This window comes from Herpailurus yagouaroundi, unplaced genomic scaffold (genome assembly GCF_014898765.1).
Source record: "Herpailurus yagouaroundi ecotype Mexico unplaced genomic scaffold, PumYag 28, whole genome shotgun sequence".
In the NCBI taxonomy this organism is placed as follows: Eukaryota; Metazoa; Chordata; class Mammalia; order Carnivora; family Felidae; genus Herpailurus; species Herpailurus yagouaroundi.
The window spans coordinates 91,771,687-91,897,848 of NW_024412376.1; the positions used below are offsets into that span (position 1 = coordinate 91,771,687).

Consider the following 126,162-nt stretch of genomic DNA (forward strand, 5'->3'; position numbering starts at 1 on the left):
TATAGTAGGTGTATGAGTGTGTGATTTCCTAATCATGGTGGATTTCGATTTTGGTAGTTCCTGGTTGCGACAGTGTAAATGTGGTTCTGGGTTTATAAGTTTATGATCTTAAAAGAAATTTCCTTGGCATTGTGTTTCCTGGAGTGATTTGAATAGTTGTTCTTGAAATTCAACCTGCATTTCCTTCTTCAGCCCTCACACCGATTTCCTAAGCCTTTTAGTATGTTATAATAATATCTAATTAATATTTAATATCCTTCAATAAATTCCCTCTTTCCTAAACTACCTAGATTAGAATTTTGTTTCACTTAATCCTGAAAAATACCAAAACTATAATTAATTTATCATTATTACGTACATTTATGCATTAATTATATGTTTTATTGCAACAATCTTTTTTTCTCTAGTATCTAACAAAGTGCTAGCCATATGGCAATTCATAGTTTTGTATAGATATATAAATAAAGATAAAATTGCATATAATCTAGTATCATATTTGTGTCAATAATTTTATTTCAAAATATTCCCTTCTGTTAGAGTATAAAAGTAGCGACAAAGAAGTATGTTAAATATTCATTGTGAAAGTTTTATCAGGAAATATGAAAGGTGAATTCCTGGCATTTAAAGTGCCAAATGTATTCAGACACTCCTTTGAAGAAGGTAAGTGCTACACAGGATATACATTGTTTAATGACAGGTTTACATGATGTCACAATACCCTTCTGGCGGTGACTAAATTGATGAATACAGGCATAAGTGCCTGAGCTGATCTCACTCTGTTTATCTACTGTTTCCAAATAAATTTTCTTATAAGCTTGCAAAGAATTTCTAGCCCTAAGCTTTTTTATTGACCATTTCTGGTTTAGTTTGAAAGGTATTCTTCAACTTAATGTGGACAATTGTTGGAAGGAAAAGAAGAACCCATAAAGACAAATTTGAAATGTTATCCACAGATAGTCATTATTAAACTTCTGCTTAACATCTATCAGTCCATTAGCCGTCAGGAAGCAGGACTGTCCTTATACTTAAGCAGAGTAAGTAACATTCATCCTAATTTTATTTGAGGAATTATGCATGGTGTTTAAGCCCTTTATCTTTGTGTTCTGACTACATTGGTTCAAATCCTAAATCTATTACTTACTAGCCAAATGACCCTGAGTAACTTAAGTAACTTCTTGGAGGCTGAATTTCTGTACCTATTAATTACCTATCCATTATTCTTCATCTATTTATATTTTTAAAATAGTTTTAGGATGATATGCCCCATAGGAGTTAAACAAAGATTAATTTTTGTTTCTCCTAAAGCACGTGGTTTAGTGCTTATCACAAATTAAAGGCCAGCTTTTAAAATTACTGAGGCATCTCTTATTTCAAAAATATTCCCATAGTCTTGTTAGTTGTTCTAATCAACAATTTTAACATTCATCTATAAAGGTTATCTCAAGGAGATGTGCACTTAAATTTCATTTAGGCATTAAGTTATAACAAATGCATCCATTAAACTTCTATAAGTGTCAAAGGATGTGATATCCACTTTATAGAAAGCTACAACCATGCAGGCATGTATATTTTGAATGGAACAAAAAAGAGTGAGAACATATAATGAGAGAGAGGATTACAGAAAAGGCAGAAATGTTAGGTCACTGTAAAAGAATTCCACTTAATTCAAACTTTCTAACAACAACAGTGATATTAACAGAATTTTTGAGTGCCTAAACAAAGTTAACTGAGAAATATATCAAGGAATATGATTTCAAGTACTCAGAAAACTAGATTAGGCATAACAACTAGCAGTGATGTCTTATTTGATATTTCAAATATAAACGTTAGGAATCATTGATCTGATAATTAATCAAATTTACAAGATGTTCTTCTTATCCAATAATATATATATTTACATAAAAAGGTTACAGTGATTTCTTTTAGTCCTCTGGTTGACTTTTTTTGTGTTACTTTGGCAAGACTTAATTAGTTTTCAATGAACTTCCCAGGAGCACTTGTTAAAGTATTATAGGTATTACAGAGGCACTGAATATATTAATTTCTTATGACTTGAGCTGTTATTATACTGTTCTAGCAAGGTTTTTAGACAGTTAATTAAAAATGCTTAACAAGGCAACATAGTGCAAAATACTTAAGGTAATCACTAAAGTAAGACACATTAACAAAAAACACAAAAGAAGAAAGAAAACATACCTTGATCATGGCAACAAAACAAATACCTTTGTTACGCCAAATAAATGTTCAGTAAAAAATCATTTCTGTTTCTAATATTGTTGGGCACTATCAGTCACACTTTCATCATAAACAGTGCAATGGTATTGCTGTAAATGTGTTATGTTCTGATAATACAGTTGGTAACTAATGTTGCCCCATGAACGGAATGTGTTAGAGATATGACTTAATTGCTTTGCGCCTCTATTTACACTTTCACAATATGTTTAATCATAATTTTCAAATATCAGTCTCAATATCATATTAATTTATTTCTTGAAACAAAATATTTGTAATCTTTCTGTCTTCTGAGAGTCCATATCATTAATATACTTGAAAGCTGGGACTATGTTCTGAAGAGAGAAATTGCTATAAATAAATGCTTACAGAAATTTATATTATTTTAGGTTGATTTAGAGCATATTTATTATGGCTAATATCAAAGAGTGTGATTTAGTTCTTTATAGAAAGTTATAATTTAGAGTTAGAAAACATCTTGAAAATTTGTGCTTATAAATATTTATTGTGTGGGCAAAAAGGCTTTCATTTTTACAGAGGGAATATACAGTAGCTTTTCGGTTTCTTGTGAGTGTGTGTGTGTGTGTGTGTGTGTGTGTGTGTGTGTGTGTGTGTGTGTGTTTCGAGTTTTTTGGTATACCAATTTACCCCAATAAAGATTAAAATAAATTTTGTTTCATGTTTATTTACTTTTGAGAGAGAGGGCAGGGGAGAGAGAGAGACAGAGACAGAGAGACAGAGAGAAGGAGAGAGAGAGAGAGAGTGAGCAAGAGAGAGTATGCCAGAGAATCTCAATCAGGCTGCAGGTTCTGTGCTGTCAGCACAGAGCCCAACCCAGGGCTTGAATCCACGAACTGTGAGAACATGACCTGAGCCAAAGTCAGATGCTTAACTGATTGAGCCATCCAAGCACCCCAAGATTTTTTTTAAAGAGTTAGTCCAAGGTAAAAGAAAAAAAAACCAGACTAATTTAGGGACATGGTAACATTAATACAAAGGTCTTCTCATTCATTCCACATATCTTTTTAGTAAAATTTGTAATGTTTTTAAATTTTTTTAAAGTTTTTATTTAAATTCTGGTGAGTTACATACAATGGAATATTAGTTTCAGGTGTACAATATAGTGATTCAACACTTCCATACAGTACCCAGTGCTCTTCACAAGTGCACTCCTTAATCCTATCACCTGTTTAACCCATCCCCACATCCATTTCCCCTCTGGTATCCATGAGTTCATTCTCTATAGTTAAGAGTCTCTTTCTTGGTTTGTCTCTCTCTCTTTTTTAGCCCCCTTTGCTTGATTGTTTTGTTTCTTAAACTCCACATATGAGTTAAATCATATGTATTTGTCTTGCTCTGACTTATTTCACTTAGCATAATACTCTCTAGCTCCATCCATGTAGTTGCAAATGACAATATTTCATTCTTTTCTATGGCTGAGTAACAGTCCATAGTTTGTATATGTATACATGTGTGTGTATGTGTGTGTGTGTGTGTGTGTGTGTGTGTGTGTGTGTGTGTTTGTGGTGTGTAGGACATCTTCCTTATCCGCTCACCAATCAATGGACACACTTGGGCTATTTCGACAATTTGGCTATTATAGATACTGCTGCTATAAACATTGGAGTGCATGTAACCCTTCAAATTAGTATTTTTTTATTCTTTGGGTAAATACCCAGTAGTTCAATTGCTGGATCATAGAGTAATTCTATTTTTAAAAAATTTTTAAATATGTTTTATTTTTGAGGGAGAGTGAGAGAGAAAGCACTGAGCAGGGAAGGGGCAGAGGAGTTCTGAAGCGGGCTCTGTGCTGACAGCAGAGAGCCCAAAGTAGGGCTCAAACTCATGCAAACCGTGAAATCATGACCTGGGCTGAAGCTGGAGGCTTAACCCACTGAACCACCCAGGCTCCCTGAGTAGTTCTGTTTTTAACTTTTTGAGGAATGTCAATACTGTTTTCCAAAGTAGCTGCACCAGCAACAGTGCAAGAGGGTTTCTCTTTCTCCACATCCCCACCAACACGTGTTATTTCTTGTGTTGTTAATTTAAGCCATTCTGACAGGTGTGAAGTGATATCTCATTGTGGTTTTGATTTGCATTTCCCTGATGAGTGATGTTGAGCATCTTTTCATGTGTTTGTTTGCCATCTGTATGTCTTCTTTGGAAAAATGCCTGTTCATGTCTTTTGCCCATGTTTTAATTGGATTATTCATTTTTTGGATGTAGTTTTATAAGCTATTTATGTATTTTGGATACTAACACTTTATCAGATATGTCATTTTCAAATATCTTTTCATATTCTGTAGGTTGCCTTTTAGTATTGTGTTTCCTTGCCTGTGCAGATTTTATTTTGATGAAGCCTCAACAGTTTATATTTGCCTAGTGTCCCTTGCCTCAGAAGACATATCTATAAAGAAGATGCTATGACCATTGTCAAAGAGGTTACAGCCCGTGTTCTCCTCTAGGATTTTTATACTTTCAGGTTTCACATTTAGATGTTTAATCCATTTGAATTTATTTTTTATGAAACATCAGGAAGAAAAATTAAGGAATTGATCCCATTTACAATTGCACCAAAAACGATAAGATACTTAGGAATAAACTTAACCAAAGAGGTAAAAGACCTGTACTCTGAAAACTATAAAACACTGATAAAAGAAATTGAAGTTGACACAAAGAATGGAAAGACAAACCATGCTCATGGATTGGAAGAACTAATATTATAAAATGTCTATACTACCCAAAGCAATCTACACATTTAATGCAACCCCTATCAAAATACCAATGGCATTTTTCACAGAACTAGAACAAGTAATCCTAAAATTTGTATGGAACCACAAAAGACCCTGAATGGCCAAAGCAACCTTGAAAAAGAAAAGCAAAGCTGGAGGTATCACAATTCTAGACTTCAAGTTATATTACAAAGCTGTAATGGTCAAAATAGTATGGTATTGGCACAAAAATAGACATATAGATCAATGGAACAGAATAGAAAACCCAGAAATGTATGTATGGGGTCAATTAATCTTTCACAAATCACAGTAAAATATCCAATGGGGGAAAAGACAGTCTTTTCAACAAATAGTGTCTGGAAAACTGGACAGCACCATGCAAGAAATAAAACTGGACCACTTTCTTACATCACACACACAAATTAAAAATGGATTAATTATAGTTTTAAATTAGATAGTTCACATTATTAGTAAGAGAAGATGATAAAGCTTATATATGTTCAAAATACAAGTTTGAATTCCTTTATAAGAGAAATTAAGGAGATCATAATACTATCTGTCCATTAAAAATAATTTGATAAGCTTCTAGATTCCTGGAATTATTCAATGATTCAAGGAGCAATTACAAAGATGTTTGTAGAAGCAAATTGGATTCTATCAAAAATTGCACTAATAATGGTATTCTCTCTACATATAGATATGTAGAATAACGTATGTGCAAAAATAATTAATTTGATCATTGTAATAGAAAAATTCATGTTGTATAAAAACTAAAAGCCTTTGATAAAGGAGATTTAAGTGAGTCATGGAGCATTGATACTATGAAAAGCTGTAATCCTCAAAACTAAATGAGGCAGTTCTATTTGCATTAATAGGAACTAATTTACCAGATATGTAAATAAGTGTGATGCAGAAAAATGTGTAATACAGAATAGAAAATAAATATGTATTTATTTTTTTATTTGAGTTTAGTTGACACACAATGTTACACTGATTTCAGATGTACCATATAGTGATTCAGCAAGTTTATACATTATGCAGTGCTCACCACAGGTGGAGCTGCCATCTGTCACCACCCAACCCTATTGCAAGGTGATTGACTAAATTCCCTAGGCTGTGTATTTTATTCTCATGACTTATTCATTCCACAACTGTAAGCCTGTATCACCCACTCCCCTTCAACTATTTTCCCCATCCCCCTTTCCCCTCCTCTCTGACTACCATCAGTTTGGTCTTTGTACTTATAGATCTGATTCTGCTTTTGTTTGTTTACTCATTTGTTTTTTTCCACATGTAAGTGAAATCATATTGTGTTTTTCTTTCTCTGTCTGATTTAGGTCACTTAGTATAATTCCCTGTAGGTCCATCCATGCTGTCACAAATGGCATGATTTCATCCTTTTTCATGGCTGCATATTATTCTAGGTGTGTGTGTGTGTGTGTGTGTGTGTGTGTGTGTGTGTGTGTGTGTACCCCATTTTCCTTATCCATTTATCTATGGATGGACACTTGGGTTGCTTCCATATCTTGACTACTTATTATTACAAATGTTGCAATAAACATAGGATTGCATATATATTTTTGAATTAGTATTTTCATTTTCTTGGATCTAAAATATGGTCATTTAAATGTAGTTTTAAAATAGAGGTAATTATTTTTAAAAATGCCTATACACACAAAACCTATTCCAACTTAGAATATTTCTAGAAACATGTATAAGAAACCGGTTGCAGTGGCTGTAGGAGGGCAGGGGGTAGAGCTGTAAGCAAGGCACAGGGGATATTTGTAGATCCATGGCCTGTCCTCAAGTTCCTGTAACCCTTTATTGGAGTATGACTATTATGGGCCAATGACCTGATTATTTTGTACTGGTGTCCACTTATCTACAAGTTATTTTAGAATAATAGTTACACCTGATACTGGTATTCATAGGCCCTGATTAGCCTCTAGCATCTTTAGCCTCCATTTTCTTTTCCCAAGCCTCTTCCATACCTATTCTTTCTATTGGGGAAGCATCTCCCCCTCCCCACCAGACATTGCTAATATATTTCCCAACATCATATTAGACAGAGCACCATGCATACAGTTTCTTCTCCTATGACCTAGAAAGCAGATTTCCCCAAATACAATAGGATAATTCTACAACTCTTATTTTCTGGAGTTTGAATCAGCTGTGGGGGAATACATGCTATCAGGATCTCATCTTTTTGGAAGACTGAAAAGCAGGTGATTCCTGTTAGAAATTGAAACTTGGATATGGCAGAGACATTTATTTTGTGATCCTTATAAGCAGAACTGTCTAGGAACTGATAGCCCAGAGCCAAGCTTCAGTCTTCTCTGAAAAGTAAACAATGAATCTTTTTGAAGCATTTTGACAGGAAAACAATTGGTTCCAGCTGAAAGGACGTAAGTATAAGATGTGTACATTATAGTGTACATGTCAAAATTCAGAAACTATAGAGGCTTTCTCTCTAACCTAGGTGGTCCTGCAGTGATAGTCGAGGGCATTTTAACTGACATTGACATCAGAGTACACTGTCTCCTTTACTTTTGAGGGAAGACTTGTTGCCATTACAAGTCTTTTGGCTCAGCCTCTTCTGAAGGAAGAAGCACTCTGAAAGATTTATTGAGATACAACTCATTATGTAATATTTAGACTTTCAACTTCACATTTCCCAGTAAATGTAAATTATTTTTCCAATAAGCAGTTGACTTTCAAAAACATCATAGAATGTTTGTATAATCAGAACCTGATGTAGTGCTTTACCCACAGTAGGTCCTTTATAAATGCTCACTGAACTGAACTGATTTACCTGTTTTATTAACAGTAAATTAGATTATCCTGATTATAAATTTCAAAAGGGATATTAAATTTATGTGATCAAATATAAGCTAGGAACAAAGATTAGAGATGTGATATTTTGCGTGGTCTTTATTCATGCTAGTATGTAAAACTGGGAAAGGAAATGTAAAGAGGTTCTAAATGTTTTTCCTAGGACAGGAATAAATCACAAAGTAAAGGGAAGCACTATTGTATAGATTTGGGGAAGTAATTACCAATTAAGGGTCATCACCAACTACATAAATAAGAACAAATAGTAAACAACAAAAAAACCTGGGTCACAAAATTTTCTTGGCCCAACTATGTCTCTTTTGTTTTTTATTTTTTAGCATTGAAGATGTCCTTTCCATTAATAGTACCTTAAATCTTTTGGCTTAGTGCATATAAACTGAGTAATTCTATAGACAGCCATTGACCATTTTTTTTTCATTAAATTGCATATTACTTGGCACAAATAAAGCGTCATCCAAATTATTCACAAAGATTCAGGAACGTAGCATAACAAGAATGTGTTTATTTTGGATGGCTAAGGCATTAATTTTCATAAAAAATAACTTACCAATAAGGTACATGAACTCACGTGTACCTGAAATGTGGCCTTATATGTTTTCAGATTTGATAGCTTGTCCATAAGCACACATCTGTGAATTTTAATTAATGCTTATAAACTCAGGTCAATGACTATTTCATGAAAATTCACTAATGATTTATGAGAATTTCACTTGGGTTAGTATCAACTTTTGAGAACTTTATGTTGGAAATATTTTAGAATCAATGTAGTGATATTACAGTTATTTAGATGAAGTCTCCATTCTAATTGCATTCTATTAGCCTGTCTAAAATATTGTTTTCTTTCATCAACTGTTTTTATAATTTTAGTTAACAGAGTCAAACACTACGAAGCCTGCTTATCTTACTGTATGGACCATGCAGTTGATAGATTCATAAAATCCAAAACTTTAGATTTTCTCCCCCTACATATTATATGGTGATATCCTGGTGCTATTACATAATTCTGTCTTTGGATTGTCTTTCTATTTCTTTTATTGTCATCTACTTCTTTGTTTTTTAATCTCTTTCTGGTCTTTCTTATTAGATTCCTACTTTCCTCCTTAAACAGAGTAGTTTAAATGGAGACTCTCAGATAGAGATGGGAAATGTGTTATGGAATTAAGATGGAAATATAGTGGAATATTTCTTTAAAAAATGCGAACGTTGACAAGGGGATGTTAGTTCACTGAGCAGTCATTTTTAAAGCATCAACTGATTATGAGTTCTTGGGCCAGATACTAGGGATAAGAAGATAAACCAGAAACAAGTATGATCTTCAAAAGGTCACAGTCAGAGAAAAGGTAAATATTAAATTATTGCATTATTATGCCAAAGTATATAATAGATATAATTACCAGACACTGTGAGAGTTTAAAAGGAGGAATTAATCACAAGAAATTTTAAGACAAGTAATAGAATATTGGATTACATGGATTATGACATTTCTAAATATTAATTTTCCATACACATTATATACTTTGCTCATATATATTTGTATCTGTACCATCAGTGACAAATGTTAGATCTATTTCATTTCTTATCTCAACACTTTTGTAAACGATACGCATTTCTGACTTTAAGTGAGATATTCTAACAATTTAAAACTAGTCTTAAGTTTATTATAAATTATTGGATGATTGATTATTACATGAATTTGTTGAAAAATATTTGCCTTCCAAAGGCTCACATAATTGTCTTGTAGGCATATGTACATGATATAAAAAGACTTGGTTTCTAAATTCATTATTTTTCCCCTAGAACCACTTTCCAAGTCGTCACAGTGGGGTAATTGGGAAAATTTTCAGTTAGCAATAATCATGCTTCAGATAAACCTCATTGTCTATGATACTGCCATTGCATAAAGCTAGAGCCACTTTCAGACCGTATAGAGTGATTGTGTTAAGAACAGAATCTCGGGGTGCCTGGGTGGCTCAGTCAGTTAAGCACCCAACTTTGGCTCAGGTCACGATCTCATGGATGGTGGGTTTGAGTCCGGCATTGGGCTCTGTGCTGACAATGCGGAGCCTGGAGCCTGCTTTGGATTCTGTGTCTCCCCCTCTCTCTCTGCCCCTACCCTACTCACACTCTGTCTCTCTCTCTCTCTCTCAAAAATGAATAAATTTAAAAAATTTTTTAAAAAGAACATAATCTCAAAAATATATGAAAGAAGAGTTGGGAAAATGTGCACGTTTGTCTATAGAGTTTTTTCTTTAAAAAAAGTAAACAGCTTTGTTGAGATAGACTTGATTCACAAAAACTGCACATATTTAATGTACAGATTTTGATGAGTTTGGACTTATATAAACAGGATTTCTCCTTGAAATCCTCCTGATTTCAATTATTTGGACATTTATCCAGAGGTGGTATTCATTTGTGGGTCATATGGTAGCTGTATTTTTAATTTTTTGAGAAACCTCCATTCTGTTTTCCATAGTGGCTGTACCATTTTACCTTCCCACCTGTTCCAATTTCTCCATATCCTTGGAAGGAACAGTATAGACCTGTTCCAATTTCTCCATATCCTTGGCAACACTTTTTTTTTTCTTTTCTTTTCTTTTCTTTTCTTTTCTTTTCTTTTCTTTTCTTTTCTTGTCTTTTTTTTGTATCAAACTGTAGGATTTTCTTATATATTTTGGATATTAACCCCTTATCAAATATATAATTTGCAAATACTTTCCTTCCAAGAGTTGTCTTTTTAAAATATATGGAAAGTGGAGAAAAATGGAGATGGCAATTTGATGGTGGTCAAAATACCCTGATTATAGTTTCAACTTTAATATAATTCACAGATTAAAATTGTTTTAGCCAAGTCAGTTTATCACTTTTTTTTGGTCTTCTGGCATAAGTTCCTATGTTTATTGCCTACTTGGCTACAAAGTGAACGACAAGTTGAAGTTTACATGAACACATCATAATAATTATATAAAAAACTTTACCCTTGTGAGGTCTTACAACGAGGGCTTAATAACTTTATGTGTATATTTGATACATGTTCTTAGGATGTATGCTTGGCCGAAAAGCCTATTTACATTACAACTTTCATCCCTTCCATTAGCGTATTTGACTTCTTAAATCTTCCAATAGACTTTTTATTTTTTAAATTCGGGAAATTTCCTATTAATATATAATAACATTGTTTGTGTTTACCAGTAGTGTTTTATATTTATAAACTATCTTATATCATCACATAATACCTATACTTGTCATAAAATATCATTGAAATCTACAAATGTTCAGTAAAATCTTCAAATGTAATTATGTACTCATCATTAAGTATAGCTTGGTCTTTTTCTTGCTATTAGAAAATAAACTGATAAATATATCACAAAAAGTAAATAAAACTATAAAGCAAATTCCAAACAATACACCACATGGAACTTTTCCGGTGAATATCTTTCCCCTCTCCCCTCAGACCCAGGGAAATTTGTAATGGAAAACTGTAATGGAAAATTTACTAATAGCTACCTATGATCCACCTAATAAAGGAAAATATGCTGTTTCTTTTTTTACCTCATGTAACTTTTAGTAGCATTGTATATTAAATGAAATGGTCAGATGTAGAAGTGGAAGAAAGATTTTAAATCGCTGAAAAATTTCAGCAAAACTAAAAATTACTTAATATCTAAAGAAATACAAAAATGCATCTAAACAAACACATATGATGTGAATATAAGCATCATTAGTGTATTGCAAGTATTTAACGATACTGGACATTGATATCCATTAAAAGCAAGATTTCAGAATGATCTCCTGGCTACCATAATTCTGAGCAAAAGACTCTACATAGAGTTCCAATGTATTTCCTTGTAAAAAGAAAAAAAAAAGCCTGGATGTCACTATTTAAAACATTTTTTAATGAATATTTGCTTTGGAACTTTGGAAACAGGCCCAATGAGTGAAACTTTTTCATGACTGACCATACAAACTATATTGTAACAATTAACTTTAGCTGCAAAATCAATCACTCCAAAATCTAGTTTCTTAAACAACCATCATTATATTATTTCCTATGAATTTCTGTGTTGATTGGACAGCCTTCTGCCTCAACATTCATGTCAGCTGGCAGATCATCTAGAACTGGTTGATCTAGGATAGCCTCAAACTTATCCATTAGCCAAAGTAATTTGCATGGCAATGCTCAGAATCATGATGAGAGGCAACTATCTGAGGGCAGAGATATTGGGACACCTGAATAAATGTAACAATCTATGAGAAATTTTACACCTTTCAGTAGTTTTGATTTTTCCCACAAAGATACATTACGTGAAAGTTTATTTTGCCAAAGACTGGGCTGGGATGGAAAGGGAGTCCTTATGAGGATTTGGCTTCAACAACGGAGAGAGTGAAACTAATAATAAAAAATGAAGCCAACGTTACTGGGTATTGTCCATGGCTGGTATACAAACTGATGTTTTCCTTCAAAAATTGTTTGCTTCTCTATTTTGGTCCCAGTCTAAACATTTATAAGCTATTAAGTGCCTGAGTGGTTTGAAATATAAACTGATCCAAATTATCAGTGCCAACAGGCTAGAAAATAATAGCCAGCTGACCAAATAGGGTATGCAGATAGAAATAAATTATGATTTCTGAAACTCCTGCAAACTTTCTGGAAATTAATTTCAGAATGAAATGCATCTGTCCAGATGGCATTTAGACAATTAATAATGTCATAAATCATTACCCTTTTTTTTTCTGTGAGGAAAGTTTTAGTCTACTCCACCATCATTACCCAGGAAACAGTGAAACTTTAGAAGGGTAAACCATCCACCACACACTACAGTCATTCATTTTTGTTTTATTATTCATACTTTTTTCCATTTATTTATATGATTTAATTTACATGATTCAATGCATCATTTGCATAATGGAAATATTAATGCTGACTTAATGGGATAATTGCAGGAACTACTTAATGAATAATTTTGACATTTTAAAACTGAAAAACACTATATACCTTCTGTTCCATTGCAATCAGGTGCATTCTTAAGAAACCATCCGTTATCAAATCAATATTACAAAATAAATTGTTTTAGTAGAAAAAAGGTATTTAAGCATTATAGAATTTTTAACCCATTCCTTTGTTAAAGAATATGGCAAGCCACTCCAAGTTAGTATGTTTATGTTTATGTGCACAGCGTTTTCTCCAAAATAGAGCAGGATATCCAAAAGATTCTAGCCTCAAATTGAATAACAATGGTGTTTAGTATGATCAAGTCATATCCCATAATTAATTGATGACTTTATAGTTAAATTTGCATTATAAAAACTGTATATTCAAATATACAAATTAATAAGCAACCACTTGAAAAATTTTTTTAATGATGTGCCACTAAGTAAAATTTCTGAAATACTACTTTAGAGAATATACTGTTTCCGTACATATAGCAGAGAACATTATGAGAGTATCTTCATCTTGTACTTTCAGCCAAGAATGGATATTGATAAAGTTTTGTGGGTTAACCTCAAATGTCACTTGACAGAAACACTTTTTGAATATAATCTGTTTAAATAAACTAGTGTCTTCTGGAAAACGTGTGTGTCTGTGTAAATTGTACTTCTTACTTCAGATCTATAACAAAATCTTAGTGTTTAATGTGTATTGGACAGTCTTTCAAGAGCACAGTAAATGTTAATATAGCCTCACAATACACTTAAAAGGTAGTGCAGTAAAACCTAGGTTTGTGAACATAATTTGTTCCGGAAACATGCTTGTAATCCAAAGCACTTGTATGTCAAAGCGAATTTCCCGGTAAGAAATAATGGAAGCTCAGATGATTTGTTCCACAACCCAAAAATATTCATATAAAAATGATTATAATACTGTAATATAATACAAAATAATCAAACAATATAATATATATATATATATATATATATATATAAAATATAAAGAAAAATAAATTAACCTGCACTTACCTTTGAAAACCTTTGTGGCTGGTGTGAGGGAGATAAGAGAGAGGAGGGTTGTTGTGTAGAATGCCTTTTACTATGACTAATGAAATTACTGCTATCTATTGGCTCAATGGAATTTTTTTCTGCTTGGGGGCCACTGTATATTCTCACATAGATGCTGACTACAGTATAGTATTAATAAACTCTTTGTCATATACTGTATTTAATGTAACTGGCAATAAGGCAGCAGAGGAAAGGGTCTATATCTGCAGGTAGCCTGGCCTAGAAGCAATCAAAGCACTCCTAAGCTTACTCTTTTATGGAAAAGCAAAGGTGTTCATAGGTGCTTTGAAGTGACAAAATATACACTAGTGCCAGTTTAGGATACTTTCAATGTTCTGAAAAATTACTGACTGCTGCCAAACACCACGGTCTGAGACCGAGCATCTGCACGTGGGAGAAAATCACCCACAATCCCACAGTGAGAGAGAAGAACCATTGGCTCAGTTGTGATCATGTGGTGTTCTGGGTCACGTACTACTCATATTGCAAGACACTGCTTGCTTATCAAATTAAAATTTATTAGAAATGTGGAACACTTCCAGAACAAAGTTACTTGCAATCCAAGGTTTTACTGTGTTACAACTATTTTAAAGTGAGGAAAATGTGACAGGTTAAGTAGCTTGCCCAAATTCACACAAAATTGTTACACATTGAAATACAAAATCTCATTTTTGCTCTCTTGATAATAAGCAGTATTTATCTAGAAATTGAATAGCTTTTTTGTGGGATTATATCCCCACCTTTGGTCCATTTTTTCCTTTCTCAAATGCTTCTATTGTAAAATTACTCAGCATGTTGGGTTTATCTCATTTTTCATTTCTTTCTAGATCTGGTCTTAAAGTTGTTGATATTTTGCTAGTTTTCTGATTTCTTCAAATATTTTTTCTTTAAATTTTGTCTAATTTTTCTAGATGTTCCCTGTACTTTGGTTAGCCTGCAAAATGTTTCTTTACCATTCCTAGAAGCAGAAATCCTTATCAAGAACTCTAATCACATAACAAGAAAAGCATTGAATATTTCAGCCAATTTCTCAATTACCACAGGTCCTACCAATGTTAGCTTATATCTACTATCCATGAAGATTTAGCCATTGTATCATCTGAGATTCTCCATGTAGCAGACATCAGCACAGGATTGGATTTGCAAAGGAATTACTTGGGGCAATTCCTGTGTAGGATGGAGTGGAGGAAGAGCAGGGAGTAGGGAGTGGGCAGGAAGAGCCTGAAGACTACAATGCAAGTTTGACAGCTGTTAAAGAAGAAAATAAAGGAACATTGAGTGGAAAGAGCCTCAGACAGCGGTGCAGTTCTGAGAAAGTCTCAGCCAGGCCAACGGGGAGTCCCAGGACAAAGATTACCTTGAGAATAGTCCCATATTGGGCAGGGGTGGCTTAGCTCTAGGAATCCTACTGCGCTCGGTCACTGGCTGGGAACATTCAGGGAGAGAATGGCTTTGGCCTAGCCAAGAAGATAGAGTGAATCCAGAAGGTAGAGCAGGCGGAGGCTATGAGCTCACTTATGCTTCTTGCAGGAGGTCTCTCCTGAAATGAAATCTGAGCAGTGCACTTTTGTGGCTGCCATGATTGAAATGTTACCAATGTTCTTCTGTTTTACTTTGCCTTTCTATTATGTCAGTTTTCTTCTCTAAATAATGAGATAACTTAAGTCCAGATTTTTAAGGTTAATGAAAATATCAAGTGAGAAAATATAAATGTAACTGTTCTGAAACAGAGGTGCTAAACAAATTTAATTATTATGTCACTCTTCAGAGATAGTTCCTTACAACAAATATTTCTTTCATAAGCTTAACAAACTTTAAAAAAGTAGATAATAAATATGAGTTTTAGAAATCTAATCATCTTGATGCATTAGTGACATATACTTTAAGACATTTCTAATAGGAAAAAAAAAAAGATATTTCTAACAGAAGTAGACTACTAAAAGGCATATTGTACCTGAGTCTATGTTTAGAATTTAGCATGGATTTCTATATGATTGGTTCTTTTTTTTTAATTATTTTTATTTTTATTATTTAAAAAAATTTTTATTTTTAATTTTTATTTTTTAATGTTTATTTATTTTTGAGACAGAAAGAGACAGAGCATGAACGGGGGAGGGTCAGAGAGAGGGAGACACAGAATCTGAAGCAGGCTCCAGGCTCTGAGCTGTCAGCACAGAGCCCCACGCGGGGCTGAAACTCACGGATCGTGAGATCATGACCTGAGCCAAAGTCAGACGCTTAACCGACTGAGCCACCCAGGCGCCCCCCAAAATGTTCATTTTTGAGAGAGAGAGAGATAGCATGAGCAGGGTAGAAGAGGGAGACACAGAATCTGAAGAAGGGCTCCAGGCTCTGAGATGTCGGCACGGAGCCTGACAGGGGCTCGCACTCACCAATGGTGAGATTATGACTTGAAATGAAATCGGAGGCTCAACCTAATGAGCCACCCAGGCACCCCACCTATGTGATTGGTTCTAAATAACATGTGATTTTTTGGGGGCGCCTGGGTGGCGCAGTCGGTTAAGCGTCCGACTTCAGCCAGGTCACGATCTCGCGGTCCGTGAGTTCGAGCCCCGCGTCAGGCTCTGGGCTGATGGCTCAGAGCCTGGAGCCTGTTTCTGATTCTGTGTCTCCCTCTCTCTCTGCCCCTCCCCCGTTCACGCTCTGTCTCTCTCTGTCCCAAAAATAAATAAAGGTTGAAAAAAAATTAAAAAAAAAAAATAACATGTGATTCTTGATGTCCTGCACTTAATATAGCAACTTTAAAGGATTTTAAAATGGTAATTAGCTTTGGATTTCCAAGAGGAAATTCACATAAATTCAACATAAATTCAAATTCATATAAAAAGCATATAAAAAGTTACTAATACCAATAATATTTCCTGTGAAAGTAAACATGATCATCAACAGAATGTGTAAAATACCAAATTTCATGAGATAAATTATTTACAATAAAAACAGACAAAATATGTAGGCAAAAGCTCTTCTTTTCAAAGTCATATGTAATTTTTGTGGCTGGCTAAAAGTGTTTAATTTTGAAGTCACTTAGGTTTTAAGAAACTTAAGAAATGATCTATACTATTTATAAATGATAGAAATAATCTGCAGTTTTTCCATTATTATAAATGTATATCCCAGTAAAAAACTAATATCACAATTAATTTCTCCCTGCCTCAGTGGTTCGTGACACCATATTCTTTATTAATACATGTGTATAAGTATCTGAAATGTTAAGATAGACTTATATGCAGTTGGACAAAAATTACTTCTTTATTAAAATAATTTTAAAGTTTATTTGTTGAGAAATAGAGAAAGAGTGAGAGAGTGAGAGAGAGAGAGAGAGAATGAGTGGGAAGGGGCAGAGAGAAAGGGGGACAGACGATCCCAACTGGGCTCTGTGCTGACATCAGAGAGCCCGTTGTGGGGCTTGAACTCACAAATCATGAGATAATGACCTGAGCTGAAGTTGGACACTTAACCAACTGAGCCACCCAAGCTCCCCTTTATTAAAATCACCTTAATTGTAACTGCCAGGGGGTGAATTTGGGGAATAGGTTAGAAGAATGAAAATTACAAAAGTATGACTAATCTGTAAAATAATGTAAAGGTACATTGTTTCAAAGTATTGATTGCTTTTCTTAATTTTTAAAAAGTTTATTGTGAGGGAGAAAGAGAAAGAGAGAGGGATAGGAGTAGAGAGAGAGGACAGAGTGAATCCCAAGCAGGCTCCACACTGTCATTGTGGAGCATGATGTGGGGCTTGACCCCATGAACCACAAGATCGTAACCTGAGCTGAAATAAAGAGCCGGACACTTAACTGACTGAGCCATCCCAGTGCCCCAAAGTAGTGATTTTTATTAAAAATTCAAATAACAAGAACAAACCTGGTACATGTATTTGAAATATTTTTTCTGATTTTATAGCATAGGAATAAGCAAGTAAAATTAACAACTCCAAAACTGTTTTTTTTTTTTTAGATTTTTTTTAAAATTAATTTTGAGAGATAGAGACAGTGTGAGCAGGGGATGGGAAAAGAGAGAAGGAGAGAGAATCCCAAGCAGGCTCTGTGCTGTCAGCAAAGAGCCCGATGCAGGGCTAGAACTATGAGATCATGACCTGAGCCGAAACAAAGAGTTGGAAGCTGAACCGATCGAGCCACCCCAGTGCCCTTCCAATCCCACTTTTTAGTGTTCTTACACTAAATTATTACTATCACACAACCTTCAAATTACACTTAGGGATATACATTTATTATTATTTCTAAAGCTTTATAGAAGTCAATAAATACATGTGAAATATCCTCACTTGTAGCTTTAGGATAACAGTTTTCAACCTTTTGTATGTTTCTGCTACACTTCTGATTACCAAAATTTTGATAATATACTTGACAAATATTTTAAACCCACTAAATGAAAGAAGAACAATGAAAATCTAACAATAATACAATGATCTAATGTTGTGCATTACTTATAAAAGCCATTGTATTAATTGCCTTCTTCTTTTTGTCTACCTAAGCATTCCCTTACCATTTGAATAGAACTCTTGCCCTGGATGCTTATGTGTGCCGGCAATCACAAGATCATTTTTTGAGTGCCAACTTGATACTGAACCAATTTTCTCACTGTGAGCCACAAGTAGTATACTACCTACCTTATGTTCTAGTGGATAGATATCATTATAACTATGCATATTCACTGTAGAAAAAAATTTGTTTTTAATTTAACTAGATGTCATACTGATTGAGAACTAATGTCTAGATATGGACTCTCAGCTGTGCTTTTCTCATTTTCAATATTGTATCTGGCATCATGGAGTCTTTATAGAAAGAGTTGAGTAAAATGCCCAAAATTATACAATAAAAGAGTCTCCATTTATTCATTATCCTTCTTTTAAGGGGTGGTCCTATGGGTTCATTTACAAATAGATGAAAGCTTTCAAGAAATGAAGAATAAATTTAGAATTTTAGATGCTATTGTACTCTTGATAGATTATTTTCAGAAAATTGGCCAACCACAAAACCCCAGGTAGCCTTATTAGCAAATTGATTAGCAAGAAAAGTGTACTTCTTTTGAATGTTTTCTACAGGATGAAATATTTTGTAAGTAAGCTAGAATACAGATATTCTGTTTCTACAACTTAGTGATATGTGGGGAAGTATAAAATTTATGTTAAATGAATAACCTGTTAGTAATTTATGAACTAAGTTATCAATCTACATTAATGAAATAAATGTAAATCTTTTAAGTATATATGTATAAAAATGATGTGCCTTTTTTTTTTCCATTTTGCAAGAGCTGTTACTAACAGTGATGAAAAAGAAATGATGCAGACTACACACATGGAGACATGCCAATGAAGGAATGGGCATGTCCAGTGTTAAGAAACAGAGGCTTTTGCATAACAATGACATCAGAACAAGAGTAGATTAAAAGTACTAGAGAGGACGAAATTGAATTTGCTATATGTTACCTGGTAACTGTCTTTAGAATTTGTAACATAAAATCTATTTAAAACTCTCAAATACTTGCTTATAATGAGCTACAAACCTGTAAAATGGTTTCTCCTACTGGTAAAATAACCTAGCGAGGCTCCTAGTCTCTGCAGTGAGTTTAACAGTAGGAAAGAAGTCTTCCAAATTTTCAGCACTTTGAATAGCAGATGCTGTGTGTGTAACCATGTGACCCCAGACAATGTTGAAGTTGGTGTTAGAACTGGGAACATACAGGGTTCCTGTTCAAGATGATGAGCTAACCTCCTTCTATAGACATAAAAAATCGAAAGCTGTATGTAGAACAATTTCCTCTGACAAAATGTGGAAATTGGTGAACGAACCGTTTCATATACTACAAATGAGAGGGAAATGGTCTGAAAGTGGGTAGGAAAGGCTAAGACACAGTCCTGTCATAAATCCTACCCCCAGCACAGGAACCCACATTCTGAAGGGAGCTCAAAACCTGGAGCTTCTGCCTGAGGAGTAAAAGGTCCATAACTTACATTAGGCACCCAACTTTTTTTTTTTTTTTAACGTTTATTTATTTTTTCGGACAGAGAGAGACAGAGCATGAACAGGGGAGGGTCAGAGAGAGAGGGAGACACAGAATCCAAAACAGGCTCCAGGCTCTGAGCTGTCAGCACAGAGCCTGACGCGGGGCTTGAACCCAGGAACCGCAAGATCATGACCTGAGCCGAAGTCGGACACTCAACTGACTGAGCCACCCAGGCACCCCTAGGCACCTGACTTTTAAGACTGGCACTTGAGAGAACTAGGAACAAATATAATACCAAACTAGTCAAAATAAAATAATAAAAAAAAGAAATCCTACCATTAGTTCCAAGAAAATGTGTTAAAATTTCACAGCACTGAAGTATAGTCAGTCTGAATTGCTTTATTCCCAAATATAATTTGTCTAAAGCTTTATGGTCTTGTTTGATCTAAGCAAAATAATTTTATAACCTACTATTGATAGTGCTTTCCTTTATCTAGATTTTATAAAGCCGAAGCTATAAATGTTCTTAAGAGTTTGAGTAGGTTAAACCAAAAAAAAAAAAAAAAATTGACATTGAACTACATATTTTTTTTGGGTGTACAACTCAGTTTATTCACAGTTAAAAATATAAGTGATGACAATAGCCTTTCAGAGTAATAGGAATTAAGCTTTTATCACCATAGCTTTTAGTACTTGACCCAGAACCTTGAAGAGAGTGTTACAACTGACACAGAAAAGTGTTATTTAGGTGCTTACACCAAAGATATATATTGCTGAGGAACAATTTTTGAGTGAGAAGTTTATATAGTATCCCTTTATAACCCATACTAAAATTCATGATTGTGGCTGTCATACTTCTGGGGAGCTAAAATATTGTGGCCTAGAATCTAATCAATAGTATGCTTCAGGTAGAATAAAGTGTGGTATATCAATATTTTCGCAACCATTATTTCCTCAGAACACATTACCTAGTATGTGTGGTAGTCATTGAATAAAAATATAACAATATAGAGATTGCAAAATGGTATATAAATGTCTATAAAATGTAATATAATGATGCTAAGGTTTTTTTTTTTTTTATAATTTTTTTTTTCAACGTTTATTTATTTTCTTTGGGACAGAGAGAGACAGAGCATGAACGGGGGAGGGGCAGAGAGAGAGGGAGACACAGAATCGGAAACAGGCTCCAGGCTCTGAGCCATCAGCCCAGAGCCTGACGCGGGGCTCGAACTCACGGACCGCGAGATCGTGACCTGGCTGAAGTCGGACGCTTAACCGACTGCACCACCCAGGCGCCCCGATGCTAAGGTTTTTCAAATCAAGTTTTTGCTCTTCTCTAGATTTTGTTCTTATGATATTAACCACAAAATTACAAACTAGAAGTAAAGCACACAACATAAATAATCCAAGTGATCTCTCATTTTCTTCAGATACCTTCTTTCAATCTGATTTCCACCTGCCTAAAGTGAAAATAAAGAGAGCAATTATAGGGGGGTCTGCCTGGGTGGCTCAGTCAGTTAAGCATCTGAAATTTAGGCTCAAGTCATCATCTCACAGCTGGTGAGCTCGCTTGCTCTCTCTCTCTCTCTCTCTCTCTCTCTCTCTCTCTTTCTTCCCCTCCCCTGCTTGCATTCACACTGTCTCTCAAAATAAATAAATAAGCTTAAAAAAAGTGCAATTATAAGGAATGGGAGATTCACTTAGAATTACTTTTAATGTGTAAACATCTAGGAGGTTTTTATTTACTATGAGGATCCCTTACTAGCAGGGGCAGAAGTACAAATTTCAGAAAGGACTTGTCCCCTTTGTGTTAGTTATAAGTAGTTTCTGTTAGAAGGAGTTTCTTTTTGTGGATTACTGCTGAATAGGAGAAACACTTTGTAACTTTGTCATGTAACTTATGTAACTTTTCTTAGAAAGTTACTGGGAAAGATCAGGTTAGCTCACAAGGGATTAGTCAAAAGTCAAAGATCTAAGTATATGATTTCTGCATTATAAAAAGACTAACATGAATAATGATGATGAGGTTGAAAATAACATTTTACATTAGATGTTACATATATCTATATATAACTCATATATGATGTATTATAAGCATATTATATAATTAACATGGTTTAATGCATCCGATGTGGCAGGATCTATACAAATAATTAATAAGCATTTTCATTTACAATCTCAAAAACTCTTTATGAGTTTTTTTATTGAGACCTCAATTTTAAAATAGAGATGATAAAACTTAGAAGCATTAAATAATGTAGCCAAAGTTACATAAAATGGCAGAATCAAGATTTCTTCTATATAATCAGATTTAGAAGCAGCTGTATATCTATGTAGCTACACCATCAAAAAAATATGTTCTTTTGGGAAGGAAAATGTGTGGTGTTAAAAGTGCTATAATAATGAATGATATCATAAAGCCATTGTCAACAATGGACAGGAAATAGCAGCAGAAGCTACAGCAACAGTTACATTTTCAGGATAGCAGTCAACACTTGAACAAAATAATCACAACGAAAGTTTCCCTTAATAACCACAAAACAGGGATTTCCCCAAATGTGCTCCAGGACAAACTGATTTGGTGACTAAAGTTTTAGAGGAAGTACTTATTCTTTGCTATCACGTTGTAGTTTGTAGTCTTTCAAGTGGATTGAGAATGATTGAAAATACTGCTGCAAAGAATAATATAAATAATAAAACTATTGTGGTCCACTGCTTTTTTTCTCCTTTCCCACAATCTCAAAGTTTTTCTTTGGAATATAGTAGAAATGTATTCAGCTAAAAACAAGAAGAAACAAAGTGTCCAGGACATAAAGTAGTAGAGGTTTGAAATATGGAGATATATTACTTTCCATATTAATAAGATTATATATTTATGCATTTATGTGAAGTGTAGAAAGTAGTAGAAATAATAACAAGGATTCCTACAAAGTCTCAAAACTGGAACAATTAACAAAAAACTCAATATACCTATTGGTGAAGTTAAAAGAGCTAAGTCTTTTGAAATTATAAACACCAAAAATCATTAGGGATTTTCTTTTTTAAGGCATATAATTGTACTCACCCATTAAATACAATGTAATGAACTTTAATTTCCTGTGTTTATATAAATTTCAGTATAAAATTAGCACAAAATGTTAATTTAAGAGAGTTTTAAAATTTGTGGAAAAATATGTTCCAAGTCAAATTAAACTCACTAAAACGTCCCTTACATTTCAATTTTTCTTCAAGCTATTATTTTTTTTTTCATTTTCAGAAATTACTTTCAGCTAATTCCTTAGTCCTTTTGGGTCTCAAATTATTCAAAGATCACACAAGATTTTAAACACAATTAAGCAGACATTAAATAAAATATTTAATAACTATAATTCTCAACTATTATTACTGATATTGACCATTTCCTCAGGAAGTACCACTTTCCACAATAAGTGTTACATCTTTTATACTAGTTCAAATACTTTATTTGTAAAGCAGCAACTACAGTAGGATTAGAAATAATGGTCAAGATATAAAAAGTTAATATAATGTTTGTAGAACAATCTCTTTGTGAATCCTGCATGTTCATACATAATATGTAGTGTTTAATACAAAAAGCAACAGCTGCTATTGAAGAATTTCTTTCTCAGAAGACATTGATTATGAAAAAAGGAAGCACCACCACAAAGTGCTCTTTTAGTTATTGGAAAATAATACAATTAGTTATATAGAGTTAGTAAAACTTTCAATATGATACTGAATTAAAATATAATCTTACTAAAAAATTGAAATGACAGGAAACATTATTTCTATATCTATCTATTTTCTATCTATCTATCTATCTATCTATCTATCTATCTATCTATCTATCTTATATTGTTCAGAAACTTTGAGGCTGGAGAAATCTTCCATAGACTTTTGTAGCCAATCAATGAAACACACACCCCCCACCCCCCCACACACACATTAGTGTGGGTTATGAATACATAAGGATATAAATAGTGTTGAGATATATGAAATCATCTATAAATAAAACAATGTTAGATGTAAAGAATATAATATTAGAGATAAGAGGAGGAAAAGAAACAATATTGAGACATACTTTGTTTCATATTTTCAGATAATCATTTTAGATTTATAATCCCAATCTTCATAACTAGTCAATGAGTTTGACATTAGATTATATTTTATAGAAAAGCAATGTGAGTATGATTTATAAGATGACAGATAAGTAACATTATTTGGTCCCATATTTCTCTGCCATCACTACCAACATTTTTATTTTACAATGTTGTTTCTTTCCATGTTCCAGAAGAAGAAGCTAACAGCAGACACTTAGGAGATATTGTTTATATAGAAGATAATATATCTTAGTGTATATTATATATATAATAGATTTATATATAAAAATATATAATATATATAAAATATAACATATATATAATATATTTCAGACTATAATATAATATAATATATATCCATAAGCATGTATAGGTATATGACACATTTACGTGCACATAGATTTCTATACTGGCAGTAAATATAAATTAACAAATATATATTGAACTTATGGAAAAGAGTAACACTAATAGAACTTTCAACAACTAACATTTATGTATCAGGAAGTCATCTAATTGCTTTCATATTGGTTACTTAATCCTAAAGGGAACTTTATTCCTTTAGGGAATACTATTAGTATTAGTATCTATTAGTACATAGTATCTACTATGTACTATTAGTACATAGTACATTAGATACTATGTACTATTAGTACATAGTATCTACTAGTACATAGTATTAGTATCTATTAGTATCTATTAGTACAACTATTAGTATCCCTGTTATAAAGATTATAATATTAAGGTTAGGCATGCGTGACCACATAGCTAGAAAATAAAGAACTTAGTTGTAGAACAAATCATTCTTATTCTAGACCCTGGACCTAGCTATTCTCTTGTGTTGCCTGTTCCCTGCCTTCAGTTGCTGGTGTCAGAGTGGTCATTAACAGAGTCCATTCCTTTAGGGAACAAGGCTTTAGTCAAGCTCAGAACATCTTAAAATTATATTGATAGTTTCCTGTTAAAATTAGACACAAACCTTTGAGATAATATAAACATTCTAAACCTGTGTGGTGACTTAGTTGCTGAAGGGGTCATTGAGAAGACATGGCCTACAGCTGACCTGAAAGCTGGAGACTGGCAATCAGAGACTCATCACCCCTATCTCTTCCTTGGAAGGCACTCTCCACCCAACCTTCCCATAGTGGGAACCATTTTGAAGATCACAACCTGGAGAAAGCAGTGTGTTGCTGAGACCATCTGGATGGTATACTGATACTGAATCCAGTTAAAGCCTCTGTATAAACTTTTAGGTTCTGTCAGGCAGGTGTGGAGATTTACTTGTCTTGTGCCTTCCCAAGACAAGCCTCATATGTAAGTTCCCTTGCTTGCTAAACCTGCCATCTGGAGGGAGTGGCTTGCCTCATTCTTCAGTCTCTCCTTGCCCTCCATGTATGGGGGCCAGTTTTGGATTTACCTGGGAATCTCCTGAGGTTTTGAATCAACATTGGTGCAGTGCAGGATTTCCAATTTCCTGTCTTTCTCCCCCAAATGGGAAAATTCAACCTCTCTGTGAAGAATTAACATGTACTTTATTCCTTCCACATCGTATTTGCTCCTCCCTTTTCAGAATAAGATACAGCAGTAGCACAGACATATGCATCTCTGTGACTGAGTGCACATGTTAAATACAGGCAGAAGTAGAAGAAAGTCCAAATTCTGTGTAAGTCCTAAGCTGTGTTTCAAATACTATTTTACCAATTGATCCTGATGGTTAAGCATTTTGATTAAGTAAAATTCAATAACTAAAGTAAGCATTATTATTTGTAATTATCGCATCATAGCATGAACCATTCAACTATTTCACTTTTTAAAAAAAATTTTCCTTTTTTTCCTCCTTAATAGAATTATGCATGTATTGAATAATCAAGAAAGATTAAAAGGATAAACGTGCAGGCTTTTAAGAATGACTTTAATGCACCTATACAAATATATAAATATAAATATATCATTGCACCTATACAAATATATAAAATATAATAATATAAATATAATTAATATATAATTACAATTAATATAATTAATATAAATATAATTAATATAAATATATCATTGCACCTATACAAATATATAAAACATTTTAATTTGAAGAACTGATCACATATAGATCAGTTGATGCTTGGAATGCAGCTATGGCAATCCTATCATCTATCTATCTATCCATCCATCCATCCATTTATCATCTATCTATCTACCCCCAGAAAAGATAATACATTTATTTGACTCCAAGAAAAAGCTTTTTGGTAGCATTGGTATTTAGCTTAAGAAAAACATGCCAGCCCTGGTGGAGGAATGAATTATTAGGTTAATACCTATAACCTTACTACAAATACTTTTTACTTAAATGATGAAATTAAAATATATTCCCATTTTATTCTTTTCCACTTACTATCCTTTCTCTATGTTCTAGTATAAATATATTACATACTATATAAGTCTTTTTTAATGTTTGGGACAATTGAATAAATAGGACAATTAAGATAATTTGAAGAAATTATAAACCTCAGAAAGTCTGGACTGGGCAATTTATTGTGTTTTATTTTCTAACTTGGTATAGTTTAAACCTATATTTGCACAAGAAAACCAAATTCAGGCTTCATAGCTAAAAATTGGTTATCAGAGTGGGTTTTCTAAAAATCACTTTTTAAATATCTAATAATTATTAAGTATATTCAAAAACTCCAAAGTAAGTTTATAGTGATGAAATGAATGCTGGCAATGTAAACTCCCTGAACAAATATGTTTCCTTATCAAAGCTGTGTGAGACTTTCAAAGGAGTAAAACTACATAGATTTGTAATTCATTCATAATAATTTCACTTAGTTGTCTAATTATGGTCCACATAACATTTAAAATTAGATAATATTAATAAGGGATTAGATTTTAGATTTCATGAAGCAATTTACTCATTTTTAGGCAAGCCATTTATTTTTAAGTGATATCTTTCTAAGGACAAGGTAGGGCTCATTTCTGTTCTTCATTCGATTGATGGGGAATGAAAGACAGAAATGTTGTGTGTCATACTCCTTATTTATTTCTGAAAGTAAGTTGACTGAAACTCAAATTTTTATATAGTTCGAATGTTAGAATTGTATTGTTCCTAAATTTCAATAAAAAGAAATTTAAAAAGTGATCTTAGTTTTTTCTCTACTAAAGGAATTTGCATTATCACTGTATTCATTAAGCCAAAACCCAAATGTTCTAAAAATTGATTTTTTTTTACCTAACTATTTTGGGATTTGAACTCGCACTGGGGTGACTTGAACTCAGGTAATGGTAAAACCAAACCAAACAGGAGTAAATCCATTTATAGTTTTTATAGAGCTCAATAGTGTGGATGTGCTTTTATTTTGCTGGAGTATTTTGAATGTGTTTCCCTAAGAGATACTGCTGAACTAAGCTGAAAGTGTTACTCTATACAAGATGTATATTTTTAAAAACCTGAAAACATTTGAAATTTAGAGTACATCTGCCCCCATGAGTTTCTGATAAGGGATAGTACGTCTGTAATAGCGCCTCCCACTCCTAGCTTTTGAAGACGACACGGTGAAGACCGTAAGACAACTATTTCAGTCCTACTTAAAAAGTATGCCTTCCAAATTTGTGTGGTCTCTGTATTCATCTACATGCCCTCTACCTGGATTTCTTCTTTTCACTCTACTTTCTATTTTCTTTTTTTTTTTTTTCAACATTTTATTTTATTTTTGGGACAGAGAGAGACAGAGCATGAATGGGGGAGAGGCAGAGAGAGAGGGAGACACAGAATCGGAAACAGGCTCCAGGCTCTGAGCCATCAGCCCAGAGCCTGACGCGGGGCTCGAACTCAGGGACCGCGAGATCGTGACCTGGCTGAAGTCGGACGCTTAACCGACTGCGCCACCCAGGCGCCCCTCTACTTTGTATTTTCATCACATTTTTTATTCCTGCCTCACTAACAACCTTTGCTAATGATGCAGCTCTCTCATAGTGCATATTATATTCCACCAGTTAATCTTCTTATTTCTCCCTAACTGAGCTTTCAGACTAGATTGTCTTCATGGCTTAGTCATACTTCTATAATCATCTGAAATCTTACTCCTATGTGACACTAAAAAATGCAGAAAGTTTGAGCTAATAAATCGAGTGTGCTGTGAGTTAAAGAGAGTAAAATTTCTATGGAAGTTGAAATAAAATAAGTTTAAAGAGAGAAAAATTCACAGTTCTTCTGTGGTATTAGACCACAGTTATTCTGTGGTCTTCTAATTGACCAATATCTGTCCTCCATTCTGTCTTCTTTTGGAAAACGGAACCCTGATATATTTTAACCCTTTTGCAAGAGTCCATGTACTTTTGTGCTAACTTCTGTAAAAGTCGAATAGGTCATAGTGACCACATTCCTTGTTATTATGTTTGTTTTATGGAAACTATAGGACACATGAGGAGAGATTTTCAGTGGACTTCTATAAAAGATTTACATACTATTAAAAAAGAGATGTTAGACAAGGCCCAGATGCCATCTGAGGGGCCATTCTCCCAGGTCTATAATGTCAGATGTCTACAACATTACCTAAAGTATTCTGCAGTATAGAGAAAGGACAACTTCTAAATCATTTGTATGAAGTGAATATACCATTGTTCTGCCTCTTCCCTTATCAAAAAGATAAGAATTCAAACAAATAAACCCTACACGCAGATAAACATTTTATTAATGTTAATGCAAAGATCTTAAATAAAAAAAAGCTGGGAAATATTAGGATATTAAAGAATATACTATGTCCCCAACTTGGGTTAATTTCAGGAATGCAAAGATCAATCAGATTTAGAAGAGCTATTATGAAGTTTATCATATTGATAGTTTTAAGAAATAAAGGTTATGATAATCTCTACAGATTCTGATAGGACATTTGTCAAAATTTATCCATTCCTATTTATTGATATTTGGACTTTTTCTTTTTTTAGTAGGTTCTAGTAAATAATTCAGAAACGCTAAACAAAACACTTTTTAGGTTTCTTGTGATAGCTTCATTAATTTCTCTAATGTTTGTTACCTCTGATTTTTCTATGTTTTGAATCATAACACCTTTTTCCATATTCCTTTTTATTCTTGATCAGTGTTTCAAATGGATTGTTTGGTTAACACTTAAAAAAAACCACAAATTTTTGACATTGTTCATCTTATTTATCCTTGTTTTATTGATTTGCACATTGATTTTTATTGTCCCAACTTTCTAATATCTGTTATTTCAACTGACTTCTTACATTGACCACTATTTTTATTAATATTTCAGCTTCTCTCTTTCTCTTTTGGTTTATATCAGTGTTTTTATTTTTTAAGACTTCATTTTTATTAACGATAATTAATAAACAGTGTTATATTAGTTTCTCGTGTACAATATAATGGTTCAACAATTATATACATTACTTGGTGCGTATCACAGTAAGTGTACTCTTAATCCCTTTTATCTATTTTACTACCCCCACCACCTCTGGCAAACACCAGTTTGTTCTTTGTACTTAAGAGTCTATGTTGTTTGTCTCTTGTTTGGTTGGTTGGTTGGTTTCTTAAGTTCCACAAATGAGTGAAATTGTATGGTATTTGTCTTTCTTTATCTGACTTATTTCACTTAGCATTATAAACTAAGGTCCATCCATCCAGTAATTCCACTACAGGTATTTACCCAAAGAAAAAAATCTACTAATTTGAAAACATATATGCACTCCTATGTTTATTACAACATTATTTACAATTATTTACAATAGACAGAGCCCATCCATAGATGAAGGGCAAAGAAAATGTAGTATGTGTACACACACACACACACACACACACACACACACACACATAATGAAATATTACCCAGCCATTCAAAAGAATGGGATTTTGCCATTTGCAATCACTTTGTTTTTAGAGCAGTTTTAGGTTTACAACAAATAGAGATTAAAGTATAGACATTTCCCATATATTCCCTGTCCCCATACATGCATAGTCTCCTTTATTTTCAAAATTACTCACCAGAATGTCACATTTTTTTTAAAAAAATCAAAGATAAACCTACATCACAATTACCTAGCATCCATAGTTTGGGGTTCAGTCTTACAAGGGCTTGTATATTCTATGAGTTTAGACAATAGTATAAGGATGTGTATCTATCATTATAGTGCCTAGTATTTTCACTGCCCTAAAAATCCTCTAACTTTCTCCATCCCTGACAACCATTGATCTTTTTATTCTTACCATAGTTTTGCCTTTTACAGAATGCCAAATAGTTGGAATAATACAATATATACCCTTTTTCAATTGTCTTCTTTCACTTAGAGATATGCATTTAAATTTCTTTCATGTTTTTCCTGGCTTGATAGATTATTACTTTTATTGCTGAATAATATTCTATTGTCTGGACGTACCAGTTTATTTATCCATCCACCTGCTGAAGGACATTTTGGTTGTTTCCAAGTTTTGGAAATCATTAATAAAGATGCTATAAACATCTGTGTTCAGATTTTGTGTGGATATCAGTTTTAAGTTCTCTTAGGTAAATACCAAGGAGGATGGTTACTGGATCATATGGTAAGAGCATGTTTAGAACTGCAAAACTGTCTTTCAAATTGGCTGTACCATTTTACATTACCAGCAGCAGTGTTTGAGATTTCCTGCTGTTCCATATCCTCACCAGCATTTGGTGATGTCAGTGTTCCAGATTTTGACCATTCTGATAGCTGTGTAGTGTTATCTCATCATTTTGGTTTATATTTCCCGATGATATATGGTATGGAGCATCTTTTAATATACTTATTTTCTATCTACATGCCTTCTTTGGTGAGGTGCCTAATAAGTCTTTCAGCCATTTTTTAATTTGGCTATTTATTATTTTTGCTGTTGAGTTTTAAGAGTTCTTTGTATATTTCACACACCAGTACCTTATCAAATGTGTCTTTTGCAAATATCTTTTTCTAATCTATGGCTTGGCCTCTAATTCCCTTGGTATTGTCTTTCAAAGAGAAGTTTTTAATTTTAATGAGGTCAAGGTTATCAATAATTTCTTTCACAGACCATGTCTTTGGTGTTTTATCTAAAAAGGCATCACTATACCCCACATCATCTAGGTTTTCTCCTTCACTATCTTCTAGGGAGTTTATGGTGTTATTTTTTACAGTTAAGTCTGTGATCCATCAACGTAATTTTCATGACAGGTATGAAGTCTATGGATGTCCCCGACCTTTTCTTTTACATGTGGATATCCTATTGTTCCAGCACCATTTGTTTAAATGAGTGTCTTTGCTCCATTGCATTGTCTTTGCTCCTTAGTCAAAGATCAGTTGACTATATTTATGTAAATCTGTTTCTGGGCTGTTTCATTTATCTATTTGCCATGCAGTCATCATATAGACCTTGCTTATGATATTTAAATATTGCCACAAGGCCTCTGCTATTTTGGAATCCCATCATCCACAATTGTCACTGGAGAGCCCAATATGATAGCGGCAACTCAATGTCAACCTTGGCTTTTAAAGGACTGTCATCACTGAATATATAAATGATGCTAGAACCCCACACTAGAATATTTCTTATCATTTTAGTGAAGGGAATGTTTCTTTGATCCTCCTAGAGATGATGATCAGCTGGTAAATTCTTTGATCTTATATAATAAATCCATTTTGATGTCCTACCTTCAGAACTATTTGACCTCTTCTTCAATATGCTGCCTAGTTACATTAATTTAATGTAAATCACTGTTCCCAGTTTTCATGGATTATTCTTACAGTATACTAGGACAGTTCCAGGAACCTTCACTGGAATGTTACACACTAGGTCACAAGAGTAACTCCACATCATTAAACCTTCGCATATCCAATCATATGTCCTGCCACTGCATTCCAGTCCCTTCAATATCTGTTCTCCTGTGGTTACATATCAGTTAGGTTTTGGTTCTTCTTGGGGAATAGCCTGTTTCTTCCCTTCATAAGACTATGTGGATAATTGACCCTAACTATTGGTCTAGAAACAATGAGTGGAGGAGGTAGCAGATCTTAAGAAGAACAAGCATTATTATACGAGGAAATCACCTCTGATGAAAACTATTCCAATTTTAAGCAATGAGAATGAGCTGCTCAATTGCATGGGTTAGGAGACCTCCTTCTCTAGCCCAAATTCCCTATAACAGAATCTAGATGCTTAAGATGATCATTTGTTTGTGCCCTATTGTCCATTCCTGGTCTCAGGATACTATTCCTTTCTTACTGGGGGTCTGAACTTTAGCATAGTAGACTTTCCGAGGCTGTGAATTTAGTTTCTTTTTACTATACCGCTATTACAGCAAGATCTTGGGTCTGATTTTCATCACACTCTGCCCTTGCACTGCAGGAAAAAATATTATTTTAAAATGTTGTAATGGAGGCCTTTTGACTTTAACACTATGCTTTGAGTACATGAACCTATTATTTTCTTCCTACAGAGGAACCATAGTCAGCCCATACTTGATCCTTCTAAATACTACTGCCTCCAGGGCCCCTGGATGGCTCAGTAAGTTAAGCCTCTGTCTCTTGATTTTGGCTCAGATCATGATCTCACTGTTTATGAGTTCAAGCCCCGGGCCTGCTCTGCACTAACAGTATGGAGCTTCCTTGGGATACTCTCTTTCCCTCTCTCTCTGCCCCTCCCCTGTTAATGTTCTCTCTTTCTCAAATAAATAAACAAATTTAAATAGATAAATAGTATTGCCTCCATATTTTCTCAAGTGCTACAGGTTTTTTTTGCATAATTTTTTTTGCATAATTTAGGAAATTCCCTTCCACCACTATCCTTAGTCCCAATACACTTGAAAGTCTTAATAATGGTGAAGATACAGCACATTGGAGGTTATTATCACTGCAGTCATCCCCAGTAAAAGTATGCTTGTTGAATATGGCTAAGAAATGATACAATTCTATAATTCTATCCTAGGGGTCTACTTCCTGGAACCCTATTTCCAGTACCAACTCTGTTAGTTGTATGCTCTTCCTGCAGCTAGGAAAAGCCATCATGCAGAGAGTAAACTGGTGCTTCGGAGAGAGGTCATTAATAAGAACTGGAATGGTAATTGTTAAGAGCATATGGGTGAGGTGTCCACACATTGCTGCACATGGATTCTGGATGAAATTATGTAATTAATGAAGGGTTATGCAATCTAATCCTATAAGATTGAAGTCCAAAGGAACAATAATCTGGAAAATAGCATTCAGATAATTTGTGACAACAGTTTTGATGTCCCTTAAAATATGGCTAGGGACCAGGGCCACGTAAAGGATAAGCTTTCTTCTAATCATTTGGAAAAGATACCAATATTAATTTTAAAAAGCTGTTCCTTCTGCAATGCAAATGCCAGGGTCTATTCAAATTGAATTAATATCCACTCTGAAATTTCTTTTTTTTGGAGTTTTATGTATTCTATTTAGGCATTTAAAAAGATTCATAGCAACATCAAATAGCTTTATAAGATATCTCTCTCTTCGTGTATTAAGATAGCTTAAATGAATCAAGGCTTCACTTTAAAAAATAACTCAAATCCAAGTAAACTTTACTTTCCCAGATTGTTGCATACTCAATGCTGCAATTCTTTCAGCATCTTCGGACTTCTGGTGCTTCCAGACTCTCTGCCATGGCCCGGCCAATAAGAATCTATTTAGTCACAGCAAACAGGAAAACGTTTTTCTGTCATCTTCGATGACAGAAAAGTCATCAAAGAATCCATAGGACTTTCAACAAGGCAAATATGCTGTTAACAGCAATTTCACATAGTAATCAAAGCAACATTGTTTCCAAATTGTAAGGAGGATCAGGTGGAAATTTAAATAATCATTTTCCAAGTGCTTTTGGGAAGGGAAAGGAGGAAAAGAAAGGTCAGTATGGCTCATGTATTTAGAAATCCTTCTGATCACTGATCCTATGTGTTGGTCCCCTTTTTCTGGCCTCAGTTTTCATGTTTGGTTCCCACTTTTCCAGTTATCTCAATACCATCATGGTATTACATAGTGTTATTTTCCCCCCAAAAGTAATCTATTATATTTTCTTGGTGATTTCACTATTATTATGGCTACCAACATTTTTACTTAGGCCAGATCATAGTAGTAGCAGTAGCCCTGAGCTTTCACTGCTGTTAGCTTTTACCCATTTCTTTCATTACCTAGAGCACATTGTTTACCAAAAGTATAATCACAGAATAAAATATTAAATGTTCAAATTTTTAGATGTTTTTGGCAGTAAATTTTCAATGAACAGAAATGTAAATTAATAATTTTAGAGTTAAATAATATCTAATTGGTAGACTTACTAGGTGCTAGTTCTTTCTAAAATAAATTTCAAGGAAAAGAGTTGAAATTATTTTAGAAGAAATAATTATTAAAAAGAAACTTAGGCCCTTAGACATGTATAAGAAGATGAAAGACAACATTATTTTGGATCACTCTAATAATCAACAAAGACTAGTAAAAATAGATTTAAAATTACAGTAAAACCTTGGTTTGTGAGCAAAATTCATTCTGGAAACATACTTGTAATCCAAAGCACTTGTGTATCAAAGTGCATTTCAAGAACCATTGTGATCATGTGGCATTTGGCATCACATACTACTCATATTGCAAAACATCCCTCATTTATCAAGTTAAAATTTATTAGAAATGTGTGCTCATCTTGTGGAGCACTCGCAGAACAAGTCACTCGAGATCCAAGGTTTTACTGTATTTACTGAATCTAATTATCACTCCCTTGAGGAATTGCAATTTAGGAATTCAGTTGTAACTCTTCTAGGAATGAAATATTGTATTTATATTTTATTTTATTTAAATTGTAGAGAGTTCATCTAGCAAATTTTACCAGTTTTTTTTTGTTATGAGTAGGAAATCACTTCCTTTGTACTCTGTTAGCCTGCATAACAATAAAGTAAAATTGTTGACCTTGCCTAGTTTCAAAATGAATTTTACTTTCCTTTATAACTATGTTGGTAAGGAATTTGAAGGCTCCTGTACTGACAAACAAATATATAAAACATTAAACTCCACTGATGCATCATTTTGCCTACAATTAATACACTTGCATATTTTCAATGAACTAGAAATGCTAGAACATATTTTGGTACAGTAGAGAGCTGGGTTAGCATATATTTCCTGAAGAAATTAAACATCCCTTTAAACTATAATATTAAACTATAGTAGAGGATTAGAATTCCAATATCACTATGAGTCTGGATTATAAGACTACATATGAGGCAATATCTTTCATCTATTAAAAGAATTATTTCTAGACTGCACTATTAGTTGCTGACCATGCAGTATAAAACTAGACATGATCTATTGCCTTAGGCCATGTCCTTCATATAAGATGTTAAGTGTCTCTTAAAGATCTGTCCAGAAATAAGAAAATAGTTAAAGATATCATTAGTTATTTTTCTTTTCTCTTTTCTCTAAGGTCATAGAGAAAAAATGTCCACAAACTGCATGGTGAAGTAATTATTTACCAAATTTTCAGTGAAAAAAAAAAAGATCATATTTTTCATGACCAGGCAGCTAGCACTGAAAATAAATTGTGCCAAATATATGTGTGTATATGTAGATGAGTGCACAAACATGTATATCACCCACGTCAACTGTGCTAGCATAACCACTATTTATAGAAGCAAATCGTGGAGATGCTGTCTTCCCTCCCTCCCCAAAGCATATGGCCCTTGATAACTTCTTTTTAGATAGATTCTCTTTATATCTATCCAAGAATACAAAATAGTGTTATTTGGTAGGAATTGGAACTTTTATGAGGAGGTTCTAGGTTATATGCTCTCTTAGGCATGATCTTGGGTAGCATTCTGGGATTTTGGTTACATTCTTAAATGTTAGCACCAGGTGGCAAATTTAACTGAGTAGTTTCAGCAGGAATCTCTTAAGTAGATTAGATGGAGAATAATATAATTTGCAAGATCTTAAAATGAATTGGTTATTTAAAAACAAACAGTGTAATTGTCTATAGACAATACAATATTTAAAAAATACTGCTTTTAACTTGCTTTCTTTCAGACAATCACAATGTGATTCCTCTGGTTAAAGTAATGATGCTTTTGGTTTTATCTGTAAGTTACTTAGATGGGGTTTCCACACATCTGGTAATAGTAACATGAAGTGCTGAATAAAAATGGGGTTTCCTGAGATTTTTCTAACACATTGAATTGAAATTCCAGGAGACAATTTAACAACCTCTGTTTTTAAAAGGGGCACTTGATATACCTCCTCATAAGGTATACTAGCAGGATACTACATTAGACTCTAAGATTCAAGTGGCCTGGAACCATTGACTACCTACAGTAAGTGCTTAATATATATGTTAGAATGAATGACATTAAGACACATAATTCGTTTTCCAGGATAGTACTGCTTCTAATAAAGATTACCAGCTTAAGCAGTGATTGACATCTACAAGCTGTAGTAAATAAAAGCCTGAGTTTTAGGGTATGTTTTAAGAATTCCATTCTGTTTATTGGATGGTACTTAATTTTTTTTTTAACATTTTACTCATTTTTGAGAGCGAGAGAGACAGAGCATGAGTGGAGGAGGGCCAGAGAGAGAGAGAGGGAGACACAGAATCAGAAGCAGGCTCCAGGCTCCAATCTGTCAGCACAGGGCCCAACGTGGGGCTCTAACTCCCGGACTGCCAGATCATGACCAGAGCTGAAATCCGACGCTCAACTGACTGAGCCACCCAGGCGCCCCTATTGGATGGTACTTATACTCTCTTCATCTACATATAATTCAGGTTGTTTCCAAACCTCTTGCAAGGTATTTTTCCTGTGTGATCCTCTAATTCTGAATTCATGATGACAAGTAAGTCATACCAAAAACACATTTATATGACATTTCATTCCTAGTTGTTTTTCTTTTCTCAGTCCAGTGAAAGATAGAAAAAAAGAGGGATCACTTTCTGAATTTTAAAATCTTTTATTTATGTATGTGTGTACGTATGTATTTTTATTTTAGATAGAGAAAAGGCATGAGAGGGACTAAAAGGGAGAGAAAATCCCAAGCAGTCTCCGTGCTGAGTGTGGTACCTGACATGGGGCTTGATCTCACAACACTGGGATCATGACCTGAGCTGAAATCAAGAGTCAGATGCTTAACCAATGGAAACATCCAGGAGCCCCTGAATTTTGAAGTCTTTTAAATGGGAGCATTTACGCGTACACCAATCTCTAGTCTTTATCATGGCTCCTCCAGTACGTCCTTATTCTTCTGTTGTCTATTTAGTGTACAGAATTCCCCAAATGATTTTTTAAAATCATTTTTTCCTATCTTCGCTTTCCTCAGTTCAAGTGGGAAATATCTGCACCTAACTTGAACATTGAGGGTAAGGTTAAATAAGAGCACACATAGCTTTGAGAAAAGCAGTTGTGCAGTCTTTTGACCCCCATTTGACTGTGTATGAATATGTCTTGGGCCTGAGTCACTTCCTTACCAAGAGATAAAGAGCTCTTACAGTCATTGCCAGGCTTCTTACCTTGTGTGCAAAGATCTTTCCCTGTTGCAAGCTCATAAAATATTCCTTTATTCTGCACGTAAATCACTGGCCCACAGGCACACCCTTAGATTCCAGACTCGATATGGGGGCTAATCATGAGAGATTGACTCACACCCTTGGAGATGATCTTACTCTTTTTCTTTCTTATGTGAGTGAAACTTTGTTCCATCCAGTTCTTGACTGCATTGTGTTTTCCTTGGCCACTCCAATACCTGTGCAGTGGGCAGAAGGGTTTGTAATCTTCCCTGGGACTGGTAACCAGTGCACAGTGCTCTGGTTGACAAATAGTGGCTGAGTTTCAAAGAGTATTCATTCACAAACTTCTTTATCAATGGAAATTGTTTATCAATTCTGTAATTGATTAAGTGGCATAACCCTCAACAAATTGGGTCTGAGCCATTATTTTGCACTATTCTTCACGAAATAACACTTTTTAAAACACAAAAAGCATAACGAAATGATTGGGAACAGTTAAACAGTGTAATTTTATCTAGAGGATGTTAACTTGAAAAAATTACAACCCATTCTAAAATAATTTTCATGACAGAACGATACTGGTTTGGTCTCAAAAAGTTGCATAGCCTGCCTCTTAAATCTTCTATATAAACATAGATTACTACAATAAACCTAGTCTTAGTACAGCAGAGCATTTGCTTAGCCATCTGTTATATTTACATAACCAGAGTCCAGGCTGCTCCCTGGGGCTCTACAACTTAATCAAGTACTCTATTTACACAGTCGCATATTCCCCGAGAGCTGCCTCTAGCAATGAAATTTACACTGCTAAATCTATCAATTAGTTCTAGCTCCTAGCCAATCAGTTCATAAAAGTGGAAAGCTATGTGAAAGAGGAAAATCTTAGTTGAAATTCCTTTGACTTTCTTAAGAGATTATTTAAAAGTGCTGAAATTGATGTTTTCCTTCATTTATTTATTTACTTTTTTGGTCAGTCAAAGAACAATTTGCAGCTATTAGAGAGATTCAACTAAAGTAGTGGAAAACAAAGGGAAGGGGTTGTAGTATTGTCTGTAGAGAATTTGAAAACAATAGAAACCCAATTAAAAGTATGTCTGCTTTTTATTACCACCAGCCATTCTAAACATTTTCAGTAATAAAATACTCATTCACAAAAAAACCAAAATCATTTGTGTTCTAAGGTCTAATTAAAACAAATGCTGTACTTATCTCTGAGTTTTATGTATGCATATATATATATCTTTTATACATATATAAATATTATATATATACATGTCTATTATATATATATATAGGTTTGTGCATGTATATTTCAAACAAATACAGCTGTATTACTTATCTTTTGATAAACATTGTATTCTACGTAAAGAATTACTCTGAGGAATCAGTTATGTAATCCTCCCTGACCCCTATTCCCAGACCTTGATTTGTGTGTGTGTGTGTGTGTGTGTATGTGTAAGTGGGAAATTCAAAATAAAGTGATTATAAAAACAAGGGATAGAAACTGAGTCACTATAATTCTGTCATTCTATGTAAGCACTTAGAGATTTTTTAAAATTAATAAATATTTTACATTTTAGTTTAGTTTAGTTTTTATTTTAATTCCAGTTAGATATCATAAAGTATTATATTACTTTCAGTTGTACAACATAGTGATTCAGTACTTCGATATATCACCCTGTTCTCATCAGGACAAATGTACTGTTTAATTGCCATTACCTATTTAGCCCCTCCCCTTATCCCCCTCCTCTCTGGTGACTATCAGATTGTTCTCTATAATTAAGAATCTATTTCTTGATTTGTCTCTCTCCTTCTTATTTTTCCATTTGTTAATTTGTTTTGTTTCTTAAATTCCATATATGAGTGAAACTGTATGCCATTTGTCTTTCTCAGACTGACTTATTTTGCTTAGCATAATACTCTCTAGCTCCATCCATGTCATTGTAAATGACAGGATTTCATTCTTTTTTATGGCTGAATAATATTCCTTTGTAGATATATATGTATACACACACACACACACACACACACACACACACACACACACACATCTTTATCCATTCATCAGTTGATGGACACTTGGGCTGCTCCATATCTTGGCTATTGTAAATAATGCTGCTATAAAACATAGCAGTCTGTGTATCTCTTTGATTAGTGTTTTTGTATTCATTGGGTAAATACCCAGTAGTAGGATTGCTGGGTCATAAGGTACTTACATTTACAACTTTTTTTTGAGGAACCTCCATAATGTTTTCCAGAGTGGCTACATCTGCCACTACATCATAGTGGCTACTATTCCCACAAACAGTACAAGAGGATTCCTTTTTCTCCACATCCTTGCCAAGACGTGTTGTTTCTTGTGTTTTTTATTTTAACCATTCTGATAGGTGTGAGGTGATATCTCATTGTAGTTTTGATTTGTATTTCCCTGATGATAAGTGATAGTGACTACATTTTCATGTGTCTGTTGGCCATCTGCATGTCTTTGGAAAAATGTCTTTTTCTGTCCTCTGCCCATTTTTTAATTGGATTATTTGTTTTAGGGTGTTGAGTTTGATAAGTTCTTTATATAGGTTGGACACTAACCCTTTATTAGACATGTCATTTGCAAATATCTTCTCCCATTCTGTAGGTTGCCTTTTAGTTTTGTGGATTGTTTCCTTCACTCTACAGATTTTATTTTGATGGAATCCCAATAGCTAATGTTTGCTTCCATTTCCCTTGTCTCAGGAGACATATCTAGAAACAAGTGGCTACAGCTGATATCAGAGACACTATTGCCTGTTCTCTCTTCTAGAATTTTTATGGTACAGGTCTCACATTTAGGTCTTTCATCCATTCTTACTTTATTTTTGTGTATGGTGTAAATGTGGTCCAGTTTCATTTTTTGCATGTTGTTGTCTAGTTTTCCCAACACCATTTGTCAAAAAAACTGTCTCTCTCCCATTGGATCTTTTTTCCTGCTTTGTTGAAGATTAATTGACCATATAGTTGTGGGCTTATTTCTGGGTTTTCCATCGTATTTCACTGATCTATGTCTATTTTTTTCAGTATTATACTTTTTTGATTACTATAGCTTTGTAATGTAATGTAACTGTCTCCGACTTTTATTTTTCAAAATTGATTTGGATACTTGGGGTCTCTTGTGGTTCCATACAATTTTTAGGATTATTTGTTCTAGTTCTGTAAAAAATTCTGGTGATACTTTGATAGGGACTACAATAAAAGTATAGATTGCTTTGGGTAATATAGACATTTTAACAATATTTCTTCTTCCAACCCATAAGCATGGAATGTCTTTCCATTTCTTTGTGTATTCTTCAATTTCTTTCATTAGTGCTTTATGGTTTCCAGAGTATAGTTCTTTCACCTCTTTGGTTGGGCTTATTCCTAGGTATCTTACTCTTTTGTGTGCAGTTGTGCAGGAGATTGTTTATTTTTTTTTCTACTTATTTATTATTGGTGTATAGAAATGCAGTAGATTTCTGTAGATTGATTTTGTATCCTGTGACTTTACTGAAGTTATCAGTTCTGGCTGTTTTGGTGGAGTCTTTCAGGTTTTCTATATATAGTGCCATGTCACCTGCAAATAGTGAAAGTTATACTTCTTCCTTATTGATTTGGATTCCTTCTATTTATTTTTGCTGTCATGCTGTGGCTAGGACTTCAAGGGCCATGTTGAAAAAAAGGGTTCAGAGTGGACATCCTTGTCTTATTCCTGACCTTAGGGGAAATACTCTGTTTTTCCCCATTATGAATGTTAGCTGTGTTTTATTTATTTACTTTTCATATACTGCCTTTATTATGTTCAGGTATATTCCCTCTAAAACTACTTTGCTTTGCTTTTGCATCATGAATGGATGTTGTAGTTTTTCAAATACTTTTTCTGTGTCTGTTGAAATGATCATATGGTTCTTATTCTTTCTTATTAGTATGATGTATCATGTTGATTGATTTGTGAATGTTGGCCTTCCTTGCTATAGAGGAATAAATCCCACTTTATCATGGTGAATGATTCTTTAAATGTATTGTTGGATTTGGTTTGCTAGTAGTTTGTTGAGAATTTTTGCATCCATATCCTTCAGGGATCTTGGCCTTTTGCTCTCTCCTTATCTGGTTTTGGTATCAGGGTAATGCTGGCCTCAGAATGAATTTGGAAGTTTTCCTTACATTTCTATTTTTGTAACAGTTTGAGAAGAATAGGTACTAACTCTTCTTTACTTCTTTGGTAGGCTTTCCCTGTCAAACCATCTGCTCCTGGACTTTTTGATTACTGATTTAATTTATGTGCTGGCTATCAGTGTGTTCAAATTTTCTATTTCTTCCTGTTTCAGTTTTGTTAATTAATATGTTTCTAGGAATTTATCCATTTCTTCCAAGTTGTAAAATTTATTGGCATACAGTTTTTCATAATATTCTTTTATGATTATTTGTATTTCTGTGAGGTTGGTTGTTATTTCTGCTCTCTCACTGTGATTTTGAGTCCTTTCTCTTTTTTTCTTGAGGCTTATCAGTTTAATTGATATTTGTCAGAGAAGCCGTTCCTGGTTTCATTGATCTGTTTTATTCTTTTTTAAAATTTTCTATATCTTTTATTTTTGCTCTAATCTTTATTATTTCCTTCTTTATACTAGTTTTTAAGGTTTTGTTTGTTGTTCTTATTCTAGCTCCTGTAGGTGTAAGGTTAGGTGGTTTATTTGAGATTTTTCTTGCTTTTTGAGGTAGACTTGTGTTGATATAAACCTACCTCTTAGAACCACTTTTGCTGCATCCCAGAGGTTTTGACCATTGTGTTTTCATTTGTTTCCATGTATGCTTTTGTTTCTTCTTTTATTTCCGGAATGACTGATCCACTGTTTGTTAACATGTTATTTAGCCCCCATGTATGTGTGGTATTTCCAGGTGTGTGTGTGTGTGTGTGTGTGTGTGTGTGTGTGTGTGTGACTTCTAGTTTCAAGATTTGTTGTTGTTGTTGCCGTTGTTGTTGATGACTTCTAGTTTCTTAGCATTGTGGTAAAAAATACGCATGGTATGATTTTGACCATCTTGAATTTGTTGAGACCTATTTTGTGGCCTAATACATGATCTATTCTGGAGAATGTTCCATGTGCACTTGAAATAAATGTGCATTCTGCTCTTTTAGGGTGGAATATTCTGCACATACCTGTTAAATCAATCTGTTCCAGTGTGTCATTCAAAGCCATTGTTTCCTTGTTTATTTTCTGTTTAGATCATGTATCCATTGATGTGAGTGGGCGTTAAGTCCCCTACTATTATTGCATTACTTTCAGTTAGTTCATTTATGTTTGTTATGAACAATTTTATTAGTTTGAGTGCTCCTATGTTGGGTGCATAAATATTACAATTATTATTATTATTATTTTAATTTTATGTTTTTTTTTAAAATTTACATGCAAATGAGTTAGCATATAGTGAAACAATGATTTCAGGAGTAGATTCCTTAATGCTCCTTACCAATTTAGCCCATCCCCCCTCCCACAACCCCTCAGTAACCCTCAGTTTGTTCTCCATATTTATGAGTCTCTTCTGTTTTGTCCCCCTCCCTGTTTTTATATTATTTTTGTTTCCCTTCCCTTATGTTCATCTGTTTTGTCTCTTAAAGTACTCATATGAGTGAAGTCATGTGATTTTTGTCTTTCTCTGACTAATTTCACTTAGCATAATACCCTCCAGTTCCATGCACGTAGTTGCAAATGGCAAGATTTCATTCTTTTTGATTGCCAAGTAATACTCCATTGTATATATGTATACCACATCTTCTTTATCCATTCATCCATCGATGGACATTTGGGCTCTTTCCATACTTTGGCTATTGTTGATAGTTCTGCTATAAACATGGGGGTGCATGTGTCCCTTCGAAACAGCACACCTGTATCCCATGGGTAAATGCCTAGTAGTGCAACTGCTGGGTCATAGGGTGGTTCTATTTTTACTTTTTTGAAGAACTGCACTGTTTTCCAGAGTGGCTGCACCAGCTTGCATTGCCACCAACAATGCAAAAGAGATCCTCTTTGTCCGCATCCTCGCCAACATCTGTTGTTGCCTGAGTTGTTAATGTTAGCCATTCTGACAGGTGTAAGGTGATATCTCATTGTGGTTTTGATTTGTATTTCCCTGATGATGAGTGATGTTGAGCATTTTTTCATGTGTCAGTTGGCCATCTGAATATCTTCCTTGGAGAAGTGTCTATTTGTGTCTTTTGCCCATTTCTTCACTGGATTATTTGTTTTTTGGATGTTGAGTTTGATAAGTTCTTTATAGATTCTAGATACTAACCCTTTATCTAATATGTCATTTGCAAATATCTTCTCCCATTCTGTCGGTTGCCTTTTAGTTTTGCTGATTGTTTCCTTTGCTGTGCAGAAGCTTTTTATTTTGATAAGTTCCCAGTACATTTTTGCTTTGGTTTCCCTTGTCTCTGGAAACATGTTGAGTAAGAAGTTGCTGCGGGCAAGATCAAAGAGGTTTTTGCCTGCTTTCTCCTTGAGGATTTTGATGGCTTTTTGTCTTATATTGAGGTCTTTCATCCATTTTGAGTTTATTTTTGTGTATGGTGTTAGAAAGTGGTCCAGGTTCATTTTTCTGCATGTCACTGTCCAGTTTTCCCAGCACCACTTGCCGAAGAGACTGTCTTTATTCCATTGGATATTCTTTCCTGCTTTGTCAAAGATTAGTTGGCCATACATTTGTGGGTCCATTTCTGGGTTCTCTACTCTGTTCCATTGATCTGAGTGTCTGTTCTTGTGCCAATAAATATTTACAATTATTATGTCTTCCTGTTGGATTATCTCCTTATTACTATATAGTGTCTTTCTTTGTCTCTTGTTACAGTTTTTGTTTTAAAGTGTATTTTTCCAATATAAGTATTGCTCCTCTGGTTTTCTTTTACGTCCATTTACCTGAAAGATGTTTCTCCATCCTCTCATTTTCAATCTGCAGGTGTTTCTAGGTCTAAAAAGAGGATCTTATAGGCAGCATATAGATTTTTTTGAATATATTCTGTCACCTATGTCTATTGATCAGAGCATTTAGTCCATTTACATTCAAAGTAATTATTAATAGATAGGTTTTTATTGCCATTGCATTACTTGTTTTGTGGTTGTTACTGAAGATTTCCTCTGATATCATTCTTCTCTTTCTCCCTTTTATGTTTTTTTGCTTTTTTAGTGATATATTTGGATTTATTTGTTTTTATTCTTTGCCTATTTACAGTGGTTTCTGATATATGGTTACCATAATGTTGGTATATAACCTCTTCTGCAAATAGGAGTCTATATATATTGATTGTCTTTTAAGTGTGAACCCATTGTTTTCTCCTCTTCTCCCCATGTTTTAGGTATATGTTATCATATTTTATATCCTTTTTTTTTTTGTAATTTCCTTAGCTGATTTTTTTACAGGAATACTCATTTGACTACTTTTGTTTTTCCTACCTCTAAACTGTCACCTTTGGTCTCTCCTTTCTACTCAAAGAGTCCTCTTTAGTATATCATACTAGGCTGATTCAGTGGTCATGAACTCCTAGTTTTTGTTTGTCTAGAAACTCTTTATCTTTCTTATTCTGAATGATAGCCTTGGTGTATAGAGTATTCTTGGCTGCAGAATTTTCCCATTCAGCACTTAGAGTATATCATGCCACTCCCTTCCGGCTTGCAAAGTGTATGTTGAAAAATCTGCTAGCCTTATAGATTTTCCCTTGTAAGTTACTGACTTTTGTCTTTCTGCTTTTAAGACTTTTTTATCACTATATTTTTCCAGTATTATAACATATCCTGGTGTGGATCTACTTTTGTTGATTTTGATGGGAGTTCTCTGTGCCTCCTGTATTTGAAATCTGTGTCTTTCCCCACATTAGGGAAGTTTTCAGCTGTTATTTCTTCAGATAAATTTTCTGCCCTCTTTTCTCTCTCTCCTTCTTCTGGGATTCCTGTAATAGAAATGTTATTATGTTTGATGGAGTCACTGAGTTCCCTAAGTCTATTCTCATTTTGTATAACTCTTTTCTCTCTCTCTCTCTCTCTCTCTCTCTCTCTCTCTCTCTCTCTCTCTCTGTCTTGTTCAGCTTGACTACTCTCCATTACTCTGTCTTCTATGTCACTAATGTATCCCTGTACTTCTTCCACCCTGCTGTTCATTTTATCAAGCATATTTCATTTATTGAGCCCTTTATCTCTGCTGTTATTCCTTATATCTGTGTTGTGTCTCATTCGTGTCTTCTACTCTTTTCTCAAGTGCAATGAGTATCCTTAGGATCATTGCTTTAAATTCTCAACCAGGCATGTTACTTATAACATTTTGCTTAGATCTCTGGCTGTGGTCCTATCCTGTTCTTTCATTTGGGACAGATTTGTCTGACTCCTCATTTTCTCTGCCTCTCTGTGTCTGTTTCTGTGACAGCTGTGTTTTTTTACTCTTGAATGTAGTGGCTTTATGATGAAGAGGTCCTGGAGTGCACTACAGTGCAGTGTCCCCTGTTCACCAGAACTTGACACTTGTACTCTATATTTAGTGGTAGAGTTTGTTCTATCACTCATTGAATCATTCTCCAGTTTATTGACTTAGATATGCATGATATATAAGTGAGCTCGGGGTCCTCCTACTCCACCATCTTCCCAAGCTCCAACCCTAAAGTAATCAATATTTTAGATGAATTTTAGATTTATAGAAAAATTGAGTGTATAGTTCCCATAGGCTCTCCCCTCTCTCCTGCAATTTCCCCTACTATTAACATGTGGCATTATTCGTTATAATTAATGGACCAGTATTGATTCATTAGTGTTAACTAAAATTCATAATTTTTGTTAAGGTTCATTCTTTGTGTTATAAAGTTCTGAGCTCTAACATATGTGTAATGTTATGTATTCATATTATAGTATCAAACAGTATTTTCACTGCTCTAAAACCTCCAGTACTCCATCTATTTACCTCATCTCTTGTCCCCTGATATCCCTGGAAAATACTGGTTTTTATACTTTCTACATAGCATTTGCCTTTTCTAATGTAGTTTGAATCATTCAGAAATCGTATTTTCAGACTGACTTCTTTCATTTAATGTTTGCATGTAACTTTTCTCCATGTGTTTTGTGGCTTGAGACTCACTTATTTTTAGTGCTGAGAAGTATTCTATTGTTGATATGTACCCAATTTTGTGTCTCCCATTAATCTATGGAAGGAAAATTTGGCTGCTTTCAGTTTGGGGCAACTATGAAATAATGTCTGGGGGGTGTGTGTGTGTGTGTGTGTGTGTGTGTGTGTGCATTTTCATTAATTTAGGGAAATACCTTTGAGCACAGTTGCTGAATCATATATAAGGCTATGCTTAGCTTTGTAAGAAACTACTGAACTGCCCTTTAACGTAGCTAAACAATTTAGCATTCTCAACAGCTATTAATGAAAGTTCCCTGTTGCTTTACATCCCCACCAACATTTAGTAGAGTTTGTAAATTTAAAAAAAACTTTTAGCCATTCTAACGTGTGTATTGATACCTCATTGTTTGTTTTGCAATTGCCAAATAACATATGTTGAGGTGTTTCAAATATTTATTTGCCACTGCATATATTCTTCAGTTAGGTGTCAGGATCTCTTGCTTATTTATTAATTGACGTATTTATTTTCTTACTATTGAGTTCAAAAGTCCTCTGTATATTTTGGACACAAGTTCTTTATCAGATATGTGTTTAGCAAGTACAGTATTTTTCTCCAAGTATGTGACTTGTCGATATTTTTAACAGTGTACTTTTACAGAGCAGAAGTTGTTCATTTTAATAAAGTCTAATTTATCATTTTTTTTCTTTCAATGGACTATACCCATGCTCTACTCTATGTCATCTCTCCCTTCTAACTCTTCCTTTAAGATTCATGATTTACAAGGAGACTATCTCTAAAACTTACTATATGGACCATGTATTAACTTCCTAGGGCTGTTGTAACAAATTACCACAAAAGGGGAATGGTAATTTACTCTTTCAATTTTGGATGCTATAAATCCAAAATCATGACGTTGTTGGGGGTTGCTATTTCCTTCTGGAAGCCCTAAGGAGCCTCAAAGACAAACCAGGTGGCACTTTTCACACTTTACTTGGAAATCTCCTAAGGTAAATGTTCAGTTTTATTGAACAGTAGAGCACAATTCTGCCAGCTTCTGCAACTTTATCAAAAGGATCCCTATTCCTTCAGTGCCCATTACCTGTCCTTTGTTTTCATCTGAGACTCACAAGAAACATCTTCAATATTCCTAGCACCATTCTGTTCTTTATTTTATATATAAAATAAATATACACACATACATACATATATATTCTTTAAGATAAAAGCTTCTCTATAGCTCTCCTCACTTTCTGATTCTTCACCAGAATCTACTTTAATGTCCATATTTTTACCAGCAATCCTTTTAAGGCAAGCTATACTTTTTCTGTAATGTGCCTCAAAACTCTACCAGCTTCTACCAATTACCTAATTCCAAATCCAATTACACATTTTGAAGTATCTGTTCGACTAGTATTCCACTTCCCAGTGACAAAATATGTATTAAGGTTCTCCAGAGAAACAGAACCAATAGGAGATTATATCTGTATCAATATATCTGTATCTATATATCTATCTATATTTGTCCCTGTGTCTATAGCTATATCTTTACTTATGTCTATATAGTTCTGTATCATTTATCTCCATCCATCCATCCATCCATCCATCCATCCATCCATCCATTTGTCCATCCATCCATGAAGAGACTTTAAGCAACAAGCCTTTGTGATTGTAGCAATTGGTAAGTGCTAGATCTTTAGGGCATGTTGACAGACCAGAAACTCATGTAGGAGTTCATACGTCAGTCTTGAGGCAGAATATCTTCTCATGTGGATACCAGTTATTAGATGAGAGCCCATTCTGTTGCAGTGTAATTTTATCTTAACTTTATTATATCTACAAAGTTCCTATTTATAAGTGAGGTCACATTCACAGGTACCAATGATTAAGATTTGGACATATCTTTGGTGGGGACATAACTCAACCTACAACAGGACACAAAATTGTATCATGAACATCAAAAAAACTATTACCAGTGAAAGTGTGTAATCTTCTGTTCAAACTGTCATAAAGTACTTTACATTGTTTCCATATCTAAAAATCAGAGTGATTACTAGATGAATGTGTGGTATGTAAATGTCACCTGTCAACACTTTACATGGCCATGAGAAAAACCTGCTAAAGGGGGCACCTGGGTGGCTCAGTTGGTTAAGCCACTGACTTTGGTTCAGGTCATGAATTTGTGGTCCATGGGTTTGAGCCCCGTGTCAGGCTCTGTGCTGAAAGCTCGGAGCCTAGAGCCTGCTTCAGATTCTGTGTCTCCCCGCTCTCTCCCTGTCCATCTCCTGCTCGCATTCTGTCTCTCTCTCAAAAAAAAATGTTAATTTTTTTTAATAATAAAAAAAGAAAAACCTGGTAATCAAGCAAAACTAAGTGTAGTGGACTTACTGTATTAATGAAAAATATTGTTTTGATGATCTTAAAAGAGTCTCAGAAAGAAGAGATCAGAGGGGCATCTGGGTGGCTCAGTCGGCTTAGCATCCAACTTTGGCTCAAGTCATGATCTCGCATTTGGTGAGTTCCAGCCCTGCATTGGCTGTCTGCTGTTAGCATGGAGCCCACTTGGGATCCTGTCTCCCTCTCTCTCCGCCCTTTTACCGCTGTGCTTTCTTTCTCTCCCACAAATATATTTTAAATGTCATGATTTATAAAAACTAAATAAATATGTAACAAGAAATTAGAGAAATGTGTTTATAGAATGAGGACCTGTGCTAGGAGATTTGAAAGTGGGTCTTAAAAGGCAGGGAACAGATCAAAATTGTGTAGAATTTCTGACACTATAGTTTAGATTGCTTTATACCATGTGGAAAGAAACTTGAAGTGAAACTTGATGAGCAAGATAGTTTAGATAAAGTCTACTGTGCCAGGGACAAATAATGTATGCTAGGAAATATATGTATGTTGGTTTCAGCACACATAGTATATTTTTAAGCTTTCATATTTGGGAAATTTTCAAAAGAGTTTACAGTCCACTGAAACTTTTTAAAAAAAGTTTTTATCTAAATTCAAGCTAGTTAGCAAGCAGTATAATATTAGCTTCAGGTGTACAAGATAGTGATTCAACCCTTCCATACAACACCCAGTGCTCATTACAAGTGCACTCCTTAATCCCCATCACCGATTTAACCCATCCCCTGACCTACTTCCCCTGTGGTAAACATTAGTTTGTTCTCAATAGTTAAGATCCATTTCTTGATTTGCCTCTGTCTCTCTCTTTTTTTTCCCCCTTTGCTCGTTTATTTTGTTTCTTAAATTCTACTCCCCAAGCCAAAATATTTTCCAGTGGGTCATTATTTTAAATCATATGGACTTGAATTTACTAAGATCTACAAAAAAACAAAACAAAACAAAAGGAATCCTTTGAAAAATCAAAAATAAGATCTATAGAGAAGTTGCCACAAAATGATAATATTTAGTTATTTACAATAAAATTCATTCTGACATCCCTCAACCTCTCTTCTTTTTTTAATCATCATTTAGAAAGAACCAGTACTACCTATGGGCATAGTTCAAAGGGAAAATAGATATCATAAAAGCCATAATTAAAAATTGTTTAATTAAAAATTATCTGTTTGGTAAATGAAGAGTAGCTTCAGGGATCTATGCATATAAAATTTAGTGACCTTGCCTCAAGTCAGCACACCAGGGATATTTTTTTTCTTCACCAGTGCTCTCTGCATGCCCTAGAGTACTGCTATCACTAGAATAGAGTTGTCTCAATTTTCACAAACTGTCATCCAATGAGATATGGCTTTTTCTTTTTATTATATTTATGGGTAGCTAAAATTCCCGAGGGGATGAATTACTCAAGATAGTTAAAGATGGTAAGACAAGAAGTAATGGTCCGAAACATGAAGAGAGAATACTTAAACTAGATAAGATGAAGAAATTCTTAGTCATGAGGTCAATGAAGCAATCTAATAGGGTACCCAGGGAGGTAGTCAAGATAGCATCACTAAACACTATTCAGACTCAAGGGAAAATTAATGAGACAAGCTCTGGTTGGGAGAATGAGAAATCTTATGTTTTTAGACAAGGAAGAAATAATCTATTATAGGTAACTCAAGATGCATCTTTTAAATAGTTCACCTATGTAAAAATGTTACTTCTAATTGGTATTAAAGTATTCCATTTTAAGAATTAATACATTTCAAGGTGATTTTTAAAGGCTTCAAGCAGTACTTCTGCAATAAATATTTACTGAGTGTCTACATTGTGCCAGGCACTTTTCTAGGCTTATTAATATATACTCAGAATATCACGCAGGTGCATGAAATATTGATTTTTAATAAAGGCCATTGGTGACCTCATTGGTGACCTCCAACACCATACGTAGTTAAAATACACTAATGCTTCATTCATGTATCAGCACACAGTAATATATATTAGTGCTTGATATGCGTGTTTCTCTGCAAATGACATGCTATTTCAAGTGCTTTAACTCCTATCTATCACTATTGTCTTAATTTTTTTCCTACTGGTTCATTATGCTATTAAAGAGAGATAATTAATGGTTTATTCTGTATTTGTACAGATTAATTTCTTTATTCTATAATAATATAAAACCTATATATTTTAAATAACTATAGTATATAAGTAATATAGGTAACATTTAATTCATGGATTGTATTATGCAAAGTTAAAGCAAAATTTGAAGTATAATTGCTATAAAATCACTGTAAATGTTTAAATTACACAATTTGATTAGTTCTTATATACATATGTGCCTTGAAGCCATCACCACGATTAAGATCATGAACATAACTATTACATCCAAAAGTCCTCTTTTCTAATCTCTTCCTCTCATCCTTCTATAACCCATACCCTTCACCAGACAACCATTGACCTGCTTTCTCTTAATATTGATTAGTTTGAATATTATTGAATATTTGAATACTGAATATTAGTTTCAATAAAATATATAACATTTTATATAAATGGAACAAAATACCTACTCCTTATTGTCTGGCTACTTTTACTCAGCATAATTATTTGGAGAGTCATTTATGCTGCTGAATATATTAATAGGCCACTCCATTTTATTGCTGAGCAGTAGTCCATTGTACGAATATACCATCACTTGCTTGTCTATTCGCCTGTTCATGGATATTTTGGCTGTTGTTAGCAATTTGAAATTATTAAAAATAAAGCTGTTTCATGTAAAAAATCTTTATATGGACATATGCTTTCACTTATTTTGTAAAATGCCTTGAAGTAAAATGATTAGTACCTATAAAGTTTGGGGAACTCCCAAACTGTTTGCAAAATATTGTGCCATTTTACATTCTTCCTAGCAGTGGAGTGGTTCTATTATAGAATCATTTCACTAGGTACGTAGTGGTATTTCATTGTCATTTTAAATGGTATTTTTCTTTTTATTTTTAAGTTTATTTATTTATTTTGAAAGACAGACAGCATGAGTGGGGGAGGGGAAGAGAGAGAGGGAGAGAGAGAATCACAAGCAGGCTCCACACTGTCAGAGCAGGTGCTCAAACCCATGAACCCGTGAAGTCATGAGATCCTGACCTGAACTAAAACCAAGAGTTGGACATTTAACTGACTGAGCCACCCAGGAACCCCTTAAATGGTATTTTTCTAATGACTAATGGTGTTGAACATATTTTATTTGCTTGTTTGTAATCCATGTATCTTCTTTCATTATGTGTGCCTTCAGATCTTTTGTACATATTTAAATGGCTTATAGCTTGTCCAGTGTGTGACTTGAACTTGTTTTCATTTTCTTAGTGTTTTTCCTGCAGCTTAAAATTGATGAAATCTATTTATTTATTTATTTATTTATTTATTTATTTAATGGATACTTTTGGTGTCTAAAAAATATTGTCCAACTCAAGAGATTTTTCTCCCACGTATTTTTCTCAACATTTTACGTTTTTAGTTTTACACATAGATCTATGATCCAATTTGAGTTAAGACTTCTATACAGGGAGAAGTATGATCAAAATTTGTTTGTATAGGGGCGCCTGGGTGGCGCAGTCGGTTAAGCGTCCGACTTCAGCCAGGTCACGATCTCGCGGTCCGTGAGTTCGAGCCCCGCCTTGGGCTCTGGGCTGATGGCTCAGAGCCTGGAGCCTGCTTCCGATTCTGTGTCTCCCTCTCTCTCTGCCCCTCGCCCATTCATGCTATGTCTCTCTCTGTCCCAAAAATAAATAAACGTTGAAAAAAAAATTAAAAAAAATTTGTTTGTATATATTTGCTGAAATTGTTACTTTTCTGCAAAGAATTGCCTTTGAGCTTTTTCAAAAATAATGTATGGGTCTGTTGGTTGATTTAATGTTGTGTTCCACTGCTCTATTTATCCATTTTTAACACAGTATTCACTCTCTTGATGACTACCTTTGTAATAAGTCAGCTTGTCAGTATCTACAAAGCCTACTGGGATTCTGACTGGGATTATACTAAACCTATAAGTCAATTTAGGCAGAACTGACCTTTTATCTATGTTGTTGCATTAAAGCTGCCTATCTCTCAATGTGTTTAGGTCCCTGTCTTCAATTTCTTTAGATTTGATTTATAGATTTTACTGTATACATTTTTTACAACTTTGGTCATTTTTTACCTTTAATTATTCCAAAATGTTAACGCTCTTTTAAAATGTATTATTTTTCATTTTTGACTTTTTTGTTAGTACATAGAAATGCAATTGTTACTGTATATTACATTGTATGCGAAATTAGTAACAGTATTTCTAATAGTTTTTAACATGTTCCATAGAATTCTTTCCATAGATGATCATTCCATTTTCAAACAAGTAGAATTTACTTCTTCGTTTCCAAAATCGATGTGCTTAATGTTTTCTTATTTACCGCACTGCCCAGAAGTATAAATACAATGTTAGTAAAGTGTTGGGAGCAGTTATTCCTTCTTTGTTCCTGAATTTAGGAGGGAAACCATTCACTTTTTCACAATGAAGGATATTAAAGAAAGAACCCTGTAGCTTTTCCCTAGCTTCCCTTTATGAGATGAGGATGTGCCCATGTATCGGAGAGTTTTCATTAGAATGAATGTTGTATTTTGTTAAGTGCAATGCCAATTAATATTGCAGCAAGGTATTTTCTCCAAATATCCAGCATGCTTTTTAATGTCACAGTCATGTTCTCAGTAGGGGAATCTACTGAATCACGTGGGCTATATTTATAGGACATTTAATGAGGTAATGAGTTGAACTTTTTATGCAGCTCAGTCGTTACTAGAGTTTTATACAAGGGAAATAAATAGTGACAATATAAATGATAAAGAAAACTCTGGAAATAAGATGTATTCCTTTTTGGGTACACCTATCAAAACATGCATGTTAAAAATGTAATAAAAATAATAAATATTATTTTCTTGCCAAGATTGTAAATATTTTTATTGGTAATGCACAGTGTTAATGTTGATAAAGTAAATGAAGTATTTTCAGAAACAGCTCGTAGGAGTTCAAATTAATTAAAGTTCGAGGAGATAATCACAATATGTTAAATAAAAATGCAGGTTACAGAACAAATATATAGTACCATCATATTTTTGTGGTATAGGTAACTATAAAAGCACCTCAGAAAAATTATTAAAGGTACATGTAATGTATACTTAATAACTGAATGGTCAATTATATGGATTATTTTTACTTTCTTCTCTACAACTTTATGTTTTTGAAAATTTTATACGACAGACAAATATTTGCAGGTTGTGTTTCTCAGGAACAGACTTAGAGCAGAGATTGGTCTGCAAGATATTTAATAGAAGATGCTCTGAGGATTAATGCTTTCAAAGGAAGGGAAGGACACAGAATTGGGCAGAAGAAGAAATCAGCCTGTACTTCAGACTCAAAGAAAGTTTCAACCATTGTGCAAATGTTGAAAGGAAGTATCTTAACTACTGAAGAAAATTGCTGTGAGATATTTTCTGGATGTAACATGATTTTTAATGTCACAAATCAGGCTTTCCATATAAGCAGGCTGGAGATGTTATGGAATCGCATGTAATATTGATAGGTGTACCTAGATCAGGTAAAGGAAAATCACTTCAAAACAACCACCTTAACCATGTGTTAGAAACTAAAGAAGCTGTGCTGAAAGAATCAAATACAGGATATCAATAAAGAGATGGGAATTATTTAAAAAAAGGTGCCAAATGGAAATTCTAGAGGTTAATACAAAATTATTGAAATGAAACATATACTAGAGGAGCTGAATGGTAGATTTGAAGTGGCAGAAGAAAAAATCAGCAAAATTGAAGAGAAGTAATTAGAGATTATGTAGTCAAAAGAACAGGAAAAAAAAGAGTAAGGAAAACTGAACAGAGCCTCAGAGAATTATAAGACACCATTAAACACACCATTATAAGCATGAGTGGAATACTCATAATGAGAAGGGAGAGAAAATGGACCAGAAAAATATTTGAAGAAATAATGGCTAAAAACTTCCCAAATAGGATGAATAATACTAATCTATACATTCAAAAAACTTAATTAACTCCAAGTAGACTAAATTAAACAGATTCACAACTATAGACATCACGGTGAAAATATTGAAAGTCAAAAACAAAATCTTAAAAGTATAAAGGGAATAAAGACTTTATGAGAACTATTAAAGGATCCCAGCAATGCTGAAGAATACAAGATTAATAGCCAAAAATCATTTATATTTCTCTAGAGATGTAATGAAAAATCTGAAAATTAAATTTAAAAATCCCATTTATAACAGATCTAAAGGAACAAAATACCAGAAATTAATTTGCAAAAATAATTGCAAGTGTATTGAAATCTACAAAGCATTGTTGAAAAGATAAATAATAAATAAGTAGGGAAAACATCCATGTTCTTGGATTGGGAGTTTTAATATTGTTAAGATGGTAATACCCCCCAAATCTGTCTACAGACTTTCTTCAATTCTATAAAAAATTAAAACTACCCTTTCTCAGAAATTGACATGCTGATTCTAAAGTTCAGATGGAAATGCAGAGAAATCATCCTAAAATAATCTTGATAAAATAGAACAAAGTTGGAAGAGCCACACTTCCCAATAAATAATAAAAATAGCCATATAGATCAATGGGATGGAATTGAGAGTCCAGAAATAAGCTTATATATTACGGTCAATTGATTACTGACAAGGGTTGGAAGTCATTTGATAAGGGAAATGGCGTTGGGAGGATTGGATAGCAACATCAACAAAAATGAATTTGGATACCTACCTCCTACCACATAAAAAAAAAAAGAAAAAAAAAAACTTTAAATGGTTAAATGTCCTAAATGTAAGTGCTAAAACTTTAAAATTCTTTGAAGGAACATAGTGTACCTATGTCCCAAAATGTATGACAAATAATAGCATAAATACCATGGGGAGAAAAATTTAAGTACATTCTTGGAAAGTTCATGTAGTATACATGAAGTGATATAAAAAAACAATTGTGATAAGTATGGATTTTATAAACTATAAACCACGAAAAGGAAAAAAAAAAACAATTGTAGCTTGAGTGAACAGCACTGATAAAATGGGAAACAAAAAAAGAAGAAAAAAGATGAAAGAGGAAAAATAAAAGAAAAAAAATAAGAAACAAATTGGAAACACATGGGAAATTGATGCATTTTAGTCCAGATGTATCAATAACCACTTAAATGTACAATTTTTAACACCAGCTATTAAAAGGTAGAGATTTCAGATTGGATTTGAAAGCAAAACCCTGTTACATTCTATGTAAACATAGATTCAAGGAATAAATGCATTGTAAGGAGGGGAGATGGTAAAAAACTTAGAAGGATGCCACAGTAACAGCAGTAAAAGAAACGCTAAAATAGCCATTTATGTCCTGCCTCTAGCACCTGGTATTAGTCCAGAAATGGTCATGTGACTGAACTTGGTCTCATAAACTTGAAAGGAAGAATTTAGAGTTTACTTTAGAGAACATGTTTTCTCTTATTTCTCTTCATCATTCCCATTAGACACAAAAAGAAAAAAAACAACACAGCAAAACAAAAACACTTTCACAGGTAGTCCTCTCTCTACCATGTGGGTTACCAGCCTTGGGATAACAGGGAAAATAGAACAGCACAGATGAAAGAAGCAGGTGTTCGATAGCTCTGTTGGTTGATTGCCTAGGTTTCCAGTCACTTCAGCTAAGAAACATTTTTATTAAGGCATTTGAAATGTTTTTTTCTGCTACATAATCCACCTATTATCAATCTCAGTATTAATTTCCTGTCAGCAATAATTTATTTTTTCTCTCCTAAAAGAAAATTGAAAAATATTTTGATGAAGTGATATCTAGTTGTTGTACTGTGTTATCTCAAAACACAGCTAAATTACACATAAGAATGCTTCTAATTATAGTTTCAACCAGTGGTTAATAAATGACTGATTTAATACTTAAGATTGTTTACTCCTATACAATTTAGTTTGCAATTTTAAATCTATATGTTTAACAAATTAAATATTAACAAATTAAATATTAAATATTAAGTTATTTCTGTTAAGGTAAATATCTCACCAAAACAAATCCATATTTTTTGTTCTTCTTTCAGTGCTTAGTAAATAAACACTGTATTTAAATTTATTAAAATATATCACTTCCTTAATGAAAATTTAACTTAAGGAAAATCTCAGTTATAAATAAATCATTAAGTATTATCTCAGGGCCCAATGCTCTACCAAACACACAATGATACTCACTTAATGAAATTTGTTCATGGTAGGTTGACAAAAAGACTTTGGAGATATCAATTCCTGTTAGATTATAATTCATACTTTCAATATTGCTTATGCATAATAAAACAAAATTGTGTACTACTCTCTCCTAAGTATTAATTTATAAAGACATATTTTGTTACACAAAGAATATCAGTGAATTTGGAGTTAATTGTTTAAATTCTAAGATCCTTCTTAACAAGAATTCTTTTTTTTTTTTTTTCAACGTTTATTTATTTTTGGGACAGAGAGAGACAGAGCATGAACGGGGGAGGGGCAGAGAGAGAGGGAGACACAGAATCGGAAACAGGCTCCAGGCTCTGAGCCATCAGCCCAGAGCCTGACGCGGGGCTCGAACTCACGGACCGCGAGATCGTGACCTGGCTGAAGTCGGACACTTAACCGACTGCGCCACCCAGGCGCCCCAGGAATTCTAACAATTCTTGTTAGAACAATCTAACATTGGATACATTAAAATGTTTTTTTAACGTTTATTTATTTTTGAGAGAGAGAGAGAAAAAAGGATCTGAAGCAGTCTCCAGGCTTTACACTGTCAACACAGAGGCCTACTCAGGGCTCAGACTCATGAACTGTGAGATCATGACCTGAGCTGAAGTCCGACACTTAATGACTGAGCCACCCAAGCGCCCTATACCGTTAGATATATTTTAATTCCACTTTTTTGAGATTCCTAATTGAATATTTATGTGCTTTTTAATAAAAAGATAAAGACATTTGAGTATTTAAATATCCCCAGAAACATTTCTAGATTTTTCCTCTATTTTTATGTGCCATAGAATTCAGGAAAAGCCAGATTGGTATTTTAAAGACTTGATTATGCTGGAACAGAGATTGTACCAGCTTTGATAAGAAAAGAGTTCTTGAAACCAGGAAAAAACATATTTACTTGAAAATGAAAATATCACCAGTTGATTTAGATGTATCCATTAAAACTATACATCTATCCTTAAAAAAACACTTTGGCATCTAAAGAAAAAAGTAATTTATTAGCAAAAAACTATAGGTTTAAAATTAGGATGTTTAGGGATGCCTGGGTGGCTCAGTAGGTACAGCATGTGCCTCTTGATCTTGGGGTTGTGAATTTGAGCACCACAGTGAGTACAGAGATAACTTAAAAAAATAAAAGCTTTAAGAATAAATAAAAATAGAGTAATCAGAGCTTCTTCCAGAAAGGCGTCTGCCCGGGTTTTGTGGACTTCCCTCATGGCATGTACCCAAACGCCAGTCTTCGCTTCCACCTCAAACGAAGAAGCCGAGACCGCCTGCTGCCCCCAAGCCAGAAGAGACGTCCACCTCTCAGCACTTGACAAAAGGAGAAAAAGAACAGAAGGAAGCAATTGAACATATTGATGAAGTACAAAATGAAATAGACAGACTTAATGAACAAGCCAGTGGGGAGATTTTGAAGGTAGAACAGAAATATAACCAACTCTGCCAACCATTTTTTCAGAAGAGGTCAAAATTGATCGCCCAAATCCCAAATTTGGGGTAACAACATTTGTCAACCATTCACAAGTGCTTTCACTGCTTGGGAGGAGGATGAAGAGGCGCTGCATTATTGGACAAGAGTTGAAGTGATAGAATTTGAAGATGTTGATTCAGGTTACAGAATAGATTTTTATTTTGATGAAAACCCTCACTTCGAAAATAAAGTTCTCTCCAAAGAATATCGTGGGAATGAGAGTGATGATCTATCTTCAAAGTCCACTGAAACCAAATGGAAATCTGGAAAGGATCTGACAAACGTTCAAGTCAAACATAGAATAAGGCCAGCAGGAAGAGACAGCGTGAGGAACCAGAGAGCTTCTTCACCTGGTTTACTGACCATTCTGATGTGGGTGCAGATGAGTTAGGAGAGGTCATCAAAGGTGATATTTGGCCAAATCCGTTTCAGTACTACCTGGTTCCCTATATGGATGATGAAGGGGAACGAGAAGAAGAAGATGATGATGATGAAGAAGAAGAAGGATTGGAAGATATTGATGAAGAAGGAGATGAGGATGAAGCTGAAGATGAAGATGATGATGAGGGGGAGGAAGGAGAAGAGGATGAAGGAGAAGATGACTAATGGAACACTGATGGATTCCAAGCTTCCTTTTTAAATTTTCTCCAGTTCCTGGGAGCAACTTGCAGTCTTTTTTTCCCCCTCCTCCTCTTGTGCTCATTCACCCTGTTTTTGAAGTCTCTTTTCTCTCCCTTTATACCATGGTTCTCAACTTATTTTGGGGGGAAATAATCTTGAGCAGGATATAGTGGGAAAAGAATCTCTACCCCTTTCTGTTCCAAATTCATTTTAATCCCTTCCTGTCTCAACAAAAACTTTATGGAATCAACACCACTGTGCTCTGTGGGAAAAAAGAAAAACCTTCTGCTTCCCTAGCTCTGCTGGAAGCTGGGGGGTGCTAGGCCCCTGTGTAGTAGGGCATAGAATTCTAGCTTTTTCCTCCCCTTCTTTGTATATTGGGCTCAGAAATTACACTGTGTCTCTATGTGAATATGGACAGTTAACATTTACCAACATGTATCTATCTGTCTGATTTCTCTTGCTGAAAAAAAAAATGAAAAAAAAAAACGAAAAAAAAAATGGGTTTATAGAAGGTCAGCAAAGGGTTGGGTTTGAGGGTGGGTTAAGTGGGCATTTTGACAACATGGCTTCTCCTTTGGCATGTTTAATTGTGATGTTTAATGGACATCCTTGCAGCTGAAGATGGCACCTTTAAAATAACATTCTCTCCTAATGATGACTTGAGCCCTGCCACTCGATGGGAGGATCAGCAGAACCTGTAGGATCTTATTTGGAATTGACATTCTCTTGTAGTTTTGTTCCTGTTTATTTTTAAATTTAGTTTCACTGGAAAGGAAGGAGGCTCAGTTTTAAACATTAAAAGTGTACACATTGCTTTGTTACAATAAAACTAAATGTGCACACACTAAATAAATAATAAATAATTAAATAAATAAATAGAATTAGGATGTTTATAATCAACTTTAATGAGGATTTCCTTAATAAATGATGAACAAAACACTAAATTTTAGACTTGCTTATTTAAGGAATAAGGAGCTATCTTACTAAAATAGTCATTCTTTCATTAAGTTAATATTTATTGAGCTCAATATGGGCTAGTGATACTCCAAATACGAGGGATGTAGTAGTAAACAGGATAGGCTTAACCTGTTCTAGTAACTCCTGGAGTTTATATTTCAGTAATACACCCTAATCTCAATATCACTAAGGGTAAAATATTAACAACTATATAGAGGTACTTGTTAATGTGAGATTAGGAATGAGGTAGGAATTTCTTCAATAACATGGTGGGCATATAATAGCAGCTCATTTAAAAACTCTTGTAATATATGCAAACTCTTTCTATCTCAGTGTTTGCTACAGGCAATGCCAAAATCTGGACATGAATATTTGTGTACCTCAGAAAACAAGCAGATTTTTAGAAAGACAGTGAATATACATAGTTTCAAATGTTATTTTCTAAACATATGAGACTATAAGTCAGAGACTATATCCCTCATAAGTGAAAACAGTACAAGTTGACTTATAAATACATTAAATGTTTTTAGAAAACAAATAACTTATTGAATTACATTATTCATCTCATAGGAAACTAATAGTTCATTTTATGAATCAACTATTTTATACTTAAATTATGCTTATACCTTCCTTTAAATTCTATCTGTGTACTAGGTTGAGTAGTACCTCCCCCCCCCAAAAAAAAGTTCATGTTTAAAGGAACTTTGGAATGTGGCCTTGTTTGGAAATAGAGTCTTGTACATGTAAATAGTTAAAATGAGGTCATACTGGATTAGGATGGGCCCTAAATCAAATGACTGGTGTCCTTAAAGGAGGCCACATGAATAATTAGAGAACACACAGGGAGAACATCATATGATAATGGTGGCAGATTAGAGTGAAGCACTGACAAGCCACGGAGTGCTTAGAATTCCCAGCAACAATCAGAAAAGAGGAAAGAGGTATGGAACAGATTCTCCTTCATAAGCTCCATAATGTATCAATCCTGCCAACCCTTGATTTCAGACTTCCCGCCTCACAACTGTGAGAGAATAAATTTCTATTGTTTAAGCTGCCCATTATGCTTATTTGTTATGGCAACCTTAGAAAAATAATATAAATCTAATACTAAAAAATCCCAAGCATTTTTCCTATTAATCTCACATTAGGAAATACTTTTTAAAAAATTAAGACAAGGATAATGCTGTTCCATATAGAAGATTTTGTTTGTTTAAGTGACATATTTTAAACAACATAATATTCTCATTTCATTGTTATTGAGACATTGTTCTCAATGACATATACTTATTATTCTTTTAAGTACATATTTAACTAATATTAAACTTAGTCATCATGTGGTACATTACATCCCTGGTACTTATTTATCTTATAAGTAGAAATTTGTGCCTTTTGATTGTCTTCCCCTAATTCCCCTCCTTCCTGCCCTCCACTGCTAGTAACAAGTGTGATCTATTTTTCTATAAGGTTTTGTTTTTGTTTTTAGATTCCATGTGCAAGTGGGATTATACTGTATTTGTCTTTCTCTGTCCTATTTCACTTAGTTAACTGCCTTCAATATCCATCCATGTTGTAGCAAAGAGTAGGAGTTCCTTATTTTTGCCCATATATGCATATATATATGTCTGTGTGTGTGTGTGTGTGTGTGTGTGTGTGTGTGTGTGTATCACAACTTTTTCATTCATTCATCTGTTGATGGACACTTATGTTGTGTCTGTCTTGGCTACTGTAAATAATGCTACTATAAACATGAGGGTGCAGATATCTTTTTGAGTTAGTGTTTTCATTTCTTTTGGATTTATTCCCAGAAGTAGAATTGCTGGATCATATGGTAGTTCTATTTTTAATTTTTTGAGAATCCTCTTTACTGTTCTCCATGGTGGCTGTATCAATTTGCAATCTCACCAGCGATGCTCGAGGGTTCCCATTTCTCCACATCCACACCAGGATTTGTTATCTTTTGTCTTTCGGATAATAGCCATTGTAACAGGTATGTGATGATATCTCGTGGTTTTGATTTGCATTTCCCTAATGACTAGTGATGTTGCACATCTTTTCATATACCTGTTTGTCTTTTGTATATCTTCTTTGGAGGTCTATTCAGGTCCTTTGTCCATTTTTAAAATTGTTTTTTTGTTTCTGTTTGTTTGTTTTATTTTTTGTTTTCCTTTGTTTTTTTACCATTGACTTATAGGTGTTCTTTAAAATTTTGGATATTAACCCCTTATCAGATATATGGTTTGTAAATATTTTTCCTATTCTGCAAGCTATCTTTTTTCCTTGTTGATGTTTTCTGTGTTGTGCAGAAGGCTTTTAGTTTGGTATAGTCCCACTTATTTGTTTTTTATTTTGTTATTTGTGTGTTAGGTGTTCTATCCAAAAAACCATTATCAAGACCCATGTCAAGGAGCTTTATTCCTACGTTTTCTTCTATGTTTTCAGGTCATACATTAATCCATGACAAGTTAATTTTTGTGAGTGATACAAATAGGGATCCAAGTTCATTCTTTTTTCATGTGAATATCGTAATATCCTAGCACCATTTATTGAAGAGATTTTCTTTTCTCCATTGAGTATTCTTGGCTTCCTTGTCAAATATTTGTTATGGCAGTTGATGACATAGGCCTGGGTTTTTTCTTGGTTCTCAGTTTTGTTCCATTGATCTATTGGCCTGTTTTTATGCCAGTACCATACTGTTTTGATTACTGTCATTTTATAGTATAGCTTGAAATTAGGAAGTGTGATGCCTCTTGCTTTGTTCTTCTTTCTCAGGGTTCTTTGGCTCTTTGTGGTCCTTGTGGTTCCATGTAAATTCTGGAACCCATGTAAATGCGTGTTTTCTCTAGTTCTAGAATAAATGCCATTGGACTCTTGAAAATGATTGGATTGAATCCATAGAAGGCTTTTGGTAGTAGTATTGAAGTTGTAACAATATTAATTCTTCCAAACCGTAAATGGGATAACTTTCCATTAATTTGTGTCTTCCTTGATCTCTTTCATCAATGTCTTGCAGCTTTCTGAGTAGAGATCTTTATTTATTCCTAAGTATTTTATTGTTTTTGATGCTATAGTAAATGACACTGATTTCTTTATATTATATTTCATTAAATATTTTTATATTAAATTCATTGTTAGTAGAAAGAAATGCTGTTGATTTTTATGTTAGTATTGTATCCTGCAACTTACTCTTAAAGTCATTGATTAGATCTAACAGTTTTTTGGCTGCCTTTTAAGGATTTTTTATATATGAAATCATATCATCTACAAATATAGACAATTTTACTTCTTTCTTTCTAATTCTGATACTTTTATTTTTCTTGCTTTGTTGAACTAGCCCAGACTTCCAGTACTATGTTGAAATAGAAGTGTTGAGAGTGGGAACCCTTGTTCCTAGTCTTAGCAAAAAAGCTTTCAATCTTTCACCATATGATTTTAGCTGTGGACTTGTCATAAATGACTTTTATTACATTGAGATATGTTCCTTCTATGCCTAATTTTTAAAGAGTGTTTCTCATGAATGGATGTTGTATTTTTCCAAATTTTTTTCCTGTGTCTGTTCAAACGATTACATGATTATTTTTCTTTCATTTTATCAATGTGATTTTGAACATTAATTTGCATATGTTGAACCATCCTTGCATTCAAGGGACAACTTACACGTGATCAGGGCGAATGATCCCTTTAATGTGCCAGTGAAATTGGTTGGAATTTTATTGAGAGTATTTACATACATATTTATCCAAATAATTGGTTTATAGTTTCTTTTTCTAATAGTGTCCTTTACTAGTTTTGGTATCAGGATAGTGCTGGCCTCGTGAAGTGAGTTAGGGAGTGTTCGGGTCTCTTCGATTTTGTGGAAGAATTTTAATAAGATTGGTGTTAATTCTTCTTGACTGTTTTTTGTAATTCACTAGTGACAAAAAAAAATCACCAGTGATACCATCTAGTCCTGGGCTTTCCTTTGTTGGGAGACTTTGTTGTTATTGTTGGGAATTTTTTTATTACTGATTCAACTTGTTAGTAGTAATTGACCTATTCAGATTTTCTATTTCTTTCTGATTTAGTCTTGGTAAGTTGTATGTTTCTAAGAATTTTTCCATTTCATCTAGGTTGTCCAGTTTCTTGGTGTACAGTTGTTTAGAGTAGCCTCTTATGATCCTTTGAATTTCTGTGGTATCAGTTATGTCTCCTTCTTTGTTTATAATTTTGTTAATTTCTTAGTCTCTTTTTAATCTTAGTTAAGGTTGTGTTAATTTTTAAAAATCTTTTCAAAGAACTGACTCTTAGTTTAGCTATTTGTTTTTTGGTTCTTTATTTCTATTGTTTTCTGTTATTTATTTTATTTCTGCTCTAATACTTATCCTTTCCTTTCTTCTACTAACTCTAGGCTCAATTTGTTCTATTTCTAGTTCCATAAGGTGTAGAGTTATGCAGCTTATTTGGGATCTTTCTTTCTTTGTAACCTATGAGTTTATTGTGAACTTCCCTCTTAGAATTGTGTTTAGTGCATCCCATAAGTTCTGGTATGTTATGAAGAGACATTTTTATTTTCCCTTAATTTATTTATTGATCTATTGATTTTCAGGAGAATGTTATTTAATTTCCATGTGTTCATAAATTTTCCATTCTTCCTCTCATTGTTGATTTCTAGTTTCATGTTATTATTGTCAGAGAAGATAGTTGGTGTAATTTTAATCTTCTTTAATTTGGCAAAGACTTGTTTTGTGGCCTATTATATGGTTTATCCTAGAAAATGCTCCATATGCACTTAAGAAGAATGTGTATTCTGCTGTTGTTGGATAGAATGTTCTCTATATCTCTGTTAGGCCCATTTTGGTCTATAGTATTGTTCAAATCCACTGTTTCCTTACCGATTCTATGTCCAGATGATCTATCTACTGTTGAGAGTGGGATATTAAAGTCTTCAACTATTATTGTATTATTGGTTTCTTTTCTCCTTTTAGCTCTGTTAGTATTTGCTTTATATTTAGGTGATCTGAAACATAATGCTGATATCTATCTATTATGAATTATTTGTTTGACAGTTCAAAGATCTTCATTTATTTGGGGTCAGTTATTGGAGGTTTATTAGTTTCCTCTGGCACGTAATATTTACCTGATTTTTCATGATCCTTTATTCCTAATGTTGGTATCTGTGCATTTGAATAATCAGGCTCCTCTTCTAGACTTTACAGATTGCTTTGGCCTAGCTCATTCTTCATTAGAGCTCAGTTTAGGTTTGTAGGTGTGTCTGCTCATAATGTCCTTGGGCAGGTATGACCTGCTATTAGGGTCTATTTGGGGGTAAAACACCTGTTTGAGTTCTAAGGATGAGGTTCAAGGGCTGTTTCTCTGTCTGAGAACCGTTGGATAGAGCTTCTCCTTAGTTCCCTACCCAAGTAGGGCTATAGGATGAGTGCTGAGGTTGTCTGGATTCTCTGGCAAGGTTTATCAGATAGTTAGGCCTGAGTACTATATTTAATAATAAATGGGCCTATGAATTAGTTTCCATGCCCTGGCAGGGAAGCAGGAAGGGACATGGGGCCCCCACATTTCATTGTTTTGGAACTCAAATCATGTCAGAGTGTGCACTGAATTGCCTGGTCCAGTGAGGTCACTAATTTTTATCTGCATATTGGAAAGCCATAGGCTGTGCTCTCTGTTCAAGTGCCACTGTATGCAGTGCTCTTGAATGGGATATGTGCCTTTCCACGTGCTCTTGTTAGGTTTACTGGTCAGACATACTAAAGGCTACATTCAGAGATGAGCAGTGCTACAAATTAGATTACCTGCCTGGGTGTAGAGGGAGACACCGCTGTAAAACAAGTAAAGCTCTTTGTTTATATTCTTAAGTCAAGCCTTTTTGGTTGGATGGGACCTGAGGACACTTTTTACAGCAGGTGGGACTGTGTCTTATCTCCCTTGACTGGGTGGGAGGGGAAGGGTCCACTCCGGGCTACTCTCAATTTCTCAAACAGGTTGTCTTGTTGAGACGGGCCAGGAATTACCCTCAGCCTTAGCTATTAATTAATCCCTCTGGTTGTATACAGTACAGGAACTTTCCAGTCTCAGAAGTGACTTTGCTCAGGGGATGATCAGCTCTTCCCAATGCCTCTCAGCTGGGACAGTAACTCTGTTCCTTGCCTCGGCATGGGCACACTAAACTCCAGGGCCAGTAAATCTTCTTATTTAAGGATCTGAATTAGGCACGTCTCTCCCCCATTAAGTTCCCTGGTCAGAGTGCATCTTGACTTAGTTCTGCAAATGAGAAAAACTGCTGGTTGGGGTTACTACTTGGGCACTACAGGTATGAACTGGGGCTACTAAGATCTATGTGCTGGTTGTTGCAAATACCTCTCCCTTCACTTCACATTCAGACTTCCTCATGGTTGAGTCCCACAAATTCCAATGCAATTCCCATGGTACGGGATTAGATCAGGGGATCTGACGAAGTGACCCAATGCTAGGGGTTGCTCACTTGTCCCCCTGGATTCTCCTCTTCCACTGGAGGATCCAAAGGCTCGGGAGAGACCTTTCATCATGCTGCACTGGCCTGGGAGAGGGGCAATGCAGTCAGTGCGAAGGCACTTCTCTTACCCTTCTACTACAGTCTGTCTTGGTCTCTGAAGTGCAGAGGTATGTGCTTCAGCCTCATCTCGTGTTCTAGGATTCACTTGGTGGTAGAGAGAGAGGTATTCTTGAATAGTTGTTAATTGTTCTTGTGAAGGGAGTGAAGTCAGAAACAACCTATGTCACCATCTTGGTGATATCATTCCCCTTATACTATTTTTTAAAGCATGATAATGATTATCATCACACATGCCATAATAGTAGCAATATTTCTACCAAAAAAGAGGAGACTTTAAATGCAGAGAATGTCTGTAGAATAGATTAGGTTAAAAACAACTTAGTAATACAAACTTCTTTTTTAAATTTATGGTGAAACTTGATAACAAAAATTATTAGTCTAACATTGACATGACAAAACATGGATAATATTAAGCCTTACATTAAATATTTCACATTAATTTATCCTGCTTTATTCCAAAAGTTGAATTAAACTCTGAAGTGCTTTGAAGTTGTTAAATATTATGAAGTCTTACAATGTTTTGACTGGATTACTTAGCTCAAATCCTTTCATTTTATAAATGAGGAAAGATTTCATAATAATCAAAGACTTTCCTATTGTCATCAGACTAGAGCTTATATTTGGCACTCTACATTATATTAGTAAAGATTAACCAAGGATATTGGCAACAAGAATATTTTCATTATACCGAATATATGTGTTAATGCAGTTAGATTCAATACATGGAATACATAAGAATATTGATGGCATGAAGGAGCTGGCAAAACTTTCTGATTACAATGGTCTAAATTGAGTTTTCTTATTTACATTATTTCCATTATTGTTGTGTGCCTTGTGATATTTAACATTTTTAAAATATAGGGACACCTTGGGTCTCAGTTAGTTGAGCGTCCAACTCTTGATTGCAGCTAATGTAATTATTCCAGGGTCATGGGATCAAGCCCCACATCCAGCTCTGTGCTGAGCATGGAGCCTGCTTAACATTCTCTCTCTCTCTCTCTCTCTCTCTCTCTCTCTCTCTGTCCCCTTCCCTAAATTTCCCTAAATTATATATTCCCTAAAATTATATATATATATATATGTATACATATATATAATTTTATCATCAATATAACAACTATAAATGAAGTTGGCATTTCCATGTTACAAATGATGAAAATGAAGTTCAGATCATTTAATTTTCCCAATATCTCAAGTCAGAAAATACTACAGTTACAACCAAACCTTGTATGAAAGCTGCACAGTGCACCAGTTTCTTTCTGCATTTTTTATTTTCCTCCATGACCCATGCAGCCAGTTGAAGACTATTTTTATGTTATAATCTCCATCAGTTTAATACATTATGCTCTGAATGCATAATCATTCATGTTTTCTCTGCTTCACTTTTAAAAAAAAATATTTGCCCTTTCTTTGAGGCTATTTTATTGACTCATCTACCCTTAGTCACTTAGTGTATCCACAGTTTTCTGTCTGGATCAAAAATATCGGAGAAGGAGGAGGACGATCTCTGCTGGCAAAGTTAGATATCTTGAATTTCCAACATTATGCTTACTCCTTAGCTCCAGTGACAGAGATGATAAAAACTTTTTTCCTTCCCAAAGCACCTCTGTTTATAACTCCAATGTTTTGCATATAATTTTTCATAAAAAGCCAGATTGTTTTTACTCATGGAATGGTTCTCTCCCCATAGATTTCCATTCCTTCTATCTACTACAGGCAGCCATGTAACCAAAGATGGGCACACTAACTCCACTCACAAATAAACACAAATCATACACACACATACACATCTCTTTTGAAATTTAATTTCTGCCTTCAGTCAGTGGAGCACTGAGAATACTGACAGTATGCAGAGATAGTCACTCAAATCCAAATAAACTTGGAATTGATGTAGTCCCACTTGTCTGTTTTTGCTTTTATAGCATGTACATTTGGTATCATATCCAAAAAAATAATTATTACCTACATTGACTGCATCAAAATAGAAAGCTTCTGCACAGTAAAGGAAACAATAGAGTGGAAGACAACCTAGGAGATGAGGAAAATAGTTGCAAAATATTCTTCAAATGAGAAGTTAATAGCCAAAACATATAAGAAACTTGTACAATGGTATAAAAATGGGCTAAGAATCTGAATAAGCATTTCTCCAAAGAAGATATTACAAATAGCCAACAGGTATATGAAAAGATGCTCAACATCAGTGATCATCAAAGAAATGTAAGTCATGGTGAAATATAACCTCCTATCTGTTAGAATGGCCATCAAATAAATAAATAAGCAAATAAACAAATAAATAACATCTCCTAAAACTAGGAAATAAGTGCTGATGACTATAGGAAGAAATTGGAACCCCTGTGATACTTTGACAGGAAGGTAAAACAGTGCTATTAACTATGGAAAACCATATGGAAGTCCATCAAAAAGATAATAAAAATAGAGCTACTATAAGATCCACCAATCCCACTTGTGAATATTTATCCAAAATAATTGAAATCAGAACCTGGAAGAGATACTCACACTGTCATGTACATTTCTGCATTACTCAATAGCTAATAGGTGGAAACAACCCAAATTTCTATCAACTGATGACTGGATAAAAGAAATGTGTTATATACATACAATACAATATTATTCAACCTTTAAAAAAAGGGAATTTTACATGTATGACAGCACTGATGAATCTTGAGGTTGTTTTGCTAAGTGAAACAGGGCATTCACAGAAGGACAAATATTGCAAGATACAGTTTATATGAGCTATCTAAAATAACCAAACTCCTAGAAACAGAAAATAAAACGGTTGTTTCCAGAGTCTGTGAGAGAGGGAAATGAAGAGTTACTGTTCAATAGGTATAGAACTTCAGTCCTGTGAGGGAAGGATGTCTAGGGATCTGTTCTACAACACTGTGCATATGGTTAACATATGCACAGTTAACAGTACTGTACTACATACTTCAAATTTTATTAAGAGGTAGATTTCACATTACTTTTTTTTCTACAATAAAAAAGAGATCGGGGTGCCTGGGTGGTTCAGTCAGTTAAATGTCCGACTTGGGCTCAGGTCATGATCTCACTTTCACAGGTTTGAGCCTTGTGTCGGGCTCTGTGCTGACAGTTCAGAGCCTGAAGCCTGTTTCAGATTCTGTGCCTCCCTCTCTCTCTGCCCCTTCTCTGACTGCGGTCTGTCTGTCTCTTTCAAAAATAAATAAACATTAAAAAAAATATCAGACACAATAATACCTAAAACAGAGTATAAGAAATATATCAGCCACAAAATAATACATAATGTATAATTCACTGATTTGAAGTTAAAATAGTGAAATCTAATCCGAGGAGATAAAAGGCGAAACAGTGTTTATCTTTAGGAGGATATGCCTGGGAGTACACGTAATGGAGATTTGTGGAGTGAGGATAATGTCCATTATCTTGAGCTAAGTGGTGGTTAGATAGATGTGTTCACTTTGTAAGTGAAATATATGCACTATGATTTATGTACTTTTCTATACTATATTACACTCTATAATAAATAAAAATAAAACCAATGTAGAGATGAAAGGTTAGACTATATTATGAACAACAGCCAAAAAATCAGATTAGAGGGCCCCTGGCTGGCTCAGTTGACAGAGCATGAGACTCTTGATCTCAGGGTTGTGAGTTCAAGTCCCACACTGAGTGTAAAGATTACTAAAATGAATGAATGAATGAATGAATGAATGAATAAATAAATAAATAAATAAATAAATAAGTCTTAAAGAAAAATAAGTTGTGTGCTAAGATACAAACAAAATAGGGTGCTACATTAGAAAAGTGGCAAGGACTTGAGTCAAATATCCTGGTGGTAATTACTCCACAGAGAGTGGAAATTGCCACAGCTCTAAGGTAGGTTTTTGGATGAATGACAATACCATCACTGTGTCTGGAATGTAATGAGGAGAGGGAGAATGTACCAAGATGAGTTGGAGAAAAAAATAAGTGCAATATTTAGGTAGGGCCAATTAGGTGGATGTAGGTCGGTCTTTGTATTTTTATGTTAAGCTTGATGGAGAAGTATTCAAAGAGTGTAAAGCATAGGAGTGACAAGATGTGAGTTATGTTTGAAAAATATGTCTGTCTGAACAATGAAATGTGAGTGGGGGAAAAGGGTAAAATTGGATGAGAGATACTATTTAGACCTGAAGAGAGATGATAGAGGCTTGGACTTCGGTGTTACCAGTGTAGGTGTTAATTAAACCGAGTCTATTTAATCAGGTGGCCACTTTGTATTTAGTAAGAAAGCACATATTTTAAATTATTTCTGTATATATGTATATATAATATATGCATACATATACACATAAACATAAATATAAGCATATTTGCTGCAAAATAAACTAATTTCTAATTATTTGGTCAAATAATTGCTTGAAGCATTTAGAACATATAAAATAAACAGGGTTTATTCATTTTGAAACATTCAAAATGAATACATGCAATATTTATTCATCCAAACTTCAAATGTTTTAAAGAAAAATAGAAGCATAACATTTACATTTATACAATCATCAAACAAAATATTTATATCACAGCACTTAGGTAGCAAAAATTTGCTGACAATTGACACTTCTGGGGAGTCATACAGAATATCTGCAACTGAGTATTTCAAATTATTCTGGATTTGTTGAGCCTAACTCATTAAAACCTCATGTGTAGAAATAGGTGACACATACACTAACACAATTTCACTCACCAACTAGTGTATTCGTTATTAAACATGTTCATGAAATGTCTAATGAGAAATAATTCCCACTCACTGCATATAGAATTAAAGTGCCCCTTAAAATGTTACCCTTGTCTTCTTTGGAGTAGAGTGGGTGAGATCAGATAGCCAGACCCTGAGAAATGAGTCAGAGTCTAAGACTGAAGTCATTTACTATTGGCTCCTCTTTCAAGTTATTCGATGAAGAAGAGAATATAATCTTCAAACTCCCAGAAATCAACATAAACTTTAACAACATATGTAACATTTGCATAAAATATATACAATAATACTTCTATTTAGTGAGATAGCTATATGGTTTATTTTAGTTATCATCTATATGGCAACAACATGGATTGTTCTTCAGGCTACAATGGGGCTTTGGTGTCCAGCAACCTGGACTTGAAGGAAGAGTCAAGTAGCATCTGGAAATATGGGGAATAGTAACTACTTCTCAGGATTTTTTAATACTTGAGAAAATAGAGGTCTAAAAAAGACCATAAAATAGGATCATGCCCTCTGGATACTTGTTGCAGACATATTCAACTGACATAGTGCTAACAAAAATATAGGAGAATAATATGCTAACATTGAGAAATTAGGAAATCTTATATAAAAATTCTGACGGTGGATGTATTCTTAAAAATCACAAAATCTTCATTCCTGCCTAGATCTAAAAAAGTAGCTATCCATTGGAAGAGGAATTAATTTTTAAGTCACCATAGCCTATTCCTGGATTACTACTTTATTAATACTTTTACCTTCAAGGAAATATTAAGAATTGTAGATAACTAGTTAGCAGAATCTTTTTTAGCTACTGGCCATAGTACATAGGTTTATCTACAGCGCACCCCACCCCCAACAAAATCCATGTAATTGGCAGTAAAAAATAGCAAGAAATAATTATGAAAAAGAAATGAAACCACACAAACATGAAATGAATGAGAAAATTGAGCAAGCAACAGAATAAAACATCTTTCTAGAAATTTCTGGAAAACTGAACAAGATTAGTAAATAGTGACTGTTCATGAAAAACAGAACACAAGGAATTTAAGAGTATACATGAAGGAGCTACAGCTGGGGAAGACCTGGCATGCTTTGTAGAATCTTTGAAGATTGGGTTTTTAAAATTACATGCCAGGAGCCACCTGGGTGGTTCAGTTGGTTAAGCATCTGACTCCTGATTTTGGCTCAGGTCATGATCTCACAGTTTATTAGATTGAGCCCTGTGTTGGGCTCTGTGCAGAAGCATGCAGCCTGCTTGAGATTCTCTCTCTCTCTCTCTCTCTGTCTCTCTCTCTCTGTCTGTCTCTCTCTCTATATATATATATAAACATTAAAAAAATAAAATGATAAAAGCCATGTAAGATGAAACCTGATCATGACAACAGAACATTATGTGCAGATGTTTATTTGCAACTGTAAGTAATCTGCTTTTATTCCATGTATGGAACACTCAGAGGCCAGTTATTTTATATCCCAGTCAAAAGTGGGAAGGTTTTTCTTAATATTGACTAAACAAAATGTCTGGAAGACACCTAAGGTAGACACTCTGGGTGTTAAAGCCAAAATAAAGACTTTCTCATTCTGTGCGTGCTTTACCTTAGGTACCACCCATTTAGCCAGAGCTCTAATTAGCTTTTATATTTTATTTTTCTTCATGGTTTTCTTTTTTCTCTTTTTCCTGTTATTTTTTTTCAGGGGGGAGGGGGGCATTTCTTAAATGAGCAGACATCATATTAATAAACTGCCACTGAAGTTAAAAGGACATTCAGGCGTTTGCCAAATTCTGTGACATAGATTATTGCTTTCGCTTCCATGTGAGGAAAAGAAGATAAGTTCTTGGGGCACACAAATTGTATAGCTGGAACTTTGATGCCTGGCAGCAAGCTGGGACTGTCAAAGTTTAGGGTGAACAAAGACAAATCAACCTGCCAGGAAGCAGAGATGACAAAAATGCTTACGTGTCTCAGGTTCCATTCCATAATTTACCTAGTCTTTTTTCTTTTAGAGAAATAAAGAGACTTCCCTAAAAAATTATAAACGTATGTCTTAATACACATTGGTATGAGGTTCAAATTTTTGCTAACAGCATGATCCAGGACACCTCACATTTAGAAACTAAAATAGATTATTCCTTGATTGGGACAAGTGTTCTGACAAGCAAATAAGCAAAGCCAACTGAGTAAAAATGCCAATCCATGGAAGAAGAAATACAGATAAATAATACATACAAAGAGACTCAACTTTTCTAACATTCAAGGGAACGTAAATTAAAGCTACATTGTATTTCAGATCTCTTAGATTATCAAATAATTGAAAGTGTGAAAATAAGTATGTAGAGAAAGGGAATTTTTACAGGCTGCTGGAAGTGAAGGGGAAATGCAGCCACTCTGGAGAATGTCTAAATTGAGAATATGCATGATCCATAATTCCTCATTTCTACCTCTTAATACTTAGAACCTTGAGATTTTCTTCCTCATCATCACATGGGGACATATGCCAGAATGTCCATGTTAATAGAAGCACTATTTTTTTTAAAGTGTCATAGCCTAGGGGCGCCTGGGTGGCGCAGTCGGTTAAGCGTCCGACTTCAGCCAGGTCACGATCTCGCGATCCGTGAGTTCCAGCCCTGCGTCGGGCTCTGGGCTGATGGCTCAGAGCCTGGAGCCTGTTTCCGATTCTGTGTCTCCCTCTCTCTCTGCCCCTCCCCCGTTCATGCTCTGACTCTCTCTGTCCCAAAAATAAATAAACGTTGAAAAAAAATTAAAAAAAAAATAAAGTGTCATAGCCTAAAAAACCAAAAATGGATAATTGAATGTTCACTTGTTCTAGCTAATTAGTGCCATTCACAATGAAAGAACAATTTAACAATAGATAACCGAGCAAATGAAAAACGCAACTGCAGAAATTACTAAGCAAGAACTAAAAATATTAGAATATTAGAAATAGTGCAGAACAAAAAAAAACAGAGATGAAAAATAACATAGAAAAAGAAGAATCATAGAGGTTCTTTTCAGCGGTCTCACCATCCATCTACTGAAATTTCAAAAAGAAATAATGGAGGGGTGCCTAGGTGACTCAGTCAGTTGAGTGTCAGACTCTTGGTTTTGGCTCAAATCGTGATTTCACAGTTCATGAATTCGAGCCCTGTTGTCAGGCTCTGGGCTGATATCTTGGAGCCTGCTTGGGATTCTCTCTCCCTCTCTCTCTGCCCCTGCCCTACTCATTCTCTCTCTCATCCCCCCGCCCCCACTCTCTCTCTCTCAAAATAAAAAATGAACATTAAAAAATAATGAGAAAATAGAAAAAAGTAATTAAAATGATACAAGGGAATTTCTCAGAGCTGAATGATTGGGAAATCCTATCAAGATCTCATAAACACAAATGGACACAACATACAGGTTAAAATTTCAGAACAATGAGGATAATGAAAATTCCCCACAAGCTTGAAGAATGGGGCAGCAAAGAGAGAATAAGGTCATCCACAAAAGGACTACACTTAGACTAGAAGGATATTTGTCATCAGCAATAGGGTATGTGGAAGACAATGGAATATTAATCAGCCTTTAAAAAAAGGAAATCCTGTCATCTGAGACAACACGGATGAATCTGGAGGGCATTATCCTAAGTGAAATAAGCCAAACAGAAAAAGACAAACACCGAAATATTGTGTTATATGACTTATATGTGAAATCTTAAAAAAAAAAAAAAAAAAAAAAAGTTGAACTCATAGAAACAGAATGTAGAATAATTGTTGCCAAGGCCTGGTGTTGGGGGTGGTGGTGGCAGAAATGGGGAATGTTGGTAAAACAGTATAAACTTTCAGTTATGATGAGTAAGTTCTGAGGACCTAATGTACAGGATGGTGTCTATACATAATAGTATTATAGTGTATACTTTACATTTGCTAAGAGAGTATATCTTAAGCATTTTTAGTGCACATGTACACAAAAATATAACTGGAAGGTGATGGATGTATTACTTAGCATGATTGTCATAAATATTTCACTATATATGTATATCGAACTGTCATATTTTACAATTTGAATTTACACAATTTTGTTTGTCACTTATATTTCAATACAGCTGGAAAAAAGAAAAAGGAACAATATCTTTAGTATGGTAAAGGAAAACTCAAATGAGAATTTGATTCCAAAACTATCAGTCAGGCGTGAAAGCCCAAAAAAGATATGTTCAGACTAGCAAAGACTTGGAAAATTAAGAAGTTCTTTTAAGATCTATCCAATAAAAAATATGAGGGTAAATAATGTATAAGAAAAATGTAAGATGCAGGAAAGACTCCACTGAACCTGGGAGACATGTATTGTTTCATTTGAGAATGATAACTGTACAGCAAGCCTAAATTCCAAGCAATCCAGATAGCAGGAACAAAGAACTCCACAAATCAGGTAGAAAACGTATCAGTCTAAATAGAACAAGTAAGTACTTACAAAATCTTGAGAAGGTGATAAAGGGATTTGCTTTAAAAAATAGGCCAGCATAGTGATTAAGATATTAGGCTTTCAGTGCAGTTTATCAAGCTGAGAGACTGTATTTTTTTTGTTTTAAAAATAATAACATAAATCAAAACAATACAATCAAAACCCTGTGTAACTATAAGAGATCCCTCCCACAAATACTTTATTAAGTCTTGAGAAGATGCTTGAATTATAGATACTCAGTGTTATTGATTATATCTCAGGCTCTGTCTCTCTCTGTCTCTCTGTCTCTGTCTCTCTCTCTCTCTCTCTCTCTCTATATATATATATATATATACACACACACACACATACTGTTTTCCCCTTACTGTTCTACTTGAATTCTAAATACTCTAGTTTTGCAAGCTTTTACAATATGGTTTCCATTTACTTTTTTCTTTCCTTTGTTTTAATTCCTCTTACAATTTATTTCTCTCTTGCCTTTCATTACCTTTAAAATTTTCCTATTATTATTGGCTTTCATTTCACACTATTATTTAAATTTATTTCCAAATATATGTATCATGTTCTTTCATTTTTATTAACACCAGATGAAGAGTAACTGTTCATTCCCACTGATTTCCCAAAGATACATATTCTTTAAGATAAAGCTAAAAATGAATATTTATAGGAAAAGAGGAAACTCCCTCTTGTTTTTTAGGAAGGACAATAAAGATATGGAAATAACTAATTGAAATATGACTGTAGAGTCACTATAAGTTTTCTTGTTCTTATATTGGCATATTTCTTTGCACTGCTGATGGCAATTCCTTATACGAAAGAATTTCATTTATGCACAGAATTCTTTCTTGGAGGACTTCTTTTTTTAATTTATTTTTTAACGTTTATTTATTTTTTGAGACAGAGACAGACAGAGCATGAATGGGGGAGGGTCAGAGAGAGAGAGGGAGACACAGAATCTGAAACAGGCTCCAGGCTCTGAGCTGTCAGCACAGAGCCCGACGCGGGGCTCGAATTCACGGACCGCGAGACCATGACATGAGCCGAAGTCGGAGGCTTAACCGACTGAGCCACCCAGGAGCCCCTTGGAGGACTTCTTAAAGTGAGGTCATAGATGTTTATGAATCGTTCTCAAAGTGTTTAGTTAGTTACAAGTACAATCACTTTCTACAGAATGAAAAATTAGATCATATATGCGGTTGAACTCTGTTATTGGGCAATTACATTTTAAAAAGCTGATTTATTGAGCAAATGGTTGGGTTAGTAATATTTATATAGTTATATGCAGTAGATTGTATTTCACCTTGCTGTTATGTTCTCTTTAATGGTTTCACTTCTACTTGAAATAAGTTTAAGGTCATGAAACTTTTAGTAAGGGACCAAGAAACACTTAAAGATGTAGATGCTCCCCTTTAGATTAGCTGGACCTGTATTAAGCTTCCTTAGATTTCAAGTTATTTAGATTAGAAAAGGGGGGTTGGTTGAAAAAACAAGGAAATAGACAAGGAAATGAATAAGGAAATAAAGAGAGAGTAAAATTCCTTGCTTTAGACAGGCCTCACAGGAATCCAAACATAGTAGATAGACCAGGCCATGCAAATAGAATTCAGTACTGTAATACCATCAGGCTTCTTTTAAACTAGATGACAGGACCCAGGAGGTAATTCAGGATCCAGAGTAGCTCTAGGAACCAGAATACCCTGTGGTAATAGTATCTTGCTTTGGAATCGGCAGTAAGAATTCCTTCCTCATTTTAGTACTATATCATTTATATGATTTTTTTTGTGGGTAAATATTCTATTTTTATTTAAAAAATCAAAAGCTGTAATATTTATTCAAATCTGAAATATGTGTTTAATATATCTAAAATATCTTCCATCATTCCAATAATGTCACTATCATAAATTGTAGTAGATTGCAAAATCCTTCCCTACTATATATATATATATATATACACATATATATATATATATTTGATTTATACATTCCGTCAACCTTTCTATTGCTGCTCTCCAGTTATCTCTATACAGTAGGAGTAGTAGCGGCAGTAGTAGTAATTTTTTTTTCTCTCTTTCTCCGTGTATCTCTGATAACCTTTTCTCCTGTGTCTTTCATGTTCAGCAGCTGCTAGTAAAGACTTGCTTTGCATACCATAACACTTTCAAGTTCCTCACCAAAAGAATCTTATAGGTTTAATTTGGTCACCTCTCCTGCCAACTACAACATTCCTTACTAAGAAATTTTATAAAGTCCACTGCCCAATATGTGGCTGATCTTCCTTTGGCCGAATTGGCTGTGGTCCCAGGAGCAAAGTCATGTGTTAGGCAGCATGGGCCATCAATGTATTAAGAAATTACTAGAGCCATAGGAAACTATGGAATAATGTCCTTGAAAGGGTTTTAGAAATGGGGGACATTCCTCCAGTCCAGATTTTATAATATAGACACCATGGTATATATCGTTTTGCTTGACATTTAATAGTTCTGAAAATACTAATGAAAATCCTCAAATATTAAATTATGCTTATAGAGAATTCTGATATATTGCAACCAAAACTGAAAAAATTTTACACATGATGGAAATTCAAAAATACATTTTTGACAGATAAAGTATAGTTAAAATATAGTTAAAATTTTATGCTTATTTTTTAAAGCCAGTCTTTAAAGGATAAATTTGGAGTAGACTTTTAAAATTATTCTTAATATTGTTATCTAGATGTTATATATTCCTACTTGGGTTTCTACCATACTGAAACTCAATAATCCAATATGATTTTATTAAAATTGTATGTTAAGCTATTAAGTGGTGGGTACAATTTATATATTGAAGTGATAACATGATTACAAAAATGTAAGCCAACAAACCTGCATGTTTATTAATATCTGAAAAGATATAAATAGCATGCAATATTACTTTCTGTTGAAGTTTTTGGACCAGTATCAGAAAAACTCTTTGATTAACTTAAAATGCAGTGTATAAAGTAACCTGGAAATTTCAAAGAAAATACATGTGCAAAAAAGATTATGTTTCAGTGTCTTTAATAGTCGGAGAAGAAATACTAAGGATGTGAAATAGTATAAAAATATGGTCAAGTTAAATTTTGTAAAGATTGGGTATTTGCTGCAAAAATATATTAGGAGATGTAGGTTTATATTAAAGAAGTATACTTTGACAATAAAAATGTTTTTTATAGATTTTGTATACTCAAAACCACAATGAAATACCACCTCACAATGGTCAGCATGGCTAAAATTAACAACTCAGGAAACAACAGATGTTGGCGAGAATGTGGAGAGAGGGGAACAATTTTGCACTGTTGGTGGGAATGCACACTGGTACAGCCACTCTGGAAAACAGTGTGGAGGTTCCTCAAAAAGTTAAAAATAGGACTACCTATGACCCAGCAATTGCACTACTAGGCATTTATCCAAGGGATACAGGTATGCTGTTTTGAAGGGGCACATGTACCCCAATGTTTATAGCAGCACTATCAACAATAGCCAAAGTATGGAAAGAGCCCAAATGTCCATCAACTGATGAATGGATTAAGAAGACGTGTGTGTACACACACACACACACACACACACACACACACACACACAATAGAATACTATGTGGTGATGAAAAGAATGAAATCTTGCCATTTGTAACAACATGGATAGAACTGGAGGGTATTATGCTAAGCTAAATAAGTTAGTCAGAGAATACAGGTATCTATGATTTCACTCATATGTGGAATTTGAGAAAATCAACAGGTGAACATAGGGGAAAAGAAGGAAGAAAAAATAAGATAAAAACAGGAGGCAAACCATAAGAGATTCTTAAATAAAGAGAACAAACTGAGGGTTTCTGGATGGATAGGTTGGTGGGGGTGGGGTGTTAAATTGCTCATGGGCACTAAGGAGGGCACTTTTTCAGATGAGCACTGGGTGTCATATGTAAGAGATTAATCATTGTGTCTACTCCTGAAGCCAAGACTATACTGTAGTTAACTAACTTAAAAAAATACAATAAAATACAATAGAATAAAATAAAATAAAATAAAATAAAATAAAATAAAATAAAATAAAATAAAATAAAATAAAATAAAAATGTTTTTAAATCTCCTAAAAAATAAATAAAAACGAATTCTGGAGCATAAGAAACGCTTTTTTTTTAAATTTTTTTTTAAACGTTTATTTATTTTTGGGACAGAGAGAGACAGAGCATGAACGGGGGAGGGGCAGAGAGAGAGGGAGACACAGAATCAGAAACAGGCTCCAGGCTCTGAGCCATCAGCCCAGAGCCTGACGTGGGGCTCGAACTCATGGACCGCGAGATCGTGACCTGGCTGAAGTCGGATGCTTAACCGACTGCACCACCCAGGCGCCTCAAGAAACGCTTTTTAAAAATCATTTTTCAGGGTGCCTGGGTGGCTCAGTCAGTTGAGCATCTGACTTCAGCTCAGGTCATGATCTCACGGTTTGTCGAGCCCCACATCGGTCTCAGAGCCTGGAACCCGCTTTGGATTCTGTGTCTCCCTCTCTCTCTGCCCCTCCCCTGCTCACGCTCTGTCTCTCTCTGTCTCAAAAATAAATAGAAACATTTAAAAAAAATCATTTTTCAATGCTAATCTACTAACATTTTTTTCCAAATACAGATGGGACTATAGGTAATGTAAGAGTTATAAATCCTTTTCCTCTTGAAGAAACTTCAGAATTACAACAGTTATGATCATCATTTTCACTCCAGAAAAATAGTGTAGCCTATTGTCAAACCAGAGAGAAAAAGGAAGACAAAAGCACAGAGAGAAAAATGATAGCAAATGTTCTTTGCAGAGCTCAACAATATATTGCAACTGGTATGGAGATTTCATACTATTCTTCATAAATAATCTGTAAACAAAATCTAGAATTGTTGATTCGAAAAGTATACAAAATTGTCAAAATAACAGTAATTTTAATCAGTTAAAGTAAAAATAGTGTTAGGAATTTTTTCACACCTGTTAGAAGTAACAAAACAAATAGAATTACTAATAATGTATAAAACGTTTTGTTAACCTGCATATGATATGGGAAAGATGACAAAACTGATTTGAAGGCTATGAGTAGTTGAAATGCAGTAGATAATCTGGAGATAAAAGCATCATTTATAATAAAAACAAAAGAGAAAATATGGAGGATGGGATTTGGACATATATATGATGGTTAAAATTTTAAGTATTTTGGGGGCACCTGTGTGGCTCAGTCGGTTGAACATCAAACATCGGCTCAGGTCATGATCTCAGGGTTCATGGGTTTGAGCCCCATGTCAGGCTCTGTGCTGACAACTCAAAGCCTGGAGCCTGCTTTGGATTCTGTGTCTTCCTCTCTCTCTCTCTGCCCGTCCCCCACTGGCACTCTGTCTCTCTCTTTCACTCAAAAATAAATAAACCTTAAAATTTTTTTTTAATTTTAAATATTTTTATGGTCAAGGAGAAATACATGCTGGAGCTAGTCTTTTCTGTATATTCAAGTGTACATATACACCCCTTGATTAACCAGTAACGTATTAACTATCTAAATTTAAAACACTTAGTACTGTTAAATATTGTTACCGATATATTATAAAAATAAAACTATCAAAAATATCACTAGTAAACTGAGCACTTTAATACATCATGTTTGTCTTTTCTATTCCTCATTCTTGTTTTTGGCCACATGCATACTTTTTAAATATTATCAATCATTGAAAAGATAGAGTATTAAGTTTTTAGATGTTCTTTATTAAATGTATTTTTAAGATTATGCAGAGAGTTTTATAACTATTAATTTTAGTGGCTATATAATAGTTCATTAAGTTGATGCAGCATAATATAATTACTCTTTCCCTACTGCTTCATATTTAGTTTATTTCTATTATATCTCATAAATAACAGTGCAATGAAATTCATGTGCGCCTGTTTTTATACTTCTCTTGTATTATCTCCTCAGGATACAAAACATTCTGAAAATATAATTTTGACTTTGGTACTGGAAATATAGAAGAAGAATAAATGAAGCAATGCATTAAAAAAATATGATCCTCCATTTTGAATCAAACCCATTATCTCACTCCATGCTTTAATTAGTATTGACGGGTTTTTATCTGAACCATAACTTGATGGTAGACAACACTTAAATTAAACATCAAACAAATGCTCAAAAGACAGGTGTCTTAATTTGATTCTAAAAGTTATTTACCAAATACTCAATCTATACCTAACTCTCCTTAAATTATTGTGGAGGGGCACCTGGCTAACTCAACAGGTAGAGCAGGTGACATTTGATTTCTAGATCATGAGTTCCAGTCCCACACTCAGCACAGAGATTACCATAAATAAATAAATAAACAAATAAATAAATAAATAAATAAATAAATAAGGAATTGGAATTGGTGATAAAATAGGAAAGTCAAACTAAGTGAGACATGGACTTTACCATAAAGAAGGCCTTAGAGGGGCGTCCGACTTCAGCCAGGTCACGATCGCACTGTCCGTGAGTTCGAGCCCCGCGTCGGGCTCTGGGCTGATGGCTCGGAGCCTGGAGCCTGTTTCCGATTCTGTGTCTCCCTCTCTCTCTGCCCCTCCCCCGTTCATGCTCTGTCTCTCTCTGTCCCAAAAATAAATAAACGTTGAAAAAAATTAAAAAAAAAAAGAAGGCCTTAGAGGAGAAAAAAAAAATCAATACCCAGAAATGTAAGGAAAGAACGTGATGGAAAATAAGATAATTCACTGAATGTAAGCACAAGCCTGATGTATCATTAACATATTGCTGATTAACACCAGATAGAGATGCCCTGTCCATCTCCGACCTCATTTATCTAAATAAGTCCAATTCATTTGTCCATCTCACATCATTTGTCAGCTTCTTGCTTCCTTGGTTATCTCAAATTCTTTGATTATATGTTTTTATTTTATTATTGTCATTTTTCCTTATGAGCCCTTAGTTTGTAATCACAAATTCATTAGTGATTAGTGACCCCTCAAATTTTGGTACAGTGCCAGAAACCTAGCTGGTAAATATATGTTGCTCAACTAATTTTTGATGGGAGAAGATAAGATCTATGCTGGCTGGAAGTTTGAGAGGAATCTTCATGAAGCAGGTAAAACATGTAATAGGCCTTGAGGAAATGAGAGGTCAAATATAATGGAAAGGATTTGAAGCACGGAAATGACATTAATAAATTGACAAGGATCCAGTACTAAGAGTGTGTCTGTTAGAGATGACTCTGAAATTTATATTAAGATATAATTTCTTGCTGCTGGGGAATATCAACAATCTTGGTGAAATTAGGTAACATATATCAAGGTCTGTTCTGGTAACTTAATCCAAAAGTTGTAATGATTTTGGAAGATGAGATATGAACTTTTAAGGGGAAAAGTTTGGAACAAATTCACTCTCTCAGAGGTGGGATATGTTTTGTGTTTCCAGGATTTACCATGTGGGCAGGGTGCAAAGTGATTTAAATATCAATAGAGTAAAATGAGTAAGGGACCTTTGATGTTCAGCTATTTAATAGATGATAGAAATGGATGTTGTAGTTACTGATACTGACAACAGGAAATGCAGTAAAAGAAAAATATAACCTAAGACTTACCTAGAAAGTAGAAAAAGTGAACTTTATAATAAATAGATTATGACATTGATGATGTGGACATCAAATGGGAATAAATGAAATAGAAGCTTTGGTCCTTTTTCATCTTTCCGATCCCACCCCATCCTCAGTATTTTCTGTTCTCACCAAAGTAAACAAAGTAAATATCCAAAATGTAATACAGATCTTAACACTGTTCTCCTGAAAACCCTCCAATACCTCTCTTTTCATCTTTGTAGGAACAACATGGGATATGGCCTCATGGCCTTGTCCACTATATAAGATCTGGCCCCTGTTTATGTTCCTGAATTCCCTTCCAACTAACTACTCTACCTTCTACTCACTCTATTCTCTATTCGAGATACAATTCCCTCTTCGATTCTCATAAACACCTAGCTTTTAAATTAGCTCTCTCCTTTACATGAAACACCCTTCCCCCAAATATCCATGAGGCTAAAGCCTTTATCTTCTCCACCTCCCTTTGTTCAATAAGCCTTGCTCTGACCATTCCATTTCAAATTGAAATTCACCCTCTTGTCTTTGTGAAGGCTGCTATACCAAAGTATCATAGAGAATGGCTTATGCAGAACAGCCTTATTTTTCTCATAGTTCGGGAGGCTGGAAGTCTGAGATGAAGGTGCCAGCATGGTTGGTTCCTGGCAAGAGCCCTATTCCAAACTACAGACTTCTTACTGCATCCTCACATGGTGGAAAGAGGATGAGAGTTCCCAGGGGTACCTTTTAGAAGGAGGGCACTAATCCCATTCATGAGGGTTCCTCTCTCATGACCTGCTTACCTCCTAAAACCCCCACATAATTTTGGGGGGTTAGATTTCAGCATAAGAATATGAAGGGGACACAACCAGTCAATTCATTGTGTTCTGCCCCTACCCTCCCACCCCAATTCCTATCCTCCTCACATGCAGAATATATCCTAACACTCCCAAAAGTCTGAACTCATTCCAGCATCAACCTTGAAGTCGAAAGTCCAAAGTCTCATCTAAATATCATCTAAATCAGAAATGAGTGAGACTCAACGTGCAATTCATCCCCAGGTAAAATTCCTCTCCAGCTGTGAACCTACTTGCTCATGCATATCCCCTTTATTCTGTTCTTTTTAAATTTATTATAAATCATAAAATTTTAACTTTTATTTTATAATTTATAATAATTTATAATAACATTATGATTTTATTGTTTTTATATTTATTGATTGTGGTCTATATCGCCCCCCAACTAGAATGAAAGCTACCCCTGTGTGAAGATTTTTCTCTATTATGTTTACTGATGTGTATCTCAAGGACCTAGAATACTACGTGGTACACAGAAAGCACTTAATAAATTATATTCATAAATCAAATAAATGAATTCACTTTGAGGAGTTTAGAGGAAAGTAGTTAAATTAGTGATTAAGCTGACTTTGCAAAGTATAGAATAACAGAAATAGAAGGAAAAGGCAGCATTGACTGTGATATAATTGGGGAAGAGCCAAATTTGGTCATGGCAAAAAAATTGAAGATAAGATAAAAATTGAGCAAGATTAAGAAGAAATTGCTGGTAATAAAGCATAGTGCACATGGGGGAGCATTAAGAAGCAAAGAGAAAATGAGATTAGTTTGAATTGATGAGCTAGGGTGGATTGTGGAGATATGAATGTTCAGGTAAAGAAATAGGACAATGTATGTGTGCCCAATGTTTCAGCAGCCAACTCAAAAAATTACTAAAGATAAGATGAGAAAATCTTGGATTATATATTTTCCTCACAGATATGATTATATGTGTTAAAATGGCATATTATTATTGAATAATATTTGGTGTATGGTAATATTTTTCTTACTAAGCCCCTACTATGTGCCAGCTACACTATCAAGCACTTTTTATACTTTATCTCATTTAATCTTCACAATAGCCAGGCATAAATTTAAGAGATAATTCACTTTATTTCAGCATTTGATTAACTTGATATGTACTTTGACAAACTGAAATCCCTGCTGTGCTCATTGAGTGTACAAAATGCAGTCTGGATTTGGTCTCAAGTGATCAGTATTTGAAAGGTCTTGCTTGTATTATTAAACAATTTCAAAATCCAATTAAAAGGGAAAGTAAGCAATTAAGGGAAAAAAAAGTTTTTGGCACATGCCAGTCTCATTATTTGGACAACACATTTATCTCTAATTAAATTGGTATCTAGAGTACTCCATAAATTGCCATTTATTATTTATTTCCTGAACTCATATTTCTTGTTCTCTTTTAAGGAAATCTACAACTTAAAATATCTCTTTGTTCACATCCTATTTTCCACCTATTTGCATATCTACAGGACCACTGGAAAAAATTATCTGAAATGCACACGAGACACTATATGTTTTCACTTTGTTTATAAAAAATAAGATTCATTTATAGAAAATGTGTAAAATATTCCCTAAGTAAAACTTCATTCTCGAATGAACTAAAGATCATACAGTAAATGTTAACTATTTTGAAACTTTTAGAAATCTCCCATCAGAAAAAATTTAAAAATAAAAATAGAACTACCATATGGTCCAGTAATCACACTTCTAGATATTTATCTAAAAGAACTGATATCAGTATCTCAAAGAGGTATTAACACTTCCATAATTATTTCAGCACTATTCACAACAGCCAAGATACGGAAGCAAACTAAATGTCCACTGACAGATAAATGGATAAAGACAATTTGGCATATATATGATGGAATATTATTTAGTATTAAAAAGAAAGAAAGAAACTCTGCAATATGTGGCAATCTGGATGAATCTGAAAGACATACTAAGTGAAATAAGCCATTCACAGAAGGACGACTACTATTTGATTCCATTTTCTGATGTACCTAAAATAGTAAAATTCTCAGACTCAGGAGTAGAATGATGGTGGCCAGAAGCTGGAGTTGGAGTGAAATGGAATTTGCTAATCAATAGGAATAACGTTTCTGTTAAAGCAAGACAAAGAAGTTCTAGAGACCTATTGTGGATCATTGTGGTTCTTTATAGTTAACAATACTGTATTTTTCACATAAAACCCTGTTAAGAGGATGTCTCATGCTAAGTGTTCTTACCACAATAAATACAAATCTTTAAACATAATAAAATAATAAAATAACATAAAAATAAAAAATAAAGATCACACAGTACAGAATATCAAGATACTGTATTTTTTTAATAAGGTAATTTAGTATTCATCAATGATAATGACTGAAGGCTGAGGTATTTCATATTGCAGCAAAGGATGCCTTATAACACTCAAGCTGATCAGATACCATTGTAAATATATGCTTTATAGCCAATAAATACATTTCAATATTTTGAGCTATGAAAACATATAAATTGATAAAAACATTATTGAAGTTATTTTTACATTGTATAAAGGAAAATATGGATATTTCTAAAAATAAGTTTTGACAACCTAAAAATAATAGTTTTTTAAATTTCATTTTTATTTAATGTTTATTTTTGAGAGAGAGAAACAGAACACGGGTGGCATAGGGGCAGGGTAGCTGTCAGCACAGAGCCCGATGTGGGGCTTGAACTCAGGAATCTCGAGATCATGACCTGAGATGAAGTCCGATGCTTAACCAACTGACCCACCCATGTGCATATTTTATTTCATTTTTATTGAACTATAGGTGACACACAATGTCACATTAATTTTAGGTGTACAACATAGTGATTCAACAACTCTATATGTTATGCATTACTCATCACAGTTGTAGCTACCATCTGTCACCATACAGTGCTACTATAATACCATTGACTATATTCCCTATGCTATACATTTCATCCCCGTGACTCATTCATTCCATAATTGGAAGCCTGTATCTCCCAATCCTCTTTGCCCATTTTGCCCAACCCCTCCCTCCCCTCTGGAAACTACCAGTTTTTCTCTGTTTTTATGAGTTTGTTCCTATTTTCTTGTTTGTTTGTAAATGTGTTTTGTTTTGTGAAATAATATACTATTTGTCTTTCTTTATGTGACTAATTTTGCTTAGCATTATACCCTCTAGGTCCATCCATGTTGTCACAAATAGCAAAATCTCATTCTCTTTTAATGGATGAATAATATCCCATTGTATGTATATATTGTATGTATGTATACATGTATTTTATTTATATATATATATAATATATATATAATATATATATTATATATATATATAATCAGTGAACACTAAGGTTGTTTCCATACCTTGGTGATTGTAAATGTGCAGTAGTGGAATGACTAGTTTGTATGGTATTTCTATTTTTATTTTCTTCAGGAAACTCCATACCATTTTCTACAGTGGTTGCACCAAATTAGATTCAAACTGAAAGACTAAAAGGGTTACTTTTTCTCCATATCATTGCAAACACTTGTTCCTTCTATTATTGATACTAGCCACTCAGACATGTATAAAGTGATACCTCATTATGGTTTTGATTTGCATTTCCCTGATGATTAATGTTGTTAAACATCATGTCATGTGCATGTTGGCTACTTGTGTGTTTTCTTTTTTTTTTTTTTTAATTTTTTTTTCAACGTTTTTTATTTATTTTTGGGACAGAGAGAGACAGAGCATGAACGGGGGAGGGGCAGAGAGAGAGGGAGACACAGAATCGGAAACAGGCTCCAGGCTCCGAGCCATCAGCCCAGAGCCTGACACGGGGCTCGAACTCACGGACCGCGAGATCGTGACCTGGCTGAAGTCGGACGCTTAACCGACTGCGCCACCCAGGCGCCCCTTGTGTGTTTTCTTTAGAAAGTGTATAGTCAAGTCCTCTGCACATTTTTTAGTTGGATTATTGTGTGTTTTCTGTTTTTGTTTTTGTTTTTTTTTTTTTTTTGATGTTGAGTTGTATAAGTTCTCTGTATGTTTTTATGTTAACCACTTATTGGGCATAAAATTTTCAAATATCTTCTCCAATTCAGTAGATTGCCTTTTTATTTTGGTGATTATTTCTTTCACTGTGCAAAAGTTTTTTTTATTTTGTCATGGTCCCAAAATACTTTATTTTGTTTTGGTTTCCCTTGCCTGAGGAAATATATCCATAAACACATCACTAAAAGTTGATATCCAAGAAATTACTGCTTATGTTTTATTTTAGGAGGTTTATGGCTTCAGATTTCACATTTAGGTCTTTAATCCATCTTGAATTTGTGTGTGTGTGTGTGTGTGTGTGTGTGTGTGTGTGTGTGTGTGAGTGTGCTGTAAGAGGGTGGCTTGGGCTGCCCAGTTTTCCCAGCAGCATTTTTTGAAGACTGTCCTTTCCCTATTGTATATTCTTGCATTCTTTGTAGTAGGTTAATTGATCATATAAGCATGGGTTTATTTCTAGCCTTTCTATCCTATTCAGTTCATCTATATCTGCACTTTTGTGCGGTACCATACTGTTTTGATTACTGTACCTGTGTAGTGTATCTGGAAATCTGGGATTGTGATACCTCCAACTTTTTTTCCTTGTCAAGATTGCTTTGGCTACATAAGGTCTTTGTGTTTCCATACAAATTGTAAGATTATTTGTTGTAGTTCTGTGAAAAATATTATTGACATTTTGATAGGGGTTACATTGAATCTGTAGATTTCTTTGGGTAGTAAATAAATTTAAAAATATTAATTATTTATAATCCATTAACTTAGTATATCTTTCCATTGTTTGTGTCATCTTCAATTTTTTTATCAATGTTATATAGTTTTCAGAGTATAGTTCTTTCACGCCTATATTTATTCTTTTTAGTGAAGTTGTAAATGAGATTATTTTCTTAATTTCTCTTTCCACTACTTTGCTATTTGTGTATGGAAGTTGCAACAGATTACTAGACATTCATTTTGTATCCTACAAATTTAACAAATTAATTTATGATTTGTAGCACTTTTTTGGTGGAATCTTTAGGGCTTTCTATATATTTCATCATGTCAGCTAAAAATAGAAACAGTTTTACATATTCCTTACCATTTTCGATGCCTTTTATTTCTTTTTCTTGTCTGATTGCCATGCCTAGTACATGCTGTGCCATGTTAAATAAAAGTGGTGAAAGTGGACATCCTTATCTAGTTCGTGAAGGCTCCCAGTTTTTCATCATTGAGTATGATGTTAGCTGGGGAATTTTTATATGTAGCCTTTATTGTGTTGATATTTGTTCCCTCTATACCCAGTTTGTTTAGGGTTATCATGAACAGAGTTAAACTTTGTGAAATGCTTTTTCTTTCTTTTTATTGCAATATAAAAATAATGATAGTTTATTTCATTTCTTCTAAAACCATTTAAAGCCTTCATATAACAGTATGATATAAAACTTTATTTGATACAACCAAACTATTTACAAAATTCAGATCTATATCTATTTGATTTTTTTAAATTTACTATCAAGTTAGCTAACATACAGTGTAGTCTTGTCTTCAGGAGTGGATTCTAGTGATTCCTCACTTACATACAACACCCAGTGCTCATTCCAAGTGCCTTCCTTAATGTACATCACCCACTTTCCCCACCTTCCCTAACTCCCAACCCCCATCAAACCTCATTGTGTTCTCTGTATTTAAGAGTCTCTTATGGTTTGACTCTCTCTCTGTTTGCAACATATATTTCCTTCCCTTCCCCTATGGTCTTCTATTAAGTTTCTCAAATTCATCATATGAGTGAAAACATATGATATCTGTATTTCTCTGACTTATTTCACTTAGCATAATACCCTCCAATTCCTTCCACATTGTTGCAAATGGCAAGATCTCATTCTTTTTCATTGCCAAGTAGTATTCCATTATATATGTGTGTATATATATACATATTTATGTATGTATACACACACACACACACACACACACACGCATGCACACACCCACATCTTCATCCATCCATCCATTATTCAGTTAATGGACATTTAGATTATTTCCATAATTTGGCTATTGTTGAGAGCACTGCTATAAACATTGAGGTACATGTGCCCCTATGAATCAGCACTTCTGTATCCTTGGGTAAATTACTAGTAGTGTTATTGATGGGTCACAGGGTCACTACTTTTAATTTTTTTTTAGGACCCTCCATATTCTTTTCCAGAGTGGCTGCACCAGTTTGCATTCCCACCAACAGGGAATAAGGGGTTATTTTTCTCCATATCCTCACTAATATCTGATGTTTCCTGAGTTGTTAATTTTAGCCACTCTGACCAGTGTTAGGTGATATCTTAATGTGGTTTTGATTTGTATTTATCTGATGATGAGTGATGTTGAGCATCTTTTCATGTGTCTGTTTGCCATCTGGATGTCTTCTTTGGCGAAGTGTCTATTCATGTCTTCTGCTCATTTCTTCACTGGATTATTTGTTTTTTTGGGTGTTGATTTGGTAAATTATTTATAGATTTTGGATACTAACCCTCTATCCAATATGACATTTGGAAATATTTTTCACATTCTATCAGTTGTCTTTTAGTTTTGTCAATTGTTTCCTTTGCTGTACAGAAACTTTTTATCTTGAAGAGTTCCCAATAATTCATTTTTGCTTTTATTTCCCTTGCCTTTGGAGACATATCAATTAAAAGCTGTTGTCACCGAAGTCAAAGGGGTTTTTTCCTGCTTTATCCTCGAGGATTTGATGGTTTCCTGTCTCACATGTAGGTCTTTCATCCATTTTGAATTTATGTTTGTGTATGGTGTAAGAAAATGGTCCAGGTTCATTCTTCTATATGTTGCTGTCCAGTTTTCCCAGCACCATTTGCTAAAGAGACTGTTTTTTTTTTCCATTGGATATTTGTTCCTGCTTTGTTGAAGATTAGTTGGCCATATATTTGTGGGTCCATTTCTGGGTTCTCTATTTTATTCCATTGGTCTATGTGTCTGTTTCTGTGCCAATATCATACTGTCTTGATGATTACAGCTTTGTAATACAGGCTAAAGTCCAGTACAATGAAGACTCCAGCTTTGGTTTTCTTTTCCAACATTACTTTGGTTATTCACTGTCTTTTGTGATTCCATACAAATGTTAAGGTTGTTTGTTCCAGCTCTGTGAAGAATGCTAGTGCTATTTTGATTGGGATTGCATTAAATGTGTAGATTGCTTTGGGTAGTATTGACATTTTAACAATATTTTTTCTTCCAATCTATGAACATGGGATGTTTCCATTTCTTTTTGTCATCAATTTCTTTCATAAACTTTATATAGTTTTCAGTATACAGATCTTTTACCTTTTTAGTTAGGTTTATTCCTAGGTATTTCATGGAGCTTGCTGCAATTGTAAATAGGATCAGTTCCTTGATTTCTCTTTCTGTTGTTTCATTATTTGTGTGTAGAAATGCAACCAATTTCTGTACATTGATTTTATATTCTGCTTTTCTGAATTCATGTATCTGTTTTAGCAGTTGGTGGAGTCATTCGGGTTTTCCGTGTATAATATCATGTCATCTGAGAGAAGTGATTGCTTGACTTCTTCTTTGCCAATTTGGATGCCTTTTATTTGATTTTGTTGTCTGAATTCAACACTATGTTAAACAACAGTGATGAGAGTGGACATCCCTGTCATGTTCCTGATCTCAGGGGAAAAGTTCTTAGTTTTTCCCCATTGAGGATGATATAGCAGTGGGCCTTTCATATATAGATTTTATAATATTAATGTTATGTTCCTTCTAAATTTTTTTAATGTTTATTTATTTTTGAGGGAGAGAGAGAGTGTGATCATAGGAGGGGCAGAGAGAGGTACACACACAGAATCCAAAGCAGACTCCAGGCTCTGAGCTGTCAGCACAGAATCCAATGCAGGGCTTGAACCCAAAAGCCGAGAGATCATGACCTGAGCTGAAGTCAGATGCTCAACTGACTGAGCTACTCAGGTTCCCCAAGGTATGTTCCTTCTATCCATTTTCTTGAGGGTTTTCAAAGAAAGGATGCTATTTTATCAAATGCTTTTTCTGCATCTATTGACAGGATCATACGATTCTTTCTTCTATTAATGTGATGTATCACATTGATTGATTCGCAAATATTGAACCAGCCCTACAGCCCAGGAATGAATCCCTCTTGATCATGGTGAATAACTCTTTTAATATACATTTGATTTGATAGTATCTTGTTGGGAATTTTTGCATCCATGTTCATCAGGGATATTGTCCTGTAATTCTCCTTTTTTAGTGGGGTCTTTATCTGGTTTGGGAATCAAGGTAATGCTGGCTTCATAAAATGAGTCTGGAAGTCTTCCTTCTATTTTTTGGAACAGCTTGAGAAGACTAGGTATTAACCCTACTTTAAATATCTGATAGAATTCCTCTGGGTAATAATCTGACCCAGGACTCTTATTTTTTGGGGAGATTTTAGATAACCGGTTTAATTTCTTTGCTGGTGATGGGTCTGTTCAAATTTTCTATTTCTTCCCTTTTGAGTTTTAGGAGTATGTGGGTATCTAGGAATTGGCTCATTTATTCCAAATTGTCCAGTTTGCTGCCATATGTTTTTCATATTTTTCTCTAATAATTGTTTGTAATGCTCGGGTGTTGGTTGTGATCTCTCCTCTCATTTGTGACTTCATCTATTTGGGTCCTCTCTTCATTTTGATAAGTCTGGCTAGGCAGTCTTGTTTATTCTTTTAAAAAAGCACCTCTTAGATTCACTGATGTGTTCTAGTTTTTTTTTAATTATATATTATTTATTTCTGCTCTAATCTTTATTATTTTTCTTTTTCTACTGGCTTTGGGCTTTCTCTGCTACTGTCTCTCTAGTTCCTTTAAGTGTGAGGTTAGGTTCTGTATTTGGGACCTTTCTTGCTTCTTGATATAGGCCTGAATTGCAATATATTTTCCTCTTAGGGACTGCCTTTGCTGCATCCCAAAGGGTTTAATGGTCATGGATTCCTTAAGGTTTTTTGTCCGAGTAAGTCCTTATCTCTCCTATTCTGAATGACAGCCTTGCTGGATAAAGAATTCTTGGCTGCATATTTTCCTGTTCAGCACATTGAATATTCCTGCCACTCCCTCTGGACTGTCAACTTTCAGTGGGCAGGTCAGCTACTACCCTTGTGTGTCTACCCTTGGAGGTTAAGTCCCATTTGTCCCTAGCTGCTTTCAGAATTCTCTCTTTATTTTTGTATTTTGCCAGTTTCACTATGATATGTCATGGTGTTGACCTGTTTTTGTTCACTTTGAAAGGAGTTCTCTGCACCTTCTGGACTTGGATGTCTGTTTCCTTCCCCAGTTTAGGGAAGTTCTCAGCTATAAGTTGTTCAGATAAACTTGCTGCCCCTTTCTTTCTCTCTTCTTCTTCTGAAGAAAGAAAGTTGTGCACCCTTGAAAACTCTGATCTTTATCACTTAGGTCTCTAGTTCTCCCTGGTGGTCTAGTAATTTATTTTCCCTTTTTTCAGCTTCATCACTTTCCATAATTTTATCTTTTATTTCACCTCTTCTCTCCTCTGCATCTCCCATCTTTGCCGTCAGTGGTTTTTTTTTGCATCTCATTACGGCATTTCTTAATTCATTGAGACTATTTCTTAGGTCTTTGATCTCTGTAGAAGTAGATTCTCTGCTGTCTTCTATGCTTTTTTCAATCCCTGCCACTAGTCTTAAGACTAATATTTGAAATTCTTGTTCAGATATATTGTTTATGTCTGTTTTGAACTATTCTCTGGATATCATTTTTTCCTGGAATTTCTTTTGAGGAGAATTCTTCCATTTTGTCTTTTTGGTTAGGTTTCTGTCTTTTACATGTTTTAATAGATGTGTCCTGCACCTGTGAGTACTACTGTAGTAAAAAAGGGTCATACACTGCCAGGGCCTGGCACTTCAGGAAGTGTTTTTGGAGTATGTTGCATGCACTCTGTTGTTGTGTCTTTGGCTGTTCTATCCCACTGCTCGTAGTGGTGGACTATTTGGACCTTTCACCAGGTGTCCTTTGATTTGTTCATTGAAGTAACCCTGGAATAAAGGAAAAAAGGGGGGGTACCTTATCCCTTATGAAGAGGGAAATGAAAGGGACACACACACACAAAGACCACACACACACACAGACACATCAAAGAAATTAATAGGCTTGATCTAGAGACAGAGAGAGAGAGAGAGAGAGAGAGAGAGAGAGAGAAGAGAGAGAGGAAAATAAAGAATAAGGAAATACCAAAAAGGTGTAAAAGGAATAGAATAAAAATGCCTGATTAAACAAACAATAAATGAGAACAGAAAAAAAATATATATGTGTATATCTATATATGTGTGTGTGTAAATATATACATATATTTACACACACACTAAGAATTGACCAAAAATCAAATCAGAAACTATGAGCCTGATTCCTAAGGAAAGAAAAGAAAGAGGAGGGTAAAAGAAAAAGAAGGGAAACAACAAAGGGAAAGAAAGGAGAAGAGGAAAAAAAAAAAAGCAGGCTAACATACAAAACATCAGGACAGTTGTCTGTTGGTACCTGGGACGGGTGGTGGCTGTGCTGGTCTGGAGGGGAGGCCCTCTGGTTGGATCAGTGTCAATTTTACTCCACTGGATAAGCAGTTGCCAGGCATTGAGGGGTGGGGTTTGGTGTAAGCAGGTCCTGCCTCCACTGAGGGCTGCTGTCCTGCTCCCTGAAGTCCCACCCTGTTTGTGTTAGGGAGAAAAATGGTGACACTGCAATCTTTCCTCCCTGGGACCAGGTGTCTCAAACCATGCTGTTCAGGTAGACCTCACTGAGTAGTGCAGGAGGTCAGCCTGTCATGCTCCACAGTCTCTCATGCCTCCTACCTGCTTGACTGGGATTCAAAACCTGATGTTTTAAAGGATCCTGCACCACAAGGACCTTTTGTTGGGTGGCACCACTCCTCCCCACTGACCTGGCTCTGGCTGGTGCCTTTTGTCCTTGGGGTGGGGAAGTAATAAACCTTTTCCCCACAGTATTAGAAGGAAGGAACTATTGTCTCTCACTGTGTCCCTGAGATCCCTACCGGGTCCCAGAGCTGGCTCCCCTCCCCACCCCAGGCATATGCACATTGAAGCATCTCTGGTCAGGAGAAAGTTGTGCACCCCTGAAAACTCTGATCTTATCTCCTAAGGTCGTTTGCAAAGTAGAAACTGGTGCTCATATTTTCATTCCCCAATCCATGGTCTAGAAAGGTTTGTCTCTTGTCCAAATATAATACCACACTTCCATAGCCTCTCTTTCTCTCCCTTTTGTTTCTCCACAAACATGTGCCTATGCCACATGTTTTATCTCTCCCATTTCCGAAACACGCACCTCTGTCCCACCAAGCTGTATCTGTCTACCTGTGGAGATTGTTTTGTTGCTCTGCAGACTGTATTCCTGGGTGTTCCAAGTGTTCTGACCTCAATACAGCTGTGTGTGAGGGATGAGGGGGAATCCCAGTCCCCCTATTTCTCTGCCAACTTAACTCCTCCATCAAATGCTGTTTCTACATTTTTTGACATTATCATATATTTTTTATCCTTCCTTTTATAAATGCAATGTATCATGTTGATAGATTTGTGGATATTTAACCTTCCTTGAACCCTGGAATAAATCCCACTTGGTTGTGGTGAATGATTCTTTTAAAGTATTGTTGAGGGGCACCTGAGTGGCTCAGTCGGTTAAGCGTCCAACTTCAGCTCAGGTCATGATCTCATAGTTAGTGAGTTCGAGCCTCACATCGGGCTCTGTGCTGACAGCTTAGAGCCTGGAGCCTGCTTCAAATTCTGTCTCCCTCTCTCTCTGTTCCTCCCCCGCTCATACTCTGTCTCTCTTTCTCCTTCAAAAACAAATAAAAACATTAAAAAAAATAAAAAATAAATAAAGTATTGTTGATTTTGTTTGTTAATATTTTGTTGAGGATTTTTGCATCTATGTATTAGGCCTATTGACCTTTGGCATTTTTTTCTCTCTTTCTTTCTTTCTTTCTTTCTTTCTTTCTTTCTTTCTTTCTTTTCCTTCCTTCCTTCCTTCCTTCCTTCCTTCCTTCCTTCCTTCTTTCCTTCATTCCTTCCTTCCTTCCTTCTTGTGTGTCTTTGGTTTTTGCATCAGGGTAATGCCGACCTCATGGAATGACTTTGGAAATTTTCCTTCCTCTTCTATTTTCTGGAGTTGTTTGAGAAGAATAGGTATTAATTCTTCCTTAAATATTTGGTAGAATTGGGGTGCCTGGGTGGTTCAGTTGGTTAAGCATCTGACTTCGGCTCAGGTCATAATCTCATGATTCGTGGATTCAAGCCCCGCGTCGGGCTCTGTCCTGACAGCTCGGAACCTGGAGCCTCCTTTGGGTTCTGTGTCTCCTTCTCTCTCTCTGCTCCTCCCCCACTTGTGCTCTGTCTCTCAAAAATAAATAAATGAAAAAAATTTAAATTAAAAAAATAGTAGAATTCACCTGTGAATCCATCTGTTCCCAGACTTGTTTATTGGCACGTTTTTGATTACCAATTCCATTTTATTACTAGCAGTTGGTCTGTTTAGCTTTTCTAATTCATCCTGATTCAGTTTTGGAAAGTTGTATATTTGTAGGAATTTATTCATTTCTTCTAAGTTGTCTAATTTTTGGCATATAACTTTTCGTAGTAATCTCATAAACATTTGTATTTCTGTGGTGTCAGTAGTCAGTTCTCTTTTATTTCTGATTTTATTTGAAGTTCTTTTTTTTTGACTAGTCTAGCTAAACTTTTATGAATTTTATTTGTTTTTTGAAAGAACCAGATCTTGGTTTCGCTGATCTTTTAAGTCTTTATTTCATTTATTCCTGTTTGTATCTTTATTATTTCTTTCCTTCTATTAGCTTTGGGATTTCTTTTAGTTTGTTTTTTTTTCTTTTTCTAGTTTCTTTAAGTGTAAGATTGTTTACTTGATATTCTTTTGGTTTCTTGATGTAGGCCCATATCACTATAAACTTCCCTCTTAGAGCTGCTTTTGTTGCATTCCAATGATTTTGAATCATTGGGTTCTCACTTTCATTTGTCTCCAAGTATTTTTTTTATTTCCTCCTTGATGTCTTCATTGACCCATTAGTTGTTTAGTAGTATATTGTTTCACGTCCTCTTTTTGTGTTATTTCCACCTTTTTTGTGATTAATTTCTATTTTCATGCTGTTGTGGTCAGAAACGATGCTTAATATGACTTCAAACTTAAATTCATGGAGATTTGTTTCTGGCCTAACATGTGATCTCTCCTGGAGAATGTTCCATGTGCTCTTAAAAAGAACGTGTGTTCTACTGGCTTTGGATGGGATGTTCTGTACGTCTGTTTGGTCCATCTGTTCTAATGTTTTGTTCACAGCCACTCTTGTTGGTTTTCTGTGTGGATCATCTATCCATTGATGTAAGCGGTTGGCTAAAGTTCCCTACTGTGATTGTATTACTGTCCATTTCTCCCTTTATGTCTGTTAATATTTCCTTTATGCATTTAGATGCTCCAATATTGAGTACATAGATATTTACAATTGTTATATTCTCTCATTCTCTGGTTAGATTGATCCTTTTATCATTATGTAATGCCTTTTTTCCCCGCTATAGTTTTTGTTTTACTCATGTATGTATGTATTTTTTTTTTCATTTTAAAGTATTTCTTTAAGTTTATTAATTTATTTTGAGAGAGAGAGAGAGAGAGAGGTAGGAGGGGCAGAGAGAGAGAGAGAGAGGCAGAGACAGAGAGGGAATCCCAAGCAGGCTCTCCACTGTCTGCACAGAGCCCGATGTAGGGCTCAAACTCACGAACTGTGAGATCATGACCCGAGCCCAAATCAAGAGTCGAACACTTAACCAACTGAGCTACCCAGGAGCCCCTAGTCTTTGTCTTAAATATCTATTTTGTCTGATATAAGTATTACTTTCTTGCCTTTTTTTTTTTTTGGTTCCCTTGCATGAAATATCTTTTTCCATCCCTTAATTTTCAGTCTGTATGTGTCTTTAGGTCTGAAGTGAGTCTCTCGTAAGTAGCATAAGTATGAATCTTAGGTTTTTGTTTTGTTTTCTTTAAATCTATTTCTCAACACTATCTTTTGATTGCTGCATTTAGGCCACTTAAATTTGAAGTAATTATTGGTAGGTATTTACTATTTGCCATTTTGTTAAGTGTTTTCTGGTTCGATTCATGGTTTTTTTCTCTTCCTTTAATCTCTTTTGCTCTCTTTTAATCTTCCTTTTGCTCTCTTTCTTTGTTATTTATTTTCTCTAGTGTTATGCTTGGCCTCCTGTCTATGATTTTTTTGTGTATCTATTATTGGATTTGTGGTTACCGTAGGGTTCGTATATAACATCCTAAGTATATAGCAGTCTATATTAAGTTGATGGTCACTTAAGTTCGAACACATTCTACAGAACTTTATTATTATGCTCCTCCCCCCATGTTTTATGGATATGTTGTCATATTTTTACATTTTTAAAAATTGTGTGAGTCCCCTTAACTAATTTTTTAGATATAATTGATTTTACAACTTTTGTCTTCTAACCTTCATACTAGTTTTATAAGTGATTGCTCTACTACTTTTACTATATGCTTGCTTTTAGTCATGAAATTTATTCCTTTGTTAATTTTCTTATTTCTAATTATAGCCTTTTTTTTCCACTTAAAGAAGTTTCTTTAATATTTCTTGTAAGACAGCGATTATGAGTTCCTTTAACTTCTATTTGCCTGGGAAACTACCTCTCCTTCAATTCTGAATGACAACCTTGCTAGGTAGAATATTTTTTGTTACAGGTTATTTATTTATTTATTTTTTTTTTCTTTCAGCACTTTGAATATATCATGCCACTTTCTCTGGTCTGTAAAGTTTCTGCTGAAAAGTCAGCTGACAGTTTTATGAGATTTTCATGTATGTAACTATTTTCTTTTCTCTGGCTGCTTTTAAGATTCTTTATCACTACTTTTGCATTTTAATTATGTGGCTTGATGTGGACCTCCTTGGGGTTATCTTGTTTGAGGCTTTTTATACTATTTGAATCTGGATATTTATTTCCTTCCCAGGATTAACAATTTACTCAACTATTATTTCTTCATATAAGTTTTCTGCCCCCTTCTCTCTTCTCCTTCTGTAATGTGAATGTTACTATACTTGATGTTCTCCCAGAGATCCTTTAACCTATCATCATTATTTATTTGTTTGTTTGCTTATTTGGTATTTAGCTTGGGTGTTTTTCATTACCCTGTCTTCCTGATCTCTATGTAGAAAATAAATAAGCCTTTTTTGCTTGTTTGTTTTCATATGCCATTTACTTTTCCCTGTGAATTTTTTTTTTTTGAGAGAGAGAGAGAGAGAGAGAGAGAGGAATGGATAGAGGGAGAGGGAGAGAGACTATTAAGTAGGCTCCCTGCCCAACACAGAGCCAAAGTTGGGCTCCATCTCATGACTGTGAGATCATGACCTGAGCTGAAATCAAGTCAGATACTTAACACACTGAGCTACCCACATGCCTCTCCCTGTGACATTATGTTTTCAAGATAGTATATCTTGATTGTTCTGATGTCAGAATGGATTATATGTTGTATTCTAAAGACAGACTGATCTCAGTTTCAAACTTGTTTATGCCAGTTCTTAACTGTGTTACTAACCAATTAATAATTTATTCCACTGAGCCTCATATCTTGTTTATAAAATGATTATAATAATATATAAAACACAGTTGGTAATTAGTGGTTATTTAATAAAGAGTAGGTATTCGTTTCCTAAGGAGACCCTATAGGCAAGAGGAAATCTGAAAGCACATATACTTTCCTTACATTATGTCATTTAATGATCCCATAGTTCTCACATGCAGAATCCAGATAGTATCTTAAGTAGAATTATTGTAAAAAATAAATAATATCAGGTACACTTAATATCTGAAATACTTGTGTTATTTAGGTTCTGAGTATGTCATAGACTTTTTTTTTCATTCCCATTAATTATCACCATCATCATCCAAGGAATATGCAAAACAAAATTGCATGGCTTGCCTGGGTGGCTCAGTTGGTTAAACATCTGACTCTTGGTTTCAGCTTAGGTCATGATCTCACTGTTTGTGGGATTGAGCCCTGCATTGAGCTCTGTGCTGACAGTGTGGAACTTGCTTGGGATTCTGTCTCCTTCTCTCTCTGCCCGTCCCCCACTGTCTCTTATGTGCTCTCTCTCTCAAAATACATAAACTAAAAAAAAATTAAAAACAGAGATTAGCACAATAGTTTAATCTTGCAGTTGCCAATTTGCCATTCATAAATGATTCCTATAGCTGTGAGTACATTTCAGCCTATAGAGAAGACTTTGGGCTAGTTTGTGTAATAATCAAACTGTATTGAACTCGGTTCATTTATGCAAGGTTGCAAGATGTTTTCCACAAGAGACAGATATATGTGTATGTTAAATATTCGTATCAGCTAAGGTCAATTTTAGAAATGGAAAAATTAATCCTTGTAATACTATTAAGTACTCTAGAACATCCTAACGAAAATAATAAAACAATTCAAACAAAGATGTTCTTAGCTGTTTTTATTTCTTTCCAGCATCACATAAGTTATTTCACATCTAGAATAAACCATCCTCCATAGAAATTGTTCCTTTGTAGTCATCTTAAAACCATTTATTATCTGTATTTATACTTTTAATGACAAATTAAAGGCTCCAAACTATTAGCACAAAGCTGGATGTGGGGCTTGAACCCATGAACTGTGAGATCATGACCTCAGTCAAAGTCAGATGCTCAACCAACTGAGCCACCCAGGTGCCCCTGAAGTCTAACATTTTGATTAGAGTAAAATAATAATTGAAAATTAACTGAAACATGATATTTTCTCTTTAGCAGTTTTACTTCTCAGAACAAGTATATTTTCCTGGTAAAGTTAGAAAAAAAGTCTATAAAATAATTGAGGTTACAAAAGCATTCTTCTTCTTGGAATTGTAGGTACTCTTAACACTTCATCCAAAATTTATAAACGTATAATTTATAAAGTAGCATTTTATTAAAAAACAGGCATTTAATTTTATATAATCATACACTTAGAAATTTTCTACATTCATTTGTATTACAATAAAATTGTAGCAAATTATTATTTTATTTTTGAAACTCTTTATTTACTTCCACATTGAGGTAAAAGTCAAAGAAATATCACAACAAATTTGACTTTTGCTTTCAACATAAATCAGAGAGTTTGAGCCATTTCCTGAAGCTCCTATTTATTTAGATTACCAGAGGAGTCTACTATTGTGCAATATATTAGTAAAGCATTTAATTACAAACCTGAAGATTACAGGATATGGGAAAATAATCTAAGAGTTATGAGCTTCAGATTTTAATGTTTAAGAACTAAGAGAGAATACTTTATCTTACTCACAAATTTGATTGTAATCAGATCATAAGCAATCTGGACTAGTTAGAAAGACCTACCCATGAAGAATGATGAAAGTGTGAAAGATGGCAGTGATCAGGACATAAATTATGACATAAATATTTTACTCATTTCTGTCATAATGTCATCCAAACATGTCAGGAGTGGAAAGAGGGCCCCATGCAATTGTTTTACCAAGTAGTAATGGTTACAAGTTTAGTTTATAGAAATATATAGTTGAGAATTAAAAGCATGGCTAGTTACAACAACCAAAGAGCTTTTTCACACTAAGTTTTCAACTCTTTATAATGATTCAAAAAATGCCAAATAAGTACCAAAATTAATCTCAAAGAATAAACCACATGAAATTTTTAAGAGTTATGTATGAAGAAGAGAACCTTATTTCAGAGCTTCCTCAAGGGGCATGTATTTTGAAAATTAGGCATCATGATTAATAATCAACATATAAGAAAAGAGCCTCTGAGGAGGTTTAAAATATTTAAGGTTTAGTATCTTTCATTACTGGTTTATTATTATTTCATTATGATAAACACCACCTATTACTGTTCAAATCTAATTTTGTCACCCTTACCATTTGCAGTCAGCTCTTAATTTCTGAGCCAATTGACCCAGTGTATACTGGGTCTCCCCACCTGCCTCCTTCAATCACTGCTGCCATGCCTTCCTACTCAGAGAGTTCTTTCTATCCTCACATTTCTGCAGGTGCTTAACTAAGAAAAAAAATTGAACATTGGGTAGAGTCTTGTTCTATCACGTAAAACTGTAGAAAAGAAATTGGTGTTGATGTCTATTTAGACAAATAGATCCAAGAAATCCACACATTTATGAAAATATAATATATGACACAACAGGCAACAATGATCCATAGCGCTGTTGAAAAAACTGTTATCCATATGGGAACAAAACAAAGAAATTTAATGGTCTTCTCTTACCAAAATTAAAAACTTAATTCTAGAAGGATTTTTTTTTAAATTTTTTTTTCAACGTTTTTATTTATTTTTGGGACAGAGAGAGACAGAGCATGAACGGGGGAGGGACAGAGAGAGAGGGAGACACAGAATCAGAAACAGGCTCCAGGCTCCGAGCCATCAGCCCAGAGCCTGACGCGGGGCTCGAACTCGCGGACCGCGAGATCGTGACCTGACTGAAGTCGGACGCTTAACCGACTGCGCCACCCAGGCGCCCCAACTAGAAGGATTAAAGACTCAAATATGAGTATAGTTTGGGAAAAGACTTCTTAAATGAGATTTAAAGAAAGGGCAATATTGGAAAGTTACTAAATTGCATTATCATAAATCTATGAAATGAAAATGCGTGAAAACTGAAAGGTGTTTTTGCAACACATATAACAAGAACATATATACTTATATATTATGTGAAATATGACATGTATATAAAACATAAAATGTAACAGATGAAACAAAAATATATGGTTTTATGTTATTTAAAATTATTTTTAAAGTTTTTAAAAATCAGTAAAATGAAAACAAGTGGAAAAATATCTAGGGGCCAAATAAGAATTTTACTTACACATAATTGATGAATAAAATTAAAATATGCTCAATCTCATTTGTAATCTGGAAATGCAAATTGAGCCAAAAACTAATTTGGCAAAAATCTTAAAATGCGTGACTACAGAGTAGGTTGTTAAAGATATGGGATAAGAAACATTTTTATTTGGTTTTGGTTGAAATACAGACATATTTGAGAACATGTATAGTTTGTGACTCTTGGAATATACTTTATCTTACTTGTCTGAATGAGGAGACCTGTTACAAGAATGTTCACAAAGTTATTGTTTGTAATTGGAGAAAAAAAATTGTGAAAAGCACCCAAACATCCAATGATAATATAATGGCTATATCTATCACATATTTATACAGTAAAATGTGATGTCTTATTTTAGTGACTAAGAATGAGCCCTCTGGAGTCAGAATTCATAGATTTGAAACCCAGGTATCCTACCAATTTTTCTATAATTATTTCACTTCTCTATATTTCAGTTTGCTCATACATAAAATATTGATAATGAGAATTTCCAGCACTTACAGTTCTTGTAGAAATGAATTAACTTGTATATGCAAAGAATTTAGAACAGTTTCTGGAAGATAAGAAGTCTTATAGTAGCACTAGTTATTTTCATATTGCTTTTGTGCACTGATGATAATAAATAAACATGTTTCATGGGTGGTCACATGGTAAAATGAATGACATTCTTTAATATAATGTTAAATAATAAAAACATGTGCCAGAAAAAATATACACATTATGACACCATTAATATAAAGTTGCAAAAACAGTGATAATTCAAATAAGATAGTGTTTGAGTATACTAAAATTTACGGTAAAACTAAAAATAAAGCAGAAAGGCAATTATGTGTTTCATCAAAGCAATAACCACAGAGCAAGGCTGGAAGATGGGAAAGTGGCAGGAAACATACAGGAGACTTTAAAGGGAGCATTTATTTCAAATATTTTAATTGGTGGGGGTCCCAGTGTCATTCATTCACTATATACTACTGATAGGTTACGTATTATTTTGTAACGCACACTATTTGAACAAAATTGAAAAAGATGATTCATAGCCATGTATAGCACATACACTTTAGTATTACTAGAAATGGGGTGATCAGCCATTCCTGTTTGCCCTGAAGTGTTTCCCAGAACGCTATATTTCAGTGATAAAATCAGGACAGTCACAGGCAAGCTAAGAGGGTTAGTCACCCTAGAATTACAAGAGCAAATTTGCTAGTAATTTCGAATATACTAAAAAAAAAAAACCCAATTCATTAAGTTATCCATTAGTTTCACATATATAGTAACAAGTATGCATTAAGTTTTTAAAGATTCATGAGTTCCTATTCACGTACCTCTATATCATTCTCAAGTTGCTTCCACCTGTGTCCCTTTTAGCAAACTATCTGATACTCTTTGCTTCAGTAACCTTGTAACTATTATTAATGAAGACATTAAGTAAATTTGGTTTATTACACAAAGCTTTTTAAACAGAAGTGTACATCTCTCCAAATGGCATGTGTTGTCATTTGTGATCAAGAGCTTAAATCTCTAATCCTGCTAATTAATATATGCCCCCTTGGAATTTCAAGTATCATCTCCTACTAAATAATAATTATTATTATTATAGTCAGAAGATGAAAACCCATATCATTTTCTACCATCAATCAATTTGAAGGATAATGTATTGGGAATAGGAGGTAGTTAAGACATGAGCAGAACAGTCTCAGGAGTTACATCTCAGGAAGATAGCTCATTGCTCCATTTAAGCAACTATTAGTTGTCTTTTAATGTTAGTCATGTTTCTAGTGACATTTATTTTCTAGTGACATTTAGACCAGAGATTCTTTGAATGCAAATTGCATTTATTTTTATATAAAAATCCAAATTCTTTACCAAACTTTTTATGATCTTCTCTCTTTCAGACTTCACAACCTACCCCTTTACAACTCCTATTCTCCACTTTATTCATTCTGATCACACCAGCCTCCTTGTGCCTAGAATATGCCATGCAAGTATTCATCTCTGTCTTACTTTTTTTCATAACTGTGACTGCCTTTACCTGGACTACTTAGTGTAAGATACTCCTTGTTGTGTTCTCTGTGCCTTGTTATGAAAATATTACCTAATAAAAGAGACCTTCCCTTTATTAAATGGGAATATCTTTATTGAATCCAACAAATGACTTCTTTTTCTTATTGAAACTTTAAAAGAACAGATGGAAGTGTCATTCCATACATCAGAGTTGTGAATTGATTTTTGTTTTTTGGGTTTTTTGGTTACTATTATTTGCATATTTATTCAAAAATGGCTTAATGTTTTATACTTTTGCGTATGATATGTTAGTTTGATAATATGATATTTTGATGTCACTGGGGATATGGTTTTTGAAAAGTGTACCTCATGGGCATGAATGAAAATGGGTTAAAGTCTTACCTTCAATCTCTACTTATGTAGAATTGAATGAATGACTGAAGCCAGTTACTTGGCTCTTTTGGCCTCTGTTGTCTACATTATGAAATAGGGATTATAATAATATTTTATATCAATCTAAGGCAGGGAGCAAATAGATATATCTAGAGAGTCTACCTGCTACCTTGGGTTCATCTTTCATTTTAATTTGCTTAATTATCTTTTTTAGGCTAGTATTAGATTGAGAAAAGCAGTGGTTTAAAACTTTTTACCAGTTAATATGAGATTGTATTATTAGTACCTTCTTATATTTACAGCTTTATTGAAGTATAATTATAGTACAATAAAATGAAACTATTTAAAGTTTGCAGTTTGGTGTTTACATTGTGATGATATGAAATACATTTCTTTATGTACAATATATATTATATAACATATATAATAATATGCATAATTATATAACTATAAAATATTTATTGCATATAAAGAAATGTATTTCATATCATAACAATTATAATTAACATTTCCACCATCAAGGTCAAGCCCCTTCCTTTGATCCATCCCCTCCAACCTCAGAATCACTGGTACACTTTCTGTCACCAAAGATTAATTTACATATTCTCAAATTATATATAAAAAGAATCAAACAACACGTACTTAATTTTGTTTGACTTTTTCACACAGAATAATTATTTTTATATTAGTCCATGTTGCATATTTCAATTGTTGTTATTTCTGAAAAGTATTCTATTACATGAATTTGACACATTTATTTTTCCATTCTCCTATGATAAAATTTTGTGGTGTTTCCAGTTTTTACACTGTTACAAACAATGTTGCTGTGAACACTCATGAACAAATACTTGTAGGATATATGTGTTTATTTATCTTGGGTAAATACTCAGGAGTGGAATAACTGAAATACATCTTGAGTATATGTTTAACTTTTTCAGAAAATGCCATAGTGGTTGTACAATTTCACATTCGCACCAGGAGGGAAGGATGAGAGTAATAGATACTCCACATTATTACCAACACTTTGAATGATCAGTCTTTTTAGTTTAGCCATTCCAGTGGGTATAAAATAATATTTAATTTGCATTTTCCTAAAAACTAATGTTGAGAGTTTAGTTAAGCTACTTCATGGTAGTGCTGTCTCAGCATCCACTTATTCTGTCAAGAGGCCAGCAGGATCCTGGCAATGACAGTAGCTTCTCATGCAACTATGTGCACTAGATGTCATTCCATAGAGTCACAAGTAAATGTAGGTTCCCAACATGATCTACTTAACAGGCCCTTGTGGTAAACAGTCTCCTCTGCCACCTAGGGCCTTCCCCTTAGATAAGACCCATGTGGAGTGGGACCACTTTAGTCCAAGAGCCCCAAAGTATGCTACCTATGGTCCCTAATATAGGCAGGTGCCCCAGCTTGTGGCACACTTTCTGCCTGCACACTGCCTTGACTTCCCCGTGTGGTCGCTGTGTAATTTCTCCAGGACTTGTGAGTGGTAAATGTTTGTATTTCAATTCTCTCTGGTCTTTTGTTGAAACAGGTCTCGCCATCCAACACTATGTGGGCTTTCATTAACAAATACTAATTTTAAAAAGTCACAGCAACTAATGATATTTAGCTTCTTTTTATATAGTTATTGTCATCAATATATCTTCTTTGGTGAAGGGTCTATTGAACCCATGTATTATTTTATTTTATGTTATTTTTTACATATAGATTTATATAAAGATTATAAAAATTATTAATATATCCTATACACAAGTTCTTTGTTAGTATAAGATAATATTTTATGCAGTCTTTAGTTGGTCTTTTTATTTTCTTTATAAAATCTTAGGAGTAAAGTTTTTAAATTTTGTGAAGTTTAATTTAGTGATTCTTTTTTTTTTTAATGCTTTTTTTGAACTCTTTCTTTTTTGACTTTTTGCTTCCACCTGTTTTTTTTTATATTAAAGTATAATTGACATGCAATGTTATATTAGTTTCAGGTGTACAACATATTGATTTCAGCAATTCTATACATTGCTAAGTACTCACCATAGTAAGTGTAGTCACCATCTGTTGCCATGCAATGTTACCACAATATTATTGACTGTTTTCCCTATGCTGTACTTTTCATTTCCATGATTTATTTATATAACTAGAAGCTTGTACTTCTTAATCCCCTACATCTATTTCACCCATCATGCTACTAACCTCCCCTCTGGCAACCACCAGTTTTTTCTCTGTACTTAAGATTCTGCTTTTTGGCTTGTTTGTTTTGACTTTTAGATTTCACATATAAGTGAAATCATATGGTGTTTGTCTTTCTCTTTTGACTTATTTCACTTAGTAAGATATCCTCTAGCTACACCCATATTTTTGCAAATGGCAAGATATCATTCTTTTTATTGCTGAGTATTATTTCATTGTATACATACCACTTCCTCTTTATCCATTCATCTATCAGTAGACACTTGGGTTGCTTCCATATCTTGGCTGTTGTAAGTAATGCTGTAATAAACATTGGAGTGCATAAACCTTTTCAAATTAATGTTTTCCTTCTCTTTGTGTAAATACAATTATTGGATCATATGGTATTTCTATTTTAATTTATTGAGGGCACTCCATACTATTTTCCAAAGTGGTTGCACCAATATATATTCCTGTGAACAATACACAGTGGTTCCCTTTTCTTCACATCTTGACTAACAATTATTATTTCTTGTCTTTTTGATACTAACTATTCTGACTAGTGTGAAGTGATATCTCACTATGTTTTGATTTGAATTTCCCTGATGATTAGTGAAGTTGGACATCTTTTCATAAGTATGTTCACATCTGTAAAAATGACTGTCCAAGTCCTCTACCCAGTTTTTAATCTGAATGTTTGTTTCTTTGGTGTTGAGTTGTGTAAGTTCTTTATATATTTTTGATATTAACCCTTATGAAATATATCATTTAGAAATACCTTCTCTGATTCACTAGGTTAGCTTTTTATTTTTTGATGTTTTCCCTTATTGTGCAAAAGCATTTTACTTTGGTGTAGTCCCAACAGTTTATTTTGCTTTTGCTTCCCTTGCCTAAAGAGTCATATCCATAAATATATTGCTGAGGTTGATGTTCTAGAGATCACTGCCTATGTTGTATTTTATGTGTTTTATAGTTTCAGGTCTCACATGCAGGTCTTTAATCTATTTTTAGTTTAGTTTGGTGTATGGTGTAAGAAAGTGGTTCAGTTTCATTCTTTCGCAAGTAGCTGTCCAGTTTTCCCAGTAACATTAACGAAAAGACTGTATTTTTTCCATTGTATTTTATTCCATTTTTGGTCATAAGTTAATTGACTGTATAGGCATGGGTTAATTTCTGAGGTCTCTATCTTTTAGATTGATCTTTGTGTCTATTTTTGTGTCAGTAGCATACTGTTTTGCTTACTGAGCTTTGTAGTATATCTTGAATCTGGGATTGTGATACCTCAGCTTTTTTTTCTTTTTCAAAATCTTTGGCTATTCAAAGTCTTTTGGGGTTTCATACAAATTTTAGGATTATTGTTGTAGTTTTGTTAAAAACACTATTGACATTTTGATAGGTGTTGTATTAAGTCTTTAGATTATTTTGGGTAGGATGGACATTGTAACAATATTAATTATTTCCATCCATGAACATTGTATGTTTGTCCATTTATCTGTGTCATTTTTAATTTCTTTCATCAAGATTATACTTTTTTTTACAGTTTCAGCTTAATTTTTAAGTTTTTATTTAAATTCCAGTTAGTTAACATACAGTATATTACTTTCAGGTTTACAATGTAGTGATTCAGCACTTCCATGCAACATCCGGTACTCATCACAAGTGCACTCCTCAATCCCCATCACCTGGTTAACCCATCTTCCCACCCACTTCCCCTCTGGTAACCATTAGTATGTTCTCTATAGTTAAAAGTCTTTCTTGTTTTGACTCACTGTTTCTCCCCCTCTGTGTTCATTTGTTTTGTTTATTAAATTGCACATTTGTAAAATCACATAGTATTTTTTTTCTCTGACTGACTTATTTCACTAAGCATAATACTCTCTAGCTCTATCCATGTTGTTGCAAATGGCAAGATTTCATTCATTTTTATGCCTGAGCAATATTCTATTGCATATATATACCACATCTTCTTTATCCATTCAACAGTTGATGCATACTTAAGCTGTTTCCATAATTTGTCTATTGTAAATAATGCTGCTATCAACAAAATGCGTGTATCATTTTGAATTAGTGTTTTTGTCTTCTTTGGGTAAATGCCTAATAGTGCAACTGCTGGAGCTATTTTTAACTTTTTGACAAACTTCCATACTGTGCCCCAGAGTGACTGCACCAGTTTGCATTCCCACCAACAGTGCAAGAGGGTTCCCCTTTCTCTGCATCTTTGTAAACATCTGTTGTTTCCTGAGTTGTTAATTTTAGCCATTATGACAAGTGTCACACTTGTCATATCTCATTGTAGTTTTGATTTGTATTTCCCTTATGATGAGTGATGTTGAGCTGCTTTTCATGTGTCTGTTAGCCATCTGAATGTCTTCTTTGGAAAAGGGTCTATTCATGTCTTCTTCCCATTTTTTAACTGGATTGTTTTTGGGTGTGGAGTTTGATAAAGTCTTATGTAGTTTGGATACTAACCCTTTATCAGATATGTCATTTGCAAATATCTCCAATTTCATATGTTGGCTTTTATTTTTGTTGATTGTTTCTTTCACTGTACAGAAATTTTTATGTTGATGAAATCCCAATAGTTCATTTTTGCTTTTGATTCCCTTGCCTTGGGGGATATCTCTAGTAAGAAGTTGCTATGGCCAATGTAAAAGGGGCTACTGCCTGTGTTCTCCTCTAGAATTTTTATGGTTTCCTATCTCACATTTAGGTATTTAATCTATTTTGATTTTTTTTGTATGTATGGTGTAAGAAAGTGGTTCAGTTTCATTTTTCTGCATGTTGCTGTCCAGTTTTCCCAACATCATTTGTTGAAGAGACTATTTGCCATTGGATATTAATTCCAGTTCTGTTGAAGATTAATTCACCATATAGTCATGGGATTATTTTTGGCATTTTTATTCTGTTCCATTGATAAATTAGTCTGGTGTTATGCGAGTACCATACTGTCTTAATTACTACAGCTTTGTAATATAGCTTTCAGTTCAGAATTTTGATGCTTCCAACTTTACTTTTCTTCTTCAAGGTGCTTTAACTGTTAAGATTTGGGTGTGTGTGTGTGTGTGTGTGTGTGTGTGTGTGTGTGTGATTCCATACAAATTTTAGGATTGTTTTTTCCAGATTTGTGAAAAATGGTGGTGGTATTTTGATAGGGACTGCATTAAATATGTAGGTTGCTTTGGGTAGTATAGACATTTTAATGATATTTGTTATTCTAGTCCATGAGCATGCAATATTTTTCCATTTCTTTGAGTCATCATTAACTTCTTTCATCAATGTTTTCTAGTTTTCAGAGTATAGGTCTTTCACATCTTTAGTTAGGTTTATTCCTAGGTATCTTATTCATTTTGGTGCAGTTGTAAATGTGATTGATCTCTTAATTTCTCTTTTTGCTGCTTCAGTATTGGTGTAAAGAAATGCTACAGATTTCTGTAGACTGATATTGTAATCTGCAACTTTATTGAATTTGTATATCAGTTCTAGCAGTTTTAGGGTGGAGTCTTTGAGTTTTCTATGTATAGTTTCATATCATCTGGAAATAAAGTTTTACTTCTTTCTTGCAGATTTGGACAACTTTTATTTCTTTTTCTTGTCTGATTGCTATGGCTTGGACTCTCACTATTCTGTTGAATAAAAGTGATGACTGTGGACATCCCTGACTTGTTCCTGATCTTAAAGGAAAATGTCTCAGTCTTTCCCCAGTAAGGATGATATTAGCTGTGGGTTTTTATATATGGCCTTCTTTATGTTGAGGTATGTTCACTTTAAGTGCACTTTGTTAAGAATTTTTATCATGAGCTGATGTCATGTGTTGTCAAATACTTTTTATGCATCTATTGAGATGATCATATGGTTTTTATACTTTCCTTTTTTTAATGTAATGTATCACACTGATTGATTTGAAATATTGAAACTCTCTTGCATGCTTGTAATAAATACCAGTTGATAATGGTGAATTTTTCTTTTAATGCATTATTGAATTTGGTTTGCCAATATTTTAAGGATTTTTGCTTGTCAGAGATATTGGCTTGTAGTTTTATGTTTTGTGGTATCTTTGTCTGGTTTTGGTATCAAGGTAATACTGACCTCAAAGAATGAATTGGGAAGTTTTCCTTCCACTTCTACTTTTTGGAATAATTTGAGATGTACAGGTATTCATTCTTATTTAAATATTTAGTAGAATTCACCTGTGAATCCATCTGGTCCTGGACTTTTGTTTGTTGGGAGTTTTTTGATTACCAATTCGACTTTGTTACTAGTAGCCAATCTGTTCAAATGTTCTATTTCTATGTGAATTAGTTTTCAAAGATTGTATGTTTCTAGAAACTTATCCATTTCTTCCTAGTGGTTAAATTTGTTAGCATGTACTTTTTTATAAATTTTCTTATATTCCTGTGATATTTTTTTTGCTTTCATTTCTGATTATATTTATTTGACTTCTCTCTTTTGTTTCTTGATAAGTCTGGTTAAAGATTTACAAATTTTGTTCATCTTTTCAGGCAGCAAGCTCATGCTTTTATTGATTTTTAAAAATTTTTTACATGTCCATTTATTTCTGCTTTAATCTTTAATATTTCCTTCTTTTTACTAGCTTTGAGCTAATTTTTTTTTTCTAGTTTCTTTAGGTGTAAGTTTAGGTTGTTTATTTGAGACATTTCCTGTTTCTTGAGGCAGAGTTGTACTGCTATAAAGTTCCCTCTTTTTAATTTTTTTTTTAACATTTATTCATTTTTGAGAGTGAGAGAGACACAGCATGAGCAGGGGAGGGGCAGAGAGAGGGAGACACAGAATCCAAAGCAGGCTCCAGGCTCTGAGCTGTCAGCACAGGGCCTGATGCGGGGCTTAAACTCACAGACTGTGAGATCATGATCTGAACTGAAGTCAGATCCTTAACCAACTGAGCCTGCCAGATGCCCCTAAAGTTCCCTCTTAGAACTGCTTTTACTGCATCTTAAAGATTATGAGCTACTCTCTTTTCACTTTCATTTGTCTCTATGTATTTTTAAATGTTTATTTATTGTTGAGAGAGAGAGAGAGTGAGTGCACAGTGGGGGAAAGGTAGAGAGAGAGGGAGAGACAGAATCTGAAGTAGGCTCCTGGCTTTGAGCTGTCCTCACAGAGCCTGATTTTGGGCTTGACTCACAAACTATGAAATCATGACCTGAGCTGAAGTCAGACCCCCAACTGACTGAGCCACCCAGGTGCCCCTTATCTCCATGTATTTAAAAAAATTCCCCTTGGTTTCTTCATTGACCCATTGGTTGTTTAGTAGCATGTGTTTTTTGTTTTTTGTTTTTTTTTTAGCTTCCCTCTGTTTGAGTTTCTTCTATTTTTTTTTTTACTTGTAATTGATTTCTAATTTCCTACTTTGTGGTCAGAAAATATGCTTGCCATTATTTTGATCTTTTAAATTTATGAACACTTATTTTGCATTCTAACATGTGATGTGTTCTGGAAAAATTTAATGTGAATTTGATTAAAAAAATGTGTATTCTGCTGTTTGTGAATGGAATGTTCTATATATCTGTATATGTTAGATCCATTTGGTCTACTGGGCTGTTCAAAGTCACTGTTTCTTGCTGGTTTTCTGTGTGGATGATCTATCCATTGATTTAAGTGGGGGTATTAAAGTTCCCTACCATGACTGCATTACTGTCCATTTTCTCTTTATTTCTTCTTTATGTTTGCTTTATGAGTTATATGCTCCAATATTAAGTGCATAGATATTTGCAATTGTTATACTTTCTGGTTAGATTGATCCCTTTATCATTGTGTAATGCCTTTCTTTGTCTCTTCTAACAGTGCTTGTTTTAAAGTCCATTTTGTCTGATACGAGTATTGCTATCCTGGACTTTTTGAAAAAAAAATATTTATTTATTTATTTATTTATTTATTTATTTATGTATGTATGTATGTATGTATGTTTCATTTGCCTTGAATATCATTTTACATCCCTTTACTTTCAGTCTGCATGTGTCTTTAGGTCTGAAGTGAGTCTCTGGTAGGCAACATATAGATTGATTTTACTTTTTATCTATTCAGTCATCCTATGTTTTTCACTGGAGCACTTTTTTTTTTATTTTTTTTTTAACGTTTATTTTTATTTTTGAGACAGAGAGAGGCAGAGCATGAACGGGGGAGGGTCAGAGAGAGAGGGAGACACAGAATCGGAAGCAGGCTCCAGGCTCTGGGCCATCATCAGCCCAGAGCCCAACGCGGGGCTCGAACTCACCACCGTGAGATCATGACCTGAGCTGAAGTCGGACGCTTAACCGACTGAGCACCCGACTGGAGCATTTAATCCGGTTATATTTAAAGTAATTATTGATAGGTATGTAATTATTGTCAATACATGAATTGTTTTATGGAGTTGTTTTTGTAGGTTTTTTCCTGTTCTTTACTTGTTTTCCAGCTCTCTCCCATTGTGGTTTCACAGCTTTCTGTAGTATTATGCTTGGATTCCTTTCTCTTACCTATTACAGGTTTTGATTTGTTATTACTGTTGGGTTCGTAATAAATATCCTATGCATAGTAGCATATATGGTTACTAATGTGTATAGTAGTCTAGAGGTTAATGGTTGCTTAAGTTCAAACACATTCTAAAAGCACTAAATTTTTACTTCTTCTCCTCACTTTATGGATATGTTATATTTTACATCTTTTTTTGTATATGTGTGTATCGGTTGACTAATTTTTATAGATATAATTGATTTTACTACTTTTGTGTTTTAACTTCTACACTTTAATCTCCTACCTCTAGTATATTTTGCTTTTGCCTGCACAATTTTTGCTTTTCATAATTTATTGCCTTTCCTTTCCACTTAATGAATTCCTTTTAACATTTCTTGAAAAAATGGTTTAATGGTGATGAATTCCCTTCACTTTATTGTCTGATAAACTGTTTCTCCTTCAATTCTAAACAATAACCTTACAGGGTAGAGTATTCTTTGTTATAGGGTTTTTTCTTGTTTATCTGTTTGTTTGTTTGTTTCAGCACTTTGAAAACATCATGCTACTCCATTTTGGATTACAGTTTCTGCTGAAAAATCAGCTAAGAGCCTTATGGGGTTTCATTTGTATGTAACTGTTTTATTTTCGCTTGTTGCTTTTAAGATTTTCTGTTTATCATTACTTTTTGTCATTTTAATTATTATATTGTCTTAGTCTAGACTTCTGTGGGTTCATCTTTTTTGGGGCTCTCTGTAATTCCTGGATACCTCTTCCTCAAATTAGGGAAGTTTTCAGCTATTACTTTTTCAAATAAGTTTTCTTCTGCTTTCTCCCTTTCTTTGGCTTTTGGGAGATCTATAATATAAATGTTATTCATCTTGATGATGTCAGAGAGTTCCACTAATCTATTATTTTTATTCTTCTTTTTTTCATCTTTCTGTTCAGCTTGATGGCTTTCTATTACCCTGTCTTCCAGATCACTGATCTATTTTTCTGCAGCCTATAGTCTGTTATAGATTCCTTTAGTGTATTTTCATTTCAGATGTTGTATTCTTCAATTCTCAAAGGTTCTTTTTTTTTTTAATTTTTTTCAATGTTTTTTATTTATTTTTGGGACAGAGATAGACAGAGCATGAACGGGGGAGGGGCAGAGAGAGAGGGAGACACAGAATCAGAAACAGGCTTCAGGCTCCGAGCCATCAGCCCAGAGCGTGACGCGGGGCTCGAACTCACGGACCGCGAGATCGTGACCTGGCTAAAGTCGGACGCTTAACCGACTGCGCCACCCAGGCGCCCCTCAAAGGTTCTTTTTTATATTTTATATCTTTTGTTTATGTCCTCACTGAGTTTATCCCCTTTCTTCAAGCCCAACAAGTAACTTTATGATTATAACTTTGAATACTTTATAAGGTATATTGCCTATCTCCATTTCATTTAGCTCTTTTACTTTTATTTTGTCTTATTCTTTCCTCTGAGGTATATCCTTTGTGTGCTCATTTATCTAGTTTTCTGTGTTTGTTTCTATGTATTAGTTATGTCAGGTGCATCATCTTATCTTGAAAGTAGTAGCCTTATGCAAAAGAGGTCCTGTGGTGTCCTATAGGGCAAACACCCCAGCCACCAGAACCAAGTGCTCCAGAAGTGTCCCCTGTGTGGGCTTTGTGTGCCTTCCTGTTGTGACTGAGCTACAATTGTGTGCAGCCAGATGCAGTGACCTGATTTGCCTGCTGTGGGTGCACTCGGCAGGGTTTGGTCCCTGGGTTTGGTTGTATTGAGAGGCCTGGCTATGGCCACAGCAGGTTCCCTGGTGGGTGGTGCTGGCACTCAGCCTAGCTGTCTGTAATTAGCCTCTCGACCACAACTGTAGGCACCTTAAAGGATGGGGCTTGCTCTCTCTGCCCACCTCATCAGGGCAAGAGTTACTTTGGACTGGCACATGTCCTGGCTTGGGCTGCCTGCTGAGTGTAATGGAGCAAGAGCCACTTTGGCAGGAGGCCTGGTGAAGTGGGCTGGTTGATGGAGTGGGTCTGCAGGGCAATTCTGAGCAGGGCACGTGGTGCTAGCAAGGTAGATGGAAAAAGTTAGCGCTGGCTCCTGCAAGCATCCAACTAGTCTGGGGCCTAAGGGAGGGGTACAGAAATATTGCCCTTAGCACTTTTGTGCCTAGATAACTCTCTTGCAGATCCCTGCCCCCAGCACACATTCTAAGATTAGTCATAAATCTCCTTCATTTATACCACAGGCTCTTTTCAATCTGCTCCTCATGCTTTTCTGTCTTTCATTGAGTACCTTTTTCAATGTTTTATGTGTGCTATTTTAAAACTCCTTAGTTAACATTTTTCCTCAAGAGAGTTTTAGCTTTAATATTTACGTCAATGATCCATTTTGATTTAACTTTCATAAATAATGTGAGGAAATAGCAGATGTTCTTTTATTTAAGCATATATACATGTGTTTATTTATTTACTCATTTATTTATTTGTGCATATGGGCATCCAATTGTTTCAGAATTATTTTTTGAAAAATATTGTCTATTTCACTGCTTTGCCTGGCATCTTTGACAAAAGTCAATGACAACATCTGTATAGGCCAATTTCTTGACACTATTCTTTCCTACTCATCTAGGTGTCTTTTTAAATGCCAATATCATACAATCTTCTTTGCTGCAGATTTGTAGTAAATTTTGTTATCATACAGCATAAGTTCTTCAGTTTTTTTTCAAAATTATTTTGGCTAATTTTAGTCCTTTACATTTCCATGTAAACTGTAGAATGGACTCATCAATGCCTACAGTATAGCCTGCTAAGAGTTTTATAGGGATTGTGTTGAATCTTAGAGCATTACAAACAGAATTAACATTTTAAGGAAATATGAGTATTCCAAACAATGGGAAAAGTGTATTTTTCCATTTATTTAGAGCTTCGTTAATTTTTCTCAGGAATATATTGCAGTTTTCAACTTATTAGACTTCTTTTATCGAATGTATTTTTAATATATTATGTCTTTAATTCTATTGTTAATATTACTTAAAAATTATTTCCAGTTGCTCATGACTACTAACAATAAATAGAATCAATTGTTATATGTTGACTTTGTACCCTACTAGAATTTTTTTTCTGGTTCTTTAGGATTTCCTCCATAGACAATCCTATTTCTGGATTTTGTGCATAAAGTGCTGGTACTTCTTCCTTTGCCATCTAATTGCATTTTGCCAGCTGCCTCTCCCTCTCCCCATTGCACTGGTTAGGATAATCAAACTTTTAAAAATATATAATACGATGAATTATATTGATTTTCAAATGTTATGTCAACTTTTGCCTTCCTGGGGGAAATATATCACGTGGCTTTCAGGTCTTAATCTTTTTTTATGTTGTTAAATATAACTTATTAAAATTTTGTCAAGAATGTGTCTGTTTTTATGAGACATACTGATGATCTACAGTTCTCTTGGAAATTCTTTTCCTAGTTTAATTTTAGGGAATTTTGACCCTCACAAAATAAAGTTATGTGCAAATTGATAATATTTCTTCAGTAAATTTTGAATAAGTTCATAGTGAAAACATCGGGAGTTGGCATTTTCTTCAAAGAAAATGTTGAACTACAAATCCAATTTCTTTAGTAGATATGAAGCTATTCAGTTTATGTCACTTCTTATAAGTGCTTTGATAATGAATGTCTATTTCATCTACATTTTTGAATTTAAGCCTTTATTTTTTTTTTTCAAGTTAAAGAAAATAAAAATTTTATTTACTTTTTATTTTTTTTTAGTTGCAATGTTTTTTTTTATTTATATATGAAATTTATTGTCAAATTGGTTTCCATACAACACCCAGTGCTCATCCCAAAAGGTGCCCTCCTCAATACCCATCACCCACCCTCTCCTCCCTCCCACCCCCCCATCAACCCTTAGTTTGCTCTCAGTTCTCAACAGTCTCTTATGCTTTGGCTCTCTCCCACTCTAACCTCTTTTTTTTTTTTTTTCCTCCTCTCCCCCATGGGTTCCTGTTAAGTTTCTCAGGATCCACATAAGAGTGAAACCATATGGTATCTGTCTTTCTCTGTATGGCTTATTTCACTTAGCATCACACTCTCCAGTTCCATCCACGTTGCTACAAAAGGCCATATTTCATTTTTTCTCATTGCCACGTAGTATTCCATAGTGTATATAAACCACAATTTCTTTATCCATTCATCAGTTGATGGACATTTAGGCTCTTTCCATAATTTGGCTATTGTTGAGAGTGCTGCTATGAACATTGGGGTACAAGTGCCCCTATGCATCAGTACTCCTGTGTCCCTTGGATAAATTCCTAGCAGTGCTATTGCTGGGTCATAGGGTAGGTCTATTTTTAATTTTCTGAGGAACCTCCACACTGCTTTCCAGAGCGGCTGCACCAAGTTGCATTCCCACCAACAGTGCAAGAGGGTTCCCGTTTCTCCACATCCTCTCCAGCATCTAGAGTCTCCTGATTTGTTCATTTTGGCCACTCTGACTGGCGTGAGGTGATACCTGAGTGTGGTTTTGATTTGTATTTCCCTGATAAGGAGCGACGCTGAACATCTTTTCATGTGCCTGTTGGCCATCCGGATGTCTTCTTTAGAGAAGTGTCTATTCATGTTTTCTGCCCATTTCTTCACTGGGTTATTTGCTTTTCGGGTGTGGAGTTTGGTGAGCTCTTTATAGATTTTGGATACTAGCCCTTTGTCCGATATGTCATTTGCAAATATCTTTTCCCATTCCGTCGGTTGCCTTTTCGTTTTGTTGGTTGTTTCCTTTGCTGTGCAGAAGCTTTTTATCTTCATAAGGTCCCAGTAATTCACTTTTGCTTTTAATTCCCTTGCCTTTGGGGATGTGTCGAGTAAGAGATTGCTACGGCTGAGGTCAGAGAGGTCTTTTCCTGCTTTCTCCTCTAAGGTTTTGATGGTTTCCTGTCTCACATTCAGGTCCTTGATCCATTTTGAGTTTATTTTTGTGAATGGTGTGAGAAAGTGGTCTAGTTTCAACCTTCTGCCTGTTGCTGTCCAGTTCTCCCAGCACCATTTGTTAAAGAGACTGTCTTTTTTCCATTGGATGTTCTTTCCTGCTTTGTCAAAGATGAGTTGGCCATACGTTTGTGGGTCTAGTTCTGGGGTTTCTATTCTATTCCATTGGTCTATGTGTCTGTTTTTGTGCCAATACCATGCTGTCTTGATGATGACAGCTTTGTAGTAGAGGCTAAAGTCTGGGATTGTGATGCCTCCTGCTTTGGTCTTCTTCTTCAAAATTACTTTGGCTCTTCGGTTCCATATGAATTTTAGGATTGCTTGTTCTAGTTTCGAGAAGAATGCTGGTGCAATTTTGATTGGGATTGCATTGAATGTGTAGATAGCTTTGGGTAGTATTGACATTTTGACAATATTTATTCTTCCAATCCATGAGCAGGGAATGTCTTTCCATTTCTTTAAATCTTCTTCAATTACCTTCATAAAGTTTCTATAGTTTTCAGCATACAGATCCTTTACATCTTTGGTTAGATTTATTCCTAGGTATTTTATGCTTCTTGGTGCAATTGTGAAGGGGATCAGTTTCTTTATTTGTCTTTCTGTTGCTTCATTGTTAGTGTATAAGAATGCAACTGATTTCTGTACATTGATTTTGTATCCTGCAACTTTGCTGAATTCATGTATCAGTTCTAGCAGACTTTTGGTGGAGTCTATCGGATTTTCCATGTATAATATCATGTCATCTGCAAAAAGTGAAAGCTTGACTTCATCTTTGCCAATTTGGATGCCTTTGATTTCCTTTTGTTGTCTGATTGCTGATGCTAGAACTTCCAGCACTATGTTAAACAACAGTGTTGAGAGTGGGCATCCCTGTCGTGTTCCTGATCTCAGGGAAAAAGCTCTCAGTTTTTCCCTGTTGAGGATGATGTTAGCTGTGGGCTTTTCATAAATGGCTTTTATGATCTTTAAGTATGTTCCTTCTATCCCGAGTTTCTCAAGGGTTTTTATTAAGAAAGGGTGCTGGATTTTGTCAAAGGCCTTTTCTGCATCGATTGACAGGATCATATGGTTCTTCTCTTTTTTTTTGTTAATGTGATGTATCACGTTGATTGATTTGCGAATGTTGACCCAGCCCTGCATCCCAGGAATGAATCCCACTTGATCATGGTGAATAATTCTATTTATATGCCGTTGAATTCGATTTGCTAGTATCTTATTGAGAATTTTGGCATCCATATTCATCAGGGATATTGGCCTGTAGTTCTCTTTTTTTACTGGGTCTCTGTCTGGTTTAGGAATCAAAGTCATACTGGCTTCATAGAATGAGTCTGGAAGTTTTCCTTCCCTTTCTATATCTTGGAATAGCTTGAGAAGGATAGGTATTATCTCTGCTTTAAACGTCTGGTAGAACTCCCCTGGGAAGCCATCTGGTCCTGGACTCTTATTTGTTGGGAGATTTTTGATAACCGATTCAATTTCTTCGCTGGTTATGGGTCTGTTCAAGCTTTCTATTTCCTCCTGATTGAGTTTTGGAAGATTGTGGGTGTTCAGGAATTTGTCCATTTCTTCCAGGTTGTCCAATTTGTTGCCATATAATTTTTCATAGTATTCCCTGATAATTGTTTGTATCTCTGAGGGATTGTTTGTAATAATTCCATTTTCATTCATGATTTTATCTATTTGGGTCATCTCCCTTTTCTTTTTGAGAAGCCTGGCTAGAGGTTTGTCAATTTTGTTTATTTTTTCAATAAACCAACTCTTGGTTTCGTTGATCTGCTCTACAGTTTTTTAGATTCTATAGTGTTTATTTCTGCTCTGATCTTTATTATTTCTCTTCTTCTGCTGGGTTTAGGCTGCCTTTGCTGTTCTGCTTCTATTTCCTTTAGGTGTGCTGTTAGATTTTGTATTTGGGATTTTTCTTGTTTCTTGAGATAGGCCTGGATTGCAATGTATTTTCCTCTCAGGACTGCCTTCGCTGCGTCCCAAAGCGTTTGGATTGTTGTATTTTCATTTTCGTTTGTTTCCATATATTTTTTAATTTCTTCTCGAATTGCCTGGTTGACCCACTCATTCGTTAGTAGGGTGTTCTTTAACCTCCATGCTTTGGGAGGTTTTCCAGACTTTTTTCTGTGGTTGATTTCAAGCTTCATAGCATTGTGGTCTGAAAGTATGCATGGTATGATTTCAATTCTTGTAAACTTATGAAGGGCTGTTTTGTGACCCAGTATATGATCTATCTTGGAGAATGTTCCATGTGCACTCGAGAAGAAAGTATATTGTGTTGCTTTGGGATGCAGAGTTCTAAATAGATCTGTCAAGTCCATCTGATCCAATGTCTCATTCAGGGCCCTTGTTTCTTTATTGACCGTGTGTCTAGATGATCTATCCATTTCTGTAAGTGGGGTGTTAAAGTCCCCTGCAATTACCACATTCTTATCAATAAGTTTGCTTATGTTTATGAGTAATTGTTTTATATATTTGGGCTCTCCGGTATTCGGCGCATAGACATTTATAATTGTTCGCTCTTCCTGATGGATAGACCCTGTCACTATTATATAATGTCCTTCTTCATCTCTTGTTACAGCCTTTAATTTAAAGTCTAGTTTGTCTGATATAAGTATGGCTACTCCAGCTTTCTTTTGGCTTCCAGTAGCATGATAAATAGTTCTCCATCCCCTCACTCTCAATCTAAAGGTGTCCTCAGGTCTAAAATGAGTCTCTTGTAGACAGCAAATAGATGGGTCTTGTTTTTTTATCCATTCTGATACCCTCTGTCTTTTGGTTGGCGCATTTAATCCATTTACATTCAGTGTTATTATAGAAAGATATGGGTTTAGAGTCATTGTGATGTCTGTATGTTTTATGCTTGTGGTGATGTCTCTGATACTTTGTCTCACAGGGTCCCCCTTAGGATCTCTTGTAGGGCTGGTTTAGTGGTGACAAATTCCTTCAGTTTTTGTTTGTTTGGGAAGACCTTTATCTCTCCTTCTATTCTAAATGACAGGCTTGCTGGATAAAGGATTCTCGGCTGCATATTTTTTCTGTCTAGCAAACTGAAAATCTCGTGCCAACTCTTTCTGGCCTGCCAAGTTTCAAAAGAGAGATCAGTCACGAGTCTTATAGGTCTCCCTTTATATGTGAGGGCACGTTTACCCCTTGCTGCTTTCAGAATTTTCTCTTTATCCTTGTATTTTGCCAGTTTCACTATGATATGTCGTGCAGAAGATCGATTCAAGTTACATCTGAAGGGAGTTCTCTGTGCCTCTTGGATTTCAATGCCTTTTTCCTTCCCCACTTCAGGGAAGTTCTCAGCTATTATTTCTTCACGTACCCCTTCAGCACCTTTCCCTCTCTCTTCCTCCTCTGGGATACCAATTATGCGTATATACTTCTTTTTAGTGTATCACTTAGTTCTCTAATTTTCCCCTCATACTCCTGGATTTTTTTATCTCTCTTTTTCTCAGCTTCCTCTTTTTCCATAACTTTATCTTCTAGTTCACCTATTCTCTCCTCTGCCTCTTCAATCCGAGCTGTGGTGGTTTCCATTTTGTTATGCATTTCGTTTAAAGCGTTTTTCAGCTCCTCGTGACTGTTCCTTAGTCCCTTGATCTCTGTAGCAAGAGATTCTCTGCTGTCAGCTATACTGTTTTCAAGCCCAGCGATTAATTTTATGACTATTATTCTAAATTCACTTTCTGTTATATTATTTAAATCCTTTTTGATCAGCTCATTAGCTGTTGTTATTTCCTGGAGATTCTTCTGAGGGGAATTCTTCCGCTTGGTCATTTTGGATAGTCCCTGGCGTGGTGAGGACCTGCAGGGCACTTCCTCTGTGCTGTGGTGTATAACTGGAGTTGGTGGGCGGAGCCGCAGTCAGACCTGATGTCTGCCCCCAGCCCACCGCTGGGGCCACAGTCAGACTGGTGCGTGCCTTCTCTTCCCCTCTCCTAGGGGCGGGATTCACTGTGGGGTGGGGTGGCCTGTCTGGGCTACTTGCACACTGCCAGGCTTGTGATGCTGGGGATCTGGCGTCTTAGCTGGGGTGGGTAGGCAAGGTGCACAGGGGCAGGAGGGGCAGGCTTAGCTTGCTTCTCCTTAGGTGATCCACTTCAGGAGGGGCCCTGTGGCAGCAGGAGGGAGTCAGATCCGCTGCCGGAGGTTTGGCTCCGCAGAAGCGCAGAGTTGGGTGTTTGCGGGGAGCGAGCAAGTTCCCTGGCAGGAACTGGTTCTCTTTGGGATTTTGGCTGGGGGATGGGCGGGGGAGATGGCGCTGGCGAGCGCCTTTGTTCCCCACCAAACTGAGCTCTGTCGTCAGGGGGCTCAGCAGCTCTCCTTCCCTTTGTCCTCCAGCCTTCCCGCTTTCTGAGCAGAGCTGTTAACTTATGACCTCCCAGCCGCTAAGTCGCGCTTGCTGTCGGAACACAGTCCGTCAGGCCCCTCCGCTTTTTGCAAGCCAGACTCGGGGGCTCTGCTTGGCCGGCGAGCCACCCCTCCGCCCCGGCTCCCTCCCGCCAGTCCATGGAGCGCGCACCGCCTCGCCACCCTTCCTACCCTCTTCCGTGGGCCTCTCGTCTGCGCTTGACTCCGGTGACTCCGTTCTGCTAATCCTTTGGCAGTTTTCTGGGTTATTTAGGCAGGTGTAGGTGGAATCTAAGTGATCAGCAGGACGCGCGGTGAGCCCAGCGTCCTCCTACGCCACCATCTTGCCTCTCCCCTCTGAATTTAAGCCTTTAATATGTGTATAATGTAGACTGATTTTTGATGTCCTATCTCTTATTCTCATTATTTGGTAAGTTTTGTCTTCTCTCCTCTCTCTTTTTTCAGTCAGTGTGGCTAGAGAACTATCATTATGATCATTTTAAGAAATAATGTTGCTCACATTCATTTTTTCTTATTTTTGTCTTGTCTCTCTCCCTTATTTTTAGTTTATTTATTTATTTTGAGACAGAGTGTGCAGGAAGGTAAGAGAGAGAGAGAAAATCCCAAGAAGGCTCTGCACTGTCAGCACAGAGCACAATGAGTGGCTCGAACTCACGAACTGTGAAATCATGACCTGAGCCAAAATCAGGAGTCAGACACTTAACCAACTGAGCCACCCAGGTGCTCCTGTGTTGTCTCTTTTAATAATTCTTACTCTTATCTTTACAATTCACTTCTACTTATTTTGGTCTTAATTTACCTTTCTTTGCTTTCTTGTTTCTTAAGTTAGAAAGTTACTTATTGGCTTTAACAATTACATGTGAGAAATTTTCCACAAAATCTCACTGTTCAACATTCAGCTAAAGACTTGAGGGAGAACCTCTGAAGTTGTTGAATATGTGTGTTGTGTTGTGAGTGTGTGTGTGTGTGTTTGTTTGTGTGTGTGTTCATTCAGCTCTTTTCCTCTTTCCTCTTCAGTACTCTGCCCTCCACATTTTACCTGCCTTGGCCTCCCCAACTCTGACCTCTGTTTCTTCACTTAGGTTGTGAAAATCTGTTTCGGTTTTTCTTTTCTATACTGCTGCCTGGAAACTCTCTCTAGACAACAAAGTATGACTTACCTCATATGTTTTTGTTCTTTCATAAATTAATGTCTGTTACCCCAAATTTGAAAACTATTGTCTTACCTATTTTGTCCAAGTTTTTATTGGTAAGGATAACATGGTTTCTATTAGCCTGTCCTGGCCAAAAGCAGGATTGCTTATTAACTGTTGGATATGGCCCAACATTAAGAATTTTTTTTTTCTGTTTTAATTATTGTGCTAACAAATTTATTTAGAAATGTATCACTGCCTTAATTATCAGTCATGTTATCAAAGGTATTGATAGTAGAACATAACATCTAAGTTGAACCCATAGAAATAACCCAAAAAAGAGTAAATCTTTTAGCTATCACTTTATGTTAACAAGGGCTCAGACCAAGATCAAAATACTTATTCAAAGTATAGTCTGTGCTGGTGTACATGGTGGAGTGATTAAGCCAATTATTTTCTTAGTTTTTATATTAAATAAATCTTAATTTAAACATTAAATTTAAGCATTTATTATTTTTTTTCAACTTTTATTTATTTTTGGGACAGAGAGAGACAGAGCATGAACAGGGGAGGGGCAGAGAGAGAGGGAGACACAGAATCGGAAACAGGCTCCAGGCTCTGAGCCATCAGCCCAGAGCCTGACGCGGGGCTCGAACCCACGGACCACGAGATCGTGACCTGGCTGAAGTCGGACGCTTAACTGACTACGCCACCCAGGTGCCCCAAATTTAAGCATTTAAACATGGCTCTCACGATATATATATCTTAACATTTATTTTGCTTTTGTGAAGTGAATACAGCTGAACTCCTTTTGCAACTTCACATTCTCTGTCCCCAGAGATTATACATCTTCCTAATAAACAGTGGTCCCCACTTTCCATCATACACTCCTTCCTTAAAACATCCAGACGTTCTGAATTCTACTGAATTCTATGTGGCACTGTGTAGCACCCAAAATCTGAATCCAAGAACTTTTGTCTAAGTGACCAGGAGCATGGTATTGATCATGCTACCTTGAAAATGGTACATTGACCCCCATGACATACCATACCCTGGTGTCTCAATATACTGTTCCAACCATTATAGGAGGAAAACAGAATTCATTAGCACACACACAAAAAACTAATTATTAAAGTAAATAAATCATTCCTATGCATTTTTAAAATGTAAATGTTAATTATATTTTTAAGGAGGCTGCATAGAAATAATAAGTGTCCCTGCATTAAAAATTAATATTCTAGGGGCGCCTGGGTGGCGCAGTCGGTTGAGCGTCCGAC

The 126,162-nt window shown here is 34.7% G+C and overlaps 1 non-coding gene and 1 pseudogene across 1 annotated transcript; one reads left to right on the forward strand and one right to left on the reverse strand.

Annotated features, from left to right (window-relative positions):
* The first annotated feature begins 599 nt into the window (after positions 1 to 599).
* Positions 600 to 59,286, forward strand: LOC121038570 (protein SET-like; annotated as a pseudogene).
* LOC121040640 (U4 spliceosomal RNA) lies at positions 9,575 to 9,722 on the reverse strand. Its single transcript, XR_005795386.1, has one exon. It is a non-coding gene; the product is annotated as a U4 spliceosomal RNA (small nuclear RNA).
* Positions 59,287 to 126,162: the final 66,876 nt, after the last annotated feature.